The sequence below is a fragment of the Schistocerca cancellata genome, chromosome 7 (assembly GCF_023864275.1).
Source record: "Schistocerca cancellata isolate TAMUIC-IGC-003103 chromosome 7, iqSchCanc2.1, whole genome shotgun sequence".
In the NCBI taxonomy this organism is placed as follows: Eukaryota; Metazoa; Arthropoda; class Insecta; order Orthoptera; family Acrididae; genus Schistocerca; species Schistocerca cancellata.
In genome coordinates this window covers 378150033-378294211 of record NC_064632.1, presented here as the reverse complement: position 1 = coordinate 378294211, position 144179 = coordinate 378150033, and positions in this window count along the sequence as shown.

Sequence of the window (144179 nt, the reverse complement as noted above, 5' to 3'; positions counted from 1 at the left end):
AGATAAAAGAAATTATTCAGGTAGTGAAAGGAGACGAAAATTTAATAGTCATGGGTGACTGGAATTCGTCAGTAGGAAAAGGGAGAGAAGGAAACATAGTAGGTGAATATGGATTGGGGGGAAGGAATGAAAGAGGAAGCCGCCTTGTAGAATTTTGCACAGAGCATAACTTAATCATAGCCAACACTTGGTTCAAGAATCATAAAAGAAGGTTGTATACGTGGAAGAATCCTGGAGATACTAGTAGGTATCAGATAGATTATATAATGGTAAGACAGAGATTTAGGAACCAGGTTTTAAATTGTAAGACATTTCCTGGGGCAGATGTGGATTCTGACCACAATCTATTGGTTATGAACTGCAGATTGAAACTGAAGAAACTGCAAAAAGGTGGGAATTTAAGGAGATGGGACCTGGATAAACTGAAAGAACCAGAGGTTGTAGAGAGTTTCAGGGAGAGCATAAGGGAACAATTGACAGGAATGGGGGAAAGAAATACAGTAGAAGAAGAATGGGTAGCTCTGAGAGATGAAGTAGTGAAGGCAGCAGAGGATCAAGTAGGTAAAAAGACGAAGGCTAATAGAAATCCTTGGGTAACAGAAGAAATATTGAATTTAATTGATGAAAGGAGAAAATACAAAAATGCAGTAAATGAAGCAGGCAAAAAGGAATACAGACGTCTCAAAAATGATATCGACAGGAAGTGCAAAATGGCTAAGCAGGGATGGCTAGAGGACAAATGTAAGGATGTAGAGGCTTGTCTCACTAGGGGTAAGATAGATACTGCCTACAGGAAAATTAAAGAGACCTTTGGAGAGAAGAGAACCACTTGTATGAATATCAAGAGCTTAGATGGCAACCCAGTTCTAAGCAAAGAAGGGAAGGCAGAAAGGTGGAAGGAGTATATAGAGGGTTTATACAAGGGCGATGTACTTGAGGACAATATTATGGAAATGGAAGAGGATGTAGATGAAGACGAAATGGGAGATACGATACTGCGTGAAGAGTTTGACAGAGCACTGAAAGACCTGAGTCGAAACAAGGCCCCCGGAGTAGACAACATTCCAGTAGAACTACTGACGGCCTTGGGAGAGCCAGTCCTGACAAAACTCTACCATCTGGTGAGCAAGATGTATGAAACAGGCGAAATACCCTCAGACTTCAAGAAGAATGTAATAATTCCAATCCCAAAGAAAGCAGGTGTTGACAGATGTGAAAATTACCGAACTATCAGTTTAATAAGTCACAGCTGCAAAATACTAACGCGAATTCTTTACAGACGAATGGAAAAACTGGTAGAAGCCGACCTCGGGGAAGATCAGTTTGGATTCCGTAGAAATGTTGGAACACGTGAGGCAATACTGACCTTACGACTTATCTTGGAAGAAAGATTAAGAAAAGGCAAACCTACGTTTCTAGCATTTGTAGACTTAGAGAAAGCTTTTGACAATGTTAACTGGAATACTCTCTTTCAAATTCTGAAGGTGGCAGGGGTAAAATACAGGGAGCGAAAGGCTATTTACAGTTTGTACAGAAACCAGATGGCAGTTATAAGAGTCGAGGGGTATGAAAGGGAAGCAGTGGTTGGGAAAGGAGTAAGACAGGGTTGTAGCCTCTCCCCGATGTTATTCAATCTGTATATTGAGCAAGCAGTAAAGGAAACAAAAGAAAAATTCGGAGTAGGTATTAAAATTCATGGAGAAGAAGTAAAAACTTTGAGGTTCGCCGATGACATTGTAATTCTGTCAGAGACAGCAAAGGACTTGGAAGAGCAGTTGAACGGAATGGACAGTGTCTTGAAAGGAGGATATAAGATGAACATCAACAAAAGCAAAACGAGGATAATGGAATGTAGTCAAATTAAGTCGGGTGATGCTGAGGGAATTAGATTAGGAAATGAGACACTTAAAGTAGTAAAGGAGTTTTGCTATTTAGGGAGTAAAATAACCGATGATGGTCGAAGTAGAGAGGATATAAAATGTAGACTGGCAATGGCAAGGAAAGCGTTTCTCAAGAAGAGGAATTTGTTAACATCGAGTATAGATTTAAGTGTCAGGAAGTCGTTTCTGAAAGTATTTGTATGGAGTGTAGCCATGTATGGAAGTGAAACATGGACGATAACTAGTTTGGACAAGAAGAGAATAGAAGCTTTCGAAATGTGGTGCTACAGAAGAATGCTGAAGATAAGGTGGGTAGATCACGTAACTAATGAGGAGGTATTGAATAGGATTGGGGAGAAGAGAAGTTTGTGGCACAACTTGACTAGAAGAAGGGCTCGGTTGGTAGGACATGTTTTGAGGCATCAAGGGATCACAAATTTAGCATTGGAGGGCAGTGTGGAGGGTAAAAATCGTAGAGGGAGACCAAGAGATGAATACACTAAGCAGATTCAGAAGGATGTAGGTTGCAGTAGATACTGGGAGATGAAGAAGCTTGCACAGGATAGAGTAGCATGGAGAGCTGCATCAAACCAGTCTCAGGACTGAAGACCACAACAACAACAACATCATTTTTTGGGATTAAGCTGAAGAACTTTTAACGGCACAAAAGTAAAAATAACGTAGTACAGGATGGTTGTAATTAAAGTTTCGCTACTTGACAGGGCCCCGCTTGGAAAACAAGTGAACTTAGGTAAATGGATTTTTGTAGACACTTTTCAAAGGACATGAGGAAGTGAAGTAACGAATAAAGTATTGAGAGAATTTCCACATGATAGGGTAACATTTGTTGCTTCCGTACCATGTTTACGTTCCAGGTTACAAAGATTACTCAATGTGTTAACAACCTGCATTTGACGTTTGTACTGATACCATTTCACAATTTTTCGCTTCATTCCTCCAACGGAGACCATGGAACGTTCAGCTGTCGTGACACAGTTCGTGCACAGCTTGAAAGTCACGCATTTCGTCCGGCGTTCTCAGCCATGGAAATTGTGGAATGCTGCCCTCTAGGAAGCTGTTTTCTCGGATAGCTAGTCAACATACAAACAAATCATATTAATGGAGTTCGTTACAGCAATTGAATTGGCAATACTTACCTTGCTTATTTACAAGCAACTGGCGATATTCAAATAATCAGTGTCTTTCGAAATGTACAATTTCCATGCAAGTAACCGATAACAGATCACATGAGTCACTGCTGTCATTTACATCTCCGCCCGTCTTCTAGTGCCTCTCTTCTAGTGCGCCCGAGACTAGGCTGCGCGTCGCTTTTATTTTCTTCGTGTAGAGGCCTCTACTGTGGTAGTGAGGTCCTAGTCAGCGTGCTATTGGCTTATGCTGTCTCGTAGCCTTCTATGCTCTATCGTTCTTGATCTTCGGGCCGGCGCTTGTCGTTACGCCGGAAGAGCCATAGTAGCTTCCTCAACAATTTGTAGCGCAATTGGCCGTCGGTCTCTTCCCCGAGCAATTCCCAAATCTCCAGTTAACGAATTTCCCAATTACGTTCTTCAACCGTGGTATGGAAAGAAGACGTCTCCGTATTACTTTAACCGTCGATACTATTTTGACAAATTTATTTATTTAGCGTATGGCGCTACGCACATGGTTTACATTATTACATTATGAAATTGTATGATAAAATACACTATAAAATACATAAGTGAAGGAGACATATTCAGATAAAATATAATACATAAACACAATAAAAAGTGACAACACAGCAGATATTTAGCGATACACAAGTCTTCAAATTCTGACGTCCAAATTGGCGATCCATTCGAGGCAGGGCGGTGTGGCGTTGAAGAAGTGAGCCCGACTACCCTGGTAGGCTCTTAATTCACAGTCCTGGGCGATGTGCTGTATTGTTTGATTAGGTGTCCCACAGTCACAGCTAGGGCTGCGGAGCTTTCCCCACTTGTGTAGGTTGTGTGCACATAGTCCATGTCCTGTTCGGATTCTGTTTAGGCTTTTCCATAGCTGTCGTGGAAGTTCAAAGCCCGTAGGTTTCTCTGATGGACAGATAAGTTCACGGTTGTCAGGGGAGGCACTATCACTCCAGCTCTCGTGCCATTTAGTATCCATGCTGAAGTTGGCAGCTGGCCAGTCTTAAAGGGGAGAGTTCTGGAGCGGAGTCGTGTTCTTTCCAAAACTGGGACGTCTTCATGGATAGGAAGTAGGGGGTTATTAATTATTTTTGTGTATTCCTTCGTCAGAGCTTCCTGTCTTCGCAGAGAGGGAGGAGCTATATGACTAAGTGTTGGAAGCCAATATAGTGGGGTAGTCTTTATGCATCCAGTTATGGTTCTCATAGCAGCGTTGAGCTGGGTGTCCACCTTGTTTATATGCTTGCTGGTTAACCACGCTAGTGCACAGTACTCGGCTGCAGAGTACACTAAGGCGAGTGCAGAGGTTCGTAGTCTGTCTGATGCTGCTCTCCAGTTCGTGCTACATAGCCTCTGAATGAGGCTGTTCTGTGAGCTTATTGTATTGGATACATTTTCCAGGTGTCTTTTGAAGGATAATGTCCTATCTAAAGTGACCCCCAGGTACTTTGGATATGGCTGATATCGCAGTTGACTGTTATTCATATGAACCTTCGGCTCATATCCCGCCATTCTGTTGTTCAAATGAAAACAGCTGACTTCAGTCTTGGTGGGATTTGGTATTAGCCTCCATTTGGTGAAATGCTCATGCATTTTGTTTAGGTCAGTTGTGAGGATGTTTTCAGTGGCTTCAAACTGCTTCCTTTGGATAGCTAGGGCCATATCATCAGCATAGCTGAACTTCCTTGAGATGGTTCCAGGCCGGTCAGAAATGTAAAGATTAAAGAGCATTGGTGCTAAAACTGATCATTAAGGCAGTCCATTGTTCAGTTTCCTCTGTTTACTTATGTCACTACCCTGTACCACCTGGAAGTATCTATCTGAAAGCATGTTGTTGATAAGTCTCAGCGTCATACGCCAGGGGATTACTTTTATCAGTTTGTGTAAAAGTCCTTCCTTCCATACAGTGCCATAGGCAGCTGTTAGGTCTATGAAAGCTACCGCAGTCTTTCTTTCTTTATTTTTTTTTAAAAAGCCTGTTTCAATACATGTCGTTAGACTTAGAACCTGGTCTGTGCAGCTCGTATTGGGTCTGAAACCTGCCTGCTCTGGTGGGATGACTTCTAGGATTCGTGGGCACAGCCTGTTGTGGAGTATCCATTCCAGAAGTTTGTAGCAGCAGCAGAGAAGAGCGATAGGGCGGTAACTTTCGGCTTTATCTGATGGTTTGTTTGGTTTCAGCACAGCAATTATTTTACTAATTTTAAAAGCTTTTGGCAGGCAGTCCGATGTTAGTATGCATGAGTAAAACTTGGTCAGCCATTTCTTCGTTTCCTTCCCACATCGAGTCAGGAATTTAGGGTGCATTCCATCTTAACCAGGCGCCTTACCAGTTTAACAAAACAGCTTTACAACTGAAGTCCTGCTCACCTTGTCCAGAACCATTTTGCCTGTCTGGGAAGTACAAGTATCGGCGCCTAGCGGAAATTTATGACACTAACTCTGCTAACAACGGAAACCCTGCAGGGCACAGTCTGAACATCATTTCTACATAGTTTGGTACCCATGCGGTAAACAGTTTGCAGTCTGCACTGGCTCAACTACCGAAAGTTTAATTATAAGCACCCTCATGTGTTCTCTACACGTTTAATTCAAAGCTGTTGTGTAAATCACCGGCTAATATAGTGCTCTTTGAAAATTCTGCTGCTTCCTAACAATATCCGTAATCAGTGTTGTGTTAAATTAAAGGGTAATGCAACTTTGCTAATAAAATTCATTTTGCTACTGCGTGAAATAAGACAAGCAGTTTCACTGTTTGACAGTGGTGTGCTTAATTATTACCACCACTGCACTCGGATACCAGCTTGGTTTATGTGCAACAGTATTTGAGGAAACTGGAGTACTGAATTCAAACTAAGTGAGAAATCTTAGTAAAGACAACAGTATAGAGAATAGTATGAACCAGTGTGTTGTCGTGCATTGTGCTTAAGCAGGTGCTGAAGACTCGTCCTCCTAACTAATTTCCGAAGTGAACTATGGTAACAGACAGCATGCCCGGTTGGCCGTGCGGTCTAACGCACGGCTTTCCGGGCGGGAAGGAACGCCGGTCCCAGGCACGAATCCGCCCAACGGATTTGTGTCGAGGTCCGGTGTGCCGGCCAGTCTGTGGATGGTTTTTAGGCGGTTTTCCATCTGCCTCGACGAATGCGGGCTGGTTCCCCTTATTCCGCCTCAGCTACATTATGTCGGCGATTGTTGCGCAAACAAGTTCTCCACGTACGCGTACACCACCATTACTCTACCACGCAAACACAGGGGTTACACTCGTTCGGTGTGAGACGTCACCTGTGTGTGTGTTTGGGTGGTGGGAGGGGGGGGGGGGTTTCCACCGGGGGCCGAACCGCACAATAACACTGGGTTCGGTGTGGGGCGGCGGATGGGTGTAGTGGACTGCGGTAGTCGTCGAGGGGTTGTGGACCACTGCGGCTGTGGCGGGGACGGAGCCTCTCCGCCGTTTCTAGGTCTCCGGTTAACATAAGATAACATGGTAACAGACAACACATTCTAACGATCCTTCCCGGCACGTTGAGGCTGCAAGGAGAACTGGTGACCAGACCTTGGTCACTGCGTTTCGACGACCAGACAAGAACGAACGCACTATCACAGGCTTAGTAGCTTACTTGGTGCACCTGTTGACCGCAATATGCTAAAGTTGGGATTCTTGTCGCTGTTAGGAATCCTGTCTTCCCTGTCAGAAATTTTCAATAATCGTAGCAGTATCAAAAACTTTTTCAAAAGTGCTGATGGTATCATTCTACATTTATTAGCTTCGGAAACTATTTTATTTTAGACAGTGACTGAAAAAAATTACAAAACAGTGCTGTAAACTTAGGGAGGTTGTAAACTTCAGCCAACCAGTTACAAATAAAGGTTTTGTGGAACTCTTGACCTAGGTTTCGACAATCTTAAAACTGACTTCTTCAGATGGAGTAATGAATCTTAAAAATTACATTAATGGTTACGAAAATATTTTAAAAAGAGCAAAGTAACAACTGTAGCCAAAAGATTGTATAATAAGAGTACTCACTTGTTATACCAAATGACGATTAAGTACAATGAATAAGCCAGACTTCTGTTGTCGTATGAGACATCCATCTTAAGAACACAAATAATTCCAGGTGATGGCTCTGAGCACTATGGGACTTAACATCTGAGGTCATCAGTCTCCTAGAACTACTTAAAAAAATGGTTCAAATGGCTCTGAGCACTATGAGACTTAACAGCTATGGTCATCAATCCCCTAGAACGTAGAACTACTTAAACCTAACTAACCTAAGGACATCACACACATCCATGCCCGAGGCAGGATTCGAGCCTGCGACCATAGCAGTCGCGCGGTTCCGGACTGCGCGCCTAGAACCGCGAGACCACCGCGGCCGGCAACTACTTAAACCTAACTAACCTAAGGACATCACACACATCCATGCCCGAGGTAGGATTCGAACCTGCGACCGTAGCGGTCGCGCGGTTCCAGACTGAGGCGCCTAGAACCGCTCGGCCACACCAGCCATTCCAAGTGATACTTTAAGATGCAGCACTATAGTGTTACAAGTGTACACATTCAATGGCAAGTGTAGTGGCCATTAATATAAGGCTCTTGTCGACGTAAAAGTTGTCTTGTATGCAACAGAACACAATGATGGCTTCTGGATTATAGCAGTATGTATAATACAAATAGTGCAAGTCAGCTGCGTAAATGTACAGACTCTAGCGCTAAGGAAAGCCATCTGCAAATGGCGCTAAATGTGTGCACATAAGAAACGTGCCCAGATAACAGCGGGTAGATTATGTAATTAGAATAGAAAAATAAAAGAAAATCTTGTCTTTCATAAGGTCTTTGTTAATCTATAATGATATAAAATCAAACGAATATAAAAGTGCGTAAAGACAAGGAAGCTGGAAACGTTCTTTTAACAGCGTAAGCTGGCAACGACGTTTCATGGTGTATGTCGTAAAACTGTTTTTCAAAGTAGTAAATACTGTAAGGGAGGGGAGACACTAAATTTATTACATAGGATTGATAAAATTCAGAAACTTCCGTTTAGCGTGAAATAAGTTTGCAAATATTAGCTATAACAGAGCAAAATTGCAACAATATTTCGCCGTGTGTGTAGTTAATAGTACTACTAAAAGTAATAAATACTGTAAATAATTCGGGCCAGGAAGTACCAAGAATTACATTTCCTAAAAACTAATTGCTATAATGGAGACACTTCTGTGCAGAGAAGTGTACAAATAGTAGCTTATAATGGAGCAACACTGCAGCGACTTTTGCAGTACATCTGGAACAATAGAATAAAAAGTATTAAATACTGTAAGGAAGGAGGGAGGTGATATCGCAAACTATAATTAGCTGAAAGATAATTGCAAAAATTTGAGCAGCTTCTCCTTAGCATAAGAGCAGTTTAAAAGCGCCAGATGAAGGAGAACAGCCGTAGCTGTTGTTATATGGGACGTCCGTCTTCACATGCAGGGTCATTCTTACTAACGTTCAAAAATCCCTTAAGCGACGTAGGTGATTCTGAGACAAGTAATTTGATATAAGACATATGGAGCCGCAAATGTTGGGAAGCACCCCAAAAGTGGATGAAAAAGATTGAACACGTGACACCACCAGACGATATACCTCGCATCACCCATAGCGGTTGGATTTATCGGTCCTGCCTTCGTTGGTAGCGAGTAGTGCCACATCACTGCCGGCCGTTGTGGCCGAGCGATTCTAGGCGCTTCAGTCAGGAACCGCGCTGTTGCTAAGGTCACAGGTTCGAATCCTGCCTCGGGCATGGATGTGTGTGCTGTCCTTAGGTTAGTTAGGTTTAAGAAGTTCTAAATCTAGGGTACTGATGACCTCAGATTTTAAGGCCCATAGTGCTCACAAGGGAACCTCCCCATCGCACCCCCCTCAGATTTAGTTATAAGTTGGCACAGTGGATAGGCCTTGAAAAACTGAACACAGATCAATCAAGAAAACAGAAAGAAGTTGTGTGGAACTATGGGAAAAATAAGCAAAATACACAAACTGAGTAGTCCATGTGCAAGATATGCAACATCAAGGATAGTGTGAGCTCAGGAGCTCCGTGGTCACGTGATAAGCGTGAGCAGCTTCCCTCGAGTAAAAAATTTATTTTTTTATTTTCAGCACATGTTCAGATTTGCTTGGACTTATGCAGGATTTGACGGCCTACACACGGAAAAATTTGAAAACGTTAAAAACATATGTTTTGACAGAGCACAGGGAAAACTATGCTACTGTGAAACTTGCATTCATTTGTTGCAGTTTATGTGACAAACTCTTATGTTTTCATCACTTTTTTGCGAGTGATTATCACATCCACAAGAAAACCTAAATCGGACAAGGTAGAAGAATCTTTTTACCCATTCGCCAAGTGTACAAGTTAGGTGGGTCGACAACATATTCCTGTAATGTGACGCACATGCCATCAACAGTGTCGTATAGAATATATCAGATGTGTTTTCTTGTGGAGGAATCGGTTGACCTATGGTCTTACAATCAAATGTTTTCGGTTCCCATTGGAGAGGCACTACCTTTCGTCTACTAATCGCACCGTTTTGCGGTGCGGTCGCAAAAAACAGACACTAAACTTATTATAGTGAACAGAGACGTCAATGAAGGAACGGACAGGTCATAGCTTTGCGAAAATAAAGTAAACTTTCCACGCGAGGGAAGACTTGAACCAAGGACCTCTCGTTCCGCAGCTGCTCACGCTAACCACGGGACCACGGCGCTCCTGAGCTCACGCTATCCTTGATGTTGCATATCTTCCGCATGGACTACTCAGTTTGTATATTTTGCTTATTTTTTTCATAGTTCCACACAACGTCTTCCTGTTTTCCCGATTGATGTGTGTTCAGTTTTTCAAGGCCTATCCACTGTGCCAACTTATAACTAAATCTGAGGGGGGGTGCGATGGGGAGGTTCCCTTGTCGGGGCCATTTGAACGATTTGAACACATCACTCCAGTGTAATACTATGTTTTGGTTTTTGCGTTAAATACGACTGTTGTGCGTTCACAGCCAGACTATGGATGCACAATATACGAGTCAGCGTGCTCATCTCACTTGGAAGATTATTTACTCTGTATACCAGAAGGGGATTCGGCTAGTCACAGGTGGTTACAAGACCAGACCATACTCTCTCTCTGTGCTGAGGCTGGAGAACAGTCACTCACCATCTGGTTGCAGTCGCTCATGGTGCATCAGGCATGTAATCTTCTCGCAGCTCCGACTTCGCATGCATACCATATTGTTGTTCGTCCACATCTGGAATGCCTTGTCTCCAATCGTCCACGAGCGACAATGTCGTTGGTGTCTGCGTGCAGCGTGTGCTCGAGACACTCTGTGTGGAACACGTACAGCCCCAAATCCAGGGTTTAGCTGCCTGCCACCATTGTTACTTAAGAGGTTCAGGGTAATTTTAGATTTAGTGCAGTACAGGAGATATTGCACTCCTGCATATGTTTCTAATAATTTATTTTCCGCCCTTTTCACAATTTTACAGCTGTCATTATGGATGGGTCGAAACAGGATGACTGCTAAATAAAATTTACATACGCTCTCTGACACTCAGAAAATGACTGTGTTAAATGTTGGCCCTGAATTTGCTAATTTTCTTTAATTTATAATACAAATGCTGTACCAGAACTATTATAGTAGCTACACAACAAATGATTACTGAATAAAAAGCATTTTACGTAATCTGTTAAATATGTTTGAAATCACAATGTAGTACTTTCATAAAATACTTCACTCGCACTAAACCTGTGAACTTATACTGATATTATTCTCGTAAATGCACTCTGACAGTCACTGTGCCTGAATCTGAATATGAACTTCATGATGAGAAATTTGTGGCTTACCTGTGCGCAATGAACCGCTCGTCTGCTTTGTAACTTTTTTTTTTTTAATAATCATTTGACTGTCAAAATTAAGTTTCTCTCGCAGTATTCGGCACACTACTCGCTACGTGCAATGCGAGTGTGCAGTCAATTAAAATCATGAATGCAAATGAAAAGTCGGGTACTAATCTCACCTACAAAGAAATAACTGAATCGACACTTTAAGTTTTAACTGAGTTTCATTAACTCATAAAACAATACAATTTCCACATTTCTCATACAAGAACTAATTTTAAAAACGTCTCTTTAGCATTTATCACTGCAATGAGAGAAAGAACCATATAACTTCGTTATAAAAAAAAACCTTAAGGGAAATCTAAACCATAAGCACTGTTATAACAACAAGCAAACCAAATAATTACAAAAATATAAAAAATCACGTTACCTTTAAATGTTGCTTTCTCTCATTCATACAAAATTATAATGCTTCTGCTTAATATCTCTCTTTAAAAACCATATTACAAAAATTGTTCCAAATAATGCTGCCACCACTCCAAGGCAGGCCAGCTTCCGTCCATTGGAAACCAAGTGAATCACCACACAGCTGCTACTAGCTCATTCCGACTCTACTCTGGCAACGTAAAGTTAACCTGTCTGACCAACATCTCTATTCTCAAACATAGTTCCAAAGTATTTAATTATAAAGGCAAAGTTAAAGAGATATCATGATATACAAGGCTCCAGAACATTTATCAAATTTACAAAATGACTCGTAATTGTGGCCCAGGACACAGTCAGAATTAGCACAACAAATGGTACTGCCGCCTTTCACCAGCCTGCCCTCCTCCATCTACAACAGCTAGGGAAGGGGTGTCTTTCTGCTGGGTACCAGGATCCATGGGTTCTGTGGAGAGCAAAAGGGTGGATGTAACAACCAAGAAGCGTGTCATGATCCTCAGTTATATCAGTGTGCTATCCCCCCGATGACATCATCTCGCTGTTGAGGTACAGTGTCATGTGCCAAACGAAAGGCAAATAGCTGGAAGTGACTGATAAAAAGCTGCTCTAGTAAAGCCCCCTACTGAGCCATAGCGTACTTTTTTGAGCCACGAAGACAGGATGAGGACCTCGTCACCTGTCTTCACATACGCCACAGCCCAATGATGCATGGTTTCTTGCTCCAGAGAGAGGAATATCTAATGTGTGGGGCTTGTGGCATACAGATCACTGTGCGCCATATTTCACTAGATTGTGTTTCATTTTCAGAGCAGAGGGTAGAGGTAGAATTTGCAAGACTACACTGGTCTTCCAGTTTCATTTCTAAGGCTAAAGGTAATTGTAAGTTTACACCATGACCGCAGTCACTTTCACTTGTCAGCCTTCCTTGCTGAACTGGTTCTGTCCTCTGACAGTACTTGTTGTTAGCCTGCATTGGAGGCTATCACATTTATCAGAATCTTAAGTAAAGCTTGAGTACTGAAATAATTTAGTAAACTGGTGGGCCTGTGATTATTGTAATCTACTATTGATGGAAGATTAATATAGCAACATGGGATTAATTCTTTTCTAAAAACATTGTGACGAAAGGTTATTGATTATAAAATAGGACAACAACGTGAGGTAAGTAGATGGCAAATCATGAAGTGTTGGCAACACAAATAGAAACCACTAATAATTAGCACTCCACTGAATGATAAAGATTAAGGTCAATCTGCTTAATCTGTTTACTCCGGCTCAAAACATGGATAACGCAATCTGAAACTACCTAACGCTGAATAAACTTTGATGGACATATTCTACGCAGTAGTTATACTACATTGGTGCAGCCGAGAACAAGTGGCGAGACTGTGATTCTGTTTGCCCAAGCAATCCGGAGCAGCAATACTATATCCCTTTCTCGATGTGTAGCGCTGTCTCAGGTGATGCTCATGGTGCAAGCATCTGCAGAGCAGCGATGTGAGCGCCTGTAACTGGCTATCACGTGAACGAAATATGGAAAGTCGCGGGCTGGCGGTCTGTTAGACGGATCGAAATTACTCTCTGACCAAGCCCGGAAACCTTGGATGATTCCAGCATGTGACACTCCCATTCACTGGTCATACCATGGATCAATTTGGCTCACTCACATCGCAGTGCACACTAGATCAAATGTCAAGGCAGCAGACCTCATCTGAATAAGCAATAAAAAGAATACCAATCGCCGTTGTATAGGTTTATTTCTAGGCAACCAGTTTCGACGTTACACTACGTCATCTTCAGGCCTAAACTGCTCCAAACCAGTAACCTTCGTGTTATAAATATAACAGTGCCTTTAACTGGTCTCGTAATAGCTATTACGGGCATGGGTGCTCTCTGGACAGCTGGCCTGAAGATGACGTAGTGTAACGTCGAAACTAGTTGCCTAGAAATAAACCTATACACCGGCGATTGGTGATGTTTTTATTTAGCATTGAACAGTCGTAGTCCCATACTCCACCAGAAGATGGAGCTACATTCATTAATATGAATAAGACTACCCTCAGCACAGCGAGTTGTCTGTGATGACTGAGGTCTAAACCGTTGATACAGCTAAGACTTCACCACAGGCTTCCCAGTCAAGACCAACGCCAGTCCGAAGTGTCCCAACAGCTACCCACTCACCACATGTCTCTTCTCCAGAGTGTAGTCTGAATCAGAAGACCACGTTTTTCTGCTCCTCCCTTTCCGTCAAACCTTGATCAACTTTATAAAAAGCAATTCAGCCCCCCCCCCCCCCCCACACACACACACAAGGTTTTGTGGCAATCACAAGACTCCACATTCTCCATGTTTCTCCGCTAACTCGTCTGCTCTACACTTTCATCAATCCTAACCAAAGTTGATAACATTCTTTTCCCTGCTTGAGAAGTAACCAATCCCTGACATGTAAATTCCCATGCAGGGAGGAGAAGACATAACACTCCCAAATTGTTTTTCCCATGGCCACTTTAGAGAGCATGTTTTGAGTTTCCATTTGGGCTTAAAGTGAGCAACACTTTCATCACAGACATCATTATCTGGACGGGCTGAAAGTTACTGGATGTTCTACCAGGGGTCTCAGTTAAACTGAGAGAAGTGCTTTTGTGTCTCAATACATAGCATTTCAGAACTGCCACAAATGTTGCATTCCATTCTAAAATTCTTCCAAAGGCCTGAGGCTTCCCAAAAGAAACAGCAGGGAGGGGGACGACACCACTTGACGGCTCTGTCGATAGCGTCTGGTCCAAGGTGAATGTGGACACTCGCGAATTATTATGACCGCCATCCCTTTACACAATGGGTGTTTACGACGTTGTCGAAACACCTGGCCATGCTACCTACTTCTCTCCTGCATCCTTTGCTGTGGCCAGAGGCGCCTAACAGGTAGATCCAGGCTGGCAGTTTTTCCGCCTTTTTGGCTGAAAGCATTGTCTGCACACCATCAGTGCGAGAAATTCTTGGGGCCAGCGGTCAATCCCCGGTAAGTGCTTTGAGAGTTCCTCTCCCTAATTTCTGCACGTTGTTTCCAAGCCCCAAATGCCCACTGCAAGATTTAATGTTCAGTAACCAAACTGCCCATTTGTTCTCAACTCCAGAAAATACTCCTCGATGGAGACCCACCATAAAGATCCCACATGCATAAATAATGTACATGCTCCCATCAGTGCCTGCTCATCTTGGAAACTTCCTGTCGTATCACAAAAGTGAAGTCTAGAGTGTAATAACAACATTAAAGAGTGTCCTTGAGTATGAAAATAGGTGAGAGAGTGACTTGTCCTCTCTCAGTTTGCTGGAGTAACTTCCCTCTATTTTCAATGACATTGAAACGAACGTGGTTCGAGCTTTACAGTTTTCTGATACGTCCAACTTCTGTCCTAAAATTTTAGGGAGATTTTCTCAATGAGATAACAGAATGACTGGCTCACCCATGTCTTTTCATAAGTTGTCAGCCAGTCACATTTCCCTGTGCGTTTTTTTTTTTTTTTTTAGTTCTTCTGTGGTTCTACTTCTGTCTTAATCCCATATATAACACCTTTCACCCTTCTCCACTGAATTAAGGCCGGTGAGATAGAGTGATTGTGTGAAAAGAGTGATTGTGAGATGGGAGTGAGTGAATGAGTTTCTTTTAATAGTTGTAAGGTCGCTGATATCCTCGACGTTAAGCGCCCGTAAGCTCCAAAACACACACACACACACTGCAAAATGTAAGTAGTGCTCGTGATAGTGGTAATGCAAGACTGGGATGAAGCGGTTTACTTTCAACGAGCTTACAGACATGGATATGTGTTATGATGCTGCTAATCCCAATGCACTAGAAGAAAGACATATTTATGGAGATCGTTTCCCACAGCGTATTTTGTCTTCTCACGCATTGTTTGCAACTGTGGATCGTCGAATGTGTGAAACAGGGGTCCTGCACTTAAGTAAACAGTGAAGATAAAATATCAATTGACGGAAGGTAACTCAGTGGTTCGACAGGCAATTTTCTTAAATCTGGGTTAATTACGATGAAAGATCTAACACATCTAACCTATGAAACGATTTCTACTTCGTTGCTGTTTGCGAGCACTGCCGTATCATATCGGATAACGCAAGAACGGAAACAGAATATCCTACAGGAGTGATATGTAGCATTGCCCCCTACCGGCGACGGTAGAATCAACATGCCCAATCCTACACGTGCTGCGAATTGCGTCATCTGGCGGCGTCACGTGTTCAACATTTGTCATCCGCTTTTGGGGTTTTTCCAGACATTTGTCGCCCCCATGTGTTCTGTACTAAATTACCTGTCTCAGCGTCACCTATGTCGCTTCAAGGGTTTTTAAACGTTTACACTGCATAATCACAAGCGATGACTTATGGCTAGAGTGATTATACCTTTACTATTAAAACGGTTTGAATCTGTCGTTTGTAAACTTCTCTGATGTTAAGCAGAAGTTTCTCCATTTTAGCAGTGAGCTTCTAATAAAAACAAATCTAGACCAAGGTAAACCCTTCTCTACAGTATTTATTACTTTTGGCAGCGCTATATACTACACGAACGGTGAAATGTCGTTGCAGCGTTGCTCTGTTATAAACTACCATTTGTGAGGTTCTTTAACGATAAACAGTAGTTTCTCCATTTATCAATTATGTACAATAAATTTAGTGTCTCCCCTGCCTTTACAGTATTTACTACTTTGAACAACAATTTTACGATAGACACGGCGAAATATCGTTGCTGTCTTACCGTATTACAAGAATATTTTCACATTCGACGTTTATATGCACTTTTATATTTGCTTAATTTTATATCATTTTCGTTTTCTATTCTAATTACGCCGGCCGCGGTGGCCGAGCGGTTCTAGACGCTCAGTCCGGAACCGCGCGACTGCTACGGTCGCAGGTTCGAATCCTGCCTCGGGCATGGATGTGTGTAATGTCCTTAGGTTAGTTAGGTTTAACTAGGTCTAAGTTCTAGGGGACTGATGAACACCGCAGTTAAGTCCCATAGTGCTCAGAGCCATTTATTATAATTACATAATGTACCCACTGCCGTAGGAGCTCGTTCTAATGTGCACACTTCAGCGCCATCTGCAGCTAGCTCTCCTTAGCGCTAAAGTCTGTACATTTACGCCGCTGACTCGCGCTATTTTTGACACAAAATACCGTTATAATCCAGATGACATTACTGTGTTCTATTGCATACAAGACAAATTTTACATCGACGACAGTCTTATGTTAATGGGCCACAACACTTGGCATTTGAGGTGTACACTTGTAATACTAAAGTAATGGAACCTAAATCATCGCTTGTGATTATTTGTGTTCTTAAGATGGATGTATCATATGACAAGAGCCGTCCGGCTTTACTCAGTGTAATCAGTCAGCATGTGAGGTAAAAAATGAGTAAGCTAAGCATACAATCTCTTGGTTACAGTTGTTTCTTTACTCTGTCAAAATGTTTTCGTAACCACTAACATAATTTTAAAACTGTCGAAACCTAGGCAAGCGGACCACTAAACATTTACTTGCAAGTGGCTGGCTCATTTTTTTCAACCTGTCCAAGTTTACTGTCGTACAATAGCTGAAATTACAGCCATGTTTAAAATTTTAGAAGGTATTGTATTAATCTTGGCTGCTCTTGTTTTTCTTATATCCTTCACCAACTCTAAGCTTGGTTTTTGGTGAAACTTCTTCATCTCAGCTTACCTACTGTCCTGTATGCTTGGAAGACCTCCCTTATATGATCATATCTAGACCACCGTCTGCAGTTCTTAATCATCCTGTCAACTATAGGTTGCTGCAACAATGTATATCGTAATACGTGACAAACTATTCCAACTTTTGGTATCATTGTGTTAATAGCACCACTTCGTCGTCTGTCTGTCTGTCTGACTGTCCGACTGTTAAAAACCCTTTTCTCAGAACGGATAGGCGAGTCAAGCTCAAATTTTCTTCACATATTATTGTCTGTAGCCCCTTGGCCGGCCAAAAATTGAAGCTTCTAAATCAATGCAATGAAAACAAACAGCCATTTATGTAACATATTTTGATACTCGCAAAGTCACTCATTAAATTCCAAAGATTACTTCCCATTGACCTTGAATCATGAAATAGTAGATAGTGTCGGAAGTTCCATGCGGCTTTTCGCGGATGATGCTGTAATATACAGAGAAGTTGCAGCATTAGAAAATTGTAGCGAAATGCAGAAAGATCTGCAGCGGATAGGCACTTGGTGCAGGGAGTGGCAACTGACCCTTAACATAGACAAATGTAATGTATTGCGAATACATAGAAAGAAGGATTCTTTATTGTATGATTATATGATAGCAGAACAAACACTGGTAGCAGTTCCTTCTGTAAAATATCTGGGAGTATGCGTGCGGAACGATTTGAAGTGGAATGATCATATAAAATTAATAGTTGGTAAGGCGGGTACCAGGTTGAGATTCATTGGGAGAGTCCTTAGGAAATGTAGTCCATCAACAAAGGAGGTGGCTTACAAAACACTCGTTCGACCTATACTTGAGTATTGCTCATCAGTGTGGGATCCGTACCAGATCGGGTTGACAGAGGAGATAGAGAAGATCCAAAGAAGAGCGGCGCGTTTCGTCACAGGGTTATTTGGTAACCGTGATAGCGTTACGGTGATGTTTAACAAGCTCAAGTGGCAGACTCTGCAAGAGAGGCGCTCTGCATCGCGGTGTAGCTTGCTCGCCAGGTTTCGAGAGGGTGCGTTTCTGAATGAGGTATCGAATATATTGCTTCCCCCTACTTATACCTCCCGAGGAGATCACGAATGTTAAATCAGAGAGATTAGAGCGCGCACGGAGGCTTTCAGACAGTCGTTCTTCCCGCGAACCATACGCGACTGGAACAGGAAAGGGAGGTAATGACAGTGGCACGTAAAGTGCCCTCCGCCACACACCGTTGGGTGGCTTGCGGAGTATAAATGTAGATGTAGATGTAGATGTAGAATTTGGTAACAAGCAAGTTTTTACAGTACAAGTAAAGGAAAAAAATCCAGTAACAGTTAATCTGTAATGATATCCCACGAAAACTTTTTTTTTCGTCCGGATATCTGTCCATCCTTCTGTTAAGACGCCTTTTTCCCAGGAACCCGTAGACGCATCAAGAGGAAATTTCTTACTTACTAAGGTCTATGATCCCTTGGTCTTCTAAAAACAGTTCATTGAATACTATTCAATGAACTGTAGATGAAGCCCGATTGATTGATCAAAAATGATAGTGCATTGAGAATGGCTAGTTTCTAGCTGAAATCTAGATCTGCCAATAAAAATTTTTCGAAAGGACGACTGATAGCTGAAATCTATTATTTACAACTTCTCAAAATGTCCTAATGCAACGTAGAGGGTATCCACAACACCGACCAACGATGGAAAAAGTTTTTTACTGAAAATACCTTTCTTCACATTTAACATTTAAATTTATTAAATTAATCGATTTTTTTTAAAGAAGTTAAAAGCTTCAACATAGTTGAAAACATTTGCTGGCAAAAAAAGGTCGATTCTATTTTTGTGTTAACAGGTGGTGTTTTGTTTATTGTCAACGTAACCTCACTTTCCCGTTTCCTGTACATGTACTCAGTACGATGTCTCATCGTGGTTGTAATAACTCTGCTGACAGTTTTTGTTATATTTGTGGTGAATTTGTGATTAAAAAATACCGAAGAAAGATTACAGACTTTGTGAAAAAGATTTATCTATCATAGTTTGGATCTAATCCTGGTGATCAAGAGAAATCTTGGGCGCTGCATAAGATATGTTATGTGTGTGTTGAAGATCTGAGCAAATGGTCCAAAAAGGAGAAAAAAGCCTTTAGATTTGCTGTTCCTATGATATGGTGGGAGACAAGAAATCATTCTGATGATTGCTACTTTTGCAGAATTGATATTATTGGTCATAATTCGAAAAACAAGAAGGTAATAAGCTGCTCTAACATTCCGTCCGCCATCCGACCAGTAGGGCATGGTGTAGATTTGCTGGTTCCTGAACCACCAGATGATTTAAATTCTATTCCAACAGAGGTATTTTCTGATGTACAATCTGATTTAGATGAGCCAGATGATGATGAATTCCACTGTAGTATAGAGCCCAAATTGTTTACTCAGAGCGAGCTTAACGATTTTGTTAGAGATCTTGGCTTAATGAAAGAAAAATCTGAATTGATTGGCTCTAGATTAAAAGAAAAGAACTTATTGGCGGTTGTAACCAGCATAAACATGTATAGAAAGAGAGAGCAACAATTTTTCAAGTTTTTTCAACATGAAGGTGATTTAGTGTACTGCTCAGACATTTCCGGTCTGATGAATGAGTTTGGTATTGAATACAAAAAGGAAGACTGGAGGCTGTTTATTGATTCATCCAAAACTAGTTTAAAGGCTGTTTTATTACACAATGGTAATGCATCAATACCTGTTGGACATTTTGTACATACGAAAGAAAGCTATGAAAACCTAGAAATAGCGCTAAATAAAATAGGCTATTCTGTTCATGGTTGGATGATATGTGGCGCTCTAAGAGTAACATGCATACTCCTTGATCAGCAAGGTGGATTGACCAAATTTCGATGTTTCTTGTGTGAATGGGACTGTAGGGCTAGGCATCAACACTGGTGCAGAAAGAACTGACGTGTGAGAGAGTCTTTAAACCCTGATGAGAAGAACATTCTACGCAAAAACCTTGTAGATCTAAAAAACGTACTTCTACTACCTCTACATCTAAAGTATGACTAATGAAACAGTTTGTAATGGCTTTGCCTAAAGATGGACCATGTTTGAAGTATATCTGCCAAAAGTTTCCACACCCTTCAGAAGCTAAACTAAAAGGAGGCGTCTTTGTCGGACCTGACATTAGAAAATTGATGTTTGTTGTTAACTTTGAATCCACAATTACCTTAAATGAGAAAATAGCATGGGTATAATTGAAGCAAGTCCTTGCAAAGTTCTTAGGACATGAAAAAGACCCAGAATATGTTTCTATTATAGCTACAATGTTAAAGAAGTGTAAAACTTTAGGTTGTTTAATGAGCCTGAAAGTTCACTCACCTTGATTACTTCCTGGACAATATGGGAGATGTTAGTGAGGAGCAAGGAGAGCGTTTTCACCAGGACATTAAAGTGATGGAAAAACGCTACCAAGGCCGCTGGAACACCAACATGATGTGGGATTACTGTTGGCCACTTCACCGAAAAGTTCAGCAAGCGACTCATCGTAGAAAAAGCTACACAAGAAGCTTCAATGAAAAAAGTTGCTTTCTTACGTGAACTTATTGTGTGGTGTAGATACAAAATCCAATCTCATCTGTTATAAAGGTGTGGCAGCCCCATTTCTTAAAAATGAGGCTTGAGTTTAATTAAATCTTATTCAAGACGCTTCCTATTCCGAGCGCTAAATTTAATATAATTTGACTTTAGCGAACCTCCGGAATAAAGTGCCTAAATAAAAAATCCCTTGGAAAATTTAAGTTACCAGTAAATGAATTATAAATGGAGCCCTAAAATTCGCATCTGACTGCATTGAAATTCCCCATCGCTAGCGGCACCTCTAGTAAAACAGCTGCGCACAAAATGATAAATGAAAGAACAAAAGTTTGTCTCAGCTTCACGCAGTGATTTTTATAAAACTACATACTGTACAAAGTAACTGAAAATAAAATGACAATACTTGCCTATAAATTCAGTATGCAAATTAAACTACTGATTATTGCACTAAATTCGCAACGTATTGTGCAAAAAATGTTACAGGCACTGTGTGTGCCTCGTAATAATAATGACCTAATAGTCTTTATAGAATGCCGGTATTGACGTTAACTGCTGTAGCTCTGATGCAGTTACGTGATGGCCAGTTCAGAGTGAATGCAATACCAAGCTAATACAATCGTAAAAATTTCATGTTTCTTCAGAGATAAAGCCAGGTTGTAGATGCCCTGCCTATTAAGCCCAGTCCATACCAGCACTCAATGTTGCGCGTGTTTGTTGCGTGACGAATCGGCACTGCTGCATATCCCCTGAGAGTATTCTGGGTCAAAAGTGATGCAGTACAAGGTTTGAATCCCATCGGAAGTGGCTTCTGTGAAACAGTATGGCGCAACATTTTAAGTGCAGAAGTATTCGAGGGATGCGTGGCTCAGTATGGCCCGTAGTGGTCAGTGTTACTGTCGCCGGAGACGTTTTTGAGTTTCATATTTTTCACTAAGTGGATAGAAAATAATCGAAGATCTTCGATGGAACGTTTGCTTGCGGGATATCACACATAACCAGTATAGAAACCACGACAAACGATGAGAGGCATAAAAATGTTTATCGGAAGCGTTCGGCGTTTCAGTAGCGAATATGGTAAAAAAAATCTACACTTTGAAAACCCAATTTTAACGGGAACACAAGAAATTAGAGAAAAGTAGGAAGAGAGGGACTTCTCCTAAGAAGCTTCCATGTTGCTTCTACCTGTCAGTCGTCGCCGCTACAGTCTGGAACCGCGCCGCTTCCACGGCCGCAGGTTCGAATCCTGCCTCGGGCATGGATGTGTGTGATGTCCTTAGGTTAGTTAGGTTTAAGTAGTTCTACGTTCTTGAGGACTGATGACCTCAGCTGTTAAGTCCCATAGTGCTCAGAGCCATTTGAACCATTTTTTTTCTACCTGCCAATCAATAAAGAAGAAGTCGTAGCACTGATGCACGCTGAGGTGAGAAAATTGTGGGACGGAAATATTCACATATACAGTTGGTGGTAGTATCACTTATACAAGGCAGAAAAGGCCAGTGCGTTAGCAGAACTGCCATTTCTATTCAGATGTTTAATGTGAAAAGGTTTCTGACCTGATTATGGCAGCACAACAAGAATTTCCGGGATCCACAGTGTCAAGTGAGTTTCGAGAATACCAGATTTCAGACATTATTTCTCACCAGGGACAACGCAGCGGCCGACAGCCTTCACTTAACGATCGAGAGCAGCAACCTTTGTGTTGAGTTGTCAGTGCTAACAGACAAGCAACACTGAGTGAAATAACAGCAGAAATAAATGTGGGACGTACGATAAATGTATCTGTTAGGACAATGCTGCGAAATTTGCCGTTCAGGGGCTTTGGCAGCAGACTACTGACGTGAGTGATTTTAGTAACAGCACGACATCGCCCGCAACGCCCTTCCTGGGCTCATCATATCGGGGACTGGAAAATCGTGGGCTGATCAGATGTGTCCCGATTTCAGACGGTAAGAGTGGATCGTATGGTTCGAATGTGGTGCAGATTCCACGACGCCACGAACTCAAGTTGTCCACAAGACACTCTGCAAGCTGGTGGTGGCTCTATAACGGTGTCGGCTGTATTTATATGGAATGGACTGCGCCCTCTGGTACAGTTGATCCGATCATTGACTGGAAATGTTAATGTTCCGCTTCTTGGAGACCATTTTCGGCCAGTCATACAATTCATGGTGCCAGAAACGATACGCCATGTCACCGGGCCACGGTTATTCGCAACTGATTTGAAGAACATTGTGGACAGTTCGAGCGAATGACTTGGCCGTCCACATAGCCAGTCATGAATCCCGTCGGACATTTACGGAATATAATCGAGAGGACAGTTGGTGCACAAAATCCAACACTAGCAACAATTTCGCAATTACGGAAAGCTATATGCTGTAAACATGGCTCAATATTTCTGCAGCAGACTCCTAACGACTAATGGAGTCCATGTCAAGACGAGATGTTGCACCATGCCGGGCAAAAGAAGACCCGACACGATGTTAGGAGGTGCCTCATCACTTTTGTCACCTCAGTCTAGAATAATATACGGTAGAATAACATAAAATTAATAATTATTACGAACTTCATATAACTTTTTTTTAATTTCAGAAATACAGAGCAACAATTAGAACACGGTAGCTTATTTGTATATATTGTCTAATCGTTTCAACCTGTCAAGACACCGAGCCTTCAGATGGTATAAAGTAATCTCGAAATTCACTTCTGATTTCCTGTACTTCATTTGGAGATCTCGGTACATTTTATAGGCGGAGAAATTACGATTATTGCAGTTCTAATCTCCACGCTCCATCTATCAGATTCTTCCTTGTCATGCGCCAACTGGAGTACAATTTGTTTTTGAATGGCATCGTAAAAGTATATGCAAACAGGCACTAACATGTTTACACTTTACTGGGATGTTGTCTCCTAGGTCTCAGTAAACCCCAAAATTTCGTGGCCGATATTCCAAAACATTTTCTACAACGCGGAGTGCACTACGTAGACGGTAATCGAACTTTCCTTCAGTACGTGGTAATGGTCGGTTGTGTAGCCAGGGTATGGTTTCACCAAATTTCGTAACAGAGGAAACGCATCATCTGCTACAAACACAAAAGGGACGGAGTTCTCTCTCCCTGGCAACTGGGTCGACTGAGGCAATTCCAATGTCCCATTATTTATTTTTTCGTGAAGCGTTGTGAGAATTTATTCCTTCGCAAGCAAGGCTCCACAATCACGGAAGTGCTCTTCTGTGAAGAGCAGACAATTTGAAAGACGACTCGGAGGCCATCGTGGCGGTAAATGTACGCACCTATGGTTGCAACACATCTCTCTTTGAGTTGTTGTTGTTGTTGTTGTTGTTGTGGTCTTCAGTCCAGAGACTGGTATGATGCAGCTATCCGTGCTACTCTATCCTGTGCAAGCTACTTCATCTCCTAGTACCCACTGCAACCTACATCCTTCTGAATCTACTTACTGTATTCACCTCTTGGTCTCCCTCTCCGATTTTTACCCTCCACACTGCCCTCCAATACTAAATTGGAGATCCCTTGATGCCTCAGAACATGTCCTACCAACCGATCCCTTCTTCTAGTCAAGTTGTGCCACAAACTCCTCTTCTCCCCAATGCTATTCAACACCTCCTCATTAGTTATGTGATCTAACCATCTAACCTTCAGCATTCATCTGTAGCACCACATTTCGAACAATTATATTCTATTCTTGTCTAAACTATTTATCGGCCATGTTTCACTTCCATACATGGCTACACTCCATACAAATACTTTCAGAAACGACTTCCTGACACTTAAATCTATACTCGATGTTAACAAATTCGTCTTCCTCAGAAACGCTTTCCTTGCCATTGCCAGTCGACATTTTATTTCCTCTCTACTTCGAACATCATCAGTTATTTTGCTCCCCAAGTAGCAAAACTCATTTACTGCTTTAAGCGTCTCATTTCCTAATCTAATTCCCTCAGCAACACACGACTTAATTCGACTACATTCCATGATCCTCGTTTTGCTTTTGTTGATGGTATTCTTATATCCTCCTTTCAAGACACTGTCCATTCCGTTCAACTGCTCTTCCAAGTCCTTTCTGTCTCTGTCAGAATTACAATGTCATCGGCGAACTTAAAGTTTCTATTTCTTCTCCATGGATTTTAATACTTACTCCGAATTTTTCTTTTGTTTCCTTTACTGCTTGCTCAATATACAGATTGAATAACATCGGGGAGAGGCTACAACCCTGTCTCTCTCCCTTCCCAACCACTGCTTCCCTTTCATGTCCCTCTTATAACTGCCATCTGGTTACTGTACAAAAGCTTTCTCTAAGTCTACAAATGCTAGAAACGTAGGTTTGCCTTTCCTTAATCTATCTTCTAAGATAAGTCGTAGGGTCAGTAATGCCTCACGTGTTCCAACATTTCTACGGAATCCAAACTGATCTTCCCCGAGGTCGGCTTCTACTGGTTTTTCAATTCGTCTGTAAAGAATTCGTGTTAGTATTTTGCAGCTGTGACTTATTAAACTGATAGTTCGGTAATTTTGACATCTGTCAACGCCTGCTTTCTTTGGGATTGGAATTATTATATTCTTCTTGAAGTCTGAGGGTATTTCGCCTGTCTCATACATCTTGCTCGCCAGATGGTAGAGTTTTGTCAGGACTGGCTCTCCCAAGGCTATCAGTAGTTCTAATGGAATGTTGTCTACTCCCGGGGCCTTGTTTCGACTCTGGTCTTTCAGTGCTCTGTCAAACTCTTCACGCAGTATCAGATCCCCCGTTACATCTTCATCTACATCCTCTTCCATTTCCATAATATTGTCCTCAAGCACATCGCCCTTGTATAGACCCTCTATGTACTGCTTCCACCTTTCTGTTTTCTATTCTTTGCTTAGAACTGGGTTTCCATCTGAGTTCTTGATATTCATACAAGTGCTTCTCTTTTCTCCAAAGGTCTTCTTAATTTTTCTGTAGGCGGTATCTATATTACCTCTAGTCAGAAAAGCCTCTAGATCTTTACATTTGTCCTCTAGCTATCCCATTTTGCACTTTCTGTCGATCTCATTTTTGAGACGTTTGTATTCCTTTTTGCCTGCTTCATTTACTGCATTTTTATATTTCCTACTATCATCAATTAAATTCAATATTTCTTCTGTTACCCAAGGATTTCTACTAGCCCTCGTCTTTTTACTTACTTGATCCTCTGCTGCCTTCACTACTTCATCCCTCAAAGCTACCCATTCTTCTTCTACTGTATTTCTTTTCCACATTCCTGTCCTCATTGAGCTATGGCACAGAAATAATGTCTAATTTAACTTATGAACACACTACAACCAGTCACTGTTTACACATTTTTTTTTACGTACCACGTGAAATTTTCAGTAATTGTTCGCTCATCATTAAATGCATCTTTATTGCGTGAGATGAGCACGAAATGTAGCACTCCGTTGTTTACTGCTCCAGATTTTTTAAATGAAGAGTATGTAACATCATGATTTTCTGGTATGCGCTATACTTCATTATTTTCGTTTTGTGTCATATGCAGTATGCAGGTGACTACTGATAGCTGACTGCGTTGTATTCTTACTAACATCTGAGCTATTTTACAGTACCACAGAATGAGACGTTTTGCGCTTCATGCCCACCAGTAATGTCAAAAATAACAGCTATTGTTTAAAGCAAAAGGAACTTACAGTCTGTGATGTACCCCTTCTGAAAACGAAAGTGGTATAACTGAAGTCCCTAATACACACTAATCAGCCAGAAAATTGACCACCTACCTAATAGCTGGTATATCCACCTTTCGTATGGATAACAGCGGCGACGCCTGATGGCAGCGAAGCAATGAAGCCTTGGTAGGTCGCCGAAGGGAGTTGGCACCGTATCTGCACACACAAGTCAGCCGTCAATTCTGGAGAGGGACGATGAGCTCTGACGCCATGTTCAATCATGTCCCAGATGTGTTCCAACGGGTTCAAAAAATCTGGCACGTGGGGTGGGAAGGTTGGGATGGGTGGAAGGGGAGGGTGGCAGCACATCAATGGGAACTCGCCGCTGTGTTCCTTGAACCACGCCATCACACTCCTGGCCTTGTGTCATGGCGCATTATCACGTTGAAAAAAGCCACGGCTACCCCCGTCGGAGGTTCGAATCCTCCCTCGGGCGTGGATGTGTGTGTTGTCCTTAGGGTAAGTTTAAGTTAGATTAAGAGTGTGTAGCCTAGGGGCCGATGCCCTCAGCAGTTTGGTCACATAGGAACTTACCACAGTCCGCAGCTCGTGGTCGTGCGGTAGCGTTCTCGCTTCCCGCGCCCGGGTTCCTGGGTTCGATTCCCGGCGGCGTCAGCGATTTTCTCTGCCTCGTGATGACTGGGTGTTTTGTGATGTCCTTAGGTTTAAGTAGTTCTAAGTTCTAGGGGACTGATGACCTTAGATGTTAAGTCCCATAGTGCTCAGAGCCATATGAACCATTTGAACTTACCACAAATTTCCAAAAATGCCACTGCCATCCGGAAACATGATTGTCATGAAGGGATGTACGTGGTCTGCAGCCAGTGTACGATACTTCTTGGTGGTTATGGTGCCTTCCACGAGCTCCAATAGATCCATGAATACCCACGTGAATGTTTCACCAGAGAATGCTTGTCTCCGTCCCGCAGTAAAGGTGTCAAGGACTGCTCCCCTGGAAGACGATGGATTGACGCCCTCCCATGATGAAAAGTGTATCAGGATTCATCAGACCATGCAACGGTCTGCCACTGTGTCAGCGTCCAGTGCCGAAGGTCACGTGCCTATTTCAGTCGTAGTTGCCGATGTCGTGGTGTCAGTCTTGGCACGTGCGTGGGTCGTCGGCCACGGAGGACCATCGTTGTGAGTGATCGGTGCACTGTGTGTTCAGTCACACTTGTTCTCTGTTCAACATAAAGTCTGATGTTAGTTCTGCCTTGGTTTCGGCACGTGTTGAAGAGACTCACTACAGCACTCCTCGAACATCCGACAATTCGTGTTGTTTCCGAAATTCGTCCGGGCCGTCATAGTTTGCCCTCGGTCAAACTCAGATAGATAGCGCGCCTTCCTCATTCTACACACGGACAGCACGTTCACTGTCGTTACACGCACAGTGCGTGTGTCTGACTAGCTGTCGTTCCCCGCCAGGTGACGCTGCTATAGCCTGGACGGGTTTACATCGATAGTAGGTCGTTGAAATGTTCTGGCTGGTCAGTGTAAAACATCTAAACATATCCAAGTACCGGTGAAAGATACTACTGGTTTCCCTCCGGGTTTTATTTTGCAATTAAAATTAGCACAACTCTACAGCATTTTTCTTCAAGTGCAATGGAATGTGTAGACAGCACACCTTCGACTAACAAATGCTGTATGTTTGCACCAAGAAACAGATAATTTTAACTATATAATTACACGCTATTATACACGTCTCGAAATTAATACAGCAATGACGTCCAGGCGCAGGTTCAAAATATTCCGCGTCTGCAGCGTTCTCGTTGAGTCTAGTTAGTTTTACGAGGTCGTTCTTGACATCCCACGGTGGAAACATTCCGGTTGTTGGTCTATGCAACTAGAATTGCGGCAAATACATTATTTATAAGCCCGCATCTCGTGGTCGTGCGGTAGCGTTCTTGCTTCCCAAGCCCGGGTTCCCGGGTTCGATTCCTGGCGGGGTCAGGGATTTTCTCTGCCTCGTGATGGCTGGGTGTTGTGTGCTGTCCTTAGGTTAGTCAGGTTGAAGTAGTTCTAAGTTCTAGGGGACTGATGACCGTAGCAGTTAAGTCCCATAGTGCTCAGAGCCATTTGAACCATTATTTATAATAAACAACCTAGACTACTGCAGATATTACTTCTATTAAATGTATAAGAAAGACCCAGAATCTTTTAGAAAGTATAAGAACAAAAGATGAGAGAAAAATTTAAAGAACGAGGGTCGTTCAGGAAGTTATGCTACGAACGTTTTTTCTGATAGCAGATTAGTTTTATTGGTGATTCCAATACACCACATTACTCCTCACTCTTTTAGCTTCAAAACCCTATTTTTCGTCATAATCTCTGTTCAAAGCGATGGACTTATGCCACCTTATTGTAAGGGCCTGTGTGTCGCAATGGAACCACTCAACTGGTCGACGTCGGATCCAACGCCTTACTGCATCAACAACCTCCACATCAGCCACAGCCGGCCGAAGTGGCCGAGCGGTTCTAGGCGCTACAGTCTGGAACCGCGCGACCGCTACGGTCGCATGTTCGAATCCTGCCCCGGGCGTGGATGTTTGTGATATCCTTAGGTTAGTTAGGTTTAAGTAGTTCTAAGGGACTGATGACCTCAGAAGTTAAAGCCCGTAGTGCTCAGAGGCATTTTTTTCAACCACCCACATACTGCTTCCTGAGGGCGTTCTCCATTGGGCCAAACAGACGGAAGTCCGAAGATGCGAGATCCGAGCTGCGGGGTGGATGAGAAAGAACACTCCAATGAAGTATTGTGATCTCCTTTCGGATCTGTAGACTTGTGTGAGGCGATAGTTCCTATGCATTTTTGTGCCGACGAACGCGCTGAAATTGTTACAGTTTGCTGCGGGTAGCACAATACACTTCCGCGTTGATCATCGCTGCACCATGACAGAGGACGTGAAACGGAAGACCATCGCCGTGACATTACCGGCTGAGCGTGCGGCTGTGAACTTTTCCTTCGGAGGAGAGGTTGAGTGGAGCCACTCCATGTATTACCGTTTTGCTTCCGGTTCGAAGTGATGAACCCATGTTTCATTCCCTGTGGCGGCGTTCGGCACAAATTTGTCAAGCTCAATCTCATAACGCACAAGCAATTCCACACAAATTGTCCTTCGTCATTCTGTTTCTCCCTAACGCGCACACACCTTTGAGTCTCCAACTGGTGGATGAGTGTGTCAGCAGTACCAACACAGACGTCCGCTGTGAGCATGGAGGGTTTGATTATGATCTGTTGATCATCTCGGATGAGAGTGTCCACACGTTACAAAACTGCAGGTGTCACAGCTGTTCGTGACCCGCCGGCACGGGAGAGATCGAACAGGTTTGTGAGATCCTGTTCCGGTTATGACAGAAATCTCTACAAATGCCTTCCGTACTTTCGTTCACTGTCAGGTGTCCGTACACATTCTGCAAGCGCCTATAAATATTTGCGATGCTCTGGTTTTTCTCCAAAACAAACTCAGTTACTGTCTTCTGCATGGAACGCATCTCGGTTACAGATGCCATTTTGAAGGCTACATACAGTTCAAACGGTTCAAATGGCTCTGAGCACTATGGGACTTAACTTCTAAGGTCATCAGTCCCCTAGAACTTAGAACTAATTAAACCTAACTAACCTAAGGACATCACACACATCCATGCCCGAGGCAGGATTCGAACCTGCGACCGTAGCGGTCGCGCGGTTCCAGACTGTAGCGCCTAGAACCGCTCGGCCACAGCGGGAGGCTTTATAGTTCACGACAGTGTCAACTACACTGTGCTTTGCTCACGGCAGCGCGACCCAGATATAAGGCAAACACTATGTAAAAGTCCTATCTACTGTACAAACATTATTATTTGATATTTAATTATGACAAATTGTACCGAAACCGACGAGCTTATGATATGTTATTATTGTGACACAGGACTGAAACAGTATATTTCCATAGCACACAAGTTATAAAACGAGAAGCATCAAACATGGGGAATATTCGATTACCTACATGTAGTTTCTCGTCATTTTATTGGAGGGTGTCTTAAATCTTTTGTGTCAAATTGAAAGAAGTGGTAGGGAGATCTCCCAATTATGCTGAGATAGGAAACCAACGGGTGGAAATGCATATTTATTGTGTTATGGACAAACACAGTGAACATCGCATCACAAGAACGTAGCTCATACCAATCGTTCAAAGTGACGATCTCCAGTCTCGGTGCGTGCATGGCAACAACGCGTGAATTTTGGCGCACTCTTGCGAAATCCGGGGAGTGTGTTGTACACTGGAACAAGCAGCGAATGGTAAACAGTGTACACCCATGACTACCAAGCAGACATACTCTAAACAACTCTACGTGTGCCATGTGACGACCGAATTGGTCCCACCGGTGCTCTGACCAGTGCCACAGGCACACAGCTGTCCCTGATGTCAGGTGTCAGTTACATCAGACAGATTCTGATGTGTCGATGATGGGGCGTTACTGAGTTCAGTGCATGACGTGTAGTCAAAGATGGAGCGTTGCTCGTCACGGGAATTGGCAGACATGCATGTAATGCATGGTGCAGCAGGATGTAGGGGCCGTAGAGCAGTACTTTTAACAATTGCTTTGAGTTACGTTGCTGTTAACCGGTGTGCGCTGTGCATGTCCGTAATACAATAAATGTGCATTTCCTACCATTAGTTCCCTATCTCAATTTAATCGGTTGTGTGCCTCCTATCACCTGTTTCAATTTGACCCAAAAGGTTTGAGACACCGTGTATAAGGAATCGTACCGAAAACGACGCGATTTCGAAAGACCCTCAATGTGTTGATGTTTTGAAAAGGCTTATAGGCATACCACGTATTCTATAATAAAAAACAAAAATTGGCAAAGTATGAGCAAGACTCACGCTCTGAGGGTTCCGTGCAAACTTAATTATATCTATAGATATTTCAGCCACTCCGGGATTCGAGAGTCTCGGGAATCTAGAATTTCGTCGCTTTTTGTCTCTTACTGATATCGATCCTGGCGACATATTCGTCCCAGGAATTCCGAGACTTTCTAAAATGTTTCAAGTTTAATTTTCTTGAGTAATTTCGCGTTCGATATTGTAATTCCTGAGAAAAACGGGTGTTAACAGGTGGAAAGATAGTTGGATAACAAATGACAAAACTTTGTGTTATATAATTACAAACCAAAAATTTCCGATTTTTTTTTCCTTACTTGTACTGTAAACCCTTACTTCTTCCTAGGTCAACGGGAAGCACCCTATACGATTTGATGTGTGTGTAAGGTAGTATCAAAATATGTGACGTGAATGGCAGAATCTTTTGATTGCTTTGACTTAGAATCATAAGTTTTTGTACACCACGAAGGGACGATCGCGTTAGTGTGTGACATAAACTTCTACTCGGTACGTCTACGCATTCGTAAGAAAAAGAGATCCTAGCAGACGGAGGAACAGAGTCAGATAAAAAAAATTCCGTTTGATATAATTACAAGTTAACAATTTTCGGATTTCTTGTACTTTAGCTTTACTGTGTACCCTTGCTGGTCCCCAGATTTCATGATTCTAGGTCAACAGGAAGTATGCTAAAGGTTTTGATGAGTGAATTTGTGAGAATCAAAATACGTGAATCAAATGGTCATATGTTTTGATTGCTCTGACTTATAAGTTTACATTTTTTGCATCACCAAGAGAAGACAGACCGTAGTAACATACAGGTAGAAAAAAATGGCTCAAATGGCTCTGAGCACTATGGGACTTAACATCTGAGGTCATCAGTCCCCTAGAACTTAGAACTATATAAACCTAAGGACATCACACACATCCATGCCCGAGGCAGGATTCGAACCTGCGACCGTAGCGGTCACGCGGTTCCAGACTGAAGCGCCTAGAACCTCACGACCACAACGGCCGGCCATTAATTGATGCACTTTGTGATCCTATTGGTGTAGACAGTGGAGACCGTGGAAGCGATTCCAGATTAAAGAGCCTAGAACCGCTCGCTACACCGGCCAGCCATAAATTTCAACTTCGTGCACCTATCCGTTCCTGAGAATGTGAGTCATTAACAATCGGTCAGACAGGCAGATGGACTAAAACGTGATACTCACATGGGTTATACTTACAAGGATTCCGTATTTTCAGAATGAGGTATGGAACCCTGAAAACGAAAAGCACGAAATATGTTTAACTCTACACAATATGGTGTGTTCTAAATTCTGATTCTGAAGTAAAGCCGGTCCCGTTCGCCACGTTCCTCTCCAGAAGACTAAAATCTGACGTGCCAGATTCTTTACCTCTTGCTACGCATTGCAGTGTAGCGTGGAATTCCTCGCTGTGAAGTCACAAGCTCCTCGCTTCGTAGTTTTTCACGTCCCCTGAGAGGCCGGCTTTGAAGGAGTTTAACAATTCACTGGCAGCACCATAACGAATTAGTCGTCACGATCGCTGCTAGAAGAAAGAGGGCCTGGCTGTAGCGTAAGTGCGAGACGGTGGTGTGGAAGCACGACACCGTGAAGAGCCGCTCACGCAGAGGCGGCGTGAGTCACCGGCGAGTCCTCGGCCTGCCAAGAACGTGCGATAAGCGGCAGTGCCTGGCTGCTGCTCTGGTCTGCCCCGGGGAACAAAGGCGCCAAGCGGCGGAGGCCCTCGACATCAAGACGCCAGCCAGTGTCTGCAGCGGCCACAGTCAACAGGCGCCGCGCTGTTTGCTCTCCAGCGGGGGCGGCCGGGAAGAGTCGCTCCCCGCCTACCCCACGTCCACAGGTCTTCTTTCCTGCTTGTGCAGTGCCAAAGATAGGCCACCCCTCCCCCCCCCCTCTCCTTCCCGGCCACTAAACAGTGACACCGCGGCGCTTCTCGGATGCCAGAGGTCGAACGTTCCTCCTCCATCCTGGTTTTGTTCTACAGGGTAAGTGAGGTGCAGGAGGGTAGCACCGTTAACCAGAATTCCAGAACTCTGCATTAACTTCAAATGCACACGTTTTAGGTTGATGCCAACCCAGGACATTATAAACGTCAACTGAAATATTACAGTAACTCCTGTTGGTTTTAGCACTACAAGTTTAATAAGTTCATGCTCAGGCGGAATGTCCGCCCCGATAGCTGCGTGGCCAGCGTGACGGATGGCGTCTTGCGGGCTCGGGTTCGATTCCCGGCTGGGTCGGGGATTTTCTCCGCTTAGGGACTGGGTGTTGTGTTGTCTTCATCAACATTTCATCCCCATCCGGTGCGGAGGTCGCCCAATGTGGCATCGAATGTAATAAGACCTACACCAAGGCGGCCGGACCTGACCCGCAAGGGGCCTTACGACCAATGACGCCACACGCTCATTTCCATCAGGTGGTTTTTTTTTTTAATTATTATCTGGCCTTCCCTAAGGAAGTGTTACGCGCCCTCTTCGTTCCTAATTTACATACCAAATAGTTCAAATGACTCTGAGCACTATGGGCTTAACGTCTGAGGTCATCAGTCCCCTAGAACTTAGAACTACTTAAACCTAACTAACCTCAGGACATCACACACATCCATGCTCGACGCAGAATTCGAGCCTGCGACCGTAGCAGTCGCGCGGTTCCAGACTGAAATGGTTCAAATGGCTCTGACCACTATGGGACTTAACATCTATAGTCATCAGTCCCCTAGAACTTAGAACTACTTAAACCTAACTAACCTAAGGACATCACACAACACCCAGTCATCACGAGGCAGAGAAAATACCTGACCCCGCCGGGAATCGAACCCGGGAACCTGGGCGCGGGAAGCAAGAACGCTACCGCATGACCACGAGCTGCGGACTTCCAGACTGAAGAGCCTAGAACCGCTCGCCCACTGCGGCCGGTTTCTACATACCATTTAGGAGACAATATGAACGGCCCTGTTATTTTTTTTGTAGATGATGGTGTTATATACTCTTCGTAAAGTCATCTGATGACTAATTACATAATGATTTAAGAACGGTATGTGTGTTGCGAGAAATGGAAATTGTCTCTAAAAAATGAAAAGTGTGAGGTCATCCACGTGAGTACTAAAAGCAGTCCGATAAATTTCGGTCACGCGATAAATAACATAAATCTAAAGGCTGTCACTTCAGCTAAATACTTTAGGATTACAATTACGACATCGCCCGCATCTCGTGGTCGTGCGGTAGCGTTCTCGCTTCCCACGCCCGGGTTCGATTCCCGGCGGGGTCAGGGATTTTCTCTGCCTCGTGATGGCTGGGTGTTGTGTGCTGTCCTTAGGTTAGTTAGGTTTAAGTAGTTCTAAGTTCTAGGGGACTGATGACCATAGATGTTAAGTCCCATAGTGCTCAGAGCCATTTTTGAACAATTACGACAAAACTTAAACTGGAACGATCATACAGATAATGTTGTGGGGAAAGCGAACCAAAGATTGTCTTTTGTTGACGGAGTACTTAGAAGATGTAACAGGTCTACTAGACAGACTCTCTGCACTACGCTTGTCCGACCACTTCTGGAGAATTGCAACGCGGTGTGAGAGCCTTAAGAGATAGCACTGGCGGAGGACAATCAGAGAGCTCAGAGAAGAGAAGCTAATTTCGTACTACTGCGAAATAGGGGAGATAGTGTCACGGATATAATACGCGAGTGAAGATGGCAATTACTAAAATAAAGGAGTTTTTCAATTCAGGGAGACCTTTTAACAGAATTTCGATGACCATCTTTCTCCTCCGTATGCGAAAATACTTTTTTGTCTCCCACTTACACGGGGAGAAGAGATCATCATAATAAAATAAGAGAAATGAGAGCTGGCACGAAAATGCACCATGTGATCAAAAGTGTCCAGACACCCCTAAAAACATGCGTTTTTCATGTTAGGTGCACTGTGCTGCCACCTACTGCCAGGTACTATATATCAGCGACCTCTGAAGTCATTTGACATCGTGAGAGAGCAGAATGGGGCGCTCCGTGAAACTCACGGGCTTCGAACGTGGTCAGGTGGTGGGGTGTCACTTGTGTCACACGTATGTACCCGAGTTTACCACACTCCTAAACATCCCTAGGTCCACTGTTTCCAATGTGATGGTGAAGTTGAAACGTGAGGGACACGAGCAGCACAAAAGCGTACAGGTCGACCTCGTCTGTTGAGTGACGGAGACCCTGACGGTTGAAGAGTCTCGTAATGTGTAACAGGCAGACATCTATCCAGATCGTCACACAGGAATTCCAAACTGCATCAGGATCCACTGCAACTACTGTGACAGTTAGACGGGAGGTGTGAAAACTTGGATTTCATGGTCGAACGGCAGCTCATAAGCAACACATCACGCCGGCAATTTTCCAACGGTACCTTGCTTGGTGTAAGGAGCGTAAACATTGAACGATTGAATGGTGGAATAACATTGTGTAGAGTGACGAATCACGGTACACAATGGGGCGATCCGATAACAGGGTGTGGGTATGTGGAATTCCCGGTGAACATCATCTCCCAGCGTGTATATTTCCAACAGTAAAATTCGGAGGTGGTGGTGTTATTGTGTGGTTGTGTGGTTGTGTTTTTCAAAAAATGGTTCAAATGGCTCTGAGCACTATGGGACTTAACTCCTGAGGTCATCAGTCCTCTAGAACTTAGAACTACTTAAACCTAACTAACCTAAGGACATCACACACACATCCATGCCCGAGGCAGGATTCGAACCTGCGACCGTAGCAGTCGCGCGGTTCCAGACTGTAGCACCTAGAACCGCTCGGCCACTCCGGCCGGCTGTGTTTTTCATGGAGGAGGCTTGCACATCTCAGTGTTTTGCGTTGCACTAGCACAGCACCGGCCTACATTGATGTTTTAAGAACTTTCTTGCTTCCCACTGTTGAAGAGAAATTAGGTGATGGCGACTGCATCTTTCAGCACTATCGAGTACCTGTTCATAATGCACGGCCTGTGGCGGAGTGGTTACACGTCAACGCTGACTTCGTTCCAGGCCTCACCGACCGACATCAGTACCTCTCGTCAGTGCAGCACTCCGTGAAGAATGGGCTGCCATTCCCCAATAAACATTCCAGCACCTGATTGAACGTATGCCTGCGAGAGTAGAAGCTGTCATCAACTGAGGATGGGCCAACACCATATTGAATTCCAGCATTACCGATGGAGGGCGCCACGAATTTATAAGTCATTTTCAGCCACATGTCCGGATACCTTTGATCACATAGTGTAGGTGTTCGTTTTCCCGCGTGCTGCTAGAAAATGGTACGATAGAGAAATAGATTGAAGGTGGTACGATGGCCCCTCTGCCAGGTATTTACACGTTAACTGCTGAGTAGTCATATAGTACAGTACACAGGCGATTTATGACTTCCAAATTTTCACGGCAGCTTGCGGCACGCCCTGGCAGCAGAAAATAAGAAACTGTTTTACAGTATGGCTCTAAGTTACTAAACTGTGTTGATGGCATAGATACGCAGTGTTACAAATACAGGCTACCTTAAATATACTACATCTAATACTCCATAAGCTATCTGACGGTGTGTGCAAGTAGGTACTTCTGGTACCACTTACCGATGCCTCCTGTCCTGTTACAGTTGCGAATGCCGTGAGGGAAGTATTACTGTCAGTAAAGCTTCGCATTTGCTCTAATTTCTCGAATTTTCTCGTTGTTGTAATTTCGCGAGGCGTGTCTGGGAGGGAGTAATATCTCGTCGGATACTTCCCGGCAACTACTCTCTCAGATTTTTAATTATAATACTCTCTATGATGCACGACGTCTCTCTCGTGGCGTCTGCCACTAGAATCTGTTGACCATCTCCGTAATGCTCTCACGCCGACTAAACCAGCCCGTGACGAAACGCGCCTCTCTTCTCTGGATCCTGTCTATCTTTTCTACTAAACCAACTTGGTAGAGTCTCAGATTGACAGACAGTACTTACAGTCGGTCGAACAAATGTTTTGTGATTCATTTCTTTCCTGGATGAATTAAATTTCCTTGAGATTCTTCTTCTGTGTCTCTGGCATCAGCTTCTCCTGCTATTTGTTTTATGTGGTCATTCCACCAGGTCACTCCAGATAGTTGCTCGTAAGAAATTTATTGCAACTATTGTTTCCAGCAGTTCTGCCTTTTTAGAGTAATTGTTCAGCGGACGATATCTTCTCCACTGTATGAGCAATATTAATTTAGGTTCAGTGGCAGCTGCCACTCCCTGCACAAGTATCAGTTCTCTACAGGGTCTCTTGCAGTTCACTACAGTCTCTTGTCGTTTCTGCCTTCGTACAGACAACAGCGTCACCTGCAAACAGCCTCATGTAGCTCCTGATGTTATACGCTAGGTCATCATATGTATTTCTAACATTTACATATACCTATTTTAAACATGATATACTATTTTTAACCAGGAGAAAAAAATAGTTCTTTTTGTAGGTGATACAAACATTACTGTCAAGATGAACAACAGAACTTCCACGTGGAAAATAATAAATAATGTTTTTGCTAAAGACATTAACTGGTTGTTCGCAAATAGACCAGCTTTAAACTTGCAAGAAGTGGAGTTCAAGCAATACTGTAGTATCAAGAGTACCGCACCTAGTATGAATGTACTTTAGCAAAAAAAATTAGAAACAGGGTAGAAACTTCTAAGTTCTTGGATGTTCATACTGATGGAAACTTCAGTTGAAAAAGATCATGTACTATACATGCTAAAACTTCTACTTTGAACTACTTTTGTTACAAGAATAATTGCCACTTTCCTGGACATAAAAATCAGTAAGTTAACGTATTTTGTATATTTTCATTCTCTGGAGCCTTACAAGGTTATATTCTTGGGTAACTCCTCAGACAGACGAAAATTATTCACTGCGCAAACGAAAGTAATTAAAATTATCTGTGGAGTTCGCAGACATAAGTATAGCAGTTATCTGTTTAATCAGTTGCAGTTATTATTCACAGACTCAAAGTGCATTTATTATTTCAAGAAATTTGTTGTGAACAATTCACTGCTGTTTGATAGTAATAGAGATATTCAGCAGTACACTAATAAAGGGAAATTGATCTGTACTACCCTCCAATGAATCTAATATTCGTATATAAAGGCATGTTAATATGCCCGTTGTAATATGTCTCACAATCGGCAGAAGTGTTTTCGGATATATATTAAAGCTGTCACTCCTTAACAACTCCTTCTATACGATACAGGAAGTCTCAAGTAGAGGTGATAGTTGTTGTGGTCTTCAGTCCAAAGACTGTTTCGATGCAGCTCTCCGTACTACTCTATCCTGTGCAACTCCCTTCATCTCTGAGTAACCACTGCAACCTACATCCTTCTGATTCTGCTTACTGAATTCATCTCTTGGTCTCCCTATAGTATTTTTACCCACCACGCTTCCTTCCGCCGGCCGCTGTGGACGAGTAGTTCTAGGTGCTTCAGACTGGAGCCGCACTGCTGCTACGGTCGCAGGTTCGAATCCTGCCTCGGACATGGATGTGTGTGGTGTCCTTAGGGTAGTTAGGTTTAAGTAGTTCTAAGTCTAGGGGACTGATGACCTCAGATGTTAAGTCCCATAGTGCTTAGAGCCATTTGAACCATTTTGAATGCTTCCCTCCAGTACTAAATTGGTAATCCCTTGATGTCTCAGAATGTGTTCTACCAACCGATCCCTTCTTCTAGTCAGACTGTACCACAAATTTCTCTTCTCCCCAATTTTATTCAGTGCCTCCTCATTAGTTACATTATCTACCCGCCTAATCTTCAGGATTCTTCTGTAGCACCACATCTCAAGAGCTTCTATTCTCATCTAAACTGTTTATTGCCCATATTTCACTTCCACACATGGCTACACTCCATATAAATACTTTCAGGAAGGATTTGCTGACAACTCGACCTTAACAAATTTCTCTTCTTCAAAAAAATGTGTGAAATCTTATGGGACCTAACTGCTAAGGTCATCAGTCCCTAAGCTTACACACTACTTAACCTAAATTATCCTGAGGACAAATACACACACCCATGCCCGAGGGAGGACTCGAACCTCCGCCAGATCCAGCCGCAGAGTCCGTGACTGCAGCGCCTGAGACCGCTCGGCTAATCCCGCGGGGCTTCTCTTCTTCAGAAACGCTTATCTTGACATTGTCAGTCTACTTCGACCATCATCGGTTATATCATTTTCACTCAAACCATCCACATTCATACCACTTTGGAAAAGTTATCTGATCTGATTTTCTCGTAATATATTCGGCGACAGCTCGACGACGCCAAAGTATTTTCTAGTGCGTTTATTCTTTGAAATAAAAGAGTTGCATGTATGCATTCTCCATGGTTAAGAGTGGTAACTAGGACAGCTTCTGGAGTATCTGTTGAGGGATTGACGTGTTTCTGAGAGATACATATTCTGCTTTTCTTCTCGCTAAAGCGAGCCAATTAACATTTGTGCCGCTAGCGGTTTGTTTGAAGAGAAAGAGACTGTAAACGGAAAATAATTAAGGCGTGGAATCACCGGAGTTCTGGCAATGTAATGGAGATGGATTTAATACACATCTTCCTCCATAAATAAGGTTTGTGACTTTTTTGTTCTGGAGTGAATGAACGAATGAGTTTTTTCTGAATCATTTGATGATCACGTTGGCCCTGTAATTAGTGGGGAAGTTTCAGCTGTGTCGAAGAGAGCCTGCAATCACTGAGTCTGTGTTAAATCGTCCAAAAAGGCTTCGTACACATCTGGAATTCGCAATCTTTCGTAAAAGGAACAAATTGTCCAAACGATTGATTCTCCCGACTGACTGCAGTGTTTAACAGTAATAATAAATGCAAAGATCTCTTACAGCAAGCCAGCCGCTGATTACTAAGACGAAGGACTCCACCAAAGATCCTATTTGGCTGATTTCACGTAATGAAATATTATATTAAAAACTGTACATAGATAAAGGAGAGAAAGAGAGAGAGCGAATGAAAATAGAGATAATACTAATAGTCCTCCATTAGTCTAATTTTTCGCCTGTCTTATCACGGATCAGCCAAGAACTGGGAGGGCCTTACTTTACTGTATAGATTTATGTGTGAAGGTGAAGTGATCTTAAAGGCAACAGATACACGTCTATACAGACAAGACATTACACAGAGATAGCGGCTAGCTGCATTCATCATCTATTCTTAGATAAAGAGACGGCAACTTATTATCCGAACATTTAAAAATGTTAAAACCTGATTTAATTCGACTATATTCCATTATCCTCGTTTTGCTTTTGCTGATGTTCATTTACTATCCTCCTTTCAAGACACTGTCCATTCCATTCAACTGCTCTTCCAAGCCCTTTGCTGTCTGTGACAAAATTACAATGTTAAGGGCAAACCTCCAAGTTTTCATTTCTTCTCACCGAACTTTAATTCCTACTCCAAATTTTTCTTTTGTTTCCTTTACTGCTTGCTCAATACACAGATTGAATAATGTCTGGTATAGACTACAACCTTACCTCACTCCCTTCTCAACCACTGCTTCCGTTTCGTGTCCCTCGATTCTTATAACTGCCATCTTGTTTCTGTACAAACTGTAAGTAGTTTTTCGCTCGCTGTATTTTATCTCTGCGACCTTTAGAATCTGAGAGAGAGTATTCCAGTAAACATTGACAAAAAAATGGGTTAAATGGTTCTGAGCACTGTGGGACTTAACTGCTGAGGTCATCAGTCCCCTAGAACTTAGAACTACTTAAACCTAACTAACCTGAGGACATCACACGCATCCATGCCCGAGGCAGGATTCGAACCTACGACCGTAGCGGTCGCGCGGTTCCAGACTGTAGCGCCTAGAACCGCTCGGCCACTCCCGCCGGCTATTGACAAAAGCTTTCTCTAAGTTTACATATGCTATAAACGTAGGTTTAACTTGAATTAACCTATCTTCTATGAGAAGTCTTAGGGTCAGTATTGCCTCGCGTGTTCCTACATTTCTGCGGAATCCAGACTGATCTCCTCGAGGTCGGCTTCTACCAGTTTTTCCATTCTTCTATAAAGGATTCGTGTTAATATTTTGGAACTGTGACTTATTAAACCGATAATTCGGTGATTAGTCAGTTACAAATTAGTAATTTTTCAATTGGCGTCTCTCCTAAGAGTCGTCAGGCACGTTTTCTCTAGTGCAGATATCTCCAATGTTTGCAATTTCGTTGTGGCATCATGTAGCTGATGTAAGCTCAAACAAATACTGCTCATCACATATTTCATGCGCCTCCCAGCGTTGACGGAATGCATTAGTTTGTTTCTAGTAAAAAAAAAATAAAAATAAAAAAATAAAAAATAAGCCGGCCGCGGTGGTCTAGCGGTTCTGGCGCTGCAGTCCGGAACCGCGGGACTGCTACGGTCGCAGGTTCGAATCCTGCCTCGGGCATGGGTGTGTGTGATGTCCTTAGGTTAGTTAGGTTTAAGTAGTTCTAAGTTCTAGGGGACTTATGACCTAAGATGTTGAGTCCTATAGTGCTCAGAGCCATAAAAAATAAAATAAAAAAATGTTCAGACTTTTATGTGCCCATTCGATAGAGCGCTACCAGATTAGTCTAGTGCGATACCGTTTCACCAAGATATATTACCAATAATAGTAAAACACGGAGAATAACCAATTGTATTGTATGTATTGTATGTTAACCAGGGACCTAGAAACGACGTAGAGGCTCCGTCCCCGCCGCAGCCGTAGTGGTCCACAACTCCACGACGACTACCGCAGTCCACTTCACCCCTCCGCCGCCCCACACCGAACCCAGGGTTATTGTGCGGTTCGATTCGGCCCCATCTCCCCCCCCCCCCCCTCCCCCAGGGAACGTCTCACACCAGACGAGTGTAACCCCTATGTTTGCGTGGTAGAGTAATGGTGGTGTAAGCGTACGTGGAGAACTTGTTTGCGCAGCAATCGCCGACATAGTGTAACTGAGGCGGAATAAGGGTAACCAGCCTGCATTCGCCGAGGCAGATGGAAAACTGCCTAAAAACCATCCACAGACTGGCCGCTTCACCGGACCTCGACACAGATCCGCCGGGCGGATTCGTGCCGGGGACAAGGCGCTCCTTCCCGCCCGTAAAGCCGTGCGTTAGGCCGCACGGCCAACCGGGAGGGCAGAATAACCAATACTGCAGCAGCGACTGAGCAGCGCGCATATGCACACCAGAAGCAGTCAGCACGGACCAGGGCGAAGGCGATTTTGTTTTCGTTTCTGCTGCAACGTCTTGCTATTACCGCAGCGTTTGGTGGTTGTGGGTTTTAGTCATTGTTGCGAGTGTTACCAGAGCTCTGTAGACGGCTATTCACCGTTAGCCATTTGCGCAACGAAGCTGAAAGCTGGCAATGGCGCTGCCCTTCGTCGAAGTCTTTTTTGTCTGCGGATACCTCCATTTTCGGCCCATTTCATCGCTACTATGATGCACCATTCCTCTCAACTCTGGGTATATATGTTCCTTATTGCGTCATGTGCCCGAATTGCCAGCCAGCGACATTCAATCATGCAGTGGACAGTGGTCATAATTTTGTTGGTCATCAGTTTATGTGGCTGGTTGATTGCTAGATAAGAAAAGAAGGAGTCAGCCACTATGAAACATACTGAAACCGCTAACTTAAGAACTTACGTTTGACTCCGGACAATGTACAAAATCCCCATCTACAGGGCTATTACAAATGATTGAAGCGATTTCATAAAATCACTGTAGCTCCATTCATTGACATATGTTCACGACACACTACAGATACGTAGAAAAACTCATAAAGTTTTGTTCGGCTGAAGCCGCAATTCAGGTTTCTGCCCGCAGAGCGCTCGAGAGCGCAGTGAGACAAAATGGCGACAGGAGCCGAGAAAGCGTATGTCGTGCTTGAAATGCACTCACATCAGTCAGTCATAACAGTGCAACGACACTTCAGGACGAAGTTCAACAAAGATCCACCAACTGCTAACTCCATTCGGCGATGGTATGCGCAGTTTAAAGCTTCTGGATGCCTCTGTAAGGGGAAATCAACGGGTCGGCCTGCAGTGAGCGAAGAAACGGTTGAACGCGTGCGGGCAAGTTTCACGCGTAGCCCGCGGAAGTCGACGAATAAAGCAAGCAGGGAGCTAAATGTACCACAGCCGACGGTTTGGAAAATGTTACGGAAAAGGCTAAAGTAGAAGCCTTACCGTTTACAATTGCTACAAGCCCTGACACCCGATGACAAGGTCTAACGCTTTGAATGTTCGGCGCGATTGCAACAGCTCATGGAAGGGGATGCGTTCAGTGAGAAACTTGTTTTCAGTGATGAAGCAACATTTTTTCTTAATTGTGAAGTGAACAGACACAATGTGCGAATCTGGGCGGTAGAGACTCCTCACGCATTCGTGCAGCAAATTCGCAATTCACCAAAAGTTAACGTGTTTTGTGCAATCTCACGGTTTAAAGTTTACGGCCCCTTTTTCTTCTGCGAAAAAAATGTTACAGGACACGTGTATCTGGACATGCTGGAAAATTGGCTCATGCCACAACTGGAGACCAACAACGCCGACTTCATCTTTCAACAGGATGGTGCTCCACCGCACTTCCATCATGATGTTCGGCATTTCCTAAACAGGAGATTGGAAAACCGATGGATCGGTCGTGGTGGAAATCATGATCAGCAATTCATGTCATGGCCTCCACGCTCTCCCGACTTAACCCCATGCGATTTCTTTCTGTGGAGTTATGTGAAAGATTCAGTGTTTAAACCTCCTCTACCAAGAAACGTGCCAGAACTGCGAGTTCGCATCAACGATGCTTTCGAACTCATTGATGGGGACATGCTGCGCCGAGTGTGGGAGGAACTTGATTATCGGATTGATGTCTGCCGAATCACTGAAGGGGCACATATCGAACATTTGTGAATGCCTAAAAAAACTTTTTGAGTTTTTGTATGTGTGTGCAAAGCATTGCGAAAATATCTCCAATAATAAAGTTATTGTAGAGCTGTGAAATCGCTTCAATTATTTGTAATAACCCTGTACATTAGCCACTGGCCTCTGGTCCAAATATAAAATGCACTCAAGCAATACGTGGCTTATGATTGTCCTACCCTACCGGTAATTAACCTGTATCTGTATGTAGATGCCCAATGAAGGCTGTAGACTATTGTTTGTTATCCAAGAAGTTTTAATTAACGCTATATTACGGCCCTACAGCCTTCAAAATGATAGTGGAATGCAATTTGGTAACCAGTTGAGATACGTATGTAATGGAAGTCTAAGTTAGTTACCGTACGTTCTTTTGTTTATTATATATAAATTCTCACACAAAAAGAGTGCAGTAGTTGCACTGAAGTACAACACGAACACGTTTAATAACATTTCATCACTGACAAATTGTCACAAGGATATGCAACAGTTACAAGTAACAACAGTTGGCGGAGATTCAAGACAAGATACCGACAGGTAGGTTACTACATTATTAGCACACTGATCCGTTTCCGCAATCTGCCGACAGTGATTACCAAAATTTGAGTTCGTGAAATTATGCATGCCAGAAGGGTGTCTTCTTCCTACTCATTAACACTATAACGTTAACTGAGTATATTGCGACACACACACACGCCGAATCCGCTTGCAGATCTTACTTTTTTTTTTTACGGTATCGTTATGTTGTTCAACCGAGTGCTGCTGTTGGTGGTCACCGTGTCAGATACGAAGCCTGGGAATCCCGGGTGTTACCTAACACGTACTCAAACTTTACGTCATGCTCAAATTGGAGCTGCAAAGACACACCAGGCTGGCCAATGGAAGTCCCACATTTTCGTGCCCAGAGGCCTACAGCTAAAGAAAGAAATTTCCTTTGGCTCTGTCCTGACAGTGCCTAAATGGACCGCGTTATGCTGTTACAGCATGTTGTGTCCTACGACCCTCCCAATATTCCTATCTGCTTTATATATATGAGGGGCCAGCTACAGGTATTTTTGGGACGAAGAAGTTGCAGTCTCACACTTACAGAATACTCACATCTCGCTTGATGCGTTGTGCTGAGAGAATAGAGCTATAAATACCTGTAGCTTTTCCAGGCCCTACATAGTGTCCACTCGTATATTGCTCTCCTATCGGCAGACTGGCGCCGTCTCCTCTGCATTCTCCGCTCAAGGTTCATTGTTGTCCGCCTTCCGGGACCTTTACTGTACTTAACAACGCCCTCGCGGTAGAAAAACGCTTAATGAACGTGGGCGCTGAGGTCAAATTGGAAACTTGTGGTAAGGACTACAGGAGGTCATCGGTCCCTAGGCTTACTCACTACTTAATCTAACTTAAACTAACTTACACTAAGGACAACACACACACCCATGCCCGAGGGAGGACTCGAACCTCCAGCGGGGGGAGCCGCGCGAACCGTGACAAGACGCCCCAGACTGCTCGGCTACCCCGCGCGGCAGCGGCGGTCATCTCATGCAAAATTTCACCGACTGCTCTGCTGCTGTCCGGATGGGCAAAGCATTACCTGCACACCCGTGAGGAACTTAATGGGGGAGCTAACCATGCTGTTAAGTGTGTGACTGTCCTGTACCCACATGAAGACGTCTCGAGGAGTAAGCTTGTACGCGACTGCAACGAGCCGTCATCTGCGGGATAAAACTGTGTGAACGCTTGCTAGATGCGTGTACGTGGAAGTCTGTACATGACAACTGGTCGAAAATAAAATATTTTGGGGACTTTTGAGAGAATGCAGAGGAAAGTTAGCACAATGGAATGACGTATCAAGAAGATGAGCACTGCCCAGGAGGAACTGTGTATTGGCTGGCACTGATAAATCGTCAGCCAGTGATAAAATGACAAAATTTTAAAGCTTTGGAAGCCTGGGAGATGGGAGACTGCATAAAAATTGGAGTTTCTTTTTGGGAGAATTTTGAGGTTAGGTGAGACTTTTCTGGTGAAGACACTTAGTGACGAATGAGACTTCATGATAATTCTTTCAAGAGGTTTCATGTTGGGACTTTATCTCAGGACTTGGTAGTCAGGACTAAATCTGCACTTGACCTTGGGGCTGATCTGATCCTGTGGGAACTTCAGGCTACTCCATGTGGTTCTGCTCCCTTTCCAGCTTTTGCTGGGTTTCACTCCAATACTTATTCCAATGAGCATTCGACTTTCGTTCGTTTACTCAGGCCAGTTTCCAGTCTCTCACCTGATGCTGCTTTTGCAGTCCGATTCCAATACCGGTCAGAGTTTTGACTCTTCTGCCAATCAGTCATTCTCATGACCATCCTCATCCCGTCGAAACCCATTTCTTGGATGCCACTTCAGTAACACGAGCCTCGTCGAAGTTGGAGAGCCAAGCACTCATAAAGTAACAACATGAATAGGAAACGCCAAGCCGTATAAAATTCGCCAGCGAACATGGCACTAATCCTTTCGACCTACACAGATGGTGCGGGCCAATCCCCTATTGCCGGAAGTCAATTATGCGTTACGGACTTCCCATGCGTAGAGATGAAGGACAAGGTAACACCCAAAGACACATACTGCTGGAGACCGGTACCACAGGCAACTCTGCACTGCTAGCTACCAATTCAAGAGTTGGGTGAGATATAATTTACAAGCCAACTCCTCACAAGCCCATTTTTGCCATGTCTGTCCAGTCCAAGCATACTGAGGGCCTATATTTAATAGCGGTTCCTTTTTTGGTTCATTTTGATAAATTGTTTTGCTATTACCATTCATTCGGATGATTTGCACACACACACACAGTGCAGAGTTGACTTGTGGTTTTATTAACTATCATCAAGCCTGGCGTCCAGTAGATAAGAAATCAATTAACTTTTTTCCTATATCCTAGATGAAATATTTCATTCCCCACATTTCAGTGTCCAACATGCGCAGAGAAGTGAGATACAGAAATACTAAGCAATAAACGGGTACGCTTGAAGTAAGATGCTGCAATAAGGAATAGCTTAGAAGGCAGTTCGATGAAGAGGAAAGGCCATCTCTAAAACGGGCAATCACAGAAGTTGGCAAGAAAATAGGTAAAAAGAAAGCAACTGGGAAGGAACCATGGGTGACAGAAGAAATACTTCAGTTGAGTGATGCAAGAAGGAAGTACAAAAATGTTCAGGGAAACTCAGGAATACAAAAATACAACTAACTTAGAAACGGTAAACATAGGAAGTTCAAGGAAGCTACGGCGAAACGGCTGCGTGAAAAATGTGAAGAAATCGAAAAAGAAATGATTGTCGAAGAACTGATTTAGTATGTAGAAAAGTCAAAACAAACTTCGGTGAAATTAAAAGCGAGGGTGGTAATTTTCAGTGTGCTATGGGAATTGCATAGTTAAATGCAGAGGAGAGATAGCATAGGTGGGAAGAGTACGATGAAAACCTGGCGACGTGATAGAAAACGAAACAGGAATCAATATAGTAGAGGTAGCGGATGCAGTATTAGCATCAGAGTTTAAAAGAACTTTGAAAGACTTAAGATCGAATAATGTAGAACAGAAAGATAAGATTCCATTAGAATTTATAAAATCATTGGAGGAAGTGGCCAGAAAATGATTATTCACGTTGGTGTACAGAATGTATGCGTAGGGCGATATACCGTCTGTCTTTCTGAGAAACATCATCCATACAGTTCCGAACACTGCAAGAGCCGATAAGTGCTTGAATTAACGCACAATCAGCTTAACAGCTCCTGCATCCAAGTTGCTTATACGAATAATGAACAGAAGAATAGAAATGAAATTTGAGAATATGTTATATGACGATTAGTTTGTCTTTGGGAAAGATAAAGGCGCAAGAGGCAGCTCTGACGCTGTGATTGATAATGGATGCGAGACTAAAGAGAAATCAAGACACGTTCACAAGATTTGCTGACCTGGAGAAAGCGTTCGACATTGTCAAATGGTGCAAGGTATTCGAAATTCTGAGAAAAACAGGGGTATGTTACAGGGAGAAACGAGTAACATACAACACGCACAAGTTCCAAGATGGATCAAGAAGAATGGAAGACCAAGAACGAAGTGCAGGGATTAAAAAGGGTGTAAGACAGAGATGTACCCTTTCGCCCGTATTGTTCAGCCGATACGTCGAAGGAGCGGTAACGGATAAAAAGAAAGGTTCAAGAATGTAATTAAAATACCAGATGAAAGGATATGAATGATAAGATTCGCTGATGACATGGTTATCCTCAGTGAATGTGAAGAAGAATTACATGATCTACTGAATGGAATGAACAGTTTAATGAGTAAAGAATATGGACTGAGAGTAAATCGAAGAAAGTCGAAAGCAAGGAGAAGTAGCACAAATGAGAACAGGGAGAAATTTAACATCGGGTTTGGTGATCAGGAAGTACGTGAAGTTAAGGAAACCTCCTGTCTAGGCGGCAAAATAACCCACGACGAACGGAACAAGGAGGACATAAAGGAGCAGACTAGCACTGACAAAAAAAGGTATTCATGGCGAAGAGAAGTCTCTTAGTATTAAAAATAGGCCCTAATTTGAGGCTGAAATTTCTGAGAATGTGCGGTTGGAGTACATCATTGTATGGTAGTGAAACATGGACTGTGGGAATACCGGGAAACGAGAGAATCCAAGCATTTGAGATGTAGTTCTACAGAAGAATGTTGAAAATTAAGTGGACTGATATGGTAGGGAATGAGAAGATTATCCACAGAATCGGCGAGGAAAGGAATATATGGAAAACACTGACAAGAAGAAGGGACGGGCTGGTAGGACATCTGTTAAGACATCACGGAATAACTTGCATGTTACTAGAGAAAACTGTAGAGGACACAAACTGTAGAGGAAGACAGAGACTGGTAAACATTCAGCAAACAATTGAGGTTGTAGGTTGCAAGAGCTAGTCTGAGATGAAGATGTTGGCACAGGAGAGGAATTCTTGGTGGGTCGCATCAAACCAATAAGCAGACCGATGACTCAAAGTTTTTCATTGCAAAATCACAAGAGTTGCCGTACTTTATTTCCTATTTGCATACCAGGAAGTACTGGCGTAATTACCTTCGTAACAATAAAAACAAGAAGGAAATATTTCAAAGTACTGCAAGTTTCTGCACGACCAGGCTCCGTTGAGGTTATTTGAGAGTGGCAATAATAAGTCGGTCACAAAACAGTTTTTAAAACACCTTTACGGTATTCGTGGTGGGCGAAGCGATATCGTTATTGCATTATTACACGTCACAAGGAAAACTGCGTATTTGTCACGTACAGACTACGTCTGTATTGTTTACGTTTTTATGCTGTAGATTGCCTACTTGAAACTGGCTCATAAAAGTTTGTGTGTGTTATTGATATTGTTGTTGTTGCTGTCGTTGTCTTCAGTCCCAATACTGGTTTCATGCAGCTCTCCATAATACTCCAGCCTATTCAAGCCTCTTCATATCCGAATAACTACTGCAAGCGACATCCTTCTGAATCTGCTTACTGTATTCATCTCTTCGTCTCCATCAACGATTTTTAACCCCCCTCCAATCCCCCAATTCCGTCCAATGCTAAATTGGTGACCTCTTGATGTCTCAGGATATGTGTCCTGTCAACTGATCTCTTCCCTTAGTCAGGTTGTGCCACAAACTTCTTTTCTCCTCAGTTCTGTTCAGTCCCTCTTCATTAGTCACGTGATCTATTCATCTACTCTTCAGCTCTTCGGTAGCACCAGATTTCAAAAGTTCCTAGTCTCTTCTCGTGCAAACTGTGTATCGTTCACCTTTCACTTCCATGCATGACTACACTCTGTCTGGTCTGCTTCCCCAAACAACCCAACCCAACCCCCCCATGACTACACTGCATACAAATATCTTTCAGGAAAGATTATCTGACACTTAAGCCTGTCTTAGATGTGAACAAACTTCGCTTACTCAGAAACGCGTTTCTGGTCATTCCCAGTCTACATTTTATATCCTCTCTACTTCGAACATAATCAGTTATTTTGCTCCCCAAATAGCAAAAGTCATCTACTGCTTTAGATTTCTCGTTTCCTAACCTTATTCCCTTAGCATCACCTGATTTAATTCGACTACGTTCCATTATCCTTGGTTTGCTTTTGTTGATGTTCGTCTTATATCCTCCTGTCAAGACACTGTCCATTTCGTTAATCTGCTCTTCCAAGACCTTTGCTGTCCCTGAGAGAACTGCAATGTAATTGACGAAGCTCAAAGCTTTTATTACTTCTCACTGGACTTTAATTCCTATTCCAAATTTTTCTTTGCTTTCCTTTTTGCTTGCTAAATGTACAGACTGAATAACATCGGGAATAGGATATAACCCCACCTCGACGACGATTGCTTCCCTTTCATGCCTCTCGACTCTTATAATTGCCATTTGGTTTGTGTACAAGTTGTAAATAGCCTTTCGTTCCATATATTTTTAACACTGCTACCTTCAGAATTTCAAAGAGAGTGTTCCAGCCAGCCAGCTTTCTCTCAATCTACAAATACTATAAACGTTGTTTGCCTTTCCTTAACCTATCTTCTAGAAGAAGTCACAGGGCTACTATTGCCTCAAGTGTTCCTACATTTCGCCAGAATCCAGACTGATCTTCCCCGAGGTCAGCTTCTACCAGCTTTTCCATCCTTCTCTAAAGAATTTGTGTCAGTATTTCGCAACCACGACTTATTAAACTGATTGTTCGGTACATTCACGCCGGCCGGAGTGGCCGTGCGGTTCTAGGCGCTACAGTCTGGAACCGGGCGACCGGCATGGATGTGTGTGATGTCCTCAGGTTAGTTAGGTTTAATTAGTTCTAAGTTCTAGGCGACTGATGACCTCATAAGTTAAGGCGCATAGTGCTCAGAGCCATATAAACCATTTTTGGTACATTCACACCTGTTAGCACCTGCTTTCTTTGGAATTGGATGATATGAGCCACAAAAGGGAAAATCCACTGATGTGAGGGACTGCGACATAGGGCACACTGTTAGCGCCCGGCACTTGGGAAAGGGCATCTGGGGAACAGCAAAGGTGGTCGGTTGTCTGTGTGCTACTTTCGTTATTACCTGTTTAAAAGTGCTTTTATGGTGGTGGAAACAAGAGTAGGCGAAAATGCGATGCACGTCCACACTCATCTCAGAACTGGACAGCGGAGACTTGGCTGCTCTGTGAAGTAGGAAAAGTGTCAGATCTGATGACAGACTGCTGGTGTAAGCACAAATACACACATCAAAAAAAGTTTTGCATCACCCCGGTTCCCAGAACTCCTGAAGATAGACGTTGCCTGTGGATAGTGTATCATAGACAGACTCCCTTTGACTGTTCAGAGATGTCACTAAGCCCGCACAAAGATGTAAACAACCATGCATGAGCAGCTCCTATTGGACGGAGGGGGTCAGACAGCTAATCAGTTGCAAAAAAGAGACAGCATTGGTCGTATATTTTTTACTATCGCAAAATCGATTTTGCGATAGTAAAAAATATACGACCAATGCTGTCTCTTTTTTCAAGTATACCTATTATCTGGTCGTAGTGCACAAGACAACATGGAGTCGCCAATCAATAATCAGTTCCAGTTATTCCACCTGGAAGAACGTACACGGCTCTTGTTGTCTGTAGTTCAACCATGCCTAGACGTCAATACCGTGGCTCGATGGCGTCCGCATTGTTACTTTGTGCCAGGAAGGGCTCTCAGCAAGGGAAGTGTCCAGGCATCTCGGAGTGAACCAAAGGGATGTTGTTCGGACATGGAGGAGATACAGAGAGACAGGAACTGTCGATGACATGCCTCGCTCAGGCCGCCCGAGGGCTACTACAGCAGTGGATGACCGCTACAAAAGGATTACGGTTCGCAGGAACCGTGACAGCAACGCCACCATGTTGAATATTGCTTTTCGTGCAGCCACAGGACGTCGTGTTACGACTCAAACTGTGCGCAGTAGGCTGCATGATACACAACTTCACTCCGGACGTCCTTGGCGAGGTCCATCTTTGCAACCACGTCACCATGGAGCGTGGTACAGATGGGCCCAACAACATACCCAATGGACCGCTCGGGATTAGCATCACGGTCTCTTCACCGATGAGAGCCTCATATGCCTTCAACCAAAAAATCGTCGTAGACATGTTTGGAGGCAACCCGGTCAGGCTGAATGCCTTAGACACACTGTCCAGTGAATGCAGCAAGGTGGATGTTCCCTGATGTTTTGGGGTGGCGTTATGTGAGGCCAACGTACGCCGCTGATGGTCATGGAAGGCGCCGAAACGGCTGTACGATACGTGAATGCCATCCTCCGACCGATAGTGCAACCATATCGGCAGTATATTGGCGAGGCATTCGTCTTCATGGCCGACAATCCACGCCCCCATGGTGCACATCTTGCGAATGATTTCCTTCAGGATAACGACATAGCTAGACTAGAGTAACCAGCAGGTTCTCAAGTCATAAACCGTATCGAACATGCCTGGATAGATCGAAAAGGGCTGTTTATGGACAACGTGACCCACCAACAACTCTGAGGGATCTACGCCTAGTCGCCGTTGAGGAGTGGGACAATCTGGACCAACAGTGCCTTGATGAACTTGTGGATAGTATGCCACGATGAATACAGGCATGCATCAGTGCAAGAGGACGTGCTACTGGGTATTATAGGTACCGGTGTGTACAGCAATCTGGACCGTCACCTCTGAAGGTCTCGCTGTATGGTGGTAAAACATGCAATGTGTGGTTTTCATGAGCAGTAAAAATGGCGGAAATGATGTTTATGTTGATCTCTATTCCAATTTCTGTTCAGATTCCGGAACCCTCGGAACCGAGGTGATGTAAAACTTTTTTTTTTTTTTGAGGTGTATTTAGCAGCACACCGTTCAGTGCATAATGTAAAACATGGCGCTCCACTGGCCCAACACGTTCCCATGCTGAACGAACAGTTTCTGCGGTCACGGTTTGATCAAGTTTTTCCGGATGAAAGGTTCAAATGGCTCTGAGCACTATGGGACTTAACATCTGAAGTCGTCAGTCCCCTAGACAGAACTACTTAAATCTAACTAACCTAAGGACATCACACACATACATGCCCGAGGCAGAATTCGAACCTGCGATCGTAGCTGCAGCGCGGTTCCCGACTGTAGCGCCTAGAACCGCTCGGCCACAGCAGCCGGCCCAGATGAAAGAAAAAACCATTAGAATAATCGGTAAATCGAGTTCACAGAGTAATTAGTGCAAAGTGAAGAATTAAGATAAACAATACAAATGCGGGAAAGATGAAGACTAACAGAAGTTAGCACATTGTTCATTGTTTCACAACAGGTTGAGGAAAAAGTACAAGCGATAGAATTCCTCATTTGTACATGGCAGGTAAAAAAAATTATCCTCTGTAAGAGTTACAGTATTCTAATATTATCAAACTTCATTTCAGTACCCGTCCAATCTACTTTATACATTACTGAGCCATGACGCTCGTCCGCGAGATGGCTGATAGTACTTATTTATGCTGTTCGACTAATTGTTTACGTATGCTAGAAATATGAGTGGTGTCTTGTTCCTGTGATGGGGAATCCAGGATGATAAACGAGGAAATGCAGCAAATAGCTGTATGTAATTGCTCAGCACGAAAAAGTACTTGTTGCAAAACAAGCAGATGATTATAGCCTCAAAGAGGAAGCAGCATTGTGAGCAAATAAATTTTCCATAATTGCCAGAAACGCTGAAGTAAAGTCACGTGAAACACAGAAATCCTTTTCGTTTTACTGGCAGAATTTAAGAATCTGCACTTGCTAGATGTAATTTAAATTATAAACCTAATTTTACAGTGCCATTAGTGTTTCACAATCACACGAAACTTTGCTTCATTCCGGAAAAAAAAACAAAATCAGAGAAGACACTGAATTCTAGAACACAGACTCACATTTCCATTACAATGAAACGGATCGTATAATCAGATAAGAATTCGTAGAGACCCGATACTCAACGCTCTCTTTCCCTAAGACTTGATGATAAGAGTTCGCAGGAGAGTATTTGTAGATGGAAGCGCACCACTGACATAATGTGATGTAAATAAAGTATTCGAAGAACATCTGTTTACGTAAAAGCGGTTTCGTGGTAGGATTCTTCCTGGCACAGTACTGAAGCGCTTGTGTTCTTTCACAGTATCTTGCGGTTAGCATTCGTTCCCAGAATAACAAACGTGCCAGATAACGTATTGAGCTAAACAAACAGCTGCTGTAAATAGATCGTTGTACAGTAACACTAAGAAACGTCGTCGACAGTTACCAGAGATCTCCGATTGCTAAAGAATACTTGCCACAGCCTGTCAGAGTCACTTTTTCAAATTCCTTGGCTAATTATATCTTAACGTAAATGTCCCACTGGACTCAAAGAGGAAGAAATGGTTCCCTAAATATATTCCTCCTCGAGCCCAGCGAGACATATCCATCTCATTTAAATATATTTTTTTTTTTTTTACTTGGGGTTAGAATGGTTCAATGGCTCTAAGCACTATGGGACTTAACATCTGAGATCATCAGTCCCCTAGACTTAGAACTACTTAAACCTAACTAACCTATGGACATCACACATCAATGCCGAGGCAGGATTCGAACCTGCGACCGTAACAGCAACGCGGTTCCGGACTGAAGCGCCTAGAACCGCTTGGCCACAGCGGCCGGCTACTTGGGGTTATAATCTGTAAAAAGAAGGAAGTAAGTACCATTATTATGTAAGTACCATTATTATGTCTAACAAATTCCAAGATAATAATCCAATTACAGTTTTGTTAACTTCTCAACACCCGAAAGATGGAAGATTAGCTTGTTGGCCGGCTTTAATGGCAGCTGACATACCCAGTCAACGTTACTGATACGCAGGCGCTTGCCGACGTTTGTCGCTTGTGGGTTTATGTTACGTTGCCATAGGTTGTTATGCCCTTGCCAATAGTGTCTTTGGCCACTTTGCTTCCACCTATGGTTGTGATCATTATTTCCCCGAGTAAGGATGAAAGGATTGTTCGAGTGTCTCGAGTTCCTGTATAGTCGTCTGACGTGTTTTTTGAATACTTCCATGAGGATTTCAAGGAGGTATTGTGAAGATCCGCGGGGCGTGTGTAGCGTGGAGCGATGCTAATGGTGCGTAGCACTTTGTTCTGTATGATTTGCAGGGCGAAGGGGTGTAGGAGCTGTGTATTCCCAGACGGGAGCTTCGTACGTCATCAGAGGTCTGATCAGTCTCATGTATGTGGACCTCGACACCCTCCTATTCAGTGTCCTTCCCCCTGTTGAGCATTGGTTAGAGGTGTTTGAGCCACGCGTGCGCTCTGTTGGCAACGTATTCGATGTGGTCAACCTTCATGTTAAGTTTCCGGTCCAGCCAGACACCGAGATATCTGACTTTCTCTCGGAAACTTATTGGGCGTGTATGTAGTGTTGCCTGTCTACAGTGTTGTTGTTTGCGCAGTAGTTTCGGTCTACGTGTGAACAGAACTGCTTCGCACTGGTCGACGTTTACTTTAATAGGCCATCGATCCAACCAAGGCTCAGCATTTCTGAGTGACGTCTGTATTCGTGAATTTATGTTCGACGGTTTCTAGTCTTGCGCAAGGATGGCTGTGTCATCCGCGTAAATGGCTAACGTCGTGTTTTGTGTTGCTGGGAAGTCATTAACGTACAGGTTGAACAACATGGGCCCCAGGACTGACAACATACACCCCGCCTCCTTTTATACTGCCGGATCCGCTTATCGTGACAGCTAGTGGTCACATCCGCATTACGTAAAAGCGTCCGAATGCTTTGATCAGATAGTGTACCTGTGTACTGTAGAGATGCACGAGAACATGAGAAGGGTGGGAAACCTGACTATACTCCTTTCAATATATGGGTTACCCACAGCAAGAAGGATTTCTGGCTCGTATAACTCCTCTCAGGCTATAATTTGGTAGCACTGAACTGGTAATCTGCCGAAGTGTTTACCGCTACAATCCACTGCAACATCTGTCTCCAACATGCTGATGCTTACAGCAATTGACACTGGCTCCAAATAGAATTGTTGGCAGTACACACTTAACACGGTGATACGTGAGGAGGCCAATGACTACTAGACCTTGGAGATGGAACGTGGACATCAACCAACCGCGTCCCAGATTCTCTGATACCGCGTATGTTGCTAGTCCTGCGCTCAAATGTTACGCCCGAGGCAAGTTCCGCATTTGACGAGTTCACAGTCACCCGGCAAGGCGGACTATTCTGTTCGTTGTGACGAAAGCACTCTCAGAAACAAAGCAGCTGTCCCATATTCAATTTATCATGAATACAGATATTGCTTCGTCTGAAAAAATTTGACGGATGATAACAAGTTTTTCGACAGGTCTAAATTTCACAGATATCACTCTGAAAGTAGAAGTGGTACTCATTTATGCTGTAAAGTGACCATCCTACGGAAACCTACAATGTTCCATTCCATTTTATTCAGTGACAAAGAATCACACTTTTTATTTGTAAAGAAACATGTAAATTTAGTTAGAAGAAAGCACAGCTCAGAAAAAGAAATTATTGAAAGAGTGTTGCATTCATCGTCAAATGATATGAAGCCATATTTTATAATAAGTGGAAATCATTACACGTGACTTAGGGATGTAGGGGCGTCTGGGGATGGAGGAGAGCTGACAGACTGCCATCGGATTTTTTGTTATGGAGACTCGAGCTTAGGCTTTAGTCACAAGTGAACAACAGGCCAATCGCAAAATTAGTTATAAGAATATTTTTAATTTTTTCTGCTTAAGGCTATATGGAGCAATTTGGTTGATAAGTTCACTATAATTTTATTAATTCAGATTGCAATAAGGGTTGTCCGGTTATAGGCGTCTTCGCAAGGAACTGTTCACTTTAAAATTACATAGCTTGAAAAACATATTTTTCCTGGGTTAAGTGGCTCCGGAAAGGCTCAAAATCATGAAAAGTTCAATTTTTACTTTTTTGCGTTTTCTGAATCTGCAGACTATTACCTTTTAATAGATATATAATTTATTCAATTCCGAAGACTACAACTATTTTTAAATTTTTTTTGAAATGTGTTCTACATGGGTGTGACCCGCTGTGGCGCTGTTAAACTGCTGCCAAATGGTGTTATTATTAACGTCCGTGTTCATCAGGTACATTTTAGTGATGTGAGATAAAGTATGTGTTGTGGCTAACCTATTTTCAGAGACTTAGCAGCACCTGAACTCTTGAAAACGTGTATTCACGGAAAAACTCAAAACCCCAATGAAAGTGTAAATAGTGTTATATGGTCGAGAATCCCCAAGACTGTATTTGTTGGAATAGAAACACTTCACTTTGGTGTGTATGATGCTGTTGCGACTTTCAATGATGGCAACATTGTAAGGTGCAAGGTATTTAGAAATATGGGAATGAAGATAGGTTCTAACATGGTACGAGCGATGCTTGCTTTAGACAAGGAACGCCTTCGGGCTGCAGACAGGGCTGTAAAGACTCTAGAAATACAAGCAAGAGTAAACAGGAGGAGGAACAAGAGGAAGCTGAAGGAGGAGTTTGTAGAGGATGAAGATAATCCATCCTATGGACCTGGAATGCACTAAAAAGTTAATCCAATCTTTGTCGCTCGATTCCCAAAACTTTTATTTTCTCATACTAATTACATGTTTTCTAAGGATCTTCTAAACATATTTGTTTCAAACTTTCAGTAAATATTACACAGTACCTTCTGCATTATTTAACACAGCCTTTTTCCAAAAAACTGTATATTTTTGAATATATAAATAAAAAATTGCAAAAAAAATGTTGTGAATTTTCATTACAATTGAAAAAAAATCATCTTTAATAACTGAACTAAAATTTTGTAAAATCCCTGTGTTAAGTTGTAGCCCATATTCCAATAAATAATCTGTAAAAAGTTCAACTTCCTACCTCAAATACTTTGTGAGGAAAGATGTAATTTATAAGCGTTATTTTAACATTGCAAGTATAGGGCGTTCCGGAGCCCCTTAATGAAATTTTAATAGGTTATAGGCACATATACTGGTAGTGGAAATCTCAAGAAACAGAATTTTTCATTCATTCCAAGGAAAGTTCTTGCGATTTTCCTAAAGTAACTTTTCCTCAGCCTAGGATAAACATCTAACGGGATGTTTGGGTTTGTCTTGAAAATATCTTTCGTGGTTGTAAGAAGCTGCAGCCACTGTGACCGTATAGTGTCGTACGGATTTTATAAAGAGTAACATTGAAGAGTTGTCGTGAGTTTGTTGTACTGTGCTGTCAGCAGTGGGCGCGGTAGCGGAATCGGGTGCTGCGTTGCCAAGATCAGACATGAGAGCTGCGGCTCGGAAGGAGCGCGGAGCATTATTTTTCCATTCACACATTGTCTGTTTTCTCGTACAAGAGAATCCACTTTCCTTCATCTTTTCACATGAGGGCTTTGGACCTCCAATGGTAGGTTTAAAAATGGATTTCTTCCGTTTAGAAATGTCATACTGCACAATGTTTACAAGAGCTATTTACATTATTTTCACATTTTTAAAGTAAATATATCTACCAATATTCTCCATCTCAAATGTTACAATCGTTCCGATCAATGATTATTGTAATGTAATAAAATATAAATTATTTGTGACTTTTTCTTTGCTATCAGTGTAATGTAATAGAATGAATATGAGCCGTGAGTTAATAAAAAAGAAACACACATTAATGCAATGGCTCAGCATAAAAGAGAAATAACCAATATAGGAATATTATTAACAGCGTAATATGTTGTTTAATTTAGCCCGGCGTGTATAAGCACTCAGTAAACTAGCTCGGTTCTCAGGGTAGTTACGTAATCGTCGATAATTAATTGTCCTTTTCTTATCCACCCAACACCACAGATATTATTCCAGGCTCGTGAGAAGTCGTGTACTTATTCCACCAGAGAATATTTGCCAAGTCTGTTGTTGGATGTACACTACTGCAATACGTACATCGTTGTTTCGTCTCGATTCCCCATTATAAGATAACAAGAGTAGCATCTACAAATGAAATCCTATAATGGAACTGGAATCATCTGACCAGACCTTTTCTGCCTGGGATGTTATCTCGTTATATAAAGAGAATCTGTAAGTAAAATTGTTAAATTATTAGTAGCTGCCTCTGGTCTCGTGGGATCTGAAATAAGGTTAATTGTCCTAACCGACGGCATGGGCTAAAAGAAAAATGTTAAAGATTTTTTTAAGATGGCGTCTAACAATGAAAATTCTTTGTTAAGGCCCATATCTACTTAAGACAATCCTGGTATCAGACTACCAATTGATTGACCACATACACAAATTCTTTTGACAAAATAACCATCATATTTTTCGGGTTTTAAGTACAACTTACATTATCAGCTGATGCAGCAAGATGAGCTTTGCACAAGAACGTCCTCTTAGGTCCGAATCCAAGCACATTAGGTAAGTGAAAGACAAAGGAAAGCTGGTTCATGCATATAAGCGCAAGAGTCCATGGAATAACATGTCCATTGTAGTTCTATCTCTTCTTCTTTGGCGTACTTGTCGACTATTTATAAAATTTATCGTAATATTTAGTTTACATTTTTTTAAACCCAAGTCCACCCAGGAGAAACAGTACATTATGACTGGCTCGATACACGGGACATTTTCAAATAGTCTCCCAGTAGTTGTCTTCAATTTTACTGACATGTTTAACACACTTTTCCAGTGTTCTAGAGTCACAGCACGAAAGGCTGGTCACCGTCAACCACATACCGTGAGTGAGGTCGGAATAAGTGAAGAAATAATGACATAATTAACAGTTTTAATAGATAATATGGAGAGTGGAAGATAGTGATGAATATCAAATATGGAAATTCTCAGGCAGGTTTATATTTGACAAAGTGCAGCATAGAGAAGAAATGTGTTGCAATATGGTAAATACAGTGCACTGTACCAGCTGGTGTTGTAATGTAGGAGTTGAAATAACAAAAGTTACTAAAAAGGGACGAGTGTAGGTATCTGTTACTTTAGTAAACAACTTACCTACAAATTTACCTCAAGGAAGGGCTGACGCACAACAACGAACCTCAATCTCATATTACAGTAACAAGGAATTTTTATTGCATGTGTTCTAGTATAGTTTGTCAGACGAAGACACACCTTTTCTAGACTTGCGAACAAGTGTGTGGTTTGTGTGTCGCAGAATCTGTAAATGACATTGCTTTCATGTTCCATTCACAATCACAGTCAGATTCAATAGTATGGGTACACAAACACTGTCCAGTCACATTAATGTGAGCAGCTGCCAAACGCCTGAATAACCACCTTTTGCAGTGCAGGCCACTGCAAGACGTGCAGGAAGAGAGGCAATGGGTTCAAAATGGTTCTGAGCACTATGGGACTTAACATCTGAGGTCATTAGTCCCCTAGAATTAGAACTATTTAAACCTAACTAACCTAAGGACATCACACACATCCATGCCCGAAGTAGGATTCGAACCTGCGACCATAGAGAGGCAATGGGGTTCTGGAAGTTACCGACAGGGATATGGTGCCAAGCGGACTTCAGCGCCGTGGCCAGCTGCTGTAGGTTCCTCGGTTGAGGATCGACGGCGTGAACAGCCCGATAGAAGTGATCCCACAGAGTCTCCATTGGGTTGAAAATCAGGCGTGCCTGGTGGCCAGTACGGTAAAATCATCCTGGTGCTCCTCAACCGTGCACGTGCAATGCACTCTGCTAGTAGACGCCATTGCGCCGAGGAAAAGCAAACTGCATGTAGAGTTGGACATAGTCCCCAAGGGTAGATGCACACTTCTGCTGATCCACTGTGCCTTCCATAGTGATGAAACCACCCAGAGGATCCAACGAAAGCATTCCCCAGACCATAACGCACCCTTGTGCTAGAAACGCTCCGATGGAGCACGAAACGCAGTTCATCTGAAAACGCCACCTCTCGCCACGCAGAGGACGTCCAGTTGCGGTAATGGTGTCCTATTCCAAGCTTGGTAGCAGATGAACAGCAGTCGGCATGGGTGTACCTGAAACAGCGGCCTCCTGTGGAGGCCCATACGCAGCACTGTTCACTGAACGGCCATGGAGTAAACGCTGTTGGTGGTCCCTTGGTTCATCTCGGCGGTCAGTTGTTCAACAGTTGCCCCTCTATTTGCTCGTACACATCACCGCAGCCGTCGTTCATCCCTGTCATATGCAACACATGGTGTACCACAGTTGCCCCGGCGCTAGTTTTGGATAGCGCCGTTCTGCCACGCGCGGTATACTTTAACCATGGCAGCACGCGAGAAGTTTAACAAACTTATCCATTTCGGAAATGTTTTCACCTTGGCCCAAAATCAAGGATCACGCTCTTTAGGACGTTAAATAAATCGCTCCGTTTCCGCATTACGACAACGAATGCAATGTCTTCCGCGTTCCCCCGATACGCTTCATACGCCCTCCACTGCTAGTGCTGCCACCCGCCTTCTGTGAGTGGTTATTGCAGACTGAGGCCCAACGCAGATGGTGGCCACATTAACGTGACGGACTGTGTATAAATATTGTTCCGCAAAAAGATCAATATTCAACAGACACTTGATTTCACTCCAGTCTAAATTTTTCTGTTTCCTGTGACCAGTACAGCGTTGCACACTCGACCGTTTACCTGTCATAGAAAAGTCCAAATTTCGATAATTGTTCTTTTTCAACCGAATTTACGTAAAACTTTGTAGCTTCCGAAAAGTTTCACCCGAAAAAGTTATATTAAAAATTTTATGTTGGTATAATGTAATAAAAACCAAAAATTCTTACTGCAAATTATTTTTTGAAGAGATGCTGAAACGGAAGTTTTGTCGTATGTGGTCTCAATTTCGACCTGCAGATGATAAAGGGGTGAGGTCGGACCATAGGGGGAGACTGTATCGTCAGCAGTGTAGTCAGGTGGTACCGCAACAGAGGGCAGTGCACAGCTCGCAGATCGCGGAGCGAGCGGACCTGGACGGTTGTGAAAGCCAGAGTGCAAGTGCAGCGCGCCACAAGATACCACGGCTACTTCGTGTCAAGGGTGCAAATTCTGCAGCTGTCTTCAGTGCAAGGATTTTGCTAAAAGCAGACGGCCACTGATGACCCAAATCATTATGACCACCCACTCAGTAACGTGTTAATCCACCTCCAGTACACAATTATGCGTGGCACGGATTCGACAAGTTACTGATAGTTGTACCGTGATACTTGGTACCAGATGTCTACGCAATTCCCATAAATTACGTGTCGGTGGTTTGAGGGAGCAGAGCTAACGCCTGGTAGCGTCTCAGATACTTTTCATCGGGTACAAATTAGCAACCTTGGTGACAAAAGCATCAACGTGAGGTCTCTGCCATATTTCGCAAACAACGTTAACACGATTGTGCCATGGCGAGACGTACAGTTACCCTGTTGTAAACTGAGACTGTTGTCGAAGAAAACACCAAGCATAAAAGAAAGGGAATATGCAGCACTAATAGTCACGCACTCTACACTTGTCGTCGTCGCTGCGATTATTATCTCAGGTCAGATGGAAGATCAGGTGAAAGGCCCAAACAGCATAAATTCTCCCTCATGGAAATTTGTAGTAAGTTCCTATGGGACCGAACTGCTGAGGTCATCGGTACATAGGTTTACACACTGCTTAATCTAATTTAAACTAAATTACGCTAAGGACAAGACACACACCCATGTCTGTGGGAGGACTCGAACCTCCGATCGGGGGGAGGGGGGGGGGGCGGCGCGAACCACGGCAAGGCGCCTGAGACCGTGCGGCTACAACGCGCACCAGTCCCTCATGGATCTGTGTCCGCGGCGTATATGCATGTCTCGATCAACCATTAGCCTGGGTGACGACAGTACATCCACACACGACCACTGACCTGGTGTAACAAAAGTCGTGATTCAATCTATAAAAATTATGCATTTACGATTATGAACGGTCCAGTCTCGAAGATGCCATGACACCTACAATACGTAATTGACAATGTCGTTGGGTCAACATGGATCTACCGTGAAGCTTAATGGTAAACAGCGTTTGATGGACGATCTGCCGCGTAACACTTGTGCCTGCGCCATCATTATACTCTATTGTCAGGCCTGCCACAGATCACTGTCTTTCCTTTTTTATAGAACAGGCAAGGCTCGATCCACCGCCTTCATTGTTGATGAGTTCACGTCCAACACGTTGTCGCCTACTCGTGGTTCGACCACCCTTCAATCACTTCCCGTAGGTGCTCACGACAATAGCATGCAAACAGCAGACCAGCTTCGCCGTTTCCGAGATGCTCGTTCCCAGTCACCTGCCTGTAACAATCCCTTTGATTATGTGCAGACTGAAGAGACGAATGTAAATTTGTACCAAGGCCAGGACTCGAACCAGGGTGTCCTACCCACTAGGCAGATGTTCTAAACGCTACCCCACAGTCGCACAGTCGCTTTGCACAACTACACGAGCTACACTAGCACGCCTCCCTTCACAATCCAAATCCTATTCACGCGTCAGCCCACTTGGTATTCGTCGTTTCAGTCCGCATATGTACACGTCATAGATGTTTGAGACTTGAAAAGTTCTCTGAAACCATATAGTTTAATTTCGGTCTACCCTTTGTACCAGCCGCTTATATGGTCATTAGAATGTTTCACCATTCGTCTCTGCTTTGCTTACACACTTTACTTACCGCACCATGTGACCACAGTGCTACCGGGTAGCATTCAGCCTCTCGCTGGGCAGTTTTCGTAAAGTTTTGGTTCATCATTGTGTCGTCATAAGTATCCTGGCACCCCGAAAACACACGTTTTTCATATTAGATGCACTGTGCTGCCACCTACTGTCAGGTACTCCATTATCAGCGACCTCAGTAGTCATAAGACATCGTGAGAGAGCAGAATGGGGCGCTCCGCGGAACTCACGGACTTCGAACTTGGTCAGGTGACTGGATGTCACTTGTGTCATATTTATGTACGCGAGATTTCCACACTCCTAAACATCCCTAGGTCCACTGTTTTCGATGTGATGGTGAACTGGAAACGTGAAGGACACATACAGCACATAAGCGTACAGGCCAACCTCGTCTGTTCACTGACAAAGACTGCCGACAGTTGAAGAAGGTCGTAATGTGTAATAGGTGGACATCTATACAGACCACCACACAGGAATCCACTGCAAGTACTATTACAGCTAGGCGGGAGGTGAGAAAACTTGGATTTCATGATCCAGCGGCTGCTCATAAGCCACACATCACGCCGGTAAATGCCAAACGACGCCTCGCTTGGTGTAAGAAGCGTAAACAATTGACGATTGAACGGTGGAAAACGTTGTGTGGAGTGACGAATCGCGGTACACAATGTGGCGATCCGATGGCAGGGTCTGGGTATGGCGAAATGCCCGGTGAACGTCATCTGCCAGCAAGTGTAGTGGCAACAGTAAAATTCGGAGGCGTTGGTGTTATGGTGTGGTTGTATTTTTCATGGAGGGGGCTTGCATCCCTTGTTGTTTTGCGTGGCACTATCACAGCACAGGCCTACATTGATGTTTTAAGCACGTTTTGCTTCCCACTGTGGAACAGCAATTCGGGGACGGCGATTGCATCTTTCAACACGATCGAGCATCTGCTCATAATGTACGGCCTGTAACGGAGTGGTCACACGACAATAACGTCGCTGTAACAGACTGGCGTGCACAGAGTGCTGACATGAATCCTATAGATCATCTTTGGGATGGTTTGGAAAGCCGACTTCGTGCCAGGCCTCACCGACCGACATCGATACCTCTCCTCAGTGCAGCAGTCCGTGAAGAATGGGCTGCCATTCCCCAAGAAACCTTTCAGCACCTGATTGAAAGTATGCCTGCGAGAGTGGAAGCTCTCATCAAGGCTAAGGGTGGGCCAACACCATATCGAATTTTATTATTGCCGATTAAGGACGTCACGAACTTGTAAGTCATTTTCAGCCAGGTATCCGGATACATTTGATCACATAGCGTATTCGTATTTCTTTGAGCAGCACCATTATAAGCTCTTCCTGGAAGATATCAGGCGTATGACAGGACTGTGTGTGAAAGGAAAGAAGAAAAAGTAGGTTTTAACGTCCCGTCGACGGCGAGGCCGTTAGAGAAGAGCGCGCCAGCACGCAAATTTTTCTCAGTGCTATGCCAGGAACCATGGACCTTGCCGTTGGTGGGGAGGCTTGCGTGCCTCAGCGATACAGATAGCCGTACCGTAGGTACAACCACAACGGAGGGGTATCTGTTGCGAGGCCAGACAAACGTGTGGTTCCTGAAGAGGGGCAGCCGCCTTTTCAGCAGTTGCAAGGGCAACAGTCTGGATGATTGACTGATCTGGCCTTGTAACAATAACCAAAACGGCCTTGCTGTGCTGGTACTCCGAACGGCTGAAAGCAAGGGGAAACTACGGCCGTAATTTTTCCCGAGGGCATGAAGCTTTACTGTATGATTAAATGATGATGGCATCCTCTTGGGTTAAATATTCCGGAGGTAAAATAGTCCCCCATTCGGATCTCCGGGCGGGGACTACTCAAGAGGATGTCGTTATCAGCAGAAAGAAAACTTGCATTCTACGGAACGGAGCGTGGAATGTCAGATCCCTTAATCGGGCAGGTAGGTTAGAAAATTTAAAAAGGGAAATGGATAGGTTAAAGTTGGATATAGTGCGAATTAGTGAAGTTCGGTGGCAGGAGGAACAAGACTTCTGGTCAGGTGACTACAGGGTTATAAACACAAAGTCAAATAGGGGTAATGCAGGAGTAGGTTTAATAATGAATAGCAAAATAGGAATGCGGGTAAGCTACTACAAACAGCATAGTGAACGCATTATTGTGGCCAAGATAGATACGAAGCCCACACCTACTACAGTAGTACAAGTTTATATGCCAACTAGCTCTGCAGATGACGAAGAAATTGAAGAAATGTATGATGAAATAAAAGAAATTATTCAGATAGTGAAGGGAGACAAAAATTTAATAGTCATGGGTGACTGGAATTCGAGTGTAGGAAAAGGGAGAGAAGGAAACGTAGTAGATGAATATGGATTGGGGCTAAGAAATGAAAGAGGAAACCGCCTGGTAGAATTTTGCACAGAGCACAACTTAATCATAGCTAACAAATGGTTTAAGAATCATGATAGAAGGTTGTATACATGGAAGAACCCTGGAGATACTAAAAGGTATCAGATAGATTATATAATGGTAAGACAGAGATTTAGGAACCAGGTTTTAAATTGTAAGACATTTCCAGGGGCAGATGTGGACTCTGACCACAATCTATTGGTAGATTAAAACTGAAGAAACTGCAAAAAGGTGGGAATTTAAGGAGATGGGACGTGGATAAACTGAAAGAACCAGAGGTTGTACAGAGTTTCAGGGAGAGCATAAGGGAACAATTGACAGGAATGAGGGAAAGAAATACAGTAGAAGAAGAATGGGTAGCTTTGAGGGATGAAGTAGTGAAGGCAGCAGAGGATCAAGTAGGTAAAAAGACGAGGGCTAGTAGAAATCCTTGGGTAACAGAAGAAATATTGAATTTAATTGATGAAAGGAGAAAATATAAAAATGCAGTAAATGAAGCAGGCAAAAAGGAATACAAACGTCTCAAAAATGAGATCGACGGGAAGTGCAAAATGGCTAAGCAGGGATGGCTAGGGGACAAATGTAAGGATGTAGAGGCTTATCTCACTAGGGGTAAGATAGATACTGCCTACAGGAAAATTAAAGAGACCTTTGGAGATAAGAGAACCACTTGTATGAACATCAAGAGCTCAGATGGAAACCCAGTTCTAAGCAAAGAAGGGAAAGCAGAAAGGTGGAAGGAGTATATAGAGGGTCTATACAAAGGCGATGTACTTGAGGACAATATTATGGAAATGGAAGTGGATGTAGATGAAGATGAAATGGGAGATACGATACTGCGTGAAGAGTTTGACAGAGCACTGAAAGACCTGAGTCGAAACAAGGCCCTGGGAGTAGACAACATTCCATTAGAACTACTGACGGCCTTGGGAGAGCCAGTCCTGACAAAAATCTACCACCTGGTCAGCAAGATGTATGAAACAGGCGAAATACCCTCAGACTTCAAGAAGAATATAATAATTCCAATCCCAAAGAAAGCAGGTGTTGACAGATGTGAAAATTACCGAACAATCAGTTTAATAAGCCACAGCTGCAAAATACTAACACGAATTCTTTACAGACCTATGGAAAAACTAGTAGAAGCCAACCTCGGGGAAGATAGTTTGGATTCCGTAGAAATACTGGAACACGTGAGGCAATACTGACCTTACGACTTATCTTAGAAGAAAGATTAAGGAAAGGCAAACCTACGTTTCTAGCATTTGTAGACTTAGAGAAAGCTTTTGACAGTGTTGACTGGAATACTCTCTTTCAAATTCTAAACGTGGCAGGGGTAAAATACAGGGAGCGAAAGGCTATTTACAATTTGTACAGAAACCAGTAGGCAGTTATAAGAGTCGAGGGACGTGAAAGGGAAGCAGTGGTTGGGAAGGGAGTAAGACAGGGTTGTAGCCTCTCCCCGATGTTACTCAATCTGTATATTGAGCAAGCAGTAAAGGAAACAAAAGAAAAATTCGGAGTAGGTATTAAAATCCATGGAGAAGAAATAAAAACTTTGAGGTTCGCCGATGACATTGTAATTCTGTCAGAGACAGCAAAGGACTTGGAAGAGCAGTTGAACGGAATGGATGGTGTCTTGAAGGGAGGATATAAGATGAACATCAACAAAAGAAAACGAGGTTAATGGAATGTAGTCGAATTAAGTCGGGTTATGTTGAGGGTATTAGATTAGGAAATGAGACACTTAAAGTAGTAAAGGAGTTTTGCTATTTGGGGAGCAAAGTAACTGATGATGGTCGAAGTAGAGGGGATATAAAATGTAGACTGGCAATGGCAAGGAAAGCGTTTCTGAAGAAGAGAAATTTGTTAACATCGAGTATAGATTTAAGTGTCAGGAAGTCATTTCTGAAAGTATTTGTATGGAGTGTAGCCATGTATGGAAGTGAAACATGGACGATAAATAGTTTGGACAAGAAGAGAATAGAAGCTTTCGAAATGTGGTGCTACAGAAGAATGATGAAGATTAGATGGGTAGATCACATAACTAATGAGGAAGTATTGAATAGGATTGGGGAGAAGAGAAGTTTGTGGCACAACTTGACCAGAAGAAGGGATCGGTTGGTAGGACATGTTCTGAGGCATCAAGGGATCACCAATTTAGTATTGGAGGGCAGCGTGGAGGGTAAAAATCGTAGGGGGAGACCAAGAGATGAATACACTAAGCAGATTCAGAAGGATGTAGGTTGCAGTAGGTACTGGGAGATGAAGAAGCTTGCACAGGATAGAGTAGCATGGAGAGCTGCATCAAACCAGTCTCAGGACTGAAGACCACAACAACAAACAATGCCAGTAATATCCTAAAATTGTTAGGTAAAGCAGAGGGAAACTCCAAGTGGGGCTCTCGTACAAGTCTACGTCGTTGTTTCAAGCCTTTCAACTGTTTACTCGTTTACACAAAAACTGTTCACTTAAGCTTGAATATGCACAAACATCTAAATTAGGTTACCTAAGCCCTCCTTATATGCTATAAGTTATCGTATACAGGGTAACCCAAAAGTCTGTTAATATTTGAAAATCCACTATTTCACAGAATAATGTAGATGGAGAGGTGAAACACACATGAAAGAAATGTCATGGGGTTCAATTGAGACCAAAAACAAGTGCAAAAACTGGGCAACAGATGGCGATTGATTGCAACACGTCAGCGACACCGCATGCGAGGCCCCACGAAAAAGGCAGGCAGTGGTGTGTATGTCACAGCACGTGACTCTGCAAGTCTCATGAGTGCTAGCAGCCCTCTCTGGCGGGGAGTGAGTTACTACGAGGTGCATTCAAGTTCTAAGGCCTCCGATTTTTTTTCTCCGGACTGGAAAGAGATAGAAACATGCGCATTGTTTTAAAATGAGGCCGCGTTCATTGTCAATACATCCCAGAGATAGCAGCACTGTACAGCAGATGGAATTTTACCGCCAGCGGCGAGAATGAGAACTGTTTTAAATAATTAAAATGGCGAAGTTTTCCTTACTTGAACAGCGTGCAATCATTCGTTTTCTGAATTTGCGTGGTGTGAAACCAATTGAAATTCATCGACAGTTGAAGGCGACATGTGGTGATGAAGTTATGGATGTGTCGAAAGTGCGTTCGTGGGTGCGACAGTTTAATGAAGGCAGAACATCGTGTGACAACAAACCGAAACAACATTGGGCTCGCACAAGCCGGTCTGACGACATGATCAAGAAAGTGGAGAGAATTCTTTTGGGGGATCGCTGAATGATTGTTGAACAGATCGCCTCCAGAGTTGGTATTTCTGTGGGTTCTGTGCACACAATCCAGCATGACGATCTGAAAATGCGAAAAGTGTCATTCAGGTGGGTGCCACGAATGCTGACGGACGACCACATGGCTGCCCGTGTGGCATGTTGCCAAGCAATGTTGACGCGCAACGACAGCATGAATGGGACTTTCTTTTCGTCGGTTGTGACAATGGATGAGATGTGGATGCCATTTTTCAATCCAGAAACAAATCGCCAGTCAGCTCAATGGAAGCACACAGATTCACCACCACAAAAAAAATTTCGGGTAACCGCCAGTGCTGAAAAAATGATCGTGTCCATGTTCTGGGACAGCGAGGGCGTAATCCTTACCCATTGCGTTCCAAAGGGCACTACGGTAACAGGTGCATCCTACGAAAATGTTTTGAAGAACAAATTCCTTCCTGCACTGCAACAAAAACGTCCGGGAAGGGCTGCGCGTGTGCTGTTTCACCAAGACAACGTACCCGCACATCGAGCTAACGTTACGCAACCGTTTCTTCGTGATAACAACTTTGAAGTGATGCCTCATGCTCCCTACTCACCTGACCTGCCTCCTAGTGACTTTTGGCTTTTTCCAACAATGAAAGACACTCTCCGTGGCCGCAAATTCACCAGCCGTGCTGCTATTGCCTCAGCGATTTTCCAGTGGTCAAAACAGACTCTAAAGAAGCCTTCGCCGCTGCCATGGAATCATGGCGTCAGCGTTGTGAAAAATGTGTACGTCTGCAGGGCGATTACGTCGAGAAGTAACGCCAGTTACATCGATTTCCGGTGAGTAGTTAATTAGAAAAAAAATCGCAGGCCTTAGAACTTGAATGCACCTCGTATTTCAGACGAGTTTAACAATTCTTGACAGCGTGTTTAAAAGCATGAATTTATCTATAGCGCACAACAAAGTTAAGACCTTTAGTAGGTACCTTCTCAATATAACACCGATTTCCCGTGGTCTGTGCAGGGAGACGAGCGTTCACTAAGTGTGGCGGACAAGCCGACTAGTGTATCGTCACAAGTTCGTTGAAAGCTCGTATATCTCGTTGGTCCCTTGCCTCATGAGAATCCTGTATAAAATGAGATGTAGTTGAGCCCGTATTCTCGTTGGCCGCATGCCGCATGAGAATCCTGTATAAACTTAGATGTAGCTGAGCAATGGCGGCTCTTGCCCTCATCGATTTTTACTCTGGTTCAGCATCGTTGCGTCGATAGTGCGGAGTGCTTCTGGTCGCGCCATCGGTGCTCCCTCACGGAAAGAGGGAAGGGAAGATGGAGCGGCAGTGTGAGTCAACCTGGTCTGGCGGACAGATGAAACGCCCCCTTCGGAGGTGATTCCCTTGCTGAAGTTTGAAATGTCTCTCTACAGTGTGAACCAGTGTGTTGAGATACTGGTATATTGCGGATACAGCCAACTACTCCTGGGAAAGGGTTGTGAGCCCGGTTTGCATCGACTACGATTGTATTAAGAAGGGTGAAAGACAAGGCTGTAGCCTTTCGCCCCTACTCTTCAATCTGTACATCGAGGAAGCAATGATGGAAATAAAAGAAAGGTTCAGGAGTGGAATTAAAATACAAGGTGAAAGGATATCAATGATACGATTCGCTGATGACATTGCTATCCTGAGTGAAAGTGAAGATGAATTAAATGATCTGCTGAACGGAATGAATAGTCTAATGAGTACACAGTATGGTTTGAGAGTAAATCGGAGAAAGACTAAGGTAATGAGAAGTAGTAGAAATGAGAACAGCGAGAAACTTAACATCATGATTGATGGACACGAAGTCAGTGAAGTTAAGGAATTCTGCTACCTAGGCAGTAAAATAACCAATGACGGACGGAGCAAGGAGGACATCAAAAGCAGACTCGCTATGGCAAAAAAGGCATTTCTGGCCAAGAGAAGTCTACTAATATCAAATACCGGCCTTAATTTGAGGAAGAAATTTCTGAGGATGTACGTCTGGAGTACAGCATTGTATGGTAGTGAAACATGGACTGTGGGAAAACCGGAACAGAAGCATTTGAGATGTGGTGCTATAGAAGAATGTTGAAAATTAGGTGGACTGATAAGGTAAGGAATGAGGTGGTTCTACGCAGAATCGGAGAGGAAAGGAATATGTGGAAAACACTGATAAGGAGAAGGGACAGGATGATAGGTCATCTGCTAAGACATGAGGGAATGACTTCCATGGTACTAGAGGGAGCTGTAGAGGGCAAGAACTGTAGAGGAAGACAGAGATTGGAATACGTCAAGCAAATAATTGAGGACGTAGGTTGCAAGTGCTACTCGGAGATGAAGAGGTTAGCACAGGAAAGGAATTCGTGGCGGGCCGCATCAAACCAGTCAGTAGACTGATGACCAAAAAAAAACAAAAAAACGATCATGTGGAGACTAGTGTCTCTTAGTAGGGGCATAGTATATTCGCCTAAGTTCTGATTCCAGAGTCGACGTGGAATTGATTTGCCCCTATGAAACCAAAGAATGGCGTCCTTGCCTTTTAAGTTGAGTAATTTCACATGCGTTTCCTAGTTGCTGAATTTTCCTTTGGGTTGAAACCGTCGATTCTAAAGTATAGCGGTGTTTTTGAAATAAAATGGTTGAAGTGGTACATATCAACTTTCAGCTGCTCAGTTAATAACTGTTTAGCTATTCCAGTAAATTGCTACAGCTGTTAGAATATCGTTCTTAAACTGGCGAATGATAAGAGCTGCATGCATGAGCTGCATGCTTATTAAATGTTCTGTTATTAAAAAAATGCGACAGCTGATAGAGTATTTTTCTTAAACAAATGAATACTAAGAATTCATATGGTCTGCTTAATAACTGTTTTGGCTGTTTTCACAGCTGTTACAATATTTTTCTTAAACTGGTGAATACTAACAGATGGTATGAGCTGTCTGCTTAGTAACTGTTTTGCTATTTTTTAAAAAAATGAGACAGCTGCTATAATATTTTTCTTAAACTGGTGAATACTAAGAAGTTATATGAGCTGTCTGCTTAATAATTGTTTTGATATTTAAAAAAACTGTGACAGCTGTTAGAGTAGTTTTCTTAAACTGGGGTATTCTAGGATTTCGTTTAGAACTGTTTGCAAAATAACTGTTTGTTGGTAACTTAAAACTGCTGCAGCTTTTAGAATATTTACTATATAAACTCAGTTACAGTGAGGGTCATATGAATTGCCTGCTTAATTACTGTTTATTATTTTTAAAGTGGTGGCAACTGTTGGGCTCCTTCAATAACTTAGTAAAGGTAACTATATTTAAAGGGCAGTGCAATACAGGAGGAACTGTTCGGTTCTCCAGTCCTTCCACTATAGTGACATAAATCTATGTTCCCACCCGAAACCCCTCTTATCGTTGTGAGAGAGGGAGTCAGGAGCGCCAGCACAGAAACCCCGTTGTATGAAGACAAAGTCAAGGTGTGGTGTGGATTTGCGAGATGACAGGAAAGTAACTGTGTTGAGGATTTACATCAATCGTGATCAGATCCGTTTTTTCGTAGAAATGCGGGGTGCTGTTTTTCAAGACGTGAGAGTGTAGTATGTGAAGTACGCCCATACGTTACAGCATCGCATCTTGGCTGGCTGATAAATACCTCTTGCAAGCTACGGTCTTTACGCAGGATAGTACTCCACTTCTATCGTACTTGGCCTCCCAAGTCCCCAGACTTCAATTTGTGTGATTGTTGGTTGTGAGGTTACCTGAAATTGCAAGTCTACGCGATCGTACAACCTCATCAAGGATGTTAGAAGCATGCGACGGCAATTTCTCAACATACATGCTACAAGGCAACATCTGATGGCAATTTCTAACCATACCTACTGATATGCTGTAAAGTGCTGTTCACAACATTGTCCCTCGACTACAGGTATTTTTGATGGGCGTCATATTGAGGATTTGTTATAAAGAACATCGTCTTTGCTATAAACAATTGTTTTGCTAATAATTACTTTTGTATAATATGAAGCACCATTTGTTCGTCATTTTGTGCACTTCTTTTCAGTTTCAATAAACCCCACTGTCATTTAAAGCTTGTTTGTAAATTTTTACATCTGATTATTTCGTGAAGTAATGAATTTTCAAATGTTAACGTACCTTTTGGTGACCCTGTATTTCCAGTTACAACAATCGTATTTGACCCTGGATTTTTGTCATACAAAGTAGGGCCAAGAAGCATTAATGTTAGTGACTATCTTCTGGTCTTCTGGCTTCACGGAGCCTGGCATGAGAGCTCCGCTTGATAGTATTAACATCGCAATAGCAGATTCGCGGCAGCCTCGCCTTACAGTTTTAGTTCATTTTTGGGATGGTTTTGCTAAAAGTTTGAAAGCCGACATTAAGGAGCTCCGGAAAATCCTAGCTTTCTAATGTTAAAATAACGCTTACAAATTACATGTTGTCTCCGAAAATGTTTGAGCTAGGAAGTTTAAATTTTCACAGGTTGTTCGTTGGAGTATTGGTTACAACATAAAACAGGGATTTTTAAAAATTTGAATTCGGTTGTTGGAGATTAATTTTTTCTATTGTAATGAAAGGTCACTAGATTTTGGTGTAATTTTTTGCTTATAAATTCAAAAATATACAGGTTTTTGGGGAAAAAAGCTGTGTTAAGTTGTGCTGAAGGGACTGTGTAACATTTCCTGAATATTTGAAGCAAATTAGTTTGGTAGATCCTGAGAAAACATGTAATTTATATGAAAAAATAAAACTTTTGGAAATCTAGCGACGAAGTTTGCGATACCTTTATAGTGCATTCCAGGTCAATAGGATGATATATCTTCATCTTCTGCAAACTCCTCCACCAGATTCATCTTTGTCCTCCTCCTGTTTACACTCGCTTATATTTCTAGGCTATTTACAGCCCAGTCAGCGGCCATAAGAAGTACCTTGTCTAAAGCAAGCATCGTCCGCATCGCCGCACCACGTTGAAACCTATCTTCATTCAGTATTTCGAAATACGAGAGTTATTCGGAAAGTAAGGAACGATTGGTCATAAAATGGAAAATACAATGAAAATCCGTTGAAGCTTTGCACAGTTGCGTTGGGCACTGTGTCTAGTACGCCCGTCGATCGCATCATGTCGCTCTTTTCAGTTCTGAGCTCACAGTGAGAACGTAAAAATGGCTAGAAAGTAGCGTCTCCCACCAAGTATGAGGGCGTGGAGAAGGATTTCGACTGAAGCTAAGCAACCCACATAACATAACTATCAGGCAGTTCGTTCTACACGACAATTCATGGCCGCACTAGGCAGGGGCAATGAAGAAGCTCCTGCAGTGTTTTCGATGGGAAGTGTTTGAGCACCCACAATACAGCCCGTAACTGGCTACCCCTGATGTTCATCTCTGCTCAAATGAACCGCTGGCTATGAAGACAACATTTTAACTAAGACAACAAGCTGCAGTCCAGAGTAGAAAATTGTCGAAAACCACTGGCGGCTGTCTTCTATAATGAGGGAATTGAAAAGTTGGTACAACGCTACGACAGATGTCTAAGTCTGAGCGGCGACTGTGTAGGGAAGTACGAGGTGCATTCAAGTTCTAAGGCCTCCGATTTTTTTTCTAATTAACTACTCACCGGAAATCGATGAAACTGGCGTTACTTCTCGACGTAATCCCGCTGCAGACGTACACATTTTTCACAACGCTGACGCCACGATTCCATGGCAGCGGCGAAGGCTTCTTTAGGAGTCTGTTTTGACGACTGGAAAATCGCTGAGGCAATAGCAGCACGGCTGGTGAATGTGCGGCCACGGAGAGTGTCTTTCATTGTTGGAAAAAGCCAAAAGTCACTAGGAGCCAGGTCAGGTGAGTAGGGAGCATGAGGAATCACTTCAAAGTTGTTATCACGAAGAAACCGTTGCATAACGTTAGCTCGATGTGCGGGTGCGTTGTCTTGGTGAAACACCACACGCGCAGCCCTTCCCGGGCGTTTTTGTTGCAGTGCAGGAAGGAATTTGTTCTTCAAAACGTTTTCGTAGGATGCACCTGTTACCGTAGTGCCCTTTGGAACGCAATGGGTAAGGATTACGCCCTCGCTGTCCCAGAACATGGACACCATCATTTTTTCAGCACTGGCGGTTACCCGAAATTTTTTTGGTGTCGGTGAATCTGTGTGCTTCCATTGAGCTGACTGGCGCGTTGTTTCTGGATTGAAAAATGGCATCCACGTCTCATCCATTGTCACAACCAACGAAAAGAAAGTCCCATTCATGCTGTCGTTGTGTGTCAACATTGCTTGGCAACATGCCACACGGGCAGCCATGTAGTCGTCCGTCAGCATTCGTGGCACCCACCTGGATGACACTTTTCGCATTTTCAGGTCGTCATGCAGGATTGTGTGCACAGAACCCACAGAAATGTCAACTCTGGAGGCGATCTGTTCAACAGTCATTCGGCGATACCCCAAAACAATTCTCTCCACTTTCTCGATCATGTCGTCAGACCGGCTTGTGCAAGCCCGAGGTCGTTTCACACGATGTTCTGCCTTCATTAAACTGTTGCACCCACGAACGCACTTTCGACACATCCATAACTCCATCACCACGTGTCTCCTTCAACTGTCGATGAATTTCAGTTGGTTTCACACCACGCAAATTCAGAAAACGAATGATTGGACGCTGTTCAAGTAAGGAAAACTTCGCCATTTTAAGTATTTAAAACAGTTCTCATTGTCGCCACTGGCGGTAAAATTCCATCTGCCGTACGGTGCTGCCATCTCTGGGACGTATTGACAATGAACGCGGCCTCATTTTAAAACAATGCGCATGTTTGTATCTCTTTCCTGTCCGGAGAAAAAAAATCGGAGTCCTTAGAACTTGAATGCACCTCGTAGCTGGAAGGTGTAGCTAACCGTTGCAAGTGAAACAGTTTTGATTTTCACTGTGGTTTCCAATTCGCGATCTATCGTTCCATACTTTCCGAACAGCCCTCGTACTTTGTACCTTACAACGTTACTATCATTGAAAGTAGCTACAGCATCATACACCAAAGTGAAATGTATCGAACCGCGAGACTGCTACGGTCGCAGGTTCGAATCCTGCTTCGGGCATCGACGTGTGTGATGTCCTTAGGTTAGGGACTGATGACCTCAGGTGTTAAGTCCCATAGTGCTCAGAGCCATTTGAACCATTTTTGATGTGTTTCGATTCCAAGAAACACAGTCTTGAGGATTCTTGACCATATAACACTATTTACACATTCATTGAGGTTTTGAGTTTTTCCGTAAACACACTTTTACAACAGTTCAGATGTTGCTAAATCTCCGAAAATAGGTTTTTCATCTTCATTGTCGCATCAGGCAGACGATGTTTATGAATGTACACTCCACCAGTTCTCAATGCTTTGTACTTACACCAACTGTTTTCTGCTTTGGGAAACAAGTAATCACGGGGACTTTGAGAAAGTGTGAAAAAAAGAGCACAAATGGCCTTCTTCACTTCGCCGACACTGTGTGTGTTTATCGTAATAGCTATTCCATAACAGTTATGTATTTTGTCAATTGCACTGTCAGTTAACCGTCCCTTTGGTTTTTTGTACGAAGCTTTCAGTCGCCGAAGTCTTGATCCCGTTCGTTTCTTTACGTGTCCAATACACTCAAATTTCTGCACTATAACATATTCACTATAGGGCTTCAGTTCTCGAATATGTTTAAAACTTTTACAATCACCGTCATCATGGTAATTCTCACTTTATCACACACAACAGGACGTTGCAATATACTTGCAACATTAGTCACTTCCATTCCTCCACTACTGCCAAAATAGTTAGCTGTGCCGTTATTTTCACGTGTAACTTTATTTTCTTGTGGGCACCTACAATATTTAGATATTACTGCTACATCGAAAATTTTCCCTGTGCACATACTGGTGGCAGGTACTACACAATGAAGAGATGTGTGTCCTCGTTTACGCCAGGTACCATCGAATGATGCAGTCAAGTCTCTATTACCACTGTTTTCTGTTACTGTCTCTTACAAAGCTTTCTTCGTAGATTCTATACAGACCCTATAAATCTATTATAGTTCGTAAACTTGGTTGGGCATTTGAAAGATTCGCCATCCCACAGAAAACTGCACCTACGGTAGCACACTTATAAATTGTAAACAAGGCATAAACAAATCTAATGTTCTGTTCATAGCTTTTGCCACTATTTTCTTCATTTGGAGTTACTGAAACACTGTTCCAAATGGTGGTCATGTACGATCACTTTCCACACTTCAGTTCCATTTCACTGGCAAGTCCTATGTGGTTTTTTTATAGAGGCTTCCAGACCAACTTCACTACTTTTAATACATCTTACACAGTTTTCAAAAATTCCATTGAGAACTGACATATCAAATATTTCATTCACATCCGATTCGCCCATAAAACATTCATACTTTTCACTAACTGAACCAAGCTTCCTCTGCGAAGTACTTTGTTCCCGACTTTCACTGCAATGGGCAGGTGTACCGGCAAGATTAGGTTCAGACACTTAGTTATCGTCTTTATTGTCTCTGACTTTCCAACATTTTTCATTTTCTTAACAGCCTTTAGAGGATTTCTAGTCACTTTAAGTTTACCTATCATTATCCTTCAATAAAACAGAGACTTCAATGGACAAAATCCACTAAGAATGTTTTCAAGATTACAAAAGAGTAAATAAACATGAAATACAAGGCTATCGCGAGAGCGATACATATCGAACTATCACAGGTTAGCCACAACACTTATCTTCTGACACTTATTTTCTATCACATCACTAAAATGTACATAATGAGCATGTAGATTCATGAGTACAACATTTGACAGCATTTTGATAGCACCAAAGTGGGTCACGCCCATGCAGAACATATTTCAAAAATATTTTTAAAGTATTTGTAGTCCTCTGAACTGAATAAATTATGCATCAATTGAAAGGAGAAAGTCTGCAGATTTTTAAAATGTGAAAAAAGCAAAAATTATATTTTTCGTGATTTTGAACCCTTTCGGAGCCGTATAAGAAGCTTTATATAACTGTTATTGTCCTTTCAAGAGTTTTCAAATGACGTTAAGGAAGTACGTCATTCCATTTGTAAACATCGTACTCGAACCAATATCTTGGTTGACAGAAGAGTTAAGTGGATGAAACATACAACAAAATTATGTACCCGTCTGTGCACTATCATATGACGAAATCTTCGTCTCGATTTTCAAATAGTCAACGAACCAGAAGCAGTAGGATTTTACGCACCGGTTGTCCCTCCTATGAGTTGTCAGGCACATTTTCTCTGGTATTACAGCAAATATTTTCAACTTTGTTTCTGCAGCGTGTAGCTGAAGTCACTCCAAACAAATACTGCTCATCATTTCTTTCACATCCGCCCAGCGCCACCGCGAAGCGTCGGCTTGTGTCCCATTACAAAAGAAATGATTTTTAAGGCGGAATTTTATATGCCCTTTCGTCAGAGTGGTCCCGTTTAAGCCTAGTGTGGTACTTGTTTTTTATCTGTATTAACAGGAAAATAACGAAGACTCACCAGTGCTCCAGCAGAAGCGACAGTTGTCTCTTGAGCAGCGCTGACTGCTAGCGCCATGCCAGCGCTGCTCAGTCGCTGCTGCAGTACTCATTATTCTTCGCGTTTTACTGTCCCTGTATACAGGTCGTCCCAGAAGGAACGATCCGATTCAGGGATATGACAGCTACGACTATTTGAAGCAAGAAAGCTGGTCGATGTGGCCGAGCGGTTCTAGGCGCTTCAGTTCGGAACCGCGCGACCGCTACTGTCGTAGGTTCGAATTCCGTCTCGGGCATGAATGTGTGTGATGTCCTTAAGTTAGTTAGCTTTAAGTAGTTCTAAGTTCTAGGGGACTGATGACCTCAGATGTTGTGTCCCATAGTGCTCAGAGTCATTTGAATCATTTTTGAAGCAAGAAGATTTAGTAAACATGGGCTCTAAAACGCATACCTAAACAGCCATGAACACTTGTTCATCTTCCTGTCCCTATTTTGGAAGAAGGCAGTAAAGACCACAAGAAAAAAATTGTCGAAAGTGCTAAAATTGAAAAGGTATAAGCACTTATTCAGTGGAAGAGAGGTATTCGATAGAAGCGAAGGTGAACAAGCGCTCATAGCTCTTAAGTTATGTGTTTTAGAGCACGTGTTTAAAAGACTGTTTTGCTTCGAATGATCAAAAAATGGCTCTGAGCACTATGAGACTTAACATCTGAGGTCATCAGTCCCCTAGAACTTAGAACTACTTAAACCTAACTAACCTGAGGACATATCACACGTCCATGCCCGAGGCAGGATTCGTACCTGCGACCGTCGCGGTCGTGCTGTTCCAGACTGTAACGCCTAGAACCGCTCGGCCACACCGGCCGGCTTCGAATGATCATTCCTAGTCCCATCACTGAATAAGGACCATTTCACATGTGACACCCTGAACATGTGGTGTCCCTTTTATCTTGATGAGTATAAATAACTTTTTGTCCAAAATAAAAATTATAAAAAAATATGTCAAGTAGTTTTTGTTTAGTAACGAGGGGCGCTATAACCAGCATGATTTCTTCCGTGTAACTTTGCTCATTTCAAAGAAACATCGTTTTATTTTTTGTTCAATAATTCACTACCTATCCTTAAGACGTGTTCAAAAACGTATCGCAGTGTACTGTTCACGTAAACATGACATGATTAGGAAATCTGTAAATTTGTGATAAGGTCTTATGGGACCAAACTGCTGAAGTCATCGGACCCTAAGCTTACACACTACTTAATCTAACTAAACAAGCCGGCCGGAGTGGCCGAGCGGTTCTAGGCGCTACAGTTTGGAACCGCGCGACCGCTACGGTCGCAGGTTCGAATCCTGCCTCGGGCATGGATGTTTGTGATGTCCTTAGGTTAGTTAGGTTTAAGTAGTTCTAAGTTCTAGGGGACTGATGACCTCAGCAGTTAAGTTCCATAGTGCCCAGAGCCATCTTTTTGAACTAAACAAACTTACACTAAGGACAACACATACACCCATGACCGAGGGAGGACTCGAACCTCCGATGCAAAGAGCCACGCGAACCGTGACAAGGCGCCAGACCGCTCGGCTACCCCGCGCTGCTGACATTTTTAAAAACGTAACATAAAACTGAGTAGCTTGTGGCGGCTGTTGTATATTAACTAAGATAATTTAGAAATGGTTTGCCAGAGAGTCAGTAACTCAAGAGACTAGCATTACGTGAAGATTAGGTAAGTTTGTCTCAGTAGAGCCACGTTAAAGAGATAGTGAAATTGAATGATCTCTCTGTCTCCTCAGACCGTGGAAGCATCGGAGAATGGAACCTACAGCAGGTGTTTCACCCGTAATATACTTGCCGAATTATGGATAACAGGAAGGCGTGAGACAAATAGTAGAGAGGCAGAAAGTCTGTTTTTCCATATATTAAACCATAAGAACGGAATAAATGCAAGACAGCCTTTGCAGAAATGTAAAACCCAATCTGCAAGGTCGGATTGTCCGTGGCAATCATCTGCCCTCCACGGCATAATGAATTTATGAAAGAACGATACAAAGATGAATTATCGTTTGTCCAGCTCCGAGGTAGTACTACTTGGTAAAATCCTCATTATCATCATCATTTAAGACTGATTATGCCTTTCAGCGTTCAGTCTGGAGCATAGCCTCCCTTATACAATTCCTCCATGATCCCCTATTCAGTGCTAACATTGGTGCCTCTTCTTATCTTAAACCTATTACTTCAAAATCATTCTTAACCGAATCCAGGTACCTTCTCCTCGGTCTGCCCCGACTCCTCCTACCCTCTACTGCTGAATCCATTAGTCTCTTGGGTAACCTTACTTCTCCCATGCGTGTAACATGACCCCACCATCTAAGCCTGTTTGCCCTGACTGCTACATCTATAGAGTTCATTCCCAGTTTTTCTTTGATTTCCTCATTGTGGACACCCTCCTGCCATTGTTCCCATCTACTAGTACCTGCAATCATCCTAGCTACTTTCATATCCGTAACCTCAAGCTTTCGCTCCCATACAACAAAGTTGGTCGAAAGATTGAACGGTGCACAGATAACTTAGTCTTGGTACTGACTTCCTTCTTGCAGAAGAGAGTAGATCGTAGCTGAGCGCTCACTGCATTAGCTTTGCTACACCTCGCTTCCAGTTCTTTCACTATGTTGCCATCCTGTGAGAATATGCATCCTAAGTACTTGAAACCGTCCACCTGTTCTAACTTTGTTCCTCCTATTTGGCACTCAATCCGTTTATATTTCTTTCCCACTGACATTACTTTCGTTTTGGAGATGCTAATCTTCATACCATAGTCCTTACATTTCTGATCTAGCTATGACATATTACTTTGCAAACTTTTAATCGAATCTGCCATCACAACTAAGTCATCCGCATATGCAAGACTGCTTATTTTGTGTTCACATATCTTAATCTCACCCAGCCAGTCTATTGTTTTCAACATATGATCCATAAATAATATGAACAACAGTGGAGACAGGTTGCAGCCTTGTCTTACCCCTGAAACTACTCTGAACCATGAACTCAACTTACCGTCAACTCTAACTGCTGCCTGACTATCCATGTAAAGAACTTTAATTGCTTGCAAAAGTTTGCCTCCTATTCCATAATCTTGTAGAACAGACAATAACTTCCTCCTAGGAACCCGGTCATATGCCTTTTCTAGATCTATAAAGCATAGATACAATTCCCTGTTCCACTCATAACACTTCTCCATTATTTGCCGTAAGCTAAAGATCTGGTCCTGACAACCTCTAAGAGGCCTAAACCCACACTGATTTTCATCCAATTGGTCCTCAACTAATACTCGCACTTTCCTTTCAACAATACCTGAGAAGATTTTACCCACAACGCTGATTAAAGAGATACCTCTGTAGTTGTTACAGTCTTTTCTCTTTCCATGTTTAAAGATTGGTGTGATTACTGCTTTTGTCCAGTCTGATGGAACCTGTCCCGACTCCCAGGCCATTTCAATTATCCTGTGTAGCCATTTAATACCTGACATTCCACTGTATTTGATGAGTTCCGACTTAATTGCATCCACCCCAGCCGCTTTATTACACTGCAATCTATTGACCATTTTTTCCACTTCCTCAAATGTGATCCTATTTTCATCATCATTCCTATCCCATTCTACCTCGAAATCTGAAACATTACTGATCGCATTTTCACCTACATTGAGCAACTCTTCAAAATATTCCCTCCATCTGCCCAAGGCATCCACAGGATTCACCAGCAGTTTTCCTGACCTGTCCAAAATACTTGTCATTTCCTTCTTACCTCCCTTTCGAAGACTGCTAATTACACTCCAGAATGGTTTTCCAGCAGCTTGACCCATAGTCTCCAACCTGTTTCCAAAGTCTCCCCAAGATTTCTTCTTGGATGCTGCAATTATCTGTTTGGCTTTGCTTCTTTCTTCAACATAACTTTCTCTGTCTACCAGGGTTCTAGTATGTAGCCATTTTTGATACGCCTTCTTTTTGCTTTTACAGGCGGCCTTGACTGTATCATTCCACCAAGCTGTTTGCTTCATCCTACTTTTACACACTACTGTTCCAAGACATTCTTTAGCCACTTCTAGTACTGTGTCCCTGTACCTTGTCCATTCCTTTTCCAATGACTGTAATTGACTACATTCAACTAACTGGTACCTTTCTGAGATCGCTGTTATGTACTTGTGCCTGATTTCCTTATCCTGAAGTTTCTCCACTCTTATCCTCCTACATATGGACCTGACCTCCTGCACTTTCGGCCTCACAATCCCAATTTCACTGCAGATTAAATAATGATCAGTGTCATCAAAGAATCCCCTGAATACACGTGTGTCCCTCACAGCCTTTCTGAATTCCTAATCTGTTATTATATAGTCAATGACAGATCTGGTTCCCCTGCCTTCCCAAGTATACCGGTGAATGTTCTTATGTTTAATAAAGGAGTTTGTGATTACTAAGCCCATACTGGCACAAAAATCCAAGAGTTGTTTCCCGTTCCTGTTGGCCTCCATATCCTCTCCAAATTTACCCATAACCTTTTCATACCCTTCTGTTCGATTTCCAATCCTGGCGTTAAAATCACCCATGATCAGAACACTGTCCTTGTCCTTTACTCTAACAATTACATCACTGAGTGCCTCATAAAAACTATCCATCTTATTTTGATCTGTCCCTTCAAAATGCGAATATACTGACACAATCCTAATTTTCTTGCTAGACACTGTCAAATCTATCCACATCAGTCGTTCGTTTACATACCTTATTGCAACTACGCTGGGTTCCATTTCTTTCCTGATGTAAAGCCCTACACCCCATTGTGCTATTCCTGCTTTGACTCCTGACAGATAGACCTTGTATTCTCCCACTTCCTCTTCTTTCTCACCCCTTACCCGAATGTCACTAACAGCTAAAACGTCCAGCCCCCATCTTACTTACAGCCTCTGCCAGCTCTACCTTCTTCCCAGAGTAGCCCCCATTGATATTAATAGCTGCCAATCTCATTACTATTTGTTTGCCAAGTCGTATCTTAAGAGTCCCTGGTTTGTCAGTTAGAGGTGGGACTCCGTCACCTCCAAAGGTCCGAGGCATTTTGCTCTGATTGTTGCCAGCATCATATTTAAAGTACCAGGGAAGCAGGTTGCTAGCCTTACTTGCCCCGAGTCCCACCGGGTTTTACCCCTAACGGCTGAGGGACTAACTGGTGGATTTGGTAGTCTTTGCCGGATGAGCACAAAGGTGACCACGACTGAGAATATGTCCGAGATGCCCAGCCTTATTCCAAAGTAACTGGTATCCCGACCGCCAGGACCACTTACTTGGCCACTCATACGTTGCCCGTGGTTCATGAACTAGGACATGACTACAGGAACCCACACCATGAACCACTTGGTAAAAAAAAAAAAATTAAAAACGTGCGGAAAACTGCTCTGAGAGACAGAGGAGAGACACTGGTGGACGATGAGAGTGAATGAGATTCGAAAGCGAAGGGCGCGATGTACGGCGACACTTACCAAAGTAGCATCGACTTGTGGTGTGCAGTCGGCTCGCGGAGCGTCTGTAATTTCGGCTATGGCGGTAGAGGTGTGCGTCCTCTCGCGATGCGAGCGAATTACTAATGTGATTACCGTGTGCACAGCTGACTCAGAGGTCATTGAGGTCAGAAAATGCTGATAACTAAGATTGTGGCAGACTTTTACGCCATTTCTTCAAGAACGATCCGAAACCAAACGGACGAGACAGGATTCTCTCTAAGAGTGCGGCTGGAGACGGTATCTCCGTTAGTTTTATTCCATAGGTGGAGTGCTCCATCGGCAAAATCCGAGCAACCCTCATTACACTGGAGGCTGTGCTGAGACCTCCCGCCGCTTTTTAAGCATTGGAATGAGGGGGCGACTTCCAGACTCTTAGGACACCTATTTAAAGTGGCAGCACTTATGGACAAAGCGAAAAAGTTGTCTTCCTCCGCGTCATCATGGCTACGAAGCAAATTTGAACAAAACAGCTCTGTTCCCTTTAACGACCCACGCCATCTTGCGACATTTTATAATACTGTACTTGACAGGTATCAAAATTATATTGACTGTATCCTCCGATGGTCCTATGCTTCAGTAACACATCGGTGGGCCCATAACCCTGAGCAAAATTTATTTTATGGGGCTAATTTGCATATTAAGTTCTCCAACGTAATTAATATGAAAGCAGTAGACCCGCAATGTCTGTCATTGGGTTCGTAATTTACCCATCTGTCTGCATGTTTGTTCGTATTCAAATTCAACTAAACAGGTTTTGTGGAAACATGTAAACAGTCGAGAGGCTTGATACGTAGACTGGCATGAGAGAGCCTTGCTTAATACAGTTTACACCGCTATAACCGATTATAGCGGCTTTAACTTACAATTTTAGGACATTTATCACATAGTTTTGGGAAAAGTTTCCGAACTTGCGCTCCGTCGTTAGATGTTTCGATCACGTTGTAGAAGTTTTGCTGGAAGTCCTAACACACCCTCCATATGGGCTCGATCTTTTCACAAGTGATTTGCACATTTTTGGAGTCCTGCACAAGTCACTCGGGTCTGTCGATTTGTTTCTGGCGAAGAGGTACACATTTGGGTATAATGATAGTTCAGTAGACAAGTGCCAACATCTTTCCATGAAGGCAGTGACTATCTTGTCTCACAACGGGATAAACATATTCACAGACATGGCGATTACTTTCGCTATAATAAACATTTTACTCGTACTTTCTTCCTATGCGTCTCACACGGTTCCCAGAACTCCTTAAGATAGACGTTGACTGTGGATATTGTATCACACACACAATCCTTGACTGTTCAGAGATATCACTAAACCCGCCCAAAGATGTAAACAATCATGTATGAGCAGCGCCTGTTTGACGGAGGGGGTCCGACAGCCGATCAGTTCCAGTCACTTCCACCGAGCGAGGTGGCGCAGTGGCTACCACACTGAACTCGCATTCGGTAGGACGACGGTTCAATCCCGTGTCTGGATTTAGGTTTTCCGTGATTTCCCTGAATCGCTCCAGGCTTCCCCGTCCTTCCCTGATCCGATGAGACCGATGACCTAACTGTCTGGCCTCCTCCCCCAAACAACCCAATTAGTCATTCCACCAGGAAGGAGGTACACGGCTCGTCTTGTCTAGTTCAACCTTGCCTAGACGGCCAATAGCACTGTTCGATTGCGTCCGCGATGTTACTTTGTGTCAGGAAGGGCTCTCAACAAAGGAAGTGTCCAGGCGTCTCGGAGTGAACGAAAGCGATGTTGTTCTGGGAGATAAACACCTAACTCTCAAATATCGGAAGAAATCGAGTGCGTTATACACCGCCAAATAGATCGATTTGTCACCTTTTCAGTGGTATATAACATGTCACGCAAGCTATTAACAGAGAAGAAAAAGACTAAGAAGAAGCTATAGCTGCTCCGTCTCATAACCGGCAATGTAAGAACAGGCACGTCTTCGAGTCGTATCATATGATCGGCCTGCGGCTGTCGATGCTACCGGCGGAGACGACGGGTCCGGAAGGCGGGATCCGCGCGCCAAGTCACGTAGCGGGCTGGTGTACGCTATATCGGTCGCTGATGGAGACGTCACCTCAGGGCAGTCCGGTCCAGACCAGCCGGGACCAGCCGCGGCGAGACGCGAGCAGGCGATAGCGGCCGCGGCGCGCCAGATAGGCCGACCCTGACCCGGCACGGCACGCAACACGGCGGCGCCTCCTCCCATTCATGCAGGCGGCGCGCGCGCTGGCAGCACAGGCGGGCACACTCGCCCATCTGCGGGAACTACACTACTCGCCACTAAAAGTGCTACACCAAGAAGAAACACGGGTATTCATTGGACAAACGGGTATTCATTGGACAGACATATTATACTAGAACTGACATGTAATTACATTTTCACGCAATTTGGGTGCATAGATTCTGAGAAATCAGTACCCAGAACAGCCACCTCTGGCCGTAATGACGGCCTTGATACGCCTGGGCATTGAGTCAAACAGAGCTTGGATGACGTGTACAGGTACACCTGCCCATGCAGCTTCAACACGATACCACAGTTCATCAAGAGTAGTGACTGGCGTATTGTGACGAGACAGTTGCTCGGCCACCATTGACCAGACGTTTTCATTTGGTGAGAGATCTGGAGAATGTGCTGGCCAGGGCAGCAGTCGAACATTTTTTGTATCCAGAAAGGCCCGTACAGGACCTGCAACATGCGGTCGTGCATTATCCTGCTGAAATATATGGTTTTCGCAGGGATCGAATGAAGGGTAGAGCCACGGGTCGTAACACATCTGAAATGTAACGTCCACTGTTCAAAGTGCCGTCAAAGCGATCAAGAGGTGACCGAGACGTGTAACCAAAGGCACCCATACCACGCCAGTATGGTGATGACGAATACACGCTTCCTATGTGCGTTTATCGCGATGTCTCCAAACACGGATGCGACCATCATGATGCTGTAAACAGAACCTGGATTCATCCGAAAAAAATGACGTTTTGCCATTCGTGCACCCAGGTTCGTACGCCATCGCAGCCATGGTCTCCGAGCTGATAGTCCATGCTGCTGCAAACGTCGTCGAACTGTTCGTGCAGATGGTTGTTGTCTTGCAAACGTCCCGATCTGTTGACTCAGGGGTCGATCCATTACAGCCATGCAGATAAGATGCCTGTCATCTCGATTGCTAGTGATACGAGGCCGTTGGGATCCAGCACGGCGTTCCGTATTACCCTCCTGAACCCACCGATTCCATATTCTGCATTGTCATTGGATCTCCACCAACGCGAGCAGCAATGTCGCGATACGATAAACCGCAATCGCGAAGGTTACAATCCGACCTTTATCAAAGTCGGAAACGTGATGGTACGCTTTTCTCCTCCTTACACGAGGCATCACAACAAGGTTTCACCAGGCAACGCTGGTCGTCTGCTGTTTGTGTATGATAAATCGGTTGGAAACTTTCCTCATGTCAGCAAGTTGTAGGTGTCGCCACCGGCGCCAACCTTGTGTGAATGCTCTGAAAAGCTAATCATTTTCATATCACAGCGTCTTCTTCCAGTCGGTTAAATTTCGCGTCTGTAGCACGTCATCTTCGTGGAGTAGCAATTTTAATGGCCAGTAGTGTAGTATATGTTTGCACAAAAAGTACACTTTCTAAGTATTACTGCAGTCTGTTGATTGACTAACACTGCGAGCCCCTGACTAACAATCCACTCTGTGAAAGACAGAAATAAATTGCACTCTCATTTCCGCAATATTTGCAGTTTTTTTTTTTTTTTTTTTTTCGCCGGACTGTGTGGTTCTGTGGTGGAATGCTCGCCTGCAAGCTGAGTGGCGTGGATTCGATTCCTAAACTAAACTAAACTTAAGTCCGCCCGAACAGTGGCTGAGCGCTTCTAGGCGCTACAGTCTGGAACCGCGCAACCGTTACGGTCGCAGGTTCGAATCCTGCCTCGTCTAGAGGACTGATGACCTCGGAAGTTAAGTCCCATAGTGCTCAGGGCCATTTGAATCATTTTGAACCGCCCGAACAGCCCGTGAAGGCCCAATGGTAGCGACCTGCCGCCGTGTCATCCTCAGCCCGAAGGTGTACTTGACGTGGGTATCGAGGGGCATGTGGTCGACACACCGCTCTCCCGGCCGTATGCCAGTTTACAACACCGGAAGCGCTAGTTCTCAATCAAGTAGCTTCTCCGTTTGCCTCACAAGAGCTGAGTGCTCGCCGCTTGCCAACAGCACTCGGCAACCGGGTGCTCACCCATCCAAGTACTAGCCCAGCCGACACAGCTTCACTTCGGTGATCTGACGGAGACCGCTGTTACCACTGCCTCATGACCGTTGGCGCGGGTTCGATTCCTGGCTATTGCAAATTTTTGAACACGGGTGCACGTTGTACAAGCGTTTCCGCGAAGAATAAAATATATTAAGATACCAAAAATTAATCTGTAATGTTCCTTTTTGATTTAAACGGTCTTTACTGACATTTACAAGGGACTGGTAATTCATAATTTCTATTTGCAATTAAAACTAGATTTTTGTGTATGGTGTTAAATTAGACGTGCTTTTTTCATGATAGTGTCTTTTGTACATATCTTAATTGCCATATATTTTACGAATTTTGTATTTAAATTACATAGCTATTCGAACTAACCGGAACAAATGAGAAAAATAATGACCGTAACGAGACCAGAACCAGCGATCACCAGTCTCGAGTGCTTCCGATTTTTTTCCGTCTTTATGTACCTTCACAGAAATGTTTGTAAAAGGTGCACCTTTAGTTATACATTTTCACTGGCCATAAACGTTATCCTCGCCACCCTGACCACACTAAGACACGCTGCCTGTCCCAAAACTGCCCTTATTTTGGGATATTAAAGGAGCTCGGAAAACTCCAGACACGATTTTCTCCAGAATTGTTGAGAGTTGCTCTGAATGACTAGAACTCAATTCTGAACTACACACCATTAAAAATCTGCCGTGTTTTCTTCTTATAACTAAGTTTTGAGTAGTTATGCATAACTTCGGCAACGGTTATAAGTAAGGCAATAAAAATGTTATATTAGATTGCAACATTATGGTTAAACCAGATAACGAAACTTCCTAAGAATTCTCCATGAAAAAGAGTCTAAGACAAAGGTGCTCATCAGCACGCTCTTTTCCTAAAGTAGACATAGAAGAAGTTTTGATAAACTGGAACCAGAAGATTCGTGGATTGGGAGTCCCTGTAGAAGAAGAAGCACTGTATACTCTGCTTTTCGCCGATGACCAGATCCTAAAAGCGGGATACAAAGACGTCTCCAGTTGCACGTTTAAGAAAATTCACGAAGAATATCAGATGGGACCTGACAGTAAGTACAAAACACACAGAATACATGGTAGTGGGTGAAGGTCACCAAAAAGATGTCGATACAGGGTTTTGCAAAATAAAAAATGTCTCTACAGTTTAATACTTGGACGTCTCTTTTATATCAAATGGAGGAAGTATACAAGACGTCTCAAATAAAATAGGGCTAGGTAAATAGTAAACTTACCTCTTTGCTATGGAGTGACAAAATTACAAAGAGAACGAAAGTCTTGCTGTACAAGCCAGTGGTAAGAGTATCTTTAAACATGGCGCTGAAATATGGGAACTAACCAAAACGGAGGAAAATAAATGGATGTCCCTTGAGACGGATTCTTCGCGAAGAAGTTGTCGCATCTCCAGACTATAACACATCAGAATTGCCAGAATACGAGAAATTACAGGAGAAAAAGACACGGTTCTCAATGTCGTAGGTAGCAAAATACAAACCAGAACACTGTTGTAAGAAAAGTACATTGATTAATCACACGTTCAAGCAATTTAACTTCATTTTTTCCCAAATTCCTGTTGATTATCGAAGCTGTAATTAGGATTCATTATAATTTCGTCTCAACGACTCACGATTAGTAGCGCTATATGTTGAATGAATCTGCACAGGATACTAGATTTAAGCTATAAGTTCCAAGTGCGTATCAGGTTATCCAAGGTGACAAATCCAGCGCAGCAATCACCACTTCTTCATGTGGGGCTACAGCTGAGTTTTCGACATACCCCGCAGGTGTCACTGGTCCACATTGGTCGCACTAGCCGATAGTCAGATCGCACCTCATGGGCTCATATGGAATTAATACATGGTGTTGTACAATGGATAACTAATAGGACAGGGATGGCCTAGCAGTCATGAAACGTGGGCGTTGCATCTCATAAAAGATAACAAACAGACTGATCATCTAACTGTGAAATGAAACAATAGCCCACACTAGTTCCTGTTTATTGTAATTATTATAAAGCCCCTGCTAACACATGCATCAATAAAAAACTATTACGGGAAATGCAGAGAATACGAATGCGGGCAATTATTGACATGGGACAATACTTATGTAAGACTTGAATGTTCTGGCAAAGACTAGATAATGTATGTGATTGTGATAAAACCATGATCTCCGAATGAGTTATGAGAAAACAAAACGATGATGGACACACAGAGATTTCCTGAATCTGAAAAACTGTTACAAGCAAATAACATCACTGATCGAATAAAAATTCAATCGTTCGAGAAAAGCATAAGATTCACGGAACATAGTCGACCCTAAGAACAAGCTTACCAATGTTTGGTAATTCTCGTACCTTGCTCACCCACGCTGCAATTTCTCATCATATTCTGCACTCAGACATTCTCTATATCTGCAGATCCTGTCCTCTCTTCTGTGTCCTCAGATCCAATATATCATTCCGTGTCTCCAGCCGAAGTTCTCTCCGCCGGCAGACAGTTCCTTCTCCTCTGTACAAGCTCGTGCACTTCTCATGCATCAATGGGAAAGGCTCAGCAAAATGCTGGCCAATTATATTTTTGTTAACAATACAAGAATCTCCCCACCTAGCAAACGTTTTACAAATTCAACCAATCATTCTGATATATGCAGTTCTTAAGCAATTCTGAGTTGCACTCCGACTCTCCACCTAAGTTTTCTTGTTCAGCCAATGTGCTAGTCTCCGCTTCCACATTTCTAAGTGGCCTCACTTCCCATTCTCAGCTATTTTTTGAAGACTAACCAATGAGGAGCACTCTTACAACTTTTTAGAGGTTGTTCATGCCACGTAAGGTAGCGCCAGAAAGCTCGCCCACTGCTTTACAAAGAGGAAAGAATTCCTGTCCACAATGCAGCTCTGTTGCTTCTCACAGAACGTAGAGATCTCTGCCCGTTATTGACTTTCCCTGCACAGCTTTCTTAGAAGATGATTCATCGGCACAAAAGAAAAATTCCTTTGAAATTTATGCGACAAACTGCCAGAATACCCAAAAATGCATGGGCTATGGCGCGTAGCTGCCACTAGTGGAAGATTCCTCTCATCCCACTCTCTTTCCCCTCTGAAAGCCATGTTGAAATTCCCAGAGGGGCTAGACCGGGCGTTGACTCGTCATGGACCCAGCAAAACTACAAATATCACGTGCTAAACAACCGTTAGTAAAGAGAAGAAGTTAATATAAAAGTAGACAGCTTAACCCTGGCAACCATTGACGTTACTTAATACAAGCGTTAAATATTTTGCTCACTGATGAGAACGGAATTCAGATAGTAATTACTTCAAATAATTTTAAATTCGAATGACACATGAGATGTTCCAGTCCAGCAATGGACTGTTGCACATCAACTGTCACGTGCGAATGCCCCTAAAATAGGGACATTGCATGATGCGACCAGCTGGCCAAGTGGAGATCCACAATATGACCTCTTTCAAAGTCTGCTAGATGTACAGCGTTATTACAAATGATTGAAGCGATTTCACAGCTCTACAATAACTTTATCATTTGAGATATTTTCACAATGCTTTGCACACACATACAAAAACTCAAAAAGTTTTTTTAGGCATTCACAAATGTTCGATATGTGCCCCTTTAGTGATTCGGCAGACATCAAGCCGATAATCATGTTCCTCCCACACTCGGCGCAGCATGTCCCCATCAGTGAGTTCGAAAGCATCGTTGATGCGAGCTCGCAGTTCTGGCACCTTTCTTGGTAGAGGAGGTTTAAACACTGAATCTTTCACATAACCCCACAGAAAGAAATCGCATTGGGTTAAGTTGGGAGAGCGTGGAGGCCATGACATGAATTGCTGATCATGATCTCCACCACGACCGATCCATCGGTTTTCCAATCTCCTGTTTAGGAAATGCCGAACATCATGATGGAAGTGCGGTGGAGCACCATCCTGTTAAAAGATGAAGTCGGCGCTGTCGGTCTCCAGTTGTGGCATGAGCCAATTTTCCAGCATGTCCAGATACACGTGTCTTGTAACGTTTTTTTCGTAGAAGAAAAAGGGGCCGTAAACTATAAACCGTGAGATTGCACAAAACACGTTAACTTTTGGTGAATTGCGAATTTGCTGCACGAATGCGTGAGGATTCTCTACCGCCCAGATTCGCACATTGTGTCTGTTTACTTCACCGTTAAGAAAAAATGTTGCTTCATCACTGAAAACAAGTTTCGCACTGAACGCATCCTCTTCCACTGGCTGTTGCAACCGCGCCGAAAATTCAAAGCGTTTGACTTTGTCATCGGGTGTCAGGGCTTGTAGCAATTGTAAACGGTAAGGCTTCTACTTTAGCCTTTTCCGTAAGATTTTCCAAACCGTACGTTTAGCTCCCTGCTTGCTTTATTCATCGACTTCCGCGGACTACGCGTGAAACTTGGCCGCACGCGTTCAACCGTTTCTTCGTTCACTGCAGGCCGACACGTTGATTTCCCCTTACAGAGGCATCCAGAAGCTTTAAACTGCGCATACCATCGCCGAATGGAGTTAGCAGTTGGTGGATCTTTGTTGAACTTCGTCCTGAAGTGTCGTTGCACTGTTATGACTGACTGATGTGAGTGCATTTCAAGCACGACATACGCTTTCTCGGCTCCTGTCGCCATTTTGTCTCACTGCGCTCTCGAGCGCTCTGGCGGCAGAAACCTGAAGTGCGGCTTCAGCCGAACAAAACTTTATGCGTTTTTCTACGTATCTGTAGTGTGTCGTGACCATATGTCAATGAATGGAGCTACAGTGAATTTATGAAATCGCTTCAATCATTTGTAATGGCCCTGTAGATGATCGCCCTCTCACAAGAGTCTCCGTGTCACTCATGGTGATCACTCATCATCTGACGCTGTTCTCTCCCCTTACATACCTTGTCAGGCCCGGTAACAACACTAAAGGTGAACAATACAATTGCACTCCGGTGGCCGTTTTATCTGTCACAGAGAATAACAGCTATATTCATTAACATGCAGGCCGAAGGCGTCTATGTGTACGAAGCCAAACCGATAGCACATAAAGTCTTCTGGCCGCTTCACTTTTATGTCAGGCAGTGTATTAGAATTTGAGAACTGTGAGTTAAAACCCAAACGAAATACTCTGTACACACTCTCCTAAATTTTTCATGGCATTAGTTTTTACAAAATTACTCGTTCACTATTGTAAATAGGCCAGGTTGTTCTCAAACCTATAAGAACATCCTAATTATAACCGCTGTTGAAAGGGCAGTTCCTTAGTTAGTTCACTAACAACACTCTATCTCATATACTAAACAAGTGTAATTACTTTTCTGTAACCGTAAACGTCAGTGTCAAAATAAATTACTGTAATACAACCCCTGTTCTACGGGGTGTTCCAAAAGTCTCTCCGCAGTGAAGTATGATTGTTAGCCGCGCGTGTCGTATGATTGTACGCCAGCCGGGGCTACTTCCCTTCACGTGGACTCTCCCAACATTCCACTGTTTCGTTTATCTCAGCTAGCGTCAGTAGTATCGTTGGTGTGTGTCGTTATGTGTTGACGTGAACGTTTAAGTTTAGTTCCTTTGTTCGTTGGTTTAGTTTTTGTCACTGTTAAAATGCTAACCCCTGAAGAACGTGTGTTTTTAGTCGAACAAGTGTTCAAAGCTGGCGGTAAATACACAGTGTCAGTTCGTCAAACATTTAATTCAGTTTTCCCGGAGACAACACTCCCACATCGCGATACTGTGAGAGATTTGATTAACATATTTCGAAGTACGGGTTCAATGACAGATGCACCGAGAAGTGGTCGTCCTAGCGTTTTGTCTGGCGATAAGCTACTCGATATATCCGATAAAATGTCCATGAGTCCGAACAAGCCAGTAAGAAAACTCGCCCAGGAAATAGATGTTAGTGTCGGAACGGCTCACACAGCTGTAAGGAAAAAAATTAGAACTTCTCCTATACAAAGTGACAGTCGTGCAAGAACTGAAAAATGCTGATCAGGGCAATAGACTGCATTATTGTCAATGGTTCAAAAATTTCGTTCAACAAAATGGAAGTGATATTCTTAATGAAACGTTTTTCACTGATGAGGCGTGGTTTCATTAATCCGGGTACATGAACTCGCAAAAATCTCGTATGTGGAGTACTGCAAATCCATTGTGTATTCATGAGGAACCACTTCATTCTGTGAAAATAGGAGTTTGGATTGCAATTTCTAGACATCAGATTGTGGGTCCCATATTATTCAACGAAACAATAAACGCACAACGATACTGCAGTGATATTGTGTACCCATTCATAGGAGAACTTGTGTTAAGTTAAATACTGAACGGTTATTTTCAACAAGATGGTGCAACCGCCCATACAGCTCGCGTTTGAATGTCACTGCTTGCTGATGTTTCTGGTGATCGCATAATTTCACAGGGACTTTGGCCTCCACGATCGCCTGACCTAAGACCACCTGACTTTTTCTTCTGGGGTGCAGCGAAAGCAACTGTCTATAAAAACCTCCAAAGTCCATCGATGAATTGCAAACGGCAATATCCATTTCACTGCTTCTGTTACAGAAGAAATGTTACAACTTGTGTTTGGAAACATGATTAGACGGATTGAATTGTGTATTCAACAACAGGGGGGACACTTTCAACATTTAATGTGAAAATCTGTAAGTAAACTTGAATATTCAGTAAATTAATAACTTGTGTTTCACTGAGTTTCATTTCGGTATATTCACTGCAGCATACGGCACGCGCGGCTAACAATCACACGGCACTGCGGAGAGACGTTTTGAACACCCCGTATTATAAGAAATCCATCCCTGTCCACACAAGGAGTCCACATTTAGGGATATCAAGCAAAATAGGAACACCATCGACAAAGACTTGATGTGTTCAGATTTAGGGTGGTCTCTTGAGATACCACCTTAAAGTTAGCTTTTCAGTGCTACAACCATTCATTATGTTTAACTTGAGCCTAAGTGTCATAGATAGCTGATCACAGCTGTTTTTTAGAAACTTCCAGACCTGTGAAGGGAGGACTTTACTGTTTCTTGTTTTTGATAACGTTTTTTCCTTGTAGTTCACTTGACGCTTACTCTTACTAGTAAGCTTTCATTTTTAGCATTACATAAGGTGCGTTTAGAATTTCCATGCAATTTTATGTGCGTAGCGAGACATGTGGAGAAGCACCACGCTGGCGTCGAATACACTAAGCAGTAACAAATCTTTACTCTTCCCAACAGAAGATAGCTAAAGCGAAGACTTGTGACAGGAAATGATGTCGCAATGCATAAACATAATATCTTATAAAATAAAATAAAAATATAAATGTGAAGAACGACGGAAATGTATGTGCTGCTAATAAAAGCATAAGGAAAGCAAACAGTGAATAGAAAATGGGTTCACAGCAGGTTCAAAGCTTTCAGCAAGATAAGGAAGAACTGATCAAGCAACTTACTGTGGTACATCGTCAGCAAAGATAACAACACCGTCAGTTACATATAGTTTTGTGACTGGAAGTTCTATTCTCGATCTGTCCCACTCCAAGTTGTATGACGAGCACCGTGACAACAGATACGGGAATTCCTGAAGAAATCATTCACAAATCCACATCTGTCGTTACTGTAAACTGTCATCACCACTGATCACTTAAGAAAACGTCCAGTGTTGAACTGGTTCAATAGCGAATCGTGGTTTTAGAGCACATAAAAATGTCCAGAGAAAACCGTGATGAGTTTCTTCATAATAATATTACTAGCCTTTAAAATACATACATACATACACACACACACACACACACACACAAACACACACACACACACACACACACACACACACACACACATATATATATATATATATATATATATATATATATATATATATATATATAATTATACATGCATCAGTTTCTATTTTCACTGACAGATCTAACTTCGTTAAGATAAAACATGTAGGTGCTCTGTAATTACTATATCTCAATGAGATGGCCACAACGGAGGCTGTGCAGATCGCGTGTAAACCAGCTAACTCTTCTCACAAAAGCTCATCGAGTGGTCCATGAGATGAGTTACTAAAAATATTTAGCATTCAATATTTAGTGAGCATGTTATGCTACTGAAACAAAGGGATACGATACATTTGGCTATTCAAATATTCCTTGTAATTTAAGAACATTTACATGGACCATTCATCCCAAAATTTACTGGCAAGAAGAAACAAATTAAAGAAAAAACAGACAGAGATATTTGTTTACTCATGGAAACAAAAAATTAATCAGCGTTGTTAAGAGATTACATGAATCTGAGATATACATACATATAAACAATATGTGAGTTCCTCGCTCGGTGGAAATGTATTATTTTGTTTCATTAAACATCGTTATCAGTCGAGATGAATTACACAGTTGAGAACTAAAAAATCAGTGTGACATTTCACTGACCTCTTGAATGAGGCACTGGAATGGGTTGCATTACATTATTGAAATCAATTAGACACTTTTCATATAACTGAAGTTTCTCATACACTATGAATATTTTTGTGCTAACAGGTTGTTCACAGTTTTTTCTTACACATAGCAGATTTTACTACATGAATGTCTAGATTAACATGATATAAACATTGTGAATAAAAGTTTGATTAGTTGTTCAGGTTTTATGCTCATTCAATAACTTTAAAAAAGTGCACAAATTATTTAATTTCTATGGCACTTTCTTAAGAAGAGTTTTCGATTATAAAAAAAATTCTTTCTTTTATTTCATTTTCGATGGAGATTTCGACTGGTATGGATTGACGCTGGCCGATATTGCTACGATGGCAGGTAGCGAAGTATCGAAGATACGCTTGCGTGACGACCCAGGAACCACCATCGGAATGAGGAAAGGTTTCTGGAATCAGTGGACAGAAAACCCTGAGGCCATTCAGGACAGCATATTAGGAGGTTCTTGTGGATTACATGAAAAGAGGCATAGACGCGTATTAGCACAGTTGCACACACAAAATACAAGCGTTTGCTGAACTACTGGTACACGACTGAGTTGTCTTGCTGAAGGTTACTAATTTTTATTTTACATTGAAATTCATTGGGGATCCTCGTGAGTTTTTTAACGTGAGGCGATAATTTTATTACATAACCATGACAGTTTTAATTTCAACATAAATTATTTATGGGAGACCGTGGCTGGTTTTCTGAACTATCTTTATTAGTTTCTGATCAGTCTAAAAATAGTCAGTTACAGGCATAACGTATAGTGTCTCTGTGTGTCATTTTCCCAAGCTCTAAATATCTTTTATACGTTCATTAAACTATGAGAATGCTGAGGTTTACACCAGGACGCCGACGAGAGTCAAATTTAAACCACAACACCGTGCGGCTACAAACAAGCCTTGGTTGCGTGACTCTGTCCTGACGGCCGCTAAGCAAATAATTACCATCAATTAAGTTTATGCTTCTCCTTGTGTAACTTGCAGAGTGGCTTTTACAGGCTCAGGCTTCACTCACGGGCGTTTTAATTACGGCTCACCAGAAAATTATATAGCATTTTTACATTATGTTACAGCTATTCACATATTTATACGTTATTTTTCGTTTTTGTCTAGTGTCGACGAAAGATTAATCGGTAAGTATTATTTCGTATTCTAGGACACCAAGATGTGAGTATTTTTCAACATACATCGTTTCCTCGTTGGACGTATATCAGGATAATGTCACTCATTCATTGGCTGATGTTCAGTTCAGCTCAGTTGCTTTCAGTACACGAAGCAATGTAATAATAACAACTTAGCGCTCATACTTGTCTCATGCAAAGTAGGCAGATCAAAGAAATTGCTGGGGGAATCCTCTTTATTTGAGAAGGACATTTGTAATTCTACAGAACCACTTGTTAGAAGAATATCTACTATACATCAATAGCATAAATAGAAAAAACACTAGTTGAGAACATTTAAACTGACAACCACTAGCAGACGGTTTAAATTAAGATTTTTTCTTTATTAGGATTACAAGTGATACATCTGAACCATTTCTATAATTTATTAGGCCTACTAGTCGGGCAAAGATCATTCAGCTGTATGAGAGAATATAGAATCTCAAGTACTTCACTAATTTTTGACCTCTCCCTCAACCTTTTAGACCAATAATATTACGACCATTTTTATCATGCAAGTTTCAGCTAATTCCAAATAGTGCAATGTTTTCTGGTCATTAAAGACAATGCTGATTTTGCTAATTATCCAATTTTTTCTTCTTTGAGTGATCAGTCTTCTGACTGGCTTGATGCAACCTGCCAATAATACTTCTCCTGTGCGAACCTTTTCATCTCTGAGTAGCACTTGTAATCTGCATTCTCAGCTGAAACTTCCTGACAGATTAAAACTGTGTACCCGACCGAGACTCGAACTCGGGACATTTTCCTTTCAATGGCAAGTGCTCTACCGACTGAGCTACCCAAGCACGACTCAAGACCCATCCTCACAGTTTCAATTGTGCCAGTACCTCGTCTCCTACCTTCCAAACTTCACAGAAACTCTTCTGCGAACCTTGCACAACTAGCACTCCTGGAAGAAAGGATATTGCGGAGACATGGCTTAGCCACAGCCTTGGGGATGTTTCCAGAATGAGAATCTCATCCTAGATACATCTTCAATTATTTGAAGGATATATTTCAATCTCTGTCTCCTTCTACCATTTTTATACTTTGCAACTCCCTCGAATACCATGGAAGTTATTCCCTGATATCGTTAAAGAAGTCCTATCGTCCTGTCCCTTCTTCTTGTCAGTGTTTTCCATATACTCCTTCCCTCGCCAATGGAGTAATTTTATGTTCTTTATAACTCTCTGGCATAATATTTTTCTCAAATTTGCGTTCTCTGTAGCTGAGGTTCCCAGGTGGTCACCATCTGAGGCAAACGAGGGATTGGTACCAACCACTTATTCCTTTCTTTTCCATTACCTGTTACATAAACTTGGATGTATGGCGTAGAATACAGGAGGAGGTTATTCACTACTTGCTAATAACAGCGCAAAATTCGACCATTTAGTTTCGTTACTAGCTGAGTACGTTCTCATAATCCGTTAAATTAAAAAATTACTATGGGGTTGGCCTGGGGATTAAACTTTGAGATTTTTATTTGTTGGATCTGTTGATCTTGCAAAAATTCTCTCCATTTTTTGAAACAAAAATTTGATGCATTGTCCAAGAATACTGTGGCATGCTCACCCACCATGAGAATACAGTCATTCAGTCAATTGTTGGAGTAGAAGTGGTGGACTTCACTTTATATAATTCAACTTACTTAAAAATATATATCATACATGCCTAATATGTACTTACGTCCTCCACCAGCAGAAAGCTAAGGTCTTGCTACGTCAGTAAAGATAATACTTCAAGCTTTCGTTTGTATGATTTGGTTCAGTTCTATCTTAGAGCATTGATGTTTTAGCTTTTTGACAACTCAGACAAGTTTTTAGTATTTCAGTATTTACTACGAATGATGTAACATATTTGCAGAGTAACAGTACAGGCTAAGCTTCTTGCAGCACTTCTTTGTGCACTAGTATCCACACACACATAGAACATGTGTCAAATGAGAACATCCTGACATGCAGCAGGTATACAAACACACCACGTGTCACTGAGAATATATGTCTTCATGAAGTTTGTAGTGTTGCCATGCTTTACTGCGCGAGGAGTAAATACACGGTTTCCCATCTGAGACCACTTTTTGGACTTCTTTCATACTTTTACACATATCCAAAAAGTATTGCCTGTAGTTAATGTCCTTCTTTAACAAGATCTTAAATCCACAGGTTTGTTCCACAAGGTCCTCAAATTCTGGCAGACCATGCTGAAGTCATGTTAAAGCATTGGCTTTTTTCTTTACACTTACATTTTCCAAATCATATGATTACAAGACATCTTCCAGCCGCCAGCCGATTATGCAGCAGTTTACAGAACAACAGAAACCTAATAAGCTTGTTGATCATAATAGACCTTCACATGCTTGCCAAACAGATGATCATTAAGCTTTTTAAAAGCCCACATCTTGGCCAAGGTTTCCAACTCAGTAGCTAAATATCCACATTCACATTCTGATACAGTCTAACTAACAAAACAGATTATCCTAACCTCACTTGCAGTTCCCTCTTCATAAAGGTAGCCCCAGCCCTGAAAATGAGGCGTCAGATGCAATACAAACATCATTTGTCATATTGTGATGGTAAAATATCTTGGAATGTGTCAAAGCATATTTTATAGCTTCAAAATGTTCTTGAAATTTTTCCACCAAAGGCGACTGGGCATTTTTTTTTAATTCTATCAACAGGGCAACACTATTTTACGGTTGATGTGAGATGAAATACCTAAACAACAAGGATAATCCCATTAAAGCCTTTAATTGTTCCTTTATGTGGGGAACTGGAAAGTTTTATGTAGCACTTATTTTAATAGAATCTGGGGTTCTTCCTTTAGGCGAAATTATGTGTCCGTGAAATTTAACTTCATGCCCTGCAAATTTAGGACTTTGCTAAGTTGACAGTAATACTGGTAGACAGAAATTTCTGAATTGCGTTTTCCTACAATACCATATGTTCCTGCCAAGTCAGGGTACCCATCAGAATACATCAGCATAAAGTGTAATTTTATATAATTACTCAGGTCCAAACGCAGCATCAAGAGCAGCGATGAAAACTCCAGAAGTGACACTGAGGCCAAAAGGTATCACACAGTACTCAATTTCTTGGAACATGGTATCTGCCAGTGAAAAGTCCTGAGATTGATACTGGACAGGAACTTAATTCTGTGGGATGTTTTTATTTATTTATCCAGGTTTCCTGGATGTGATCATACAGGTACAATAATTTGATTGACTACTCTAGCATGCAGCAATAGACATATCTTCCTATCCAGTTTAGCTACTGCTGGGAGTGGACTACAACAGCAGAAGATTGAAGGTTTGATGGTCTGTCACTCTAATGTAAGTCTAATCTCTTTGTTAACTGCCTCCTGCTTTGACCATGGAAAGGAATACAATACGCATTCTTATAGCAAGTTTCATGTGGTTTAGCTTTCATATGGTAACGACAGTTACTAATCACACTACTTTTTTTTGTCAAATACACATACAAACTTTAATAATAATCATTAAATTCTTCTTATTGCTGATGATAAATTCTAGTAGATAGTAATACTTTGTTACAAAAAACATCACTATCCTCATAATTTGAAACATTATATTTTGAGAAGTATTAATCAGCAATTCTTTGGCTCAGATAACCTTTATTTGTATAGCTTGACAAAACTTGTCATTACATCATTTTATTCTCTCCAACTCTAAAATACAGTCTTTCCCATCTATTTGTAGGTTACACTTTCCTGACTGAACATCAGTTTTAGCATTTCCCTCTTGAACAAAATATTTTAATCTCTTATTTTTTCTTGTTTTAAAAAATTTTATATATATTCGGTCTTTATTTTGTTCAAGAGGGAAATGCTAAAACTGATGTTCAGTCAGGAAAGTGTAACCTACAAATAGATGGGAAAGACTGTATTTTAGAGTTGGAGAGAATAAAATGATGTAATGACAAGTTTTGTCAAGCTATACAAATAAAGGTTATCTGAGCCAAAGAATTGCTGATTAATACTTCTCAAAATATAATGTTTCAAATTATGAGGATAGTGATGTTTTTTGTAACAAAAAAAAATGGAAAAAAGAACACATTGACACCGGTGTGTCAGACCCACCATACTTGCTCCGGACACTGCGAGAGGGCTGTACAAGCAATGATCACACGCACGGCACAGCGGACACACCAGGAACCGCGGTGTTGGCCGTCGAATGGCGCTAGCTGCGCAGCATTTGTGCACCGCCGCCGTCAGTGTCAGCCAGTTTGCCGTGGCATACGGAGCTCCATCGCAGTCTTTAACACTGGTAGCATGCCGCGACAGCGTGGACGTGAACCGTATGTGCAGTTGACGGACTTTGAGCGAGGGCGTATAGTGGGCATGCGGGAGGCCGGGTGGACGTACCGCCGAATTGCTCAACACGTGGGGCGTGAGGTCTCCACAGTACATCGATGCTGTCGCCAGTGGTCGGCGGAAGGTGCACGTGCCCGTCGACCTGGGACCGGACCGCAGCGACGCACGGATGCACGCCAAGACCGTAGGATCCTACGCAGTGCCGTAGGGGACCGCACCGCCACTTCCCAGCAAATTAGGGACACTGTTGCTCCTGGGGTATCGGCGAGGACCATTCGCAACCGTCTCCATGAAGCTGGGCTACGGTCCCGCACACCGTTAGGCCGTCTTCCGCTCACGCCCCAACATCGTGCAGCCCGCCTCCAGTGGTGTCGCGACAGGCGTGAATGGAGGGACGAATGGAGACGTGTCGTCTTCAGCGATGAGAGTCGCTTCTGCCTTGGTGCCAATGATGGTCGTATGCGTGTTTGGCGCCGTGCAGGTGAGCGCCACAATCAGGACTGCATACGACCGAGGCACACAGGGCCAACACCCGGCATCATGGTGTGGGGAGCGATCTCCTACACTGGCCGTACACCACTGGTGATCGTCAAGGGGACACTGAATAGTGCACGGTACATTCAAACCGTCATCGAACCCATCGTTCTACCATTCCTAGACCGGCAAGGGAACTTGCTGTTCCAACAGGACAATGCACGTCCGCATGTATCCCGTGCCACCCAACGTGCTCTAGAAGGTGTAAGTCAACTACCCTGGCCAGCAAGATCTCCGGATCTGTCCCCCATTGAGCATGTTTGGGACTGGATGAAGCGTCGTCTCACGCGGTCTGCACGTCCAGCACGAACGCTGGTCCAACTGAGGCGCCAGGTGGAAATGGCATGGCAAGCCGTTCCACAGGACTACATCCAGCATCTCTACGATCGTCTCCATGGGAGAATAGCAGCCTGCATTGCTGCGAAAGGTGGATATACACTGTACTAGTGCCGACATTGTGCATGCTCTGTTGCCTGTGTCTATGTGCCTGTGGTTCTGTCAGTGTGATTATGTGATGTATCTGACCCCAGGAATGTGTCAATAAAGTTTCCCCTTCCTGGGACAATGAATTCACAGTGTTCTTATTTCAATTTCCAGGAGTGTATATATATATTAATCCCTCTTATTCAAGAAAAATACACTGTATCAGCATATACCCTACCAGAGTTTGTACTTTGATGGGTTTTGACTTACCACTTGCAGCACCAACTACTCTGCAATTTTTGATAGGGTAATCAGGTAAATTATTGATTTCATTAAACAACATTTGAAACATTATATTAACTGTAGGTCCAGTCAACCAAAATAACAGTTGGAATAGTTCCATGCATACTAGCTTGCACAATTCCTTCTAATCTCTCTGGACATTTATGATAACTATTTGTCAATTAGTCTCAGATATCAATATCGTCATTTTACCACAACAGACTACTTGTTGGATTTAAACTGCCCAACAGTATTTCATGGCCATCACCAAGGGAGCAAGTTTAACCTGTTTAATGCATTGTCACAGATCATATCTCCTTTGTGACCTCAATAACATTGGGTGTGGGAGTTTGATTTCTCCACTGTGTTTCAACATTATGATTCGACTGCGATGCTGATTGCTGGTAAGTATTATTCACATTGATTTCTTTGGTTAGAGTGACACTGATTACTAGAGTCATTATGATTTGCATTAATTGGTCGATTCTGTGGATGGAAATACTACTGGTTATTACTACTATAATTACTCCATGAAGATGCTCCATTATTTTGATAGCCAGGGTGGTAACTCTCAATGGTTTTCGTCCTTCTGCTATAGATGGAGAATTACCATTTGACAGCTCACAATTCGACATCTGAAGAACTGGTGACAGAGCAACACAGCCAGTGTGAACATCAGCTTATACCTTGTGACTGTGTTGTACTTCTGGTGCAGCGGCATTGCCTAGCTCCCACCAGTGCCATTTCAGTTACTGTTATTGTTATTACCGCTATATCCTACTTCCTCATTCATCAAATCAGTTGAATCTAGAATAGATAGAAAACATTACAAATTCGATCGGGCATTAGTACCACTCCTACTCTGACATCGATCGGTACTTACTCGATATGAATGCATAATACATCTCTGTGACACTCCCTTGTTTAACAATGTAAAGTTCAGGATTGAAAAGGTCCTTATGTAAGCTCTCTTGTATATGTCTGAACTAACATTTCGCTAAAAAAGGCATTCTCAAACAGTTCATACATTTGCCGGCCGCGGTGGCCATGCAGTTCTAGGCGCTCAGTCTGGAACCGCGTGACTGCTACGGTCGCAGGTTCGAATCCAATCTTGGGCATGGATGTGTGTGATGTCCTTAGGTTGGTTAGGTTTAAGTAGTTCTAAGTTCTAGGGGACTGATGACCACAGATGTTAAGTCCCATAGCGCTCAGAGCCATTTGAACCATTTTTTTTGTTCATACGTTTGACAACATTCTGAGGTTTTGCTACCCAAGGGCAGCTTCACCTCAGACAAAGACTGTTATAAATTGTATTTTTTATTGGTCAGACCATCTATCGTGTAAGATATCTTTGACAGGTTTACTAAAAATGACCAGGTATACACATTTCTTTTCTGTAGTATATCCTTGTAGGTGTCTGTGTTTTAAGAAAACAGAAGAAATAGTGGTTTCTGGCCCCATGCTCCTAGTCTTAAGGGTTTTCGATAATCAATTACTATTATTCACATCATCATTATAAATGTTCTCAGAAGACACTGGACTAGTCTGAACCTCATGGGCTGGCCCGTTTCTTACTTGTTCCTTAATATCGTTCCACTGCTCTTCAATGTTATTCTCTTCTTTATTCACACTAAACAATTCTTGATTGTCTGTACTGAAGTTCTTTGCCTGTATATACTTCAGTAATGGTTTGTTGTACCAGCTTTTTTTTTTAAATCTTGAGAGGTGGCGTGCCTTTCTGATGGACACAGTGACCTGTCCCCTCTCATAGTTACATACATAGTAATTCGATTTGGGTAATTACAGCTGAGAATAGTCATTACAAGGTTAGTATTGAGAACTTGGAAGATATGAATGTTTCCCCTCTAATTGCACTCAGTGAAGAGTTGCTATTTCCTCCCACGCTGCGTCTCTCGTCACCTGTGTCGCCCGGAAAGACAGGAGTATTCTGCTGGGGATGAAAGGGTTGTGCCGGCTGGTGTGAGGGACTAGAGTGGAGGCTGCCCAGACGCCGACATTTTCATAAGAGCGGGCCGACACACTCACAGAGGGTTTGAAGGAGCGCCTGGGGTGAGATATTCTGTTAGTTCGCGGAACTTCTTCTGGTGGGCTACGAGCAAGGTGTGGGAACGACTTGAGTTCCCAGGCAGTCTTGATGGACAAATTCCCGCGTTTTCTGTAAAAGAATAACTATGATTAGCTTGCTCAGGGAATAGCTCCGTGACGTAGCAAAATCGGCGCAGAAATTGGCGCCAAGTATCTCCATTGGTGGAATAGTAGTGCTTCGGCGATAAAGCGGAATTTTCCACCGGTTATCAAGTTGCTGATTGGCACGTTTAACCACGGCCACTATAGTTGGGGTGGTAATGTTCTGTGTTCAGCTTGTACAGGTGCTCTTGGAAGAGTCCAGTCTCGCTTTTCGGTCTGAGTAGGTTACAACATTGAGCACTACCTGCTCTGGAAAGCCTGCTTCAAATTGGCTGTTTAACATACTTTCGTTTAATAGTACCTGTCTGACGAAGTTGGTGAAGTTTCGCCTTCAATGTAACTTCCCGGCAGCTGGCAATTGAGCGTTTTGCATACAAACGGCCTATATTGTCCTTCTTGAGCAGTTTTGACTTAAGTTGACTGTATTGGAATTACTGTGTAACTTCGCGGGTTAAAATCAATAACTGTACCGTCAGTGATTGTGTGGCGAGCTTTCTTCGTCTCCCTCAGAGGCGCATTTGAGCTCCAAGGAAGTCTTTAGTCTGGAACAACCAGGCCAATATAATTTGTATTGGGCTACACTCGCGACGTTATCATCACCACGACAGGACTTCGAAGCAACCAGCCATCGCCTCCGGTAAGCCAGATCGTGTTCTTGCAGTAAAGAAGACAGCCGGGTAATGTATGTCAACAGCACTGGCAGATTAGGGAATTTTACTATGTGGTAATCAGAGCGCAGCAGAGTGTGCTGTTTCCATTCTTTCTATCTTGGATCTGTCTTGAGTTATTGTCTAAGTTCTCACTACTGTTGTAGCGCCTTTAATGTTGGGTTTGCTGGGTGTTTTTTCTTAAGATTTGAGTTGCAAGTAATTAGCTAGATATACCACTTGTTCAAAAATATCACAAGCTAGTTCATGGACAACTTCACCTTCACAGCAATTGTCTGTATATCAAATAGTCGTATTGTAAATGTTTCATGTGTTCTTCCATTTTGCATGTAGTCATAATAAATCCAATTGTTATTTTGAACAGAACTTTCATTCTATAGGTAGGTAGAGCAACCCTTTCCTCTATCACGACATTAATTAAACTTCCCATTGTAAAATTAATTTTTATCGAATTAAAATTATTGCAGGTGCCAAACTCTTCTGTACACTACTTGCAGGGTCGATTACAGTAAGTTTGCGTTGGTTTTTAATCCATGTGCAACAGCAAAAGTTGGAGTTAAAAAAGGGGAGCTTAGGGCATCTTTTCTGTATGCAAATTCCAACCGAATGTAGTGTTAAACACACTGCTAGCCCAGGCACCTCGCAATCTGTCTCTAACCTTTCTGTTATTTGATCATCTTCTTTCTTAAAAACTTATCTACCTTCTCTTTGTGTCTGGTGGAAAGATCCTCAGCCTGCTTTACTATTTCCTGAAATGTTGATTTTAAAGTGTTTTGTTCTAATTTTAAGGTTCCAAAGTCCTCAATATTTTTACTGATTCAGTGACACCCATAATAGTATTTTGTAATGCCAAAATTTAATTTGTCCCAATTTCAAGACCACCTCATCCAACTCAGTCATGTGAATTGCAACTTTGAACTTTAACTGTTGGTTTCACTTTGAGCCTGTTCAGTGATGTGTTGAATGTGACTAACCAAACAGTCTTGTTTTTATTCATAGTGTTAAAGACTCTAATCAACACACCAACATCACTAACCAACTATCTATTTGACATGTTTTGTTATTAATTGTCAAACCACTTATCATAGCTTCCTGGTGGCTAATTTTTAACATCTTAATATACAAGTTAATATTTTAGGGCTACTGTTATATATATTACAGTTAACACTTAAACATATCACAGTTGGTATTAGTCTGCAGCACATTGTTGATGACAAGTGTTTCTTTGTAAACAAAAGCACATCACAATTAAAAAGTGTGAATGATCAGCCAAGAACATCTACCATCTTTTGACTTATTTATGCAATTAGGATAATTATCAAAATTATTGTGATTTTATTAAACAGCGAATTTTGTACCCAATATTGGACTCACATAAACAGACCCCATCATTATGAAATTCCACACTTCAGTTCACTGCTGAATGAGGGTACCAGCCCTCCTCCCTATGCAATGTTGTAGCTGATATTATTATTTTACAAGTTTCTTGATCTTTTGTTTTTACCAATTTTTGACCCAATTTTATTCTTTGTCTAAGTAACTCTTGTTCATTATTATAGTTTTTCCTTATTCATTTGCATTTATGTTTAATTCTTATGCACTCCACATGTTCACATGGGAAAGAAATGTACAGTGATGTAATATAAAACTGTGGTTAAAATTATATATACATCACAATAATTATACAGTAATTACAGTTATGTTCTTGGTCGCCAGTGTATCATCGTTTAAATGCGATCTGAGCAAGAAGGAATTACAAAAAATCTTCTAGTTTTAACAAAGGTCCAGTGTCAGATTGATTCAATAGTAAATTGTGGTTTCATATCGCACAAAAACGCTCATTATATAGGTGAGAGTGGAAACTGTTCTCAGCTTTTACATAATAATATTGTTATGCTTGAATCCCCCCCCTCTCTCTCTCCAATCATCATTAAATATGTGAACCTGATTATTTCTTATAGTATTAACTGACTTGGTTGAAACTTTTATGACAATGAATCTTCAAATTATAAGTGTGTCAGTTTCTCTTTGTGCTGTTAAGATGAAACAAGCAGGTTCTATGTTATAAATATAAATGATAATTATCTCCAATAGTTGGACATAGATGATCCACTAAAAAAAAGAAAAAATAAGCATTCAATATTTAGTGAGCACTGTATGGTAATGAAATGAAGACACACATTGCAAGTGGCCATTGAAATATTTCCTATTATTTAAGAATGCTTATGAGGTCCTTCCATCCTGTAAGTTACAACCAAGAAGAGAAAGATGAAAGAAACAAATTGACATAGATCTTTGTTTGCTCATGGAAACAAAAAATTAATAAGTGATACAAAGCAAGTACTTGAAACTGGAATATAAATATATTTAAACGTTTTGCAAGTTTCTTCTCAGTAAAAACATTTTATTTTTTGTTTGATTAAATATCAATATTCACTCAAGATGGCTTACACAGTTCAAGGCTAAAAATACCATTGTGATGTTTCAGGACAGTAAAATGATTTCGATTCACACTGAAGCAACACAGAGCTGTTTCAATTTTTATTTACTTTCTTTAATATCTAACACTAAATAATTTCTAAAAAAGAACTTAAGTCTAATAATTTGAGCATGTCTGTTCCTTACCAACTAGCTCTATGCCATATCAAATAGAAATTTTACAAACAAACATAGTTGTAATTTCTAAGCTGATGCTGTGGAATCTAAAGTTTGCAATTCTGATTTATTAAAATGGACAGTATGACTTGAACATTAGAATAATTAATTTGTATGGGATTAGTTGGTTTATACTACTGGCTTCGGTTACTTTACTGATCTGGGCGCCATGCTAGTTATTACAAAGTGCATTAGAGACCTTGTACATTGTGCACACAGTCCTGAATGAGAGATGATTATGTGACACTTAGATATAAGGTACCATACAGTTAATCATTTATATTGGTGGGTCCATCTTATTAACCACTGCAAATTAACATAAATATGTGGACAAAATCTTTGCCATTGTATATCAAGAGTTCAGCACAAGCTCAAAGATCAATGTCTCTCAGGGCTTTTTCCAAAGTTTCATTAAGGACCCTGAGACGTTCTGATCCTTTATTTAGTCACAACATAGATATTCACATTCAGTTGCCTCATTCTACCTCCTTCAATACCTCTAACTCAAATTATGTAGGCAGCCTCAATGTACAAAATTCTCCCTGTGGCACAAGGGCAATTTATTCAGACAGAAGTCACAAGCCCTTCTGACTATTTTGAAGAGCCAGGTTTGGTTCACATGATCAGTGAACTTATGATGTCACTCTCCTTTGACTGTTCTTAAGGAACATATTTTCCATGGGTCTGTCTATAACAGATCTTGTGCAGATTCTTCATTGGGCGAAGTTACTATTTCGTTCCGGCTGACTGTGATATGTCTGGCCACATGACCCCCCTTCGTGACCTTTACTTCTCAATGTACCATAATATTGACACTAGCAAATTATGGTAAAATCGTGTGTAACCTATCTTTCTTTCATGTAGTTATCACAGTAACATAACATCCAAAAAAGTCCTATTTTCGTCATCATAACAGAGTTTGGGTTTAAGAATTGTTAATACTCATGGAAAATACACCATCAATAGGAATACTGACTTTTCTGAGCATGAGTAAGCCTGTACTGAATTCTTTAATAAAGGCAATCGCCTGTTTAATTCCAGAGTGTAAGGTGGATATTTTAGATAAGGTGTATATTATGCCTACCACTCGCAAATGAAAAGAAAGCTCTACACTTCAGGTTTTCATGTTGTTTTCATACTTAGTGATACCCACCAAACCAAGAGTGAATTATCAGCATCAGGATGAGAGCTACAACTAACTTAATGTTAGCATATCATTTGAAATAAATACTAGTTAGTTGTAGACTTATTTGAAAACAAGATACACATAAGCAGATACTTTGACAGTGTAGCATTCTGGTTACCAACCTGAAACATACTTTGATTTAATTATTGAAAATAATCATTGTTAACTATTACTTTGACAACAAATGAATTTCATCAGGTTACCTTCCATTCAGAAGGCTGTTGCATGCAGGGACTGTTATATTGACTTGTAAATAATAGATTTCATCTATCAGTCATCCTTTTTAAATTTTATTGGCAGATCTATATTTCAGCTAGAAACTAGCCATTCTCAATGCACTATCATTTTTTATCAATGCATGTGATGCCTGTTGGTAGGGCTTCATCCACAGTTCAATAAAATCTAGGTCTGCCAATAAAATTTAAAAAGGACGACTGATAGCTGAAATCTATTATTTACAAGACAAATGAATTTAACTGAAATAGGTTAAACAAGGTAACACATTTCAACAAATGTTTGAACTAGTGGCATTTAATTCCATTAATGAATTAATAAATTATGATGGGACTTTGACACTGTCATTTCAGATTTATACATTTTGTCGAAACGTATTTTGGAAATCAATTAACTCTTCCCAAATGACAAAAGGAGGAGGTTTTGGAATGTTCTTACATAATTAATATTAAAACAGAAGTACAAAAGTTTATAAGACTATGTTGTTCATAATTCAAAATATATGAACTGAGAGACTGTTCCTCCCTTATATTCAACCAAGTATGAAATTACATAAAGATTCTTGCCTTGTAACGGTTGAATACATGTTGTTGATGGTGGCAAAGAAGTTACATAATTTCTTCATGTCTTATGTATTGTTAATAATGGGCCGCTATGTTACCAACTAGAGCCATTGTTACTGCAGTGATTGCGGTGTAATTATTTGACCAGTGCACATGTCCAGAATTTCTTGCATCCATTACCATAAAATTTTAAAGATGATTTACAGTGCTGTAAACTTTTGACACCCTATTCTAAAGATGTCGTGATTTATATTTAGATTTCATCGTACATAAACAGATATTTTTGCTACAACTTTGAGTCGGTTTTATGTGCATTCACTTATTGGTATCTAGCCTCAATCAAACTCAAAAACACTTTTAAATTTTTTAAGCATCAGTACATTTTACACTATTATTAGAATGTATTAAATAATTTCACTTTTGTGACTGGCATCATGTTGTGTGCGCACTAGCGATCGCCTTCCCTTACATTGTACGTTCATAATTCTTACAATGTCGGATATGACCAAAAGAACAGACACTATATATATATATATATATATATATATATATATATATATACCTGCAGATGCAGGGTCACACATTGTTGGGAGTCCTTTTGATTCTATTAGTAGATAGGAAGTATTGTAAACATACTAAAGAAAAAAAAATTTACAGAAATACTGCATATCCTGCAAAATCACTGAAGACTTTAATTTATTTTCCCAATTCCCACGCCACTACAGTCACCGAAATGGGAAAAATCTTAGGATCATTTAAGTCATACCTCGGCTCTAACAATTCTATGCCAAGTCAGACATTTATTGACTTTCCCCATTGATTTCAATCAACGCCCACTTGCAGCCAATGTCTGTAATTTCTTAGTGTCTTAATTCATAATGACTGCTGGATCAATATGGTCGATCTGACGCCGATCTGCGACCACCATTAGTCTTAAATATAAGAAAACAAAAATAAAATATTGAATCAGCAGCTTTAGGCAGTTTGAAGATATGCCCTGAAGGGTAAATTTTTAATATTTGTTATGTTCTTTTCCTCACTGTTCAAAATTAATTTTATGCTATTTACGCAGTATGTTCTAACACAAACTTGCTTGAATCATGAGTTGTACATTACTGTTTCTGAAAATTGCAACACGAAGAAGAGACATGTGGTTACAATGAAATTTATTGTACAGATTAAAAGCATGTGAATACACAAATGATTAGAATTATATAACTGAAAGTGCACTTTGACTATAAGAATTCATTACAGAGTGGAGCTGCTACATGTTATAATCAGAGCCTTTATGTGTTGTGGAATGAAGTAAAAGAGGGCCTTTGTATGCTGCTGGGGAACACACTGACAACCGGTTTTCAGGTGCACCCATAAAGAGTCGACAGTGATGCAGGACGACAAGAATAAAAACTTGCCAAACGACCATATGCAGACGTGCTTGATGGACTATTTTTGAGACAAACGTGCAGGTCAAGGAAGAAGGCTCGCACATTTTTCGTCACATATGGCCAGGCTATGTCCTGCTGAAATATGGCATGTGGAGCTGGTTCAGATTGGCTTCGAAGTGTGGAAGATTGCAAGATTGCGTGTTATATATAGCTAATGGCACCCCACAATTATCATTCTTGGCGTTTGGCCGCTATGCCGTTCAACAATGCAGTCTGCCTTCACCATGGTAGAAAATACTCGAAACACATAGGCGATCATCGCTGTCAGATAAGTTGAAATGGGACTCTTTCAAAAGCACTACATTCTCCCATACAGCATGCTAGTGACGGTGTTAACGTGCAGTCTGAGGTGATGTTAGTTTCTGGTCCGTAGAAGCCGATCCAGTGGTTTGCGTATCACCCTCAGCAAACATAATCGAACCGTCTACGCAGAAACGTCTACGGGCGTTGCCGTAACGAAACAGTGACTCAGCACTGTTAACAAAACTGTTCAGTTGGGTAGGTAACGCGGATGAGATGGCGATCATTCCACGTTGTGGTTAAGTTGTGTAGTCCAGTACCTAACCCTCAACGTGTACGACCTTCTTCCATCCACAGATCACACTGTCATAGCAACGCACCCTGTACGAGCCGCAGTGTGACGGTACGATAAACCCATTTCCTGGATACCATTCATTCTGCCCCATTCACATTGACACACGCTGATACCGCACCCTTTGAGATTGACGAGGCGCACCGGCATTTGCTTGAAGGTTTCCACTTTGTTTGACAGCTTTGTACCACCTGGGCGTGGCGTAACACTAATCTGTCCAGTCACATAAAAGAGGGCGCAACTGAGCCTACGTGCACACCATCATTCAGCCATTTTAATTACTTTTATTATACCCCAGTTCTCACACATCCTCCAATTTTGGTACGATTCACACTATTACTTATGAGTGCTGCAATTTTCATAAATGTTGGTGTACTGTTTATTTCGAATTGGTGCAGGCCTCGTGATATGCACTCCAAAAGTAAATAAATAAATACTACAGCAACCAGTGTGGGAAACGGTCGCCAGTTATGCTCATAGCCCTGTTTAATTGTGGCAATGGTCCTCATGGATCCCGCGAAAACAGCCCAGTTCTTGAACACAGCACATGAACTATCCCAAAGTCCCAAGCGACTGAAAAAAAGCGCGGAGGGGCTCCTGTATTTAATAATGGTAAAATAACGGACCCCCAAAATTGCAGACCAATATCCTTAACATCGGTTTGCTGCTGAATTCCTGAACATATTCAGAGTTCGAATAGAATAAATTTTCATGGAACAGAAAAGCTTCTATTCAAAAATGAGCACAGATATAGAAAAAAGTCGATCGTTTGTAATTCATCTTGTTCTTTCCTCACATGATATTCTGCGAACCATGGATGAAAGTCAACAGGCAGACTGAATAATCTTACATTTACGGAAAGCGTTTGCACATAGCCCCATTGCAGGGTGTTAACGAAGATCCGAGAATAAGGATTAGGTTCCCAGATATGAGAGGGACATGAACGTTTTCCTTGACAGCGTGTAGGTTGTGTATAATTTTGTTTACTTTGAATTAATTTGTTGTGGATTTGAGCAAATTTCTTTATATATATATATATATATATAAAATATTTATATTAATATAATACATTTAATTAAATACATACTTATGAGGTTATTTTATTAATATTAAATGATTATTTTAGTACATATATTTACCAAGTATTAAAGCTACTTATGTTTTTAGCTTAAAATAAGTTATTGTATTATAAATTATATAATCATATGAAATTAAATATTTTATATTATTTTAAGTGGATATAATATATACAATCTATTTTCTTTAATATAAATTATTATTTTAATAAAATTAATTATTTTAATTATAATAATATAATTAACTAATCATCAATGAATAGATTGTTTACTTATTAAATACTTAAGTTAACTTAATATAAAGTTAATTTTATATTCGCCTTTCCTTCCACCGTCCTTACTTGCTCATGCCCTTTCACATCGTTTTGTAACGTTACATCTGAATATTTAATTGATTCGACTGTGTGAAGCATCACACTAGTAACGCTTTGTTCGAACGTTACAAGGGAATCGTCAGTACTGCCCAAGGGAAGTGTGATAGGACCGCTCTTATTTTCTATATGCATGGATGATCTGACGGACAGGGTGAGGAGTAATCTGCGGCTGTTTCCTGAAGACGCTGGTGTAGTTGTTGCGTGATGACTTAGAAAAATTGTAGTTGGTGTGATGAATGGTAACTTGTTCATAATGTAGAAACATGTGAGTTAATGCAAATGAGTAGGGAAAACAACTTTGTAATGTTCGAACACAGCGTTACTAGTGTGATGTTCCACACAGTCGCACCAATTAAATATTCAGATGTAACGTTACAAAACGATGTGAAAGGCAACGAGCAAGTAAGGACGGAGGGAGGAAAGGTGAATGGTCGACTTCGGTTCATTGCGAGAACAGGAAACCGTAGCTCATTATAAAAGAGAACACTTATAGAACATTAGTGCGAGCCATTCTTCAGTACTGTCCGTGTGTTTGGGATTCCCACCCTACTGAGGACTGATTACGGAGCGCTTGGCTCCTTCCATCCAGCCAGAACATACGAGACAACCACCACAGGTAGCCCCGAACGTAGTTCAAACTACTGGAGTACACGGCCGTGGTGTGGGGCAACGCTGCCCCAACCCACATCAAAATGCTCCAGCGGGTACAAAACAGCGCGAATAACCAACATATTTACTCCTAGAGGACACAGGCATTCCTCTATTGCACGATCGCATCCGCCAGTCTGCCAGGACCTTCTATGCCAAGAATTCTCAGTGAAAATAGCACCCACCAACCAGAGGACATACCATTACCACACCACATCGTAGGTCAGTCCACAAAGCCAGGAATAAAAAAGGACCTCACAGAAAATTAACTGCAGGAACAGCAAAAAAAAAAGGTTCAAATGGCTCTGAGCACTATGAGACTTAACACCTATGGTCATCAGTCCCCTAGAACTTAGAACTACTTAAACCTAACTAACCTAAGGACATCACACACATCCATGCCCGAGGCAGGATTCAAACCTGCGACCGTAGCGGTCGCGCGGTTCCGGACTGAAGCGCCTAGAACCGCTCGACCACTCCGGCCGGCCAGGACCAGCAACCAACCTTAGATTGAACCCTACCAGGCAATGAAATGCCTGCAAGTCCAAGTCGTAGTCGATTGTTAATATCGAGTATTTAGCTCTTTGCCTTAAAAGTGCACGTGTATTGTGGAGGGTATTGTCTGAATGACATTTCCTCTTTCCTGTTGGGGTAAATTTGAATGGGATTCCTATCATATGAGTTTACCATGGAATTTTAGTGTTGGTTAATATAAGGGGCAATTAAATGAAACCGAGACAGATGGGAAAAAGAGTAATTAAACTGTTAAGTACCAGTAGGTTCGATAAGCAAGCGAGTATTACAGAGACACTTCGTGGACTCAGATGGGAATACCTGGATGGAAGAGGCCGTTGTTCTCGTGAAACAATATTGGGAAAAACGAATTCGGAATAAATTCACTAATGTGAATATCTTGGCCTCAACTGTGTTACGGATAGCTATATTACTTATTAGTAAAATATGAAAGTTGTTGATGAATGTAGGAGACTATGGTTTAAGGAAGTAAACAGCGTGACGTATAGAAGTTTCGGTCAGTCCAGGAGGCGTGAAAGGATAGCCGAAGTCGTTAGGGCAACCGCTCGCTATAAGCAGGAAATCTAGATTCGAGTCCCAGTCGGGCACAAATTTTCATGTTACTAATGGGCAGCATATCTATGCCTAATACAGCTGAGGCCAAGATATTCGCATTAGCGAATTTATTTCGAATTAATTTCGTACGGCTGTCGATCGTTAGTAGTGTCTGATTCTTTCAGACGTGCAAAGTAACTTTCTCAATAAGTTTAGAAAACCGGCATTTGAACCCGACTGCAGAACGATTCTACTGCCCCGAACGTGTATTCGCGTCAGGAGAACCAAAGCCGGGTCTCGTACGAAGACATACAGACAGTTGTTTTCTTTCGTTCTATTTTCTACTGAAGCAGGTAAGTAAATACACTATTGGCCATTAAAAACGCTACACCAAGAAGAAATACAGATGATAAACGGGTATTCATTGGACAAATATATTATACAAGAACTGACATGTGATTACATTTTCACGCAGTTTGGGTCCACAGATCCTGAGAAATCAGTATCCAGAATAGCCACCTTTGGCCGTAATAACGGCCTTGATACGCCTGGGAATTGAGTCAAACAGAGCTTGGATGGCATGTACAGCTACACCTGCCCATGCAGCTTCAACACGATACCACAGATCATCAAGAGTAGTTGCTCGGCCACCATTGACCAGACGTTTTCAGTTGGTGAGCGATCTGGAGAATGCGCTGGCCAGGGCAGCAGTCGAACATTTTCTGTTTCCAGAAAGGCCCGTACAGAACCTGCAACATGCTGTCGTGCATTATCCTGCTGAAATGTAGGGTTTCAAAGGGATGGAATGAAGGGTAGAGCCACGGGTCGTAACACATCTGAAATGTAACGTCCACTGTTCAAAGTGCCGTCAATGCGAACAAGAGGTAACCGAGACGTGTAACCAATGACACCCCATACCATCACGCCGGGTGATACGCCAGTATGCCGATGACGAATACACGCTTCCAATGTATACGGATGCGACCATCATGATGCTGTAAACAGAACCTGGATTCATCCAAAAAAATGACGTTTTCCCATTCGTGCACCCAGGTTCGTCGTTGAGTACACCATCGCAGGCACTCCTGTCTGTGATGCAGCGTCAAGGGTAACCGCAGCCATGGTCTCCGAGCTGATAGTCCATGGTGCTGCAAACGTCGTCGAACTGTTCATGCAGATGGTTGTTGTCTTGCAAACTTCCCCATCTGTTGACTCAGGGATCTAGACGTGGCTGCACGATCCGTTACAGCCATGCGGATAAGATGCCTGTCATCTCGACTGCTGGACTGCTGGTGATACGAGGCCGTTGGGAACCAGCACGGCGTTCCGTATTACCCTCCTGAACCCACCGATTCCATATTCTGCTAACAGTCATTGGATCTCGACCAACGCGAACAGCAATGTCGCGATACGATAAACCGCAATCGCGATAGGCTACAATCCGACTTTTATCAAAGTCGGAATCGTGATGGTCGCCACCGGCGCCAACCTTGTGTGAATGCTCTGAAAAGCTAATCATTTGCATATCACAGCATCCTCTTCCTGTCGGTTAAATTTCGCGTCTGTAGCGCGTTATCTTCGTGGTGTAGCAATTTTAATGCCCAGTAGCGTACAAGGCACTCTCCTCCATGCGCCACACGGAGAGTGAATGTAGTCGTAGATGAACTGTTGTACCAAAGATTTTAGTTTATATAGAAACTGCTTAAGTCGGGCTCTCGTGTTGGCAGCCTCATTGCCAGAACTCCCCTCGCCACGGCCCGTTTCTCGTCGCCGCTGCTACGACCTCCGGCTCGGGAGCCCACCCTTTTTTTTATTCACGCATCCGCAGGGGCACATCTGCTTCCTGCTCACTTGTTTATACCCGGCGCTCTCTCCTGCCGTCTCCTCCCTGACAAACCTGCATCCCATCTCGTCTGTCATTATGTGTGGCATCGCACAGCCCTAACTCGTAACTGTCGTCTCTTAAAAAAACAGTTACTCACTTAGCCGTTTTAATGCTGCCAATTGACTACTACACACAGCACACTGAGTCCGTGGTGCATTGTAACCTAGCAGCGCTGGCCTCTGAAATGCACTGGTACGTAATCGCATATGTTTAACGTTATGTAACGCTGAGTTTAGCTGAACTTGTTACACAACACGTCGACTTCATTATTAATATTAATTTCATTTGATATCGGGTGGTTAGAATTAAACTACAGCTACTCACAGTGGTCCATTGTGGGCTGCAATTATAGTATGCCAGTGAAACTTAGTAAGACGTGCTAATGCTTTGATGCGGCCGCGATTAATGCTAGGAAACAAATGGTTCCAATTTTGGTCACCAGCTGCACTGTATAGCATCTCCTCGACATCCCTGGTGCTCATATTGAACAAACTGTGTATTTAGGGTTAATAATAAGATCAAAATTAAGCCTTTCTCATTTGTCTGATCTTTTTTGCCCACGATCTGTTCGTATTCCATAAAATATGAAAACATTTCGACACGTCTTTCCTGCATTCGCTGCGCTAGATTTGCACCTGGTGACCAAATCTGGAACTAATTTTTTTCCTGCATTAATCAGTTCCGCATTAAAGCATTAGAATATCTACCAAGTTTCTTTGCCATAAGACAATTGCAACCCTAATTGGACGTCTGTGAGTGACTGCACCCAGTACAAGGAGTCACAAATTTTCAGGGTGAAAATTATCCAAACTGTAGGGAATTCCAAACTGAGAATTATAGGAAATGAATATTTAGTTTTGTATTAACATAAACAAGTTCCACATTGTGTCAACATTTGAAGCGCAACTCTTCGAAATGGCAAATTCCATTCTCAGTGCACGCATTTCAGCGGCACATATTATTCTTTCGGTCTCCCTCAGTTTACCCCGTTTTGTGTTGTGCTGTGAGATAGGCTGTTAGGAAGTTACCAATTAACTCTTCTTCTGTTTCTACTGCGGTCCGTACCCAAACGACTTGTTGTAACACCGCTAGGGGTAATACGTCTACTTGGTAGGGGATTGTATATTGGTTTGAAAGGTATCGACATCGACGACGATACGAAAACATAAGTCGCTTAAAAACACTGCGTCAAAAATGTTGCTTCCTCAGTACCTCGCATCGTGTGAAACAGTTTTTGCTGCCCACTGATTCCTCATCTCAAAATTCTCAATTTAGAATACCCAACAACCCTAAACAACCCTAAATATATGGGATGCCTTGTATATTTTCATTATAGATGCTGTAACCCTAGAGTGCAAAACCCTCGTAAAATTTATGATTGTATTAGGTTATGAAACTGGACATTTTGTACTTAATTTGATGTGTAACATATCATTGGAGATCTAATAATTGTAATTAACTAGTGTGTAACCTTTAAATTATGACTTCCTCTGAATAAATTTGGTACAGTACAATTTACGATGGCTAAGTAGCAATGTAACATTTTATCCCCTTTAGTGTTCTTGGGTTAAGGTTTTTATCCTTTTTATATAAGCTGTTTGATTTTAGGAGATAAGAACTTCAAAGTGCAATCATGTTCTAAAGTAAAGCTGCGTATCAAAAATACAATTTGCTTTTATCAGAAAGCACTTGTTTATAGCGCTTTATATTCGACTTACGTAAAAGGCACTAATAGGATGCCAACGACAAAAATACAAATCATAGAGACTTTAAAAAAAGAAGTCTACTAAAATTTTTCTTGATCTAACAAACATGTTCTCACTTATAAAGCATTTTATTCTGGTCATATTCTTCGAGTTAACCCCATACTGATAATACCCATTGTGCGTCGTACTCCTTATTTGTTAATTGCTGTCAGTCCTACTTTAAATATAGCCTGTAACGCTGTTTTGATTTGTTATCTGGAGCTGTCTGTGTATCTTGCAATACAGAAATTAAAGTTAAGCAAGGGTGCGCTATGAGAAATAGGAACCGATGTGTGAATGGGGGCTCTCAAGTAGCATTACGGAAGCGTCGGTGCTTTGCTGGAAGCTGAGTGCTTCGGGGACCGCGTAAATGCATGTGGGACTGTGTCCCGCGTAAAAACGACACTTCGCGCGAAACCTCGCTGATGCAAACCTTCCTGAGAAGCAAGTGCGGTTGTAGCCAACTAGAACTGAGGCAGGCACCAAGTTTTGCTTCACTAGTAGCGACGGACAGAACAAGCTCTGTAATGTTTCTTCACGTTATATATGTAGCCTGATATTCTGTTATGATCGTGAAGACCGAATGACTTCAAAATCAGTGCAGGAGGAGCACTTTGAGCTTCATACCGCTGCACTTCTTTGGCGCTGGAAACTGTACTTCAAGTTCTATCAATCGACATAGATAACGGCATGGCTCTGCACAGGACCAAGAGACTACTGCATTAAAGGAGCTAAGCGGCGCTGTTGTTCTGTGTTTCGGTAGTAAAGCAGCAGACCGCCAACCCAAAAGTCTCAGGTTCGATGTATCGTCGATCCTATGATTTTTATCTGTAACCACCACTTCTTTCATCTCTGGCAATGTTTGTTGGTGAGAAGAATGCCGTGCATCGAGGTTCGGAATCCACCTTAACCTGTAGGCCTTCCTATAACTGGCTGGCTTCAGTCCGAAGACTGGTTTGATGCTCCATGTGACGTGTAACTACTGGAAAACGTGTTCCTCATCTCCAATTTACTGTTAAGATCTCGAGAAGGTCCTTAACATCTTCTATCCTCTTCTTGTCTGAACGTATATAGCCCGAATTTCACCTCCCTACAAGGTTACGCTGCAAATGCCTTAAAAGACATCCTAACATTAAAACCTACAATCAATGCCAACAAATTTCTCTTCTCCAGAAATGCTTTTCTTGCCATTACCAGTCTACATTTTATACCCTCTCCATTTCGGCCATCGTCAGTTATTTTGCTGCCCATGTAGCAAAACTCTTCTACTACTTTTAGTATCTCATTTCCTAATCTAATTCCTTCAGTATCACCTCATTTAATTTGGCTACATTTAATTATCCTTGTCTTCCTTTTGTTGATGTTCGTCTCATATCCTGATTTCTGTTCAACTGCTCTTCCAAGTCTTTTGTTGACTCTGACAGCATTACAATGTCATTGGCAAGCCTCAAGGTTTTTGTTTATTCTCCCTGAACTTTAGGTCCTGCTCCTAGTTTTTCTGTTGTTTTCTTTACTGCTTGCTGAATATACAGATTGAATAGCCACGGTGATAGGCTACGATCTTGCCTCACTCTCTTCTCAACCACTGCTTCCGTTTCGAGCCTCTGGACTTTTATAACTCCCCTCTGGTATCTGTACAAGTTGTAAATAGCCTTTCTTCTACTTTTATTTTAACTAAAGTTCAGTCTTGATCACAACACTAATGTCTCAATAACGTAGGTGACCGGTTTCGGTTATATTTATATAACCATCTTCAGACCCATGGCTTCCTTGGAGGATGGTAGGCGGAGCTCTCTTCAGCTGCTACGAAGTCAACTGGTACTCTTTAACGCCTGATACCTTCAACAATGTCAAAAGCTTTCTCTTAGCCTAGAAACGCTATAAATGTAGATTTGCCTTGCCGTAACCTATCTTCTAAGACAAGTCGTAGGGTATTTACTCACGTGTTTCTAAATTTTTCCGGAATCCAAATTGATCTTCCTCGAGGTAGACTTCCACCAGTTTTTCCATTCTTTTATAAAAAATGCGTGTTATTACGTATTTTGCAACATCGACTTATTAAACTGATAATTCGGTAATTTTCACACTTGTCAGCACCTACTTGCTTCGGAACGGTAATTTGTACATTCTTCTTGAAGCCTGAGGGTATTTCGCCTGTCTCACACATCTAGCACACAAAATGGAATATTTTTTTCATTGCTGGCTCTCCCAAGGCTTTCAGCTGTTCTGACGGAATGTCATCTACTCCAAGGGCCTTATTTCGAATTAGGTCTTCCAATGCTCTGTCAAATTCTTCTTGCTTTATCATATCTGCCATCATCGTCTATGTCCTCTTCCATTTCTATAATATTGCCTTCACATTCATCTCCATTGTATAGAACCTCTATATACCCTTCCCACCTTTTCAGGTTTCGCTTCTTTCCATAATACTGATTTCCCATCTGAGCTCTTGTTATTCACGAAGTTGCTTTTATTTCCTCTTGAAGCCTCTAATTTTCCTGTAGGCGGTATCTATCTTTCCCTTAGTGAAATATTCTCCTAAGCCCTGACATTTCTCCTTTAGTCGTTCTTGCTTAACCATTTTCCACTTCGTGTCAACGTAATTTTTTAGAACTTTGTATTCCCTTTCGCCTGCTTCATTCCCTGCATTTTTATATTTTCTGATTTTCTGTTTTCGCCATTTAAGTTCAATAACAGCCGTGATATTCGAGGATTTCTACAAAACCTTTTTTTCTACATATTTGGTCCTCTGATGTCTTCACTATTTGATTTTCACAGCTACCGATTCTTCTACCACAGTATTCCTTTCCCCTGTTCTAGTCAGTCGTTACCCAGTTCTCCCCCAGAAACTTTCAACAACCACAGGGGCCCAATTACAATTTCCAATCTTTTTGCGATTTCATCATCTGGGGAACTAGTTGGCGTATAAATTTGTAGTACTATCGTGGATGTTGGCTTTGTGTCTGTCTTCGCTGCGATAATGCGTCCGCTATGCTGTTCATAGTAGCTTACTCACATTTCTATCTTCTTATTCATTATAAACCTATTCCTTCATTACTTCTATTTTACGAGTATTTTGTATTTATAAACTTGTACTCACACTACCAGAAGTCCTGTTCCTGCTGCCACCAGATTTCATAAATTGCCTCTATATCTAACTTCAGCCTATCCATTTTCATTTTTAAATTTTCTAACCAAGTAACCCGATTAAGGGATGTAACATTCCACGCTCCGACTCGTGGAAGCCAGTTTTGTCCTGATGACGACGTCCTCCTGAGTATTCCCCGCCCGTACATCCGAATGGGAACTACACTGAAGAACCAAAGAAACTGGTGCACCTGCCTAATACCATGTGGGGCCTCCGTGATCACGCAGAAGTGCCGCAACACGATGTGGCATGGACTCGACTAATGTCTAAGGTAGTGCTGAAGGGAACTGGTACCATGAATCCTGCAGGGATGTCCATAAATCCGTGAGTTTACCAGGGGGTGGAGATCTCTTTTGAACAGCACGTTGCAAGGCATCCCAAATATGCTCAATAATGTTCCTGTCTAGGGAGTTTTTTGGCCAGCGGAAGTGTTTAAACTCAGAAAAGCGTTCCTGGAGCCACTCTGTAGCAATTCTGGACTTTTGGGGTGTCGCATCACCCTGCTGGAATTGCCCAAGTCCGTCCACAATGGGCACGAATGGACGCAGATGATCAGACAAGATGCTTACGTACGTGTTACCTGTCAGAATCGTAACTCGACATATCAGGGCTCCCATATCACTACACCTGCACATGCCCCACACCATTAGAGAGTCTCCACCAGCTTGAACAGGCCCTTCTGACATGCAGGGCCCATGGATTCATGAGTCTGTCTCAATACCCGCACACGTCCATCCGCTCGATACAATTTGAAACGAGATTCGTCCGACCAGGCGACATCTTTTCAGTCATCAGCAGTCCAATGTCGGTGTTGACGGGCCCAGGAGAGGCGTAAAGCTTTGTGTCGTGCAGTCATCATGGGTACACGAGTGGGCCTTCGGCTCCGAAAGCCCGTATCAATGATGTTTCGTTGAATGGTTCGCACGCTGACACCTGTTGATGGCCTAGTACTGAAATCTGCAGCAATTTGTGGAAGGGTTGCACTTCTATCACGTTGAACCATTCTCTTCAGTCGTCGTTGGTTCCGTTCCTTCCGCATCTTTTTCCGGCCTCATCGATGTCGGAGATTTGATGTTTCACCTGATTCCCGATATGCACGGTACAATCGTGAAAAGGTCGTACGGGAAAATCCCCACGTCATCGCTCTCTCGGAGATGCTGTAACCCATAGCTCGTGCACTGATTATAACACTACGTTCAAACTCACTTAAATCTTGATAACTTGCCATTGTAGCAGCAGTGACCACTCTAACACCTTCGTCAGACTGTTGTATTATATAGGAATTACCTACCGCAGCGCCGAATTCCGCCTGTTTACATACTTCTGTATTTTAATACGCATGCCTTTACTAGTTTCTCTGGCGTTTCAGTGCATTTTACCTCCGGAATATTTTACCTAAGAGGATGCCATCATCACTTAATCATACAGTAGGCTGCATATCTTCGGAAAAAATCACGGCTGTAGTATCCCCTGGCTTTCAGGCACTCGTAGTATGAGCACAGCAAGGCCATTTTTGGTTGATGTTACAAGACCATATCAGTCAATGTTCCAGGCTGTTGTCCTAGTAACTGCCGCAAGATTATGCCCCTCTTCAGAATCTACAAGTTTGTCTGGCTTCTCAACATATACATCCCTCTTGTGGTTGCACCTAGCTTACGGCTATCTGTGTCGCTGCGGCACGCAAGCCACCCCACCAATGGCAAGGTCCATGGTTCATGGAAGTGGTGGAGGGGTTGGAGGACTGGCTGGGTAAGTCAGTTCATGTCAGAGGAAGGCAACGACATACTACCTCCAGCAGGATCATGCCTAGTAAAGCAAAACAGTCTTCGGATTGATGACTACTTTTTACAAGTATACAACTAAGAACATAGCCTTCGTAATTTCTTGATGTTGCGATGGTATAAACTGCCTGTCGTATCAGGCGTATGAAATGCTGCCTCTGCATTTTGCTAGTGCATGCGGATTCGATAACCTGCGGAACCCATAAAATCGAGACCTTTGTACAGCCCAAGCACAACTGACCACAACATTTACCTTCACCTTTCTGTCGTATCCGTCTCTAATGAGCGCACTGCCACGGGACGTTAAACTCTTCCTTCCTTCCTTCCTTCCTTCTGTGCCCTGTCGCACAACGGATACTCCCAGCACTCTGCATACAATATGTGCAACAACATCAGTACGAACTATTAAAAACGTCAAGATTACCACTGGCTTCCCAACCGGGAATAAACTAAGCAAAGTCTCGATAGGACTCTTTTTTATGAAAATAGACAACCCTCCAGCAATCCTTCGAAGGAGAACCATTTATAACTTACTCTAATTATTTACACTAGAACGACTAGGCCACGAACTGTTCATACGAGGGTAAAACCAGTACTAGTGGTGCAAGGTAACTCATACACAGTATGATTCTTGAGTTACTCCCGGCGTATTTGATAATCAAAATATCCACGGGTGTACTGCCGGTCTACAGTGTCCAACGGGCTCAATATTTCGGCGATCGTACATGTCGCCATCATCAGGTGAACTGACGGACTGAGCTCCTGTGAACGTGCCGGTACGGAGATCCGTACGCTATGGCTGCTCAGGGGGAACTGGGTTTGGTCTGCTGCTCTCATCTATTACGTTCCCCTCTTTGGGGAAGTGTAAGGGGGAGTTTGTAGCCTTTCGGCTTTTACTCCCCTGAGTACTTGTGTGTGTGATTATTTCTGGACTTTTTGGTGTCTGTGAGATGTGATGATTGTTCTGTGTGTGTCTGGTACTTGCCTGTGGTATGGCGAGATAGTTGTAGTAATTTGGGTAGGAGCAGGATTAGGGAATGGATATTGGGATTTTCTCTTCAACTTAGTCGTTGAAGATCGTCATGGGGCGATTGGGTTTATCGCGGGTCATGTCATACCGACCTAGGGAGTGGATGAGGGCGTTTCCCGACCTGGAAGAACCTTCATAGAAGGCCGTTGCCAGGTCTTGAAAACGCTCTCTCAGGAGTGGAATTTCAGCAGCGGCATGCAAATCGTCAATGGGGAATCCAAGAGGTAAACGCAGTGCCCTCCTGAGGGCGCGGTTCTGCAGGCTCTGGAGTTTGTCCAGGTGCTGCTTCGCCCCAGACAGGACACGCGTATTCCATGACTGGCCGGATCAGGGCCTGGTATACGTTCACTCCTACTGAGCAGGGAAGGGAGCTGGATGAGTTGAGGATTGGGTACAGGATGGACATTCTGGCGCAGACCTTCCTATGGACCTCGTCTATGTGGGGTTTCCACGTAAGACGAGATTCCAAGGTTACGCCAAGATACTTGGAGGTTCTGCGCCAGGGGAGTTGGGTTCCGTTTAGGTGAAGGAGGAGGGGGGGGGGGGCGTTGAGGAGGTTCGCGCCTTCCGAGCCTACGGGTAATCAGCATTGCCTGCGTCTTTTCGAAGTTGTTGGTGATTCGCCAGCGACGGGCCCAAGTTTCTGTGTCATCTAAAACCCTTTGTAGCCTACGGATGACCAGGTCCTTGCTTGCGTTTCTTGTGTAGAAGGCTGTATCGTCAGCGTACTGAGCGGTGCGCACCAGGGGGGCCGTTGGTCTGTTCGCAGTGTACAGACTGTACAAAACGGGCCCCAGGACGGATCCCTGTGGCACCCCAGCACGAATACGCCTCTTGGTGGAGGTGGCTGTTTCTACTTTGACAGAGAAAGTCCTGTTCGAGAGATAGCTTTTGATCTGTTTAACTATGCTCCCGGGGAACCCTTGTGTGTACAATTTGTACAGTAGCCCTCTATGCCATACTGAGTCAAAGGCTTTGGCTACGTCTAGTAGCACTATCCCGCAGTAGCCTCTGTGGTTGAAGCCCTCTGTGGCTGCTTCAACCACTCTCATGATCTGTTGTGGGGCAGAGTGCTTCCGCCGAAATCCGAATTGGAAATCCGGCAGAAGTTGCTCTCTGGTAATATGTTCCTGTATGGGTCTTAGCAGGAGGCGCTCATAGATCTTGCTGAGAGTTGGCAAGCGGCTAATCGGCCTGTAGTGCTGCGGGAATAGAGGGTCTTTCCCTTTCCCTGGTTTGTGTATCGCGACCACTTCCGCGTGTTTCCAGCAAGCTGGGAACTCGCGGATACGAGTAATCTCGTTGAATACGTTCGCTAGGTGTTCGATCGCCGTGGGTGGGAGGTTTTTGACCAACTGTTTGGTCGTCTATCCATGATGGGGTTTTGAAACTAGTGAGGAAGTCGCAGAGGGGAGCGACTGCTGGACTGTTGCCTGAAGGACAGCGAGGATCTGTGTGTTCTGCTTCTGGGCTTCCCTGAATTCCTTCATCATTTCCATGACGAGGTTCATGGTCTGCACCATAACGCCTAACAACTGATCTGTGGGTGGGGATTGTGTGTGGTGTTCCCTAGAGCTTCCTCTGTCTTGGTGGACCTGGTCGTTGTTGTTGTGTGTTTCCCGGTGTTGTTCTTGTGACTGTGGTTGGTGTTGTGGTGACAGGGCCACGCTTTTATGGCTTCTCGGGGGAGAAACCACTTCTGCATAGGTTGCCCTGGGTGTGTCCGGTCTTGGTTTTACCCAGGCCTTGTGTGTGTTGTTGTATTTTGTTTTCTTGTGTGACTGATTGGGTTTGTCGTGTTTTGTTTACGTGTGTGGGGGGCGATCTTTGCGCGCTTTGCCTGCTGTGAGTGTCTTTTGTGGACCTCACAACATTGGTAACCCGCTGTGTGGTTTTTGCCACACAGCGCGCACCTTATTTGCGGGTCCGTGTGTTTCAGTGTGCATGTCCTAGTGTCGTGGGCCTCGGCGCACTTCCTGCATCTCATTGGCATGGTGCAGTGCACAGCGATGTGGTTCAGGCCCTGACACCTGAAGCACTGCACCGTCTTGTTTTTACGGCGCAGCGGCTCCGTGGTGACAGGCACAGCCAGGACCATCTTAATCTCCCTCTTGTTTTGAGGTATGTCAGGGAGTGTTACTTGGTACAGCGGCCACTTGCTGTCTATGCTGCCCATCTGCTGGACCACCTTGACGACGTACCCCTGGGCAGTCAAGTCTATTTTGATTGCCAGGGGGGACAGTTGTCTTGGAAGGTCTCTGATAACTATGTTTCTGTTTCGTGTTTTTGTTGTGGGGAATGTGTAGTGAGGTATGTTTTTTGTGTTGAATAGTGTTTTGACTGTGTTGTAGTGTTCGAGTGTGTGTACCGTAACTTTTATTTTATCTCCACCGGCGGGTTTTGCCGGAAACTGCCTCCCCCGATTACTGTCTTGAGCAACTCGAAGAGCTCCTTGTAGTTTTGGGGAAACTCTGCGACAATCGGGGGGAGGTGGTGGGCGACTTGGTTCTGTGTTTGTGTTGTGTTTTCTGTTGTCTCTGGCTCATCAGCAACCGCCTGAAATCTGTTCGGGGTGGGTTCCACTCCCCGGGCTGGCGGAAGCCTCGGCTGGCGAAACGTTTTCTTCGCCAGCACGAAACCATCCGAGTCCTGCCCGGTTACACGGTTCCCTTCCAGTGCCGGTGTTTCCTGGTCCCCTCCCAGTGCGACGACAGGTGCTGTCGGGGGCGCAGGCTCCTCAGAGGGTGTGGAAGTGGTTGGGGTGGGGGTGGTAGATTGCTTCTTCCCCTTGGAGTGCTTCTCCTTCCTATCCTTCCTTACACGCCGCTGCTTGGATGTGGTGGACTTTTGTGGGGGGGATTTTAGGTATTTGGATCTGGTGGAGGACTGGGTCGAGGTGGTGGGTTTGGGGAGGATTGCGATCGGCTGACGGGGCGTCTGCTTGCTTTTGTTCAGGGAAAGAATGAATGAGGAAATGGTTTTGGTGGCGCTAGCAAGCAGGAGAGGAGGGGGGGGGGGAGGGGTGGGATTACGAGTACTGACGATGTATGAGGTTGTTGGTGTTCTGTGTAGGATGGCATTATTTGCTGTGTTATTTGCCATGTCCGGAGCAGGGAGGGGGGGCGCTGCCAGGGGGGTGCCAGTTACAGCCTTCGTTGACACCGTTAGGTTTCCCGGCTGCATTGCTGGCCCTACTATTATCGTGGACGCGGAGGTCTGGACGGCGGCGGCGGAAGCCTTTTCTGCGGTTCCGCGGTCGGCTTCCAGGTCCTGGCCCACAATTTCCCTACTCTTGGGGGGAGCAGAGCCTGGCTCTGCGGCAGCTGGGGCGCTCGAGACGGCCGACGACGCGGCCCGCGGCAACGACAAGACGCGCCTTTTGTCGACAGCGGAAGACCGCTTCGACCCCAAGGCATCACCTGCACAAGACATTCCGCAGCGGCGAAAAGACACGACAATGCCACTCCAAATACTTCCTGAGATTGCTTTGCCCTCAGATGATACTGAGCGCCAAACTTTGTTTTGACAAAAACTCAGTTGGTCGCTCCTGTGTGCTTGGTATGCGTAAGTTTCAAAGTTTTACGCACCCTCGAGACGTAACCCGCAAGCAGGTCCCTATGGCTCGGTGTAGTATCGTAAGCGCTCCCGCAGGTCCGCACGCGATCACTGCACAGTACGACTGGCACCGAGCGACTGGGTTCGGTCGCGGCGGCGGCCGATTTAAATACCCTCCACCCGCGGCGCACTCCCTCCGCCGTCCGCGCCCCGCGCCACGGTCGCGCGGTGGAACAGATTGCGAAGGCGTCTGAGATGACGTCGGTGTGATGGCTCTGTCCGCCGTGGTCGTCACAACTATACGTTTGCTCAATTTACTCTTGATTAACCCAATCGCTGGTTCCCGAGCCTTGCTAAGATTATAGCCACAGTCACGGTTTATGAGGTCGTCATTGGTGCGAATTTCGATGGCCTCTCTAACAACGCTGTCCCAGTATCTCGACGTCTGTACCAGAATCCTCGTGCGTTCATACTCCATACCGTGATTTTCAGACAAACAATGTTCAGCGACCGCCGACTTGCTCGGATACATCAGTGGAGTGTGCCTCTGGTGTTCACGGCATCGATCCTCGACGGTACGCATCGTCTGACCAATATACGACTTGCCACATTGACACGGAATCTGGTACACGCCGGCCTTCCTCAAACCGAGGTTATCTTTGGCGCTCCCCACCAGTGCACGAGTTTTATTCGGAGGACAAAACACAGTTCCGACCCGGGGTTTCTTCAAAATGCGGGCGATTTTCCCCGAGAGTGCGCCTGTATATGGAATAAACGCAGTGCCTACCTCCTCCCTCGTGATTTCATCCATCTCCACAGGTTGTGCTGTAGTGGTTGGGCGGAGAGCACGTTGAATCTGCCAATCTGAGTACCCATTTGTTCGAAATACAGTTCTCAGATGTTCCAATTCCTGGGGTAGACTCTCTGTGTCAGAGATAGTGCGCGCCCTATGTACCAGAGTTTTAAGTACCCCATTCCTCTGTGAAGGGTGGTGGCAGCTGTCTGCGTGCAAATACAGATCAGTGTGCGTTGTCTTCCGATACACCCCATGACCTAGGGTGCCGTCAGCCCTTCTCTTGACCAAGACGTCAAGGAAAGGTAATTTACCCTCCGTTTCAGTCTCCATAGCGAATTTGATGTTGGGGTGTATGGAGTTTAGATGTGTAAGGAAGTCAAGGAGTGGCCATACCATGTGGCCAGATGACGAACGTGTCGTCCACGTAACGGAAAAAGAAAGTAGGTTTCCATTCGGATGACGACAGGGCTTCCTCCTCGAAGTTCTCCATGTACAAATTCGCTACCACCGGTGATAGTGGGCTACCCATGGCGACTCCCTCCGTTTGTTTGTAGTATTCTCCATTAAAAAGAAAGTCAAGACATGCCTAGAAAGTTCTGTGGTCTTCTCATCAAACTTCTGACTAATCAATTCTAGTGACTCTCGCAGGGGTACCCTCGTAAACAAGAAAACGACGTCAAAACTCACCATGATATCTGATTCATCCTACCTGAAGCTATCAAGGCGTTTAACAAAATCCACGGAATTACGGATGTGATGAGGGCATTTACCCACATAAGGATTTAATATTCCCGTCAAGTATTTGGCCAACAAATATGTAGGTGCCCTGATGTTGCTGACAATGGGGCGTAATGGTACCCCCTCTTTGTGAACCTTCGGGAGTCCATATAGTCTAGGCGGTACCGGACCAGGGGGTAACAATTTCTTAGCGTCACCCTCCGGTAAATCTGCGTCCTTGAGAAGCGACCTCGTCTTGTTCTCCACCTTCTTTGTAGGGTCAACGCTGATCTTCCGGTAGGAATCGTCATTTAGCAGGCTCTGCGTCTTATCAGTGTAGTCCTTATGGGAGACAACAACTGTAGCATTGCCTTTGTCAGCCGGTAAGACAACAATTTCAGAGCGCTCCCTCCGATCACGAATGGTTGTTGATGATGATGATGATGTTTGGTTTGTGGGGCGCTCAACTGCGTGGTTATCAGCGCCCGTACAATTACCCAATCTTTGCTCAGTCCAATTTCGCCACTTTCCTGGACCGATCACGAATGGCCGCCCTCTCTTTACTGGTGATACTTCATCGGCTATGCAGAGAGTCTACCCCAGGAATTGGAACATCTGAGAACTGTATTTCGAACAAATGGGTACTCAGATTGGCAGATTCAACGTGCTCTCCGCCCAACCACTACAGCACAACCTGTGGAGATGGATGAAATCACGAGGGAGGAGGTAGGCACTGCATTTATTCCATATACAGGCGCACTCTCGGGGAAAATCGCCCGCATTTTGAAGAAACCCCGGGTCGGAACTGTGTTTTGTCCTCCGAATAAAACTCGTGCACTGGTGGGGAGCGCCAAAGATGACCTCGGTTTGAGGAAGGCCGGCGTGTACCAGATTCCGTGTCAATGTGACAAGTCGTATATTGGTCAGACGATGCGTACCGTCGAGGATCGATGCCGTGAACACCAGAGGCACACACCACTGATATATCCGAGCAAGTCGGCGGTCGCTGAACGTTGTTTGTCTGAAAATCACGCCATGGAGTATCAAAGCACGAGGATTCTGGTACAGACGTCGAGATACTGGGACAGCGTTGTTAGAGAGGCCATCGTAATTCGCACCAATGACGACCTCATAAACCGTGACTGTGGCTATAATCTTAACAAGGCTTGGGAACCAGCGATTGGGTTAATCAAGAGTAAATTGAGCAAACGTATAGTTGTGACGACCACGGCGGACAGAGCCATCACACCGACGTCATCTCAGACGCCGTCACAATCTGTTCCACCGCGCGACCGTGGTGCGGGGTGCGGACGGCGGAGGGAGCGCGCCGCGGGCGGAGGGTATTTAAATCGGCCGCCGCCGCGACCGAACCCAGTTCCCCCTGAGCAGCCATAGCGTACAGATCTCCGTACCGGCACGTTCACAGGAGCTCAGTCCGTCAGTTCACCTGATGATGGCGACATGTACGATCGCCGAAATATTGTACCCGTTGGACACTGAGACCGGCAGTACACACGTGGATATTTTGATCATACACAGTATGTCACCAATGTTGTACTACACTACATACAAACCTATCCACCAGGTGGCGAGTGACTGTAAAGAAGCCTTGTGTGTCCGTCGCTCACGAGGGCCGAAGAACAAGTACCTCACCCGAGTGGTATTATCTCCAGATTGGCTCCGACAGCAAATGATTATGCCAGCCAATCAGAGCCCGGTACTTCGGGCGACGCTACTTATGCTTTTAATACCATTTCATAGTAACTGCATCTTTCATAGAATAACTAATCTTCCCAGATGACTTGATGGGAGGAGGTCCCGTCGACAAATAATCAAATGTGTGTGAATTCCTAAGGGACCAAACTGCTGAGGTCATTGGTTCCTAGACTTACACACTACTTAAACTAACTTACGCCAAGAACAACACACATACCCACGCCCGAGGAAGGACTCGAACCTCCGGCGGGAGGGGCCGCGCAATCCGTGACATGGCGTCTCTAACCTAGCGGAAAGTCCGCGGTCATTAGAGACGGAGCACAAGCTGGGATTACTGAAGGATGGAGAAGGAAATCGGCCGTGCCCTTTTCAAATGAACCGACCTGGAAGTTACCTTCAGCGATTTAGGGAAAACTGCCGAGAACTCTTCCGGGTTGTATGGCCGTGTTCCATGGAACTCTTCTATCCCTGACGTTTCGTCCAATGCTACGTTGGACATCTTCGGAGGTGCTCCTGGTTGTGCCTTGATTGTATGACTTAGGGAAATAACGGAAACCTTAAATCAGGATGACCAGATGTAGGTTTGAACAGTGAGATAACCATTGCGCTACACCTCTCAGTGGCGTAGAAGGAGACGATTAAATACATAGATATTACAGTTACGAACAACTTAAATTGGAAAGGACACATAGAAAATGTTGTGGGGAAGGCTAATCAAAGGTTGCCATTTATTGACAGGACACTTAGAAAATGTAACAGACCTACTAAGGAGACTGCCTACACTACGCTTGTCCGTCCTCTTCCGCGGTGTGGGATCCTTACCAGATAGGACTGACGGAGTACATCGAAAAAGTTGAAAGAAAGGCAGCACGTTTTGTATTGTTGCGAAATATGGGAGAGAGTGTCACAGAAATGATGCAGGATTTGCGCTGGAAATCAGTAAAAGAAAGGCGTTTTTCGTTGCGACGGAATCTTCTCACGAAATTCCAATCACCAACTTTCTCCTCCGAATGCGAAAATACTTTGTTTACACAGACTTACATAGGGAGAAACGATCACCACGATAAAATAAGGGAAATCAGAGCTCGTACAGAAAGATACAGGTGTTCATTCTTTCCGCGCGCTATACGAGATTAGAATAATAGAGACTTGTGAAGGTGGTTCGATGAACCCTCAGCCAGGCACTTAAATGTCATTGGCAGAGTATCCATGTAGATGTAGACCCCTTTTTGTGTATACAGGGGGTTCAGATACAGTCTGAAAAGGTCGTAAGGGTTTTGCCAGGAAGGTTGTACTGAGAAATGATTGCGCCGTTTTCGAGTTAATAGTATTAAAGTTAGTCATCGGGCTGTTGCGCACATAAGTTCAAGCGACCCGCCAGAGACGGTGGCTCCAAACGTGTTTTTCATTTGGTTTCCCAAAACCTAACAAGAGAGTGATACAAAAACTGGGCATGGGATGGTAGCAAGCATCGAACCCGAGCCAAAGGCTGAGCAATGTCGGGCGCTATCACTCATGCTATGAGAAGAACTGATACTAATTGTATCTGGCGAGTCCCTTGAAACTGCAGGAGCTACTGTCTGATTGGTTAACTAACTAATTAACTAGGAAACGGCACAATGCATGGAATTTTTTTCTTAACAATTATTTCTCAGAGCATCCTCTTGTGCAACATACTTACAAGGTTGTCTATCTGTTTCTGACCACTCTTTATATTTCGAATACGTGAATAACATTTTATAGCAAACACGCTATTTAAATGCAAGGCTGTAATTCATTAACTCCCTGACAATACTGGGAACAGAACATGAGGCCTCCGCAGAGGAATCTAATATTTATGCGGAGAGGGTGAAGAAAAAGTGCCGCACTTGGAGGTCGGCATGTAATACCTCCTCCAGATTCGAGACAAAAGTTTATCTAGTAAAAACGGATTGGGTGCATTTTGAAAATACTGTATGAAAACTACGAGCTGGCAACAGTGTCACATCGTGCAGTACAGAGGAATGTACAGAATAACGGGTACCGCCCCGCACTACTGTATCAAAAGTCATAGGCCGCTGAGTAGACTGCTGGGACATCAAACCCACATCCGACGTGGAGGTATGGTTCGAATCAGCTGGTAGTCTGCCTTTGGCAGGGCAGTAGTGCGGTCGCGCTGTTGTGTTTATGCACACAGAGCGACAGCTCGCCTTGGTTTACATTATGACGGCCGATACTTACGTACCAGCTTAACGTCTACGGTATATAGCCAACCGTTACCGTGAAGCTGCACTTCGATTTACTGTTTGCAACGACTGTACCCGTACCAAAGCGCTTAAGGTGCAGCCTTTTCCGCGAGATGAAGCCAAGATCCCAGTGACTGACATCGTAGGAATACACTTGTCGATCATGAACAGCACACTCTATGTTAAAGTCGTCAACGATGCTGTGTGTGGACCAGACAGGGCTCCACTTCTGTCATACCGACGGCAGTGTTGGGACACTGATCACTGATCACGCTGGCTTAGGCATGCATACAATACATGTTTCTGAATTGCCATTCGAACTTACAGCAGAGGAAGTTGTCACACCACTCTGATCATACGACACAGTCCATGGCCATACCATGGAGAAATTGACTCAGTTTCGGTCGTATTCCGTCCTAAAAAGGGCCAAACAGATCACCATTGATCTCTCAAGCCACGTCCCATCCTACCTACAGATCGGCGGATGCCTTGCCATTATCATATACGACCGAGCGAGGTGGCGCAGTGGTTAGCACACTGGACTCGCATTCGGGAGGACGACGGTTCAATCCCGTCTCCGGCCATCCTGATTTAGGTTTTCCGTGATATCCCTAAAACGTTTCAGGCAAATGTCGGGATGGTTCCTTTGAAAGGGCACGGCCGATTTCCTTCCCCATCCTTCCCTAACCCGAGCTTGCGCTCCGTCTCTAATGACCTCGTTGTCGACGGGACGTTAAACACCACTAACCTAACCTATCATATACGACGGCCAGCCTTGGACATGTGAAAGTATCTAACCAAATTTGTATTCTTTTATTCTGTGAAAGTATCAGTGATAAGATTGTTCTAAATTAATTATTCAGCAAACCTGCATCTGACTGCGTCTGTGAACTTGTTTCTTGCACTCCTCCATTTTGCCAGAAATGCAACATGTATTTGACTCAGCAATAAAATTTAAGAGAATAATGCCGTTTGTGCAATGGCATTAAGATGGTACTGGAAAATTAATTTTTGGCCCTGATGTTTACTTGGTTCTTTCGTTGGTGGGTAACTGTACTCTACTACTCATTTTCATATTAAATTTAAGCAAAGGATTTGGATTATGATTCAGGATCTTAGACTGAAACACATTGTTCATCTCAATATATATATTGTTAAAATTTTAAGTCATACACAAAACCTACATTTCCAACATTTTTGTAGCACGAAACAATCTTACAAAAAATTTTACCAAACGCTTACTGTGTCATACCTTGGACCTACAAATCCCAACTCTGAATATTATCTAACAAAACCAATTTGAAATGATTATATATCTTCGTGGGTACGCTGGTATAAGGAATAGATTTAAGTTTGTTACGTATTCTAAGCCTGAATAAAGTGCTGATATAACGAAAGTTAAATCCTGGACAGATCTAGAAAAGGAATGTAAAGTAAAAAACCGCCTTTTTCAAGGTAACAATCGATTCTACATTGGTCTGCAAATTGCTGGTGATGAACCTGAGAAAAATGATAATGTTCAGAGTGAAGTTAAATATCTCACATTTATTGTAAGAAATAGAGTCTATATGACATTTTGTAAGAGGAAAGGTAATGTAACGTTCTGAATAAACGTATTTGTTTACAGCTAATGTCTGCATTGGAGTTTTTTTTATGCCAACTGGGATCATATCCGAAATTACCCGGACGATCTACGCCTCGCCTTCCTTGTTCCCAATAATCAGCAGAGGATTGACGGACTTGCTATTACGTTTTACGGGAACAGGATTAATTATTCTGCAGCTGTTATTGTGTTGGAAGAACTTTGGTACTATAAGCCTAATTTGGATGATTTAATTCGTCAGTTTAGGGACGCTTATAGAGAATATGTGTTTATGCCAAACGGTTTAAGGTGTGCAAACAGGTACTTTGAGCGTGACCTACCTTGCAGCTGTCACCACACGTCTGCTTCCTCCGGGCACCTAGCTACGACTCCTAGGTTTTTTACTGCGCGTGCCAAGCTCTCTTAACCATCAAAGAACCTCCTACTCAAAGATATTATATTCGTTCCACCTTGCGATTGGTAACTACCGACTATTTCTGGAGCTACCCTGATCAGACCTTAGCACATACCTTTCACACGTTCCGGGTACAGCAAAGAAGGCTGTCTTGGATCAAATGTTTACAGCGACGCATTACGCAACTTCCATCCACCGAGGGACCACCCGTGTCGCAAACAATGGTGGTACCGGAGACTTATGCCACTGCTCTCGTTTCTCCTGCCACCCCACTATCTTACATGCCAGGAAGTATGGTCAGTGATACGAGACCTCCTGCTCTGCGAGACCTGGGAAGTCCAACATGATAACTCTTCTGGTCGTTCTGCAAGCTGTCTTGACAGAATATATGTCTGGCGGGGTTTTACATCTGTCGTATGGGACGCTGAACGCTGGCTGCTGGCTTTTCCTGACTATAGCACTTACGTCTGCACAGTCCTCCTTCCACCCCAATCTGTATGGCGCAGCTGCGTGCTGTGGAAATGGAACAGTTCTCATCTGCACAATCTGGCAAGTCAGTGTGACATGAGCAGCCTGTTAGTGACACCTTCCCAGCTACCGCTCGATGTTGACATGGTGGATGGACTGCTCCAAAGCAGCAATCTGAAGGGTACTGATGAGATGTGAATAGGACTTGGCCAAATGGCATTGAAACACTGTCAACTTCTACTACGCGATCCTCTGAGATCTGGACGCCCAGCCGCGAACCCCAGAGAATGAGATGGGATAGCCTGAACTAAGATAAGTATAATAGCGCTGGCACGCCACGAATTACAGGGGCTGGTGATACGGACGTGACGCCACGACCAGGCAAGATCGAAAATTCCCTCTACGCATCATCTAGTGTTCGACGAACAACGGCGTCGTCGACAGCTCATCGGCACACTCTGTCACATGATCTGCACACAGGATCCGCAGGTGACCAATCAGAACGACATCTTTCTGTATTTGTCGAACATTACTAACATACTTACAGATAACAAGTTGCCGACGCCAGTGCGGGCGACTCTGTCTTGCAATATGTCAAGCGCCCTCATCCACAGTGATGTGGATACCTTAACAGTTACATGAGATGAAGTCAACGACTTAATCGATAAGGGTGCGGTCAACAGATCACCCGGCGTCGAGAGCGTACAGATTGGTTTCACCGAACCTTCTGGAGACTCATGTCATCGTGATGTATGACTGCGTTCCAAGAGCTGATGACATTAGACTGAGCAGTCCCGCTTGCATTTCCTGAGGACATAATCGCTCAAGTCCACAAGCCATCCCATTTATTCGACGCTCACCCTACTCAATGCTGAGTGCAAGATCTCTGCCCATTTGCTGGCAACGTATCTCCAAATAATAATGCCTCACATCCTTTCCTGAGAGCAAACCACGCCTGGGGTACAGGTTAAAATACAAACTGCCACAGACGAATGCTATGACTTAATTGTGATGGCGGCTACCTGCAGACTCCGCACAGTGGTCACCGCTACACATTTCAATGGGGTCTTCGATAAAGTGCGTCGCCGTTTCCTCTTTTTAGTGGCAGCCCACATGGGCATTCCACCTCCCTTCATCGAGGTCCTCTGATACCTTTACAGGGACATCAGTTCCTAAGTCTATGTTACTGGATGTTGGCGGGGCTGGTAACCACCCACCACTCTGTTCAATAAGGGTGCCGTCACTCTATATACTAATGCCGTAGAACCCACAATCAGGGGCATGTTGTCTAAGATCTCTGGACACACCCTTCGCCAACATACTTTTCGTTGGCAGATGTACGCTGACGACCTCCTACTCCTCATCTGCTCTGGCTCCAAGATTCGAATTAATTACCCATTATGGGACTGCCACAGGCAGTGTTGAGAATTTGGTCAAATTTCCTATTACGTAGTTTGGACAAGGCCTCCAAGAAAGTTGCACCCACCCCCCTGCCACAAGTACCTTCACTCCCACCATCACACGCAGAGCCGCGACGAATTTCCATCGCCTGTTACATGTCATCCACAACAACTTTTTCCAGAACCTTCTGCGTCCCAAGGACACCCTTCCATGTGTTTGGTTCCTTAATCGTCGTGTGGTGTCAAAATTGGCCCACGTTGTGCAAGTGCTTCCTCTGCTGCTCCCTCTGCCGACGGCGACTGGGCACAACTTTTAGGTAGCCTTTGGCTATTATCTTACGGTCGGTTCCATGTTTAACGTCTGTTATGAGTCTCTTACTCTCCCAATGCGGGATGGTGGCCTTGGGCTCATGAACATCCGAGCTGCAGCGTTTTGTATGTATACTATGAGAAAACAATGGACCAGACGAGTCACATCCCAAGCACGTAGCTTGTTTGAGATCCCCTTGTCTATGTGTACCTCATCACCAGTGCCTGTTGGCCACATCGAAGCACATCTCTTTCATATTTTGACCTTCTTTGTCGACTACAGTTACGCACATACCGTCCTTCCAGGCGCACGTCTGTACAGGACGAAGTGTTTCGCACCATATTCATTGTAAAGTACTGGAGACCAAATATTACTCCATCTGGTGACCTATAGTGTGATATAACATCCACCAGTCTATTCTCCCTACTGACGTCTGGGCGATGTGGTATCACTTACTCAACAGGAAATTTGACACACAACACCGACTGAACAATATCGGTGAAACCTAGTGGTCAAGGAAGGCAGGATTCGGTTACGATTGTGGACGGGGCCGTAATCAGTTACTATTGGTTGGCTTTTCTTTTAATCACACGCAATTTATTTAAAATCAACAACAGATTAAATAATGGCAATAATTTAAGAGTTGTTTCACGGCTAAAGGCCTGAATGGCAATAAATTAAGAATTGTTTAACTTGTTGCAACTTACAAACTACAGTTATTAAAATATTGAAAACAAATCACCAAGGTCTAAAGACTAACTGCTAAAATACACTTTCCACATTAGAATTTTAAGACAAGTAGCGACAGTCACGGCTGAAGGCCTTTAACGCCAATAATGGCATTTATTAAAAAAATTTAACAAACATACTGTCAAACAGCAAGGCAATAGCAAAAGGTAATTTAAAAGACAGGCAACTGATCACCAAACAGGTGAGACAAAACGATAGTAATTTGGTAGCACGACCATTTAAACTTGCTGTAACGCCAAGTATGGCAATTATATTTTTAAAAAATTAGAAACATGCCATAAAACAGCAAGTATAATAACAAGGTTAATTCAAAAGGACAAGCAACTGATCACCAGACATGTGAGGCAAATGATGGTAACTTGGTAATACAATAATAAAATAATAACACAATAATAAAACACAAGCGCTAGTCACAGACGGTGCTCCGGGAATCGACCACTGAGTAGGTCAGGCCAAAAACACTTGCACGAGCGATGAGAAAGGCAGCCAAGAATTGCATTCACTATACAAGATGGTAACTCAGACTAGTGACAGTCTAACGAATGACTAATGATAATCTGCTAAAGCTATCTAAGGTCTGATAACCAATGCAACGATGGAACACGAAGCCAAATCCGGAACCGACGGTCAACACTACGTTCTCAGAATGCTGCGTTTAGAGCGTCCGAAAGGAGAAGGGAACCATTACTATCAGAGTAGAAGAAACACCAACCGACCTACTGACCAAGGAAACTGTCAAAACTACACGCCTTACCGGACAGCAGCGGCAAGGCGAGGAAACGTACACTGCCGTTACATACACTAACCTCCAGGGCATGTCACTGGGGCGTTAGTGGCCACCAGGCAGGAAAAATACCGATGGTTGAACTTAACAAATAGTAACACATAGAATGCAGCAATTAGTAACAAGAGGTCGAGGAAAGCTAATTAGATACGCCTTCCCCAAGCACCCACTCGCTGCTCTTCATCTCAGCGACACTGCGAGCAAGTCACTGGAGAATCGGGAGATCTCACAACGGTGGAGGTTTCACCGCTAGGATTTAAATCCACTCAACTGAAAGCTTGTTGGATCCGGTTGACAACGAGGTTGTACCCCTCGCGACCACAGCCCTTCAATCCGGCAGTGCATGTATGCCGCCAGCGGTACCGGCGTGTACTCGCACTGCCCTCTTGGCTCCTCAGGAGTCCCCAACCGAACTCCTCACTCACACGACCCGGAAGAACAACGACGTCACCCCAAAGTTAGGGCCATAGTTACTACATTTCGATAACGCCGCTGCTGCCACTAGCGGACAGGCAACGCTTGCGAAACCAAGCGGCGCTAGTCAACACAAGAAGAAAACAAACAATCGCAACCATATCAACTAAACGATACAATCTGGCCTTCAACAGAGGACGGAAACCTACAGCAACACCAACGCCAGCCGCAGCACGGCTCAATCGGTTTGTCGGTTCCCCTGTTTATCTCTTTTGCCAGCAACTCGACACCGATGACCATTCTCTGACGTGGACCTCTTAGCACAATGTCTGTCAATTCATGCAGTAAATGGCTGCCTGCTACATCTAGTTGCCAGCGACTGCGATCGAATCGCAAACATTTCTATATCCGGAGGACACATACTTTTTCCCCGCAAAATATCATGTCTTACACGGGAAAAGCGGTGGGCTGTCAGTTACCTCTTCCATGAACCCATGCAGCGCTCAAACACACACCACGTTCCCGACTTTTATTAGCCAACTATCTTCGACGGGTATCTGTCATACCTCCTCTCAGTTGGGGAGTACAGGAAGCTGCGGGCATCTAACCCCCTTTGTCGATGTCTGAGTTTCAGCCGCCTTTGATCGATTCTACCCCTGACCTCCGCGGATGGGAGAACGCGTCGTAAATGCGAGCATGTGTGTGTGTGTTTTTTCTCCTTTTCGTTTTGCTTCAACCCTCTTCTATCGTCCGGTACTAACGCCATTCTGGCTCCTATGCACGACATACGTAGGCTTGCTGCATAGTAACCACGCAGTGCGCAACCATAAGTGGTCCTGTCAGGTTCATGTAGGGTGGCTTGTAGATGAAGGGCACAAACAATGAATACATCGACATGCTTTTGGAGTTGGTTGCATTCGAGCTGCTGCTGCTGCTCATGTGTATGCTGCTCAGTATTCTCACAGGCTTCATTCTCTTAACAATGTTTTTCGTCGCCTGGAACAACGCCCTCGGCAAACTTGTAACCTTCGTCCTCAAGGAATGGAGACAGGTCGTCCAAGGATTACACATACTCCACAAACAGAGGCCGCGATTCTTGAAACCGTTCAATAGTCTGAAGCTTTACACGATGAAGAACTGCATCTATGTTATTACATTTTAACTCAATACCAGCGGCCAGAAGACCACATTCGACGAATGCAGCTTTGTGAATAGCTTTTGCACCAAGTGAAATTTAATGACCGTTTCATTAATAAACTGGTATGGACTGACGAATCTAGTTTCGCTCGTGGAGGTATTATCAACCTCCACAGCAGCCATTATTGATCAGAACACAATCCACATGTCACTCTTCACTGCAGCTTTCAGGCACGCTTTGGCATAAATCTGTGAGCTGGAACAGTAGGAGGAGTGCGTTTGGGTCTTTACCTACTGCTGAACAAGTTGAATGCGACCCTGTGTCATTTGTTTCTGTGCGATACTATTGGCAGTCGTATTAGAAAACGTTCCACTTGGTGTTCAGCGACAACTGTAGTTTCAGCATAATGGTGCGTTCGGAATGAATATGCGTAACTATTTAAATGAAGCGTTTCCAGGGGAATAAAGTGATCACAGAAGTCCAATGTTTTGGCTTTTATGTTCCCTGGATTTTAATCCACTAGGTTTTCATTTGGGGGGATACTTAAGGGAAAAGGCTACAGTACTTTACCCATAGATGTGGACGACCTAATAGCTCATGAGCATGCCGGTGGATGCAGGTGAGTTGCGCAGTGTTGATGAAAGTAGAACCCAGTGAATCACGAAGAGTTTACAAATGCAGGGTGGTCACTCTGACTAACTTCCCTAAAGCACCGTCTCTGTGAAGATACGCCTGGATGTCAAACATACAGAATAGAATTATTATGCGTAATATAATGTGCAATCTAGTACAGCCTATCTATTGTGTATTCTTACCTCATTGGATACATACGATATTGTTGCAACCACTACTAATTTCTGTTGGCTTTATTTGTGTCATGGAAAAACGAAAGTGGTCATTTACGTCTGTAAGAAGTTCATTTTATGTCTTAATGCACAGTAACAGAAAGAATTACACAAGGTGCCACAATCTGGACGTGTAAATTGTATACAATTTAATGCTTTAACTAGACGACGGTTGTGGCCGAGCGGTTCTAGGCGCTTCAGTCTGAAAACGCATGACCGCTACCGTCGCAGGTTAGAATCCTGCCTCGGGCATGGATGTGTATGATGCCCTTAGGTTAGTTAGGTTTAAGTAGTTCTAAGTTCTAGGGGACTGATGACCTCAGATTTTAAGTCCCATAGTGCTCAGAGCCATTTCTACCATTTTGATGCTTTATCTGAAAAAAAGGTTTGACATGAATGTGACTCGAACATCAGTGAGTCTCCATATCTGTTCGGACAGAAGTGCCTCATCTCACTGAGTCAATGGAACAGCTATGGCCAGTACAGAATTCATAATACCTGTTCTTGGCGACGCTGCATGCAGCTACAGCATAGCTTGACCCTCGTTTTTAAAATCAAATTTGTATTAAACCTGTCGGCAGGACTATATTTTGCTAGATACACTTTTATCTGCAACTGGGATGAGGAATCGCATGCTGACCGCCAAGTGCCGCAATTTTTTCTTCACTCTGTATAACTTTTTTACTTAATAAAGATACATTTCGCATGTAAGTGTC